Source organism: Onychomys torridus, chromosome 23, assembly GCF_903995425.1.
Source record: "Onychomys torridus chromosome 23, mOncTor1.1, whole genome shotgun sequence".
NCBI classification, from domain to species: Eukaryota; Metazoa; Chordata; class Mammalia; order Rodentia; family Cricetidae; genus Onychomys; species Onychomys torridus.
The window spans coordinates 40,386,088-40,507,983 of NC_050465.1; the positions used below are offsets into that span (position 1 = coordinate 40,386,088).

General features: G+C 44.9%; 3 protein-coding genes across 3 annotated transcripts; 2 read left to right on the forward strand and 1 right to left on the reverse strand.

Annotated features, from left to right (window-relative positions):
- The first annotated feature begins 4,918 nt into the window (after positions 1–4,918).
- On the forward strand, positions 4,919–30,549 carry Mob4 (MOB family member 4, phocein). Its single transcript, XM_036173353.1, has 8 exons — positions 4,919–5,121; positions 12,808–12,870; positions 19,737–19,837; positions 23,436–23,478; positions 23,666–23,752; positions 25,359–25,438; positions 27,635–27,746; positions 28,562–30,549. Exons 1-8 carry the CDS (start codon positions 5,062–5,064, stop codon positions 28,691–28,693), a joined length of 678 nt encoding a protein of 225 aa, XP_036029246.1. The 5' UTR covers positions 4,919–5,061; the 3' UTR covers positions 28,694–30,549.
- A 15,363-nt stretch (positions 30,550–45,912) lies between these two features.
- Positions 45,913–108,519, reverse strand: Rftn2 (raftlin family member 2). Its single transcript, XM_036173617.1, has 9 exons — positions 107,847–108,519; positions 93,470–93,653; positions 89,866–89,980; positions 85,162–85,438; positions 83,071–83,274; positions 74,092–74,213; positions 72,641–72,744; positions 60,137–60,215; positions 45,913–46,781 (listed from the first exon to the last, which is right to left on the reverse strand). Exons 1-9 carry the CDS (start codon positions 107,983–107,985, stop codon positions 46,506–46,508), a joined length of 1,500 nt encoding a protein of 499 aa, XP_036029510.1. The 5' UTR covers positions 107,986–108,519; the 3' UTR covers positions 45,913–46,505.
- Positions 108,520–118,613: 10,094 nt separating this feature from the next.
- Mars2 (methionyl-tRNA synthetase 2, mitochondrial) lies at positions 118,614–121,420 on the forward strand. Its single transcript, XM_036173812.1, has one exon. The coding sequence runs from the start codon at positions 118,670–118,672 to the stop codon at positions 120,422–120,424; it is 1,755 nt and encodes a 584-aa protein (XP_036029705.1). The 5' UTR covers positions 118,614–118,669; the 3' UTR covers positions 120,425–121,420.
- The last annotated feature ends 476 nt before the right edge of the window (positions 121,421–121,896 follow it).

A 121,896-nucleotide genomic window follows, 5' to 3' on the forward strand; every position in this document is an offset into this window, starting at 1 on the left:
TCTGAAACGTTAGCAAGCCAGCCCCAATGAAATGTTTTCTTTGTAAGAGTTGCTGTGGTCATGATTTCTCTTCACAGTAATGAAAACCCTAAGACAACAGGAAATAGGAGCAGAGGAGCAGGGAATGACGCCAAGCCAAGGGTGTTCTGCAGCAGAGTATGGATGAAATAGAGGGAGTGGATGGGGGGGGGGAACAGGACAGAGAGAGGTCTGCAGGCAGCCTCCCTGGTTTTCTGTCAGGTGTGGTTTGTTATAAACATTTCTAAATTTCCATTAATGTTTAATTATTGCTTTCATACTCCACAAGACGAGGAAGAGAATTGCTGAACACAATCTTCATTACAAATGAAACATTTCATAGTTTCTTCAAACTATTATTAACAGGCATGAACATCAGGATTTTTAAAAAAGATTTTATTTTATTTTTTTGCCAGAGCTGAGGACCAAACCCAGGGGGCCTTGCGCTTGCTCTACCACTGAGCTAAATCCCCAACCCCTTATTTTACTTTTATTCGTGTGTGTGTGTGTGTGTGTGTGTGTGTGTGTGTGTGTGTGTATGTGTGTGTGTGTTCTGGGTAGTTTTTATGCCAACTTCACACAAGTTAGTGTCATCTGAGAGAAGGGACTCTCAATTGAGGAAATGCCTCCATAAGATGGGCTGTAGGCAAATCTATAGGGAATTTTCTTATTTAGTGACTGATGTAGGAGGGCTGAGCCCATTGTGGTTGCTGCCATCCCTGGGTTGGTGGTCCTGGGTTCTAATAGAAAACAGGCGGAGCAAGCCATGAGGAGCATGTCAGTAAGCAGCACCCCTCTATGGCCTCTGCATCAGCTCCTGCCTCCAGGTTTCTGCTCTGTTTGAGTTCTGGCCTTGGCTTCCCCCAGTAGATTGTGATTCAGGATATGTAAGCCAAATAAACCCTTTCCTGCCTATATTGTTTTTGGTCATTGTATTTCATCATAGCAATAGTAACACTAAGACTGTGTATGGGGTGTGTCTGTGTGTGTGTGTTTGGGCATGCTTGTGCAGGTGCTCATGAAGGCCAGAAGAGGACATTGGATCCTCTGGAGCTGGAGTTATGGGCACTTGTTAGCCATCTTGTGGGTGCTGGGAACTGAAGCTGAGTCTTCTGTAAGAGCAGTAAGCACTTTTAACTACTAAGCTATCTCTCTAGCTTGATGAATGATAAAGATAATTTTTACTTTATCTCCCCTGCTCTCTCTTCTCTCCTCTGTTTCCCTGTCTCTCTCTTCATTGCTGAGGATCGACCCCAAGGCAGCCTCCCTGGTTTCCCACTGAGCTGTACCTGCATCCTTGACTGTATTCTTTTTATAATTCTCTCCTCTCCTTCCCTCAACTTACTCTGCTGTAAACTTTTCCTGTTTGGAGATCTTATCTGTAGACTGACAGGAATGAAAATATGAAGGTTAGGAAGTAGAAACATTTCAGCCAACTCCAAAGAGCAAGGTTCTTTCTGTGTGAAAGGTCACGGTTGACATCACCATGCAAACTTATTGGACTTTTCAAAGGGAATGAGCTGAATTTATTGTCTTGAGACAGTCTCTTTAGTGGCCTTGCACTCCTGATCTTCCTGCCCCTTCCTCCCAAATAGCAGGTGCTCCAGAATTTAACATTTACTATATACCTTTCTTTCTTTTTTTCTGTTTTTAAATGGTCTGGAATCACTTAACAAACCTGGAATTAAGAAAACATTTAGATGCTGGGCTGTGGTGGCACAAACTTTTAATTCCAGCACTTGGGAGACAAAGGCAGGCAGATGGATCTCTGTGAGTTTAGTGAGGCCAGCCTAGTCTATGGAGTGAGTTCAAAGACAGCCAGGGCTACACAGAGAAACCTTTCCTCAAAATAAAACAAAAAACCAAAACCAAACACACACAGAGGGGGGAGGGAGAGAGAAAACATTAAGATGATCTTCAACTGTAAGTAATTGCTATCTATACTCAAGGAAAGTATAGATAAATCCTAAGATTTTAAACTTAATACTAGGAGTGAAATGGAACTACCTAAAGATGGAAGACATATGCAGCCCTCTGCTGTCTTACACACCCCTCCTCTGTCTCTGCTAGAGAGACAAGATTTAAGTTTTATTTGTCCGAAGTTCTCAGTGCACTAGTATAAGCACTAGTGATAAGAACTGGTGATTCCCGGTTCTTCTGGAGCACCTGGGTTTGGTTCTTAACATCCACCTCAGGCAGCTCACAACCACCCGCAACTGTAGCTCCAGGATCTGACACCCTCTCTGGCCTCCAAGGACACCTGTATGTACACATGGCACACACACACACAGACACACATCCCAGTTTGCTTTTCTGTTGCTGTGACCAACACCAACTTAGAAGTGGAAAGGATCTGTTTCATGTTACACTTCCAGGTAACAATCCTTCACTGAGAGAGGGCAGGGCAGGAACTCAAGGGAAGAACCTGGAGGAAGGAACTGAAGCAGAGCCCGTGAAAGAACAGTGCTTACTGGCCTCTTCCCCTGGCTTGCTCAGCTTATAAAATTTTTCAAACAATGCTGGACCACTTGCCCAGGGTTAGTACTATCCACAGCAGGCTGGGCCTCCCACTGTTGTGGCCACATCTTGAGACCCCCAAGCAAGATCACTACAGAGCTGATATCTGATGCTAACCACACAGGCATTTGTTGATAACAAGCAAGCTCAGGCTTGGTCCTTGTCCAACACTTGACACAGGGGTGGAGGAGGACAGCCCTGAGCTCTCAGGGTGAGGGGTTTTTAAAGGGAAAAACTGCAAACAGGGTGGTACAAGCCTTGGTGTCAGATGATTGGGTGAGGGTGTGTAACCTTTGAATTTACTGGTTGGGGGTTACAGTTATCATTTTTGGGCAGGCCTGGACATGTCCCAGGCCTTGTCCTTGAGCTGCCATGGGGGCTGGCCGGCCTAGCACATACTGATTGTGGGGGCTGACTCAGTGGCCCAGGCTCTGTCCTTGAGCTGTCATGGAGGCTGGCTGGCCTTGCATGTTCACATTGACCCATGCACGTAGCTCTAAGTTGGGGAGGGGTCCCAGACAGTAAACAACTGGCTGAACCTTGAGCAGTCAGAGTCCATGCAGAAAGGGAGCTACTGCAAGGACTATGTCTTTTGTTCACGGCCCTCCCAGAAACTGCTTGCTCAAGTCTCAGGAAACTGAAATTGAGGCCTGATCTCTGAGAGAAGACTGAGCAGTCTGTTATGGCATTTGCTTGCACCACATCAGTCATTAATTAAGACACTGCTCCACAGACATGCCCATAGGATAGTCTGAAGGCAGTTCCTCCATTGATTTGTCTTGTTTTTAAAAGATAGTGTAGCCCCGGTTGTCATCTTTGTAGAACAGGCTTACCTTGAACTCAGGAGATCTATCTGCATCTGTTGGGATTAAAGGTGGGCACCACAATGCCCGGCCAGTTCCTGTGTTTGAACCCTTGGTCTTCAGCTTGAGATGCTATTCAAAGGTTGTGTAACTCAAGTGGGTCACTTTGGGTGGGCATTGGTGGTGATATCAACTTCTGGCTCCAGCCCTCTGCTTCCAAGCTGTCATGTTGTGAGGATCTCTCTATCTCATGCTCTTGCAGTTATAAAGGGAGTCTCCCCAGTGCCCACAACTTCCCCAGCACAATCAAATGTATCCCCTGCTACTGTAAGCCAAAACCTTTCTTCTCTGAAAAATAAAAATAAAAAAAGATTCTGGTAAAAGTGCTGTGGGCTTTTTTTTTTTTTCTTCTTTGATACAGGGTTTCTCTGTGTAGTTTTGCGCCTTGCCTGGAACTCCCTCTGTAGACCATGCTGGCCTCGAACTCACAGAGATCTGCCTGCGTCTGCCTCCTGAGTGCTGGGATTAAAGGCATGTGCCACCACCACCCGGCGGGTTTTTTATTTTTATTATTTTGGAGAGGAGTGAGAGAAGACAGAGGTTCTTCAGCCTGGTCTAGAACTCTATGTAGATCATGCTGGTTTTGAATTCTAAAGAATTATTTTAACTTTTTCTTGCTTATTTAATTTTATGTGCACAAGTCTTTTATCTGCATGTGTCAAGGAGTTCAGAAAAAGGTGTCAGATCACCTGGAACTTCAGAGGCGGACTACCTTTAAGCCTGTGTGTGGTGGGACAGCACTCAAGGAAGAGGCAGGCAAATCTCGGAGTTCGAGAACAGCAAGGGCTATATAATGAGACCTTGTGTCCCAAAAAAAGAAAAAGCAAACAACAAAAAACAAGTAAACAAAAAACCCACAATGCTTAAAAACAGAATTGGAATTTTGTTAATATATAAAAATTTATAACACCCATCAAGTCATTGCTTCCTGCTTCCGAGCTAAATTGAACCCTTTCTAAAGCACATAACAAATGTGCACTTTCTATCTCATGAAGGGCATCATTTTATTTTATTTTATTTTAAATTTAGAATCTGGGTCTTTTATCTACGGAAACCAACTTGTCATTGAAAGAGTCCTTGGCTTTTAAGTGAGAGGCCCACAGGAGCCACGTTTATCAGTGCCTCCTGTCCCCCCACCCCCCGACGCTTAACCGCCCCAGCCAATGTGATTTGGGGTCAGTTCCATGAAGGTTCTGTCTGGTATGTGCTGTCCCTTAACTTCCGGGGTGGTTTCGCAGCATGGTGCTCCGGTGAGGTACTGGCTCTCAACACAGCTTTCCCGAGATGGTCACTATTGTGCAAACCGCCCTTCCAGTGTACAGACAGTCGAAGGACAAACACCCGCGGGTGACGCAGGCTCGGGTCACCGGCGACCCAGACCTTGAAAGCGGCTCCGGACCCCAGCTTCCGGTCGCACCTTCCTTTCCAGCCCGGGCGGAACTTGGGCGGCTGTTCCCTGGTGTGCCCCTCCCACCGCCCGGGCCGCTGGCCGGGTACTCCTCCCGTCGTGCCCCGCGCGACGGGCGGCTGTTCCGCAGGCCGCCGCCCCTCCCCGCAGCCGCCGCCGCCGCCGCCGCACGGAGCGCCGCCGCGCCCCGCCCCGCGCGCAAGCCGCCGGCCCCCACATCCGGGTACCGACGCCGGCCGCCCAGACTCTGGCACTATGGTCATGGCGGAGGGGACGGCAGTGCTGAGGCGGAACAGGCCAGGCACGAAGGCGCAGGTATCGTCTCCGTGCCTTCCCTGCCCCGAGCCGAGGCGCTCCTGCTGGCGGGAGTCCGGCCCGGGCCGGGGCGGCGAGCGGGTGGTGGTGGTGGTGGTGGTGGTGGCCGGGGCCGCGGTTGGGGGCCGGCCTGCGCTTCCGGAGCCGCGCGGCCCCTGAGGCTGCCGAGCCGGCGGCGGCCTCCTCCCGGGGGGAGGCCTGCCTGGAGCCGGGCCCTGGCGTGTCCGCCGAGGCCCAGGGCTGAAGCCTGTCACCGGCGGCGGCTGCGCTGCCTGCTGTGAGTGGCAGCTGACGGCGCCGGGGCGTCCAGGGGCCAGCTGGGGGCCGGGGGGCCGGGGGGCCGGGGGGCCGGGACCGCCGGCGTCGAGGGCTGTAAACACTGCCCACCTGCCCTCCGCGCCGGCTTGGCCCGTGACGTACCTGCCGATCGGCTCCATCCAGGGTGTCTAGCCGGATGCAGGTGGCGAGGATTTGCTTTCTCCCCCCGGGTGTTTGTCTTTTTCCACCACTCCCTCCTGCTCCCCTGCACTGGTCCAGCAAGTTTTTACCAACCAGGTCGCGACTTGTTCCATGTCATTCCTTGCGAATTTCCTCGCTAATAGGTGTGGACAATCGTCTGAGCGAGCTGATGATAATATACCGGGAAAACCAACAAACAAACCCTAATAGCCCTTTTAGTAAGGCACTACTGGGGAGTCAATTGGTGCTGCTTAGGATTTGCAAACGTGGGATGCTTCCCGGTATAACGACGAATTGACATTGGAACTTGATAGGATTAATCGGCCAGCGGAAACGGCCTGTCACGGAGGGTAGATGTTCTAAAATCAGAAGAGATACGTTTAACATGTAATTTTAGCAGCCTCGTTGCTGCCTAGCCTGCTGCCCCTTACCGTGTGCTGAGCGAGCCTTTCTATTGAAAACGTGGTTTTTAAGAGAAGTGAAAATCAAGATACTTAATGCTACTGAGTTTTAGATAATTATGCCTTTTTTTGTTGTTGTTGTTGTTTTTCAAGACAGGGTTTCCTTGTGTAACTCTGGCTGTCCTGGTAGGAGCTCTGTAGACTAGGCTGGCTTGGGCTCAGAGATCCGCCTGCCTCTGCGGCCGGCCACCGCGTCCGGTTTAGAGAGTTGCTATTTGTTGTTTTTGAGAAGGGTCTCAAAATGAGGCTACCCTCGGATTTACTATGTAGTTGAATACAACTTTGGACTCGTAGGTCCTCCTGTTTGTACCACTCCAGGGCTGGAATTACAGTGCATATCACCATGTAGGGTTTATGCAGTGTTGGGGAATGGTGAACCCCGGACCCTGTGCCTACTAGACAGGCGCTCTACCAACTGAGCTACATCCCTAGCCCTAGAGAATTGCTTTGGAAGCCATTATGGAGTCATGAATTGTCAGTTCTTTCCATTGTCAGTTTGTCTTCATTTTGTTGGAAATTTGTATACTATGTATACTTTTTACTATTTGACGACTTTTCTTTCTAAGGGTTCTTTTTTCAAATAACTATTATTGTACATAGGCAACATTTTTTTTCTAATTCTTAAGTGATTACTTCCTTTAAAAAAAAATTCTTGGTGCTTGGGATTAAATCCAGGACTTTTCCTGTGGTAAATCAAGCATGCCCATTGTCTCTCAGCTTTATCTTTAGATGAATTTTAAAAATTTGAAAAATTATTTGGAATAAATAATGCAACGTGTCCTTTTGCTATGCTTTTATGAGTAGGTCACATGTGAACAATTTTACATTTCCCCACTTTACAACAAGTTAAGATTAAGTAAAATGTAATAGGAAAAATGAGGTTAAAAGAAAAAAACTGCTTTTAAGCAACCTTCCCTGTTTATCACACAACTTTTCTTTATTGAAATAGATCTGTTCCAAAATGATGTCTGTTGTGTTGAACAGTGTTAAGTGGCTGAGAATGACCTTGAACTTTTCATCCTGCCTGCATTTCCTGAGTGCTAGTCATAGGCGTGTGCAGTAGAACATTTTAAAGTTGGTTAGACTAGAATATAGACATGGTTGGTTTTTAGCATGCATTGACTAAATGAGTCATTTATTAAGCTAGATTTTGTTTCCCCCCAAGTGTCTAATGAATGTACAGTTATGTGTCAAAACATTTAATTATGAGCTAATTTATTTTTATTTTTGAGACAATTTTGCTTTATAACTTGGGCTGGCCTCAACTTTCTGTGGAGTCTAGATTGGCTTTGAAGTCTTGATTCTCCTGCCATAGCTTCCCTCCATTTTTAATCTATCTGTATATATATCTGTAAAAACACACCATGCATGCATGCTTGCTTGTTTGCTTATTTATTTATTTATTTATTTATTTATTTATTTATTTATTTAGGGTCTCATGTGGGCCTGGCTGGCCTAAAACTCACTGTATATCCAAGGGTGACCTTGAATTCCTTGTCCTCTTTCCTCTACGGGTCAACACTATTGACTTTGTTTTGAGGCAGGGCCTTAGATAGAAGTCTGGTTGTCCTGGAAACCACTAAGTAGTTCCTGTAAGCCTTGAACTCTTGATAATCCTACCCCAGCTTCCAGAATGAAGGGATTACAGGCATGTATCGTCAGTCCTGGTTTGCTAATATTTTCATTTTTCGCTAATAATTTTAATCTTTAAAAGTTTTTTTGTGTGTGCATGTGTGGGTGTCTTCTGTAGATGTTCATGGAGACCAGAGAAAGCTCTCTCTTCCTCTCTGCCTATTGCTTTTGACAGGGTCTCTCACTGAACCCAAAGCTTATGGTTTCATTAGAAAGGCTGACTGACTAGCTAGGAAGCTCCCAGAACTGCCTACCTTTGCCCATGATGGAATTACAGGCATTTGTGGCTGGCTGGCTGGCTTGCTAGCCCATGTGCTTGGTGCTCTCTTTCGATGTCTCTCTGTCTTCTTTGATAGGTCACTATGTAGACCAGGCTGGCCTTGAACTCACAGAGTTCTACCTGCTGTCTCCTGAAGGTTGAGATTAAAGATGTGAGCTACCAAGCCTAGTGTTTTGAGATAGGGTCTTTCTATGTAGTCTTGGCTTACCCAGAACTTGGTATGCAGATCAGACTGGCCTTGAACTCATAGATCTATCTTCCTGCCTTTGCCTCCCTCCAGTACCATCATGCCCCCCCCCCTCCTTTTAATTGGGCGCTGGAGATTCCAACTCAAGTCCTCTATAATCTTTAACTTTTAAAAATTATTCTTTATTTATGTATATGTGTATGTGAGTTTTTGTGTACCACATGAACGCAGGTGCCCAAGAAAGCCAGAAGAGGATGTTTGATCCCTTGGAACTGTGAGCCACCTCATAGGGGTGCCAGGAACTGAAACCAGGTCCTCTGTAAGAGCAGTAAGTGCTCTTAGCTACTGAGCCTCTCCAGAATCTTTAAAAAAAATTTTTTTTCAAGCTGAGGATTGAACCCAGGGCCTTGCACTTGCTAGGCAAGCGCTCTACCACTGAGCTAAATCCCCAACCTAAAATTTTTTAAATGTTTTTTATTTGCTTTAAATTATGTTAACATTCTTAATTTGCTTCAAGTTATTTTAAGATTTAAGAGTGTGTATGTGTGCGTTGAGGCCAGAGGGCTAACTTTCGTTGTGATCCTCAGTCACTTTCTCTCTTACTTTTTGGGACAGAGTCGGTCATTAAACCTGGAGCTCACAGATTTTGCTAGAATGGCTGGCCAGCAATCTACAGAGATCTTCATGTTACTGTCTTCCTAGTACATGCACGCTTATAAGCAATGTGCACAGTTTTATTACATGGGTGCTGGGGATCTGAACTCACACTATGACGACTTCATAACAAGCACTTTATCAAGTGAACCATCTCCCAAGCTCTTGCATTTTTTATTAGTAAGATATTAATTGTCTATAATAATGGGTTTCTTTATGGCATTTTCGTACATATATAATGTATCTCTATTCACCTTTCATCCACTCTAATTCCCAAGTAGTCCCCCTTCTACTTTCATATCTGAGTTTTCATTCTTATTCTTTGTGTGTGTGTGTGTGTGTGTGTGTGTGTGTGTGTGTGTGTGAGAGAGAGAGAGAGAGAGAGATTGATGACTTTCATTAGGGTTGTCTACCGATTGTGGACACCTTAACAGTTGTACTACTGAAGGTAATGATGTCTCTTCACCCCTAACAACTGCCTGTAGATACTTAGGGCTTGGTTGAGGAAGAGTCTTGGAAGCCTTCCCCATGACAGACCCAGTATGCTTTGAGTTTAAGAGAGAAGTGGCCATGTCATGTCCAGGACAGTGTCCCACAACAGTCCACTCCTTCCTCCAGTTTTCAGATCCTGGAACTCAGAGATCACCTGCCTCTTCCTTCTGAATATTGTGGTTAAAGGTGTGTGCTACCACCACCTGCTATTTCTTAAGATTCTTTTTGCTTCCTCTTCCATGAAGTTTTCTCAGCATTGGGAGTGATATGGATAGATGCCCATTTATGGCACTGGAGGGAGGATGGAGGTGTCCATTTATGGCACTGGAGGGAGGGTGGAGGTGTCCACTTATGGCACTGGAGGGAGGATGGAGGTGTCCACTTATGGCACTGGAGGGAGGATGGAGGTGTCCACTTATGGCACTGGAGGGAGGATGGAGGTGTCCACTTATGGCACTGGAGGGAGGATGGAGGTGTCCACTTATGGCACTGGAGGGAGGATGGAGGTGTCCACTTATGGCACTGGAGGGAGGATGGAGGTGTCCACTTATGGCACTGGAGGGAGGATGGAGGTGTCCACTTATGGCACTGGAGGGAGGATGGAGGTGTCCACTTATGGCACTGGAGGGAGGATGGAGGTGTCCACTTATGGCACTGGAGGGAGGATGGAGGTGTCCACTTATGGCACTGGAGGGAGGATGGAGGTGTCCACTTATGGCACTGGAGGGAGGATGGAGGTGTCCACTTATGGCACTGGAGGGAGGATGGAGGTGTCCACTTATGGCACTGGAGGGAGGATGGAGGTGTCCACTTATGGCACTGGAGGGAGGATGGAGGTGCCCACTTATGGCACTGGAGGGAGGATGGAGGTGCCCATTTATGGCACTGGAGGGAGGATGGAGGTGTCCATTTATGGCACTGGAGGGAGGATGGAGGTGTCCACTTATGGCTGAGCATTCAGTTTATTCTTATCACTTGCAGGTCTCTGCCATTACTACTTCCTGTTGCAGTTGTTTCTTTTTGTTTTTTACTATATGTGTTCCCTCACCCCAACTCATTTTTGAGATGGAGTCTTAAATGGCTCAGACTGGCTTTGAACTATCTGTGTATTTTGAACTCCTGGTCATCTTCCCTCCACATTCCAAGTGCTGGGATTATGGCATGTACCACCATGCCTGAATTGTTTGGTTTTTTTGAGACAGGGTCTTGCTGTGTAGCCCCAGCTGGCCTGGTATTTGATTTAGCTTACACTGGCTTTCCAACTTGAGGCAGTCTCTTGTCTCAGCCTCTTCTGTATAGGGATTTTAGATGTTCACTACCATGCATTATATCCATAAATGAGCTTCCTTCATTAATCTCCCCTCTTCCCCCAACACACAGGGTTTCTTCATGTAGCCTTGGCTGTCCTAGAACTAGCTCTGTAGACCAGGCTGGCCTTGAATTTACAGAGATCCCTGCCTCTGCCTCCCTGAGTGGTCGGATCAAAGGTATGTGCCACCACCAAGTGGCCCTTCCTTAATTTTAAAAAAGTTAATATTTTATGTTTATGAGTGTTCTGCCTGTACACTACATTTCTATACTGGCTTGAGGAGGCCAGAAGAGGGCATCAGATCCCCTGGAATTGGAACCACAGCCAGTTGTGAGCCATTATGTGGATGCTGGGAATCTGACCTGGGTCCTCTGAAAGAGCAGCCAGGACTCTTAACTAATAAGTCATTTCTCCATCCTCCTTTCTTCCTTTTTTGAAGGGTAGGTGGGAAGAGACGGAGGGAATTGAGACAGGGTTTTACACTGTAGTCCTGGCTGGCCTGGAATTCACTTTGTAGCTCAGGCTGGCCTTGAACAGTAGTTCTCCTGCCTTAGCCTCCTGAGTTCTTGGATTTCAGACATGAGCTACCTAGCCACTTTTCATTTTCTTAAACTTTAATCACATGGTGTTATACACTGCACTTTTTTTTTTTTTTTTTAGATTTATTTCTTTATTATGTATACAGAAGAGGTCGCTAGATTTCATTACAGATGCTTGTGAGCCACCATGTGGTTGCTGGGAATTGAACTCAGAACCTCTGGAAGAGCAGTCAGTGCTCTTAACCTCTGAGCCATCTCTCCAGCCCATACACTGCATTCTTAGAGTTTTCTTTTTCCCCCAACCTCCGCTAACTTTTGTTAGTTACTAAAGGTTTATAGGTCATTGGCTAAGTAAGACTCCCCCCTCCCTTGCATTTTAGCCTAGAGATGTTGGTTGAAGGTCAGTTCTATGCCAGGAACTGTGCTGCTTATTAAAGATACATAGGAGCCATGTCTGGGCACAGGCTTGTAATTCCAGCTATGTAGGAGTCTGAGGTAGGAAGATTGCAAGTTCAAGGTCAGTCAGTAACATTTAATGAAAATGAAAAGTATAAAAAAGGCCAGAAATACAGCTCAGTGGTAGAGTGTCTCCCTAGCATATGTAAGCCCTAGGTGCATTCCTGTACTGACAGAGGAAAAGGAAGGTGTGTGAAAGATATAAGTAAACCTTGCTGCTTCAGATAGAAGGGGATTTGAGACCAATGCAAGGTGCTGCACAGAGACATCCCCGGTTAATCACACCTTTAGTCCTGGCACTTGATGGTGGAGGCAGGCAGGTCTCTGAGTTCCAGGGTGGCAAGGACACACACACACACACACACACACACACACACACACACACACACACACACACCCTGTATTGAAGAACAAACAACAACAACAAGAGAACACTGAATGACTCCCAGGGCTTTGTACATGCCTACTGTTTCATTTCATTCAGTTCTGAATGGAAACATTTGTAGTTTTTAATTAGTTTTGTATGTTTGGGCAGCTGTCTGCACCATGTGCATGTGGTGCTCACAGAGGCCAGAAGAGGGCACTGGGTTCCCGAGGACTAGACAGTTGTAAGCTGCCACCTGGGTGCTGGGAATAGAACCTAGGACCTCTCAGTTGTTTCTCTTAACCATTGAGCCATCTCCAGCCCCTGGATAAATTCTTTTTGATGGGAGTCGTATTTCTATTTAGAAATTAAAAGCTTTATTTGTAATTGGAATAGTAATTTATTCTGTTTGTTTAAAATAATTTTATGGGGTTATAAATTGTTTAATAATGCTAGCTGTTTAAAAATTTGATTTAGTTTTTTTATGTTTGGACATATTCCAGTGCAACTTTTAGGGGTATTATCTCACAATTGTAAAAAAAAAAAAAAAAAAAAAAAGTGATGAACTTTCTTTCCAGTTAAATAATCCATGAAAGATTAATGAGAAATGTATTTGAGGGATTTGTGTTTGCAAAAAAAAAAAAATAATAGTGTATAGTTCAATTAAATACAATCTTGGAGTCCATTTAAGAATATTGGCTAAGATTATTTTGCTGGTAATCACATTGTAAAGTAAGGTCTTTTCTCCTACTCTGGTGTAAGCTTTGGGTCTTTATTAAGAATGATGTTTACAGTAGCATTACTATGTCCTTGTAACTTTGTATGTGCTTTAACCATGAATTTACTGTTATAGGATTTCTATAATTGGCCTGATGAATCATTTGATGAGATGGACAGTACACTTGCTGTTCAGCAGGTAACAACAATTTCTTTTACAACCCTCATAACAAGCATTCTATATCTTTGGTATATTAAATAGTCCCATTTTATGTGTGTGGGGAGCACAAACCAGATTCCCCTGGGTTAATGGAATGTTTGTTTAACATTGTAATCAAACCTCAATTTATTTTAGTATGTTATGAAATTTTAATGTATAATGAATTAAAATTAAAATTAATTGAATGGCAAATTAGAATAACTAAATAGAAATAAAATTCTAATTTGGTGACTAAATCTTTGATAACATGCTTTTGAGATTTATATCTTTATAATGATTTTAGTTCATAACTCACACCCTTCAGTACATGTGGAAACTGAGATGCTTTCCTTTAGCTCATTACTACTATCACATAATTCACTACAGACAGCATTAGATTTCTAAGGACGGGCTTCCATAGCATGGCATGTGTGATAACATATTAGGAGGTTGTTAGACACTGTGTTAGGTTCAACCCCCCAACCCCAATGAAAAAAATGGTGGTGCTTTCATATTGCACAGAATCAGGAGCTTGGTGAAAATAATAATATTCATGGTTAATTATTAAAGATCAAATTAAGGTGTGTTACTTTTGTTTATGCTGCATTTGTTTAACTCTGTGAAGCTGTGTTACTGTGCCTGTCTAAAACACTTGGTAGTCTAATAAAGATCTGAATGGCCAGTAGTGAGGCAGGAGAAAGGATAGGTTGGGTTGGCAGGCAGAGAGGATAAATAGAAGGAGAAATCAGGGAGGAGAAGAGGTAGCCAGAGAAGGAGGGCCAGCAACCCAGCTACACAGCAAGCAGTGGAGTAAGAAACAAATAAAGGTATACAGAAATAGAAAAGGAAAAGCCCAGGAGCCAAAGAGAAACAGGATAATTTAAGAAAAGCTGGCAAGAAACAAGTCAAACTAAGGTTGAGCAATTATTATTATTATTATTATTATTATTATTAAAAAATTATTTATTATGGATACAGTATTCTGCCTGCATGTCAGAAGAGGGTGCCAGATCTCATTACAGATGGTTGTGAGCCACCATGTGGTTGCTGGGAATTGAACTCAGGACCTCTGGAAGAGCAGCCAGTGCTCTTAACCTCTGAGTCATCTCTCCAGCCCAGCTGAGCATTTTTTGTTTGTTTGTTTGTTTGTTTTTTCGAGACAGGGTTTCTCTGTGTAGCTTTGCGCCTTTCTTGGATCTTGATCAGTAGACCAGGCTGGCCTCGAACTCACAAAGATCCGCCTGCCTCTGTCTCACGAGTGCTGGGATTAAAGGCGTGTGCCACCAGCGCCCGGCGCAGCTGAGCATTTATAATTAAGAATAAGTCTCCATGTGTGATTTATTTGGGAGCTGGGTGGTTGCCCCCCAAAAAGAGCAAAAACAAACAACAACAACATTGAGGGGTTAATTGTTTTGTGTTTGCCTGGTACAAGATCAGGCCAATCAATACTCTAGCATGGAGTGGGAAGGGGTTCATGAGCACCCTACCCCTAACTTAAGTGTTATTGATAATTGATAGCTTCTAGGGAAGAAAAGTTAGTTTCTTTAAGGCTATGGCTTCTGGTAGTTCAGCCAATATTCAGTGAATGGCCCCACACCCAGAAGTATATGGACAGCACAAACTGGAGTAAATGGGTTATTAAATTAAAAAGAGGCCATGAAGTTGGGGTGTGTAAGGAGGTGGGTTGTACCTGGGAAGAGTTGGGGTGAATAAAATTAAAACATACTGTATGAAGTTCTCAGTTAATAAAAAAATAATAAAAGAATGGCAGAAATTGGGATATAGAGGAGCAAGAGGTGTGGCTCAGTGGTAGAGCACTTGGGTCCTATGTCTGAGGAACTGTTTGATTCCCTAGCACTGCAATAAAAAGAGAAAAAGATGTATGTAAAGTCACAACAACAAACCCCCAAGAGATTGGTGTGAAGTAGTAGATTAGATTAGGTATGGGGTAAGTAACGTTTTTATTGTACTATTTTTTTAGAGGCCTCACACATGCTAAGTGAGCTCTCTATACTGAGCTGTTCCCAGACTTAAAGCTAACCTACTTATATCATCATATTGAAGTAAATTTCCTATAACCAACATAGAACTGGGTCATATTTTTTCATTTTATTCGTCTCTATTTCTCTGTTATATTATGTAAGATTAATAAAATAGACTTAGGTTAGCTTTTATTGGTTTTTGTTCTCTCTTTTTTAAAAATTTCAATTTATTTGTGAGTATGTGTTTGTGTATCTGAGGGTGTGTGATTGTACCATGTGCATGGTGTAGGAACCTGCAGAGGTCTTAAGAGGATATTGGATCCCCTGGAAAGGGGGTTATAGGCACTTGCCAGCCACATGCTGGTACTGGGAACTAAACCCATTCCCCTGCAAGAGCAGCAAGTGCTCTGAGTCTACTCAAATGGGCTGGAGTTGGGAACTAGAGGCCCTTTTTTGAGATACACTCTCACGTTTGCCTGGCTGATCTCAAACTTGAAATATAGCCGAGGATGTCCAACCCTCCACCTTCCTAGTACTGGCATTAGAGGTATGTGGCAACTCTGTCTGGTTTATGTAGTGCTAGGTTCTGAACTCGGGCAGGGCTACATGCATGATGTTGTGTCTGTCTTTCTGTTCTAGTCAGTCCTTTGTTCCCTTTGAAGGGTTGTTTGAACATTTTAGCATTGTGTTTTAATTATAGTTTTGACTGTATCTATGATTTTTTGGTGATTGCAGAGATTACTAAAGTCTTATGTTACATAGTCTACTTAAGCAGAATCAGTATTTTGTTATTAGAGTTGAAAGACTCTTTACCCTTACCATTTTTACTTCCTCCTTGTTGCCTTATGTAACTGTAGACAGACATTGAAACCCAATAAGACAGTGATATTTTCTTTTGGTAACACTGAATATTGAATTTAAGACCTTACAGATGCTAGGCAATTTCCCTACCATTGAACTGTATATCCCTGGCTCACTTTTTTTTTTTTTCTAAGATTTTGATTTTTCTGTGTGTGTTTGTATATCTGTGTGGGTAAAGGTAATGTAGGCCATGGTTCATGCATGTAGGTCAAAAGGACACATTTGTATATTGGTCCTCCCCTTTGACCTTCTTTTGGTTTCAGGGATTGAACTCACAGTATAGATTTTCGAAGCAATCACCTTTACTCCATGAGCCATTCCACTGACACAATGTTTCTTTTGTTTTGACTTGTTGAGACAGTTTCATCCTGTATGTGTACAGTGTATGTCATTATAATGATAGCTCCAGGGTTAACTATAACAAGAAGAAAGATGTTCTGCCTTTAAAAAAAAGAAGACAAAACTCCATTTGATTTCCTACCAAATTTGTCATTTATATACCCTAAATTACTACCTAAGTAACCTACTCATTCTTAACCTAAATTACTACCTAAATAAATAATAAATACCCAAACTACTACCTGAATAAAATTATTACCTAAATACTACCTAATGACCTACTCATTCTTACCCCTTTTCCTACTGCATTTTTAAAATCTGGATTGGTGTTTTGCCCGTGTGTATGTGAGAGTGGAAGCCAGTGTCATAGATACCCAGGAACTGAATTACAGACGGTTGTGAGCTACCATATGGGTGCTGGGAATTGAACCTGGGTCCTTTGAAGGAGCAGACAGTGCTCTTAACAATTGAGCCATCTTCCCACCCCCCACTAAATCATTTAAAGAGCTCTTAATAGAGACTGGAAAGATGACTCAGTGGTTAAGACCACTTACTGGCCGGGTGGAGGTGGTGCACGCATTTAATCCCAGCACTTGGGAGGCAGAGGCAGGTGGATCTTTGTGAGTTCAAAGCCAGCCTCATATACAGAGTGAGATCTATGACAGGCTCCAAAGCTAGTTTCAAAAAAAAACTTAAAAAAAAAAAAAAAAGAAAAAAAAAAAGACCACTTACTGCTCTTATAGGGGGACCCAGGTTAGGTTCCCAGCACCCATGTGTGAGCTCCCAACCACCTGTAATTCAGTTCCTGGGTATCTATGACACTGGCTTCCAAGAGCCCCTCCACACATTTGGTTTGTATAAATTAGGCACATACACATGAAAATAATCTTTAAAAAAATCTAAAACTCTTTGGGCTAGAGAGATGGCTCAGTAGTCAAGAGCACTTGCTGCTCTTGGAGAGATCCTGGGTTCAGTTTCCAGCACCCACAGGTCACAACAGTCTGAAAGTACAGTTCTAGGGAATTGGATGCTGTCTTCTGACCCCAGGGTATTTGTCATCCCAGGAGGTGGAGGCAGGGAGAAACTCTGTCTCAAAACAGACTAATGGGGCAGATGAGATGGCTCACTGAGTAAAGGCACACTTGGTGGTGGAGGAAGGAGAGACTGACCCCCACAAATTGTCCTCTGACCTCCACATAGCCATGGTGCGTTAGTAAATGGGAAAATGTAAAGATCCCCAACAGTTTCTTTTGCTCATTCATAAGAAGCAAAACTCATCTCTAATTCTGATGTTGTAGCAATCCAGGCACATCTTCAGGTCCCGCTCTTTTTCTTTTCTTTCTTTCTTTTTTTTTTTTTTTTTGAGATAAGGGTCTCACAGCCTAGGCTGTCCTCAAACTTGATACACAGCTGAGGAGGATCTTTTGCTTCTTCTGATCTCCCTGACTCCACCTCCAGGGTATTCGGGTTACAGGTGAATACCATCGTACCTGGCTGTGATGACTGGTTTTGTCTTGATACTGAAAATGGTAGTGGTTTTATTGATTGCAGATAATTTTCTTATATTAATTACATAGTATGAATGTAAACTTTAAGAATTAGTAACAAATGGCTTTGTGACTTACCAGGAATAATCGAAGTTTTGGTAGTGTATTTAAAAGTATTAAATCCTGGGTTGGAGAGCTGGCTTAGAGGTTAAGAGTTGCAGATGATCAGAATGCAGTTCCCAGGACCCACATCAGGTGGCTCCACCCCTGTAATTCCAGTTCCAGGGAACTGATACCCTCTTCAGCCTCCTCAGTCATTGTCCTAATTATAGTTACTGTTGCAGTGATGAAACACCATATTCAGAAGTCGGGGAGGAAAGGGTTATTTGGCTTATGCTTCCATATCTGTACTACATCACTAAAGAAGGAAGTCAGGACAGGAACTCAGTCAGGGCAGGAACCTGCAGGCAGGAGCTGATGCAGAGGCCATGGAGGGGTTCTACTTACATAAGGCTTGCTCCTAATGGCTTGCTCAGTCTGCTTTCTTATAGAACCCAGGACCACCAGCCCAAGGGTAGCACTACCCACAATGGGCTGGGCCCTCCCCCATCAATCACTGATTAAGAAAATACCCTACAAATTTGCTGACAACCTGATCTTATGGAGGCATTTTCTCAATTGAGGCTTCTTCTCTGATGACTCTAGGGTATATCAAGTTGAGGTAAAGTAGCCATCACACACTGTATTATTCAAGGTTTTCCAAAGAACAACTGATGGAATGAACATATATAGATATACATTTAAATAGGGATGCATTAGAATGCTATAGGCTGTGGTCTGTGGACTCTGGAATGGCCTTTTATGTGCAAGCCTTCACCACGGACTGCATGCCCAGCTTGTTTACTGCTGTCACTGATGTCGTCTTCACTTGGGCAGCATGTTAGTCCTTCAAGAACTTTCCCTTCCATTCATGATGGGCTCCAACCAGCACAGGAGGCCTGACGCCTAGTCTGCCTCAGCTTTCTCGGTAATTTCTAGGTTTTGATTTAAAAGTGATGGACCGTTGATCCTCTTTTACCTGAATAGTCAGAAGCTGTTATTAACTGCTCCATTTTTAATATTGTTATCTCTTAGGGACTCGAGGAGAGGGAGATAATAGGGGAATGGCTGGCCAATGAAATATTCCGAGCATAACACATTTTTAGTTTTAGTTGCCATCCTATATGAGCATAATTCATCCTGCCTCCCCAAACAAGGCACAATGAAAACAGTAAGCCATTGATCACAGGTCAGTGCAACAGACATAATAATGAAAAATTTGAAATATGAGACTGAAGACAGGATGCAGAGACAAGACGTAAAGTATATAACTACTGTTAGAGAAAGGATGCCAATACACTGAGGCTAGCCACATTCACTTGTTAGAACAGCAGCAGCAGCAGCAATAAACCCACAGGACTGAAAAGTGTAATAATGTAAAGTACAATAAAAATGAGTTATTCAGAATGTATGTATTTAGGAATATATATGAATATACATACATGTATATAACAACAGTTTAAAAAAAGGCCATGAAATGGAAAGAGATCAAGGAGGGGCATATTGGAGGGCTTAGAGGGTGGAAAGAGATGAGGGGAATGATAAAATTTTATTATAATATCAATAAAAAATAAATGTGTTCTATGTTGGTGGAGGGAGTGATTTGGAAAGAATTGTTATGTGGAATTTGAAGTGGTCCAGGGTTGGTTGCATTTATTTGAGAACATCAAAACTTAAGATCATTAGGATGAGGTGGGGAAAAAAATGAGAAAATTCTAGTCATCTTATGCTTATATTAGAGTCTCTTGAGAGGCTGAGGTAGATGGGATGACTTGATTGCTAGACCATTCTGGGCAACACAGTGAGAACCCGTTTCCTTCCCTGAAACCCCCACAATACAAGAGGCTTAAATAGGAATTCAAGTCCAGTGTTTGGCACATGCCTATAATTCCATCACTAAGAAGGCCAAGAATTGATGTTTGAGCTAGCCTTGGTGGTGCACGCCTTTAATTCCAGCACTCAGAAGGCAGAGGCAGACTGATCTCTGTCAGCTGGAGGCCAGGGCAGCCAGAGCTACATAGTCTCAAAAAACCAAAAATATTAGGCCTATTTAGCATCCAGTAAAATGTAAGTAACCATAAGTTTTCTTTCTTTATAGTATATTCAGCAGAATATAAGGGCAGACTGCTCCAATATTGACAAAATTCTTGAACCACCTGAAGGCCAAGATGAAGGTGTATGGAAGTATGAACATTTAAGGTAGGTCTCTATGAGATTCCAGAACAGTACCAACAGTTCTAGTAAGGGTATACTAATGCGTACCTCCTAATGATGATATGAAGCAAATTAAATTTGGGTGAGTCAGACTGCCAGATTTTACAGCTTGTGTGTCTTTTGGTATTTTGAGAAGAGGTCTCATGTAGTAGGTCAGGCCTTCAATTCCTGATCCACCTATCTCCACCTCTTCAATGCTGGGATTGAGACAAGCGTTATCAGAGCTAGCATTGATCGCAAGCTCTCAGTTCTCCTGCCTCAGCCTCCTGAGAACTAGACTAACAAGCATGCAATTGATTAGAAAATATTGTTCATTCCAACTTAGTTGTAAGTCGATTCAAATCTCTGATAGCTCCTACTGATCTTTGTGATTAGGAGACACAGATTAGTGCCCCTTTGAAAGGCTGTGATCCCATGGCAGGAGGGGTGGATTTTAGCTCTGGATTGTCTACTCACTGTGTAGCTGTACCAGGCTTTCTTTTAGGTCACCAACCAGCTCCCAAGTCATGGAGACTTATTATTAGTTATGAATGCTCATTTCTTCCTAGCTCTTATACCTTAACCTGTTTCTCTTTATCTTCTACGTTTTTCCTTGGGGTTTTTACCTTTCTTCTGTATGTCCTACTCCATGAGTAGACAGGCTAGAGCCTGCCTGCCTGGCCTCGGACATCTCTTTCTCCCTGTTCTCTCTCCTTTCCCTCCTCCTCCTTCATTTCCTCCTCCTCCTTATCTCTGCCCACCAGCCCCACCTGTCCCTCTCCTGCGTAGCTATTGGCTCCTCAGCTTTTTATTAGACCAATCAGGTGCCTTAGGCAGGCAAGGTAAAACAAATGCAACACATCTTTACACAATTAACAAATGCAGAACAAACAAATAGAACACCTTTACATTGTTAACGAAGGCAGAAGAAACAAGTGTAACACATATTCACATAAAGTACTATTCCACAGCAAAACAAAGGTAACACGTCTGCGCAGTTAAAATACTATTCCACAACATGCAGCTCTGTAGTAGATGAACTTGAAGTTGCCGTAGTATAGCTGCAGCACTCACTGTCCAATGAGTTAGTTGGATAGGTAAGCCATTGCTTATCATTGCCAGCCTTTATTACTTCTCAGTGAACTGTCACTCAGAAATTGCATAAAATAGTTTACTGACCTGGAGTAATGGAGGTGGCAGGTGATTCAGAAATAGTTCCTCTGTCGTGGTGGTACTCCAGCACGTGAAAAGGAAGTAGATCACAGGAAAATGAAATTTTGTCTTTTTGTTTTCTTCTGTGCTGGCAAAGCCAGGTTTCTGTGAGTTGGAGGCCAGCTGGGACTACATAGTAGGAGCCTATCTCAGCAAAGCAATAAATAAAAGTGTACTTGAATAAATAGTCTGTAGTTAATTAGGTTCATGTGTGTTCTTTTTTGGTACTTGTTTCACCTCCTAAACATAAGACTTTTTTAGTACTGTATTTTTGGGGGAACCAAGGTGTTTCTGTTTGATGAGGAAACAGGGTTATCTAACTTGATACAGTGGAATACATATCACTGGGTAGGATTTTTATGTTTTTAAATTCTTTTTTTGTTATTGTTTTCAAGACAGGGTTCCTCTGCGTAGTCCTGGCTGTCCTGGAACACGCTCTGTAGACCAGGCCAGCCTTGAATTTACAGAGATAGCTTGCCTCTGCCTCCCAGTGCTGAGAATAAAGGTGTGCGCCACCATGCCCACCCTAGGTAGGATTTTTAGAGTGAACCCATTCAATATTTTAACAACTATAAAATAAATTTATTTTTATTACAAAGGATTGTCTTATATCAGATGTCTATCTAAAACTGTATGGCAGTCATTATAACTTCCTTTATTTTCACTATTAAAAATATTGAGACTTGAGCATAGTCGGCACATTTGTTAGTCCAGAACTTGGAAGTGAAGACAGGAGACGAGGAGTTCAAGGTCATCCTTAGCTATGTATCGAGTTTACGGGCTATATGAGACGATCTTAAAAAACATTGTTTTTTTAGAAAGAGTACTTACTGGATTTCAGGCATTGTATAGGCTTACAATTTTTAGTTTTAGAGAAAAGAATATCATGAAAAAAATTACCAAATTCTAGGAAAAGTTAGGAAATTACATGGGCTGTGATCCCAGTATATTAATCTGTTCATGTAAACAGTGTCTTTTTGGAGAAGGTAGTGGAATGGAGGATTTAGATTTTGTATAGTGTATCAGAAAGCTTTTGAAGCTCTTCCCCTTTTGTGTTGTACTGGGAATTGAACCCAGGGCCTTGCACATACTAGGTTCACTAGAGCTCTACCTCTGAGTTATTGTCTCAGACCAGACTTCATTGTTGTTGGGGTCACCCGACTGTTTATTTTCTGTGTAGTGGTGTATGTTCCCTCGTGGAGATATCTATATCTATATGGAACCATCTATTGTTACCTTTTTTCCCCCATGTGTGTTGTGCATTCTTGTGTGTATGCCTGTTTCCATGTTTATTTGTATTTGAATTTGGATGCGCATATTCATGTGGAGAGCTGAAGTTGATATCGAGAATTTCTCTTTACCTTCTTCGTTGAGACAGTCTCAATTGAACCTTGCTCAGGGGACCCTTGGTTGTCCACCCTTGAGTGCTAGAACTGCACGTGGGCTGCCCTGCTCACCGGCATTTACTTGGTTGGGTTGCAGCTCAGGTCTTCAGACTTCACAGCAGCAGGCACTTTGCTCACTGACTGCTCTGAATCCTCATTTTCTTTTTGAGGGGATGGGTTAGCAACAGGGTCTATGTCACCCTGGAACCCTGGCTGTTCTGGAACTCACTATAGATTAGTCTGATCACCTGAGTGCTAGGACTTACAGGCTTGAATGACCATGCCCACCTTTTTTTTATTTTTTTTTATTTTTTTTATTTTTTATTTTAAGTTTTATTTTTTAATGTGTATGAGTGTTTGCCTGGTGCTAGAGGAGAAGTGGGCATTGGTGTTCCTGGACCTGGAGGTGGTTGTGCGCTCCTCGATGTGGGTGCTGGGAACTGAACTCTTCCCCTGAGAGCAGAAGCTCTTTTTTAACTGCTGAGCCAACTAGACTGGAGTTCATTTCCCCACACGCACATCAAGTGGCTCACTACCATTTAGCTCCAGATGATCTGACACCCCAGCCCCACAGGTGAGTACATACTCATAAATAAAAATAAGTGTTTTTGTTTTTTGTTTTGTTTTGTTTTAAAGAAAAAGTATAAGGCTGGACATCGGTGGCACACACCTTTAATCCCAGCACTTGGGAGGCAGAGCCAGGCGGATCTCTGAGTTCGAGGCCAGCCTGGTCTACAGAGCTAGTCCAGGACAGGCTCCAAAACTGCACAGAGAAACCCTGTCCCGAAAAACCAAATAAATAAATAAATAAATAAACAATAGATTGAATCTCAGAGGACTGACTGCACAAAAAGTACATGCTTTCCTAGAGTCTAGGTGAAATTCCTAAGCGACTTTCCAGAAAAATTAAACCAATTCCTAAGAGGGTAACCAGCTTGGCAGCCTTATGAAATAAAACAAGGAAATAAACAAAGCCTGGATAATAAATGCGGTTTTTGCATTTTTAGGCAATTCTGTCTTGAACTAAATGGACTTGCTGTCAAACTTCAGGTAATTTGTTGTTGTTGTTGTTGTTGTTAGAACTGTAGTTTAAACTTCTGATTTTTGAAAGTAATTTCGTATGCTTAAATTCACCCAAAGTTTCTAATTATTATTTACCTTTTGTATAGAAATGTGTAACCCAATGACATCCTTTCATTATTGTTCCACGTACTGAACAGTATAATTATTTTAACAGAGTGAGTGCCATCCAGATACGTGTACTCAGATGACTGCAACGGAACAGTGGATTTTTCTTTGTGCAGCTCATAAAACTCCAAAAGAGGTGAGGATTGGGAGGTTTTAGTACCTGGTCACTTGACACCGCTGCTCTGGGCCTGAGGTGAGGCCAGACCTCTCAGAAGGGAGCATTTGGTGAAGCAAGTCTGCTTACTTGGCATCTGAGAACAGAGAGTAAGGGGCCAGGGTCCCAGTGTTCCCTTCATGGACATTGCCTCATGGCTACTTCCTCCATCTAGGCCCCACCTCCAAAGTTTCTACCACTCCCCTGAGAGACCATATGGGAACCAAACCTTCACCAGATGAGCCTTTGGGGGACATTTCATATTCATATTGGGACAGAAACATTGTAGAATATAGTGGACATAGTTGTATAATTTTATGAGTATGTGTAACACTGCTGAATTTAATATGTGTGAGTGTGATGCTTTTATATGCACTTGTGTGTGCAGGTGTGTACATGTGTCTGTGGAAACCAGAGGATGCTGTAACCCTACCTTACTTCTACAAGACAGGGTCTTTTGAACCTGGAGCTAGGCTGGCAGCCAGCAAGCCCCAGAGATCCTTTTTCTTCCCCCCTTCCCCCCCACTTGCCCCCCAACCAATACTTAGGTTCTAGGTGTCTGGTCATGTTGACATTTTACATGGGTGCTTGGGATTTGAACTCAGATCCTCATACCTACGCTTAGCCACTGATCATCTCCCTAGACATCCAGAACTATTGAACATAATTTAAAAATATATTTATTCATTTGTGTGTGTGTGTGTGTGTGAATGTGTGTGCCTGTTGTGGCATGAGTGTCTGGAGGTCAGACTTCTGTCTGTATGTTAACTATAACCCGTGTAAGTCACTATAATCATTCAAAGCCTCTGTTTCTCTAGTTCTGCTGAGCACTAGAGTAGATAATCTGGTGTTTTTCTATTCCTAAATGTTTTGTTCTTTAGGTTCAGTGTTGCGAATGAAATTGGGAAAGTAGTTAATTTGTCTTCTAGAAGCCTGACACTATGATTTACCAATAACCAAGCATTTTTTAATTTTTTTTTTTTTTAAAGACAGAAACTGCTTTCTCTGTGTCGCCTGGCCTTGGCTGTCCTGGAATTTACTCTGTAGACCAGGCTGGCCTCGAACACACAGAGATCTGTCTGCCTCTGCCTCCCGAGTGCTGTATTTCATAGTCATTCCGAAATCAGAAGGGCTTTTTCTTTTGTTGTTTTTTTAAGGCAGGGTTTCTCTGTGTAACAGCCCTGGCAGTCCTGGAGGAGAGGTAGGAGACAATAGAGTGTAAGCAGGTGTATTGGCATTCACAGATGCTGAAATCATGAGAACCCAGGCCCAGTAAATGACTTAATACCTTGATGAGAGATGATGGGAACTGGAAGCTTGAGTTTGGTTAGAAGAAATGGAACACTGGAAATTCATCTCTGAAGGGCATTTTCTTACCTGCTCCCTTCCTGCCATTTCTGTGATTCCTGGCTGCCATGAGGTGATGATCCTCTCTACCTGGTCTTCCCACCGTAGTGAACTAAAAGAAACCCTTCTTTATGTCGCTTCTTTAGGAATCTGGTTACAATGGGAAGGAAAGCTAGTAATATATACCTAATAAAAGAGGGAGACCTTTTTGTTAATGCATTTAAAATTGTCTCTTTTCCAGTGTCCTGCTATAGATTATACAAGACACACACTTGATGGTGCTGCATGTCTTCTGAATAGCAATAAATATTTTCCCAGCAGGTAAACAAACTTTTAAACATGATATTCAACTTTTGGTGTTTCATTTAAAAGATTGATGTTTGAAAATAGTGTTTTGGTTATAATTTTTTATAAGTTGACTTGCTCAGCTTATTCGAGTTTGCAGTGAAGGTTGTGGTTAAATGTCAGAACTTGTTTGCTAGCGCCCAGAGAGCAGTCTAGTCAGTGCTGGTCCCTGCTGCTGTGTGGTGTTCCTTCTCCAGGCTTCTCTGCACCAGCCGTTAGATCAGCCTCTGAGAAATAAAGAGCAGACTTTCTTAAGGGAGGCTGCTTGTTTTTGCTTATTTTTGCCTATAGCAGTTTTAAGCAAAGTTTTAACATATATTTAATTGCACATAATAATGGACATATTATGACATACATGTATAGCATGCATTTTATTATATACGTAATATATTTTGATGCTATTCATTCCATGCCCCTCTCTTCTCTTACTCATCCCTTTCCTCTTTCCTTGCTCTCTTCCTCCCTTTCCCTCTGTTGCCCCTCCCCCACCTCCCCTGTGTCCCCCAGGGGGTTTCGTTAGGAATGTGGAGGAGTTTGTTCACAGGAGCATGTGCACTTTACCCCAGTATGTCCTCCTCCCAACAGCAGTGAACAGAATGTGTGGATTCTCAGGGAGGGGAGGGGGCCCTTCCCAATCCATGACAGGGAATCACATCGCCCACCGCATGCCGGAGCCAGCTTTCTCCACTCCTCTCTCCTCCATATTCCCTGAGCTTTGAGGGGGCGGTGATAGAGATGCCTCATTTGTGACTGAGCACTCAGTACTCATTTCTTCTAGTATTTTGACCTACATGAGTCTCTGTAGTTACTCTTGAGTCCTACAAAACCAGATTTGGCAGTATAAACAGTTATTTAGAAGGCAACTTGACAGGCATCATATCATGTCTTGTTTTGTAGGTTTTTCTAAGATCGGGGGAGAAACTGTGCATGTATTGTATTACTGGTGAGGTTTATGAATTCTCCTTTTCCCCACTTTTTAAAAATTGAAAATGGGTTTTTTTCTCCCATGGTTTATGAGTTCTTAAAAAAATATATTGTTGAGTTGGGGATTTAGCTCAATGGTAGAGTGCTTGCAAGGCCCTGGGTTCGATCCTCAGCTCCAAAAAAAAAAAAATATTGTTTTTGAGACTTGAGTCCCACTTTATAGCCTTGGGTGGCTTCCAACTCACTCTGTAGATCAGGCTGACCTTGAACTCGCAGATCCACCTGCCTCTTTCTCCCCAGTGCTGGGACTAAAGACATGTACAACTGTACCCAGCATGACTGGTGTTTTGAGACAGGGTTTGTGTAGCCCATGCTAGCCTTGAACTAGCCTAAGCTGTTCTTGGATTTTGGGTGATCATCCTGCCAATTCTTGTAAGTACTGGGGTTACAAGTGTCTGCACCACATCTGGCTCATGATTGGTCTTTTATTCTACTAAGGAATTGGATATTTGTTACAAAGTAGATGATGGAATTAGAGGTCCCCCCCTTTAAAATATGATTAGCTGCAAAAACCTCATCTAAAATATGTGGAGGTAAAAAACACAGAAAACATTTGATTTTTCTCTATCATATTCTAAAAGAGAATTAGAAATATGCATATTTTGATTTTCAAAACTACAAAGGAAGCAAAAGCAGGTTCTGTGGATAAAATAATGAGTCCTCTTAGTAGTTTCAATTACCTGCATTAGACAAAATATTAATAGTGTAATTTTTTTGTTTTTTTGAGACAGAGTTTGTCTGTGTAGCTTTGTACCTTTCCTAGATCTCGCTCTGTAGACCAGGCTGGCCTCGAACTCACAAAGATCCACCTGCCTCTGCCTCCCCAGTGCTGGGATTAAGGGCATGCACCACCACCACCCGGCGTAAAATATTTTTTAAAGTCTGGTTGTTTTGGTTTTGTTTTAGTAAGTTTTGAGGTGTTAAGGATTCGTTTTAAGTGCATTATCCTTTAACTACGTTTCAGAAGTGTAGTGCTGCATTTAACTAAGGTGCTGTGGCTGAGTAGAGAGGGCACTGATCCAGGACCAAGGATCGGCCTACTCTTCCCATTTACGGCACTGTAACCTTGGCCCAGACACTCTTTTCTCTTGGGTATTGGTTTCCACACTTGGGAATTGAGAAGATTGGACTATATATGTCTAATGTTTTATTCAGCCTGTGAATTTCTGGTTTCTCTTCTCTTTTTAGGGTTAGCATAAAAGAATCATCTGTAGCAAAACTAGGATCAGTGTGCCGTAGGATTTATAGAATCTTTTCACATGCCTATTTTCATCACCGGCAGATATTTGATGAATATGAAGTAAGTATAAATCTTAGCTTACTTTACCTTGCTGCAATAAAGACCATGACCAAAAGCGACTTAAATAGGAAAGGCTTAGTTATGCTTACAAGTCTTGGGTTACATGTCATCCCTGAGGGAAGTCACGGGGGGGGGGGGGGGGGGGGCAGAGGCCATGGAGGAACATGGCTTATTGGCTTGTTCCTCATGGCTTGCTCTGCCTTATTTCTTTCTCTTTATTTCTTTCTTTTGGTTTGAGACAGGGTTTCACTGTTGTAGCCCTGGCTGTCCTGGAACTCTCTCTGTAGGCGAGCCTGGCCTCAAACTCACAAAGATCTGCCTGCCTCTGTCTCCTGAGCGCTAGGATCAAAGGTGCATCACCACGCCTTAACCTGCTTGTTGTTATTTTTGTTTTTGTTTTTTTGGGTTTTTTTTTGAGACTATATATAGCCTTGACTGACATGGAGCTCATTATGTAGACCAGGATGGCTTTGAATTCTTAGAAATCCCCTATTGAGCCTCCCAAGTGCTGGGATTAAAGGTTCAGACCGCTTTCTTATATATCCCTGTCTGCCCAGGGAGGGTGTTGGGCACATCAACCAAGAATATATGTATGCCCCACAGGCCTGCCTATAGGCTAATCTGGTGGGGCATTTTCTCAATTGAGGGTCCCTCTTCAGAAATGACCCTAGCTTGGGTCAAGTTGACCAAAAACTAACCAGCACAGTGTGTCAGGACTTTTCTTAATACATTCTTGTCAAGCTGTGTGTGTCGGTACTATTTCTAGCCTTTTGTTTTGGATAGTAAAATGACGTTTTTTCTTTCTCTTTCTACAGAATGAAACATTTTTATGTCATCGGTTTACTAAATTTGTGATGAAATATAATTTGATGTCAAAGGATAACCTGATTGTACCAATTTTAGAAGAGGAAGTTCAGAATTCAGTCTCGGGAGAAAGTGAAGCATGAAAGGAGTCGTGTAGAACAATGTACTGACCACATAGTTAACAATTATGTGCTGTACATATATATATATATATATCATTGTAGACCCATCAATCATGTGTCCATAGTATGGCTTATTTGTTTAGGGTAGGTTTTTGTATGCTATGTGTTGCCATTTAAAATGGGAAATACATTTTAAGTTATTCATGAGCTGTATATTCACTGGTGTGGCACTCATGGTTTTTAAATAAGTTTAGTATTATCTGTTTATAATGCCTGTTAATAAAAGAATTTACAGTTTGGTAAAATTGCTGCTAAACAATCATTGGATCACAATCCTTTCAAATCTATAAGAGTGAGCTTGGGTTTCACACAAGCCATTTACTAAAGATATTTTCTTTAGTTTCACCCCGTAAATTTTGATATTTTAGAAAATTCAGTAGTATTCCATCTGTACTGTTAACTTTTCCTAAATGAGATAAAAGTATTTAAAAGGTCTGTTTATAGTTTTTGATATGCATAACCAATTACGTATATGTTCAGAGAAATGCAAGGAGGCATTAGTAATACTTAAATAATCTCACTCTGCTACATAAAGTATATTTTGGGTCAGTGTACTTGGAAACATTATCTTTTTTTGTGACAGTGGATTTGTTGAATACCTGGTGATGATGATAAGGCACATACATGATGTTCCCATGGACACCTGCCCCTGGTGATGATAAGGCACATACATGATGTTCCCATGGACACCTGTCTCTTGTTTCCCTTGGTCCTTTCCCCAAATTACATTAGTCAAGACATTTATTTACCAACCTATGGTTAGTGGTGGCTTCTCTCTTTTTATATTCGTATTAATTGCTTACAGAGCATACCTCATACTAGCAAGTGACGTTACACTACAGGAAGTCTGTACTGCATAGGCTCCTGCCTACCTTTGTTTTGGGAAATTGTTGTAACTACTTAGAAAATAGTCCTTAATATAGTTTGGTTCTTCCTGTTAGTAATATTAATCTTTTCATCTAACTCTAGGCAGCATTAAATACATATGGAAAAGAGTGTATTTATTTTATTCTCCCTCCAGAAGCTTATTGTTTGAACTATATGCACATATAAGATTATTTACAATAATTCACAGGTTCCAGAGATGTTGATGAATAGTCATACTTTTTGATTTCTTCTGTCTTAAAAATGTAAGTGCAGCTTTAGAACGTATTTGGTGAAGTTCTCCTAACATGCTGGGGTCTTAGTGCCATGCTGTAATGGCAGTAAGATGGGATGGGGCTGTGCCTCAGTTGGGACAGTTGGAGCCAGCCATCTCTACTGACTTTAACAAGTGAGGAACTTCTTTTTTATTTAAGTTATTTTCAAATGAAGTTGAAAAAAATGCATTCATCTTGTTTGTTTTTCAAATTATTTGCAGAAATGATTTCTATTATGAGACAAGTATGCACAGAAAAGTGTGGGAAATGACAGCATCCTGAGAGTGTGTATAGTTGATGCCTGTCCGAGCCTCCCTGTGCCTGCGGTCACGGTCACCATTGCACCGTAGTTTGCAACTATCTTTTAAGTTTCATGTTCACAGTGACTAGAACATCGACTGAAATCAGGTGTTTATATTACTGTTACCATAACCACTGGGGTTAGTAATTTTTAAAAAACGGGGTAAATATCTGAGCGACTAACCTAAGTTTATAAATTATATGTGGCAATGTTGCTGTTCTCCAGTTGGGAGTCTCATAGTGATTTCTGTCACTTGACTGTTTCTCAGTGAACATTTAAGGTAGTGACGGGCTGTAGATCTGACTGAGTAATTGGAACACTTTGTGAATATATGGCTTAGTGTTAACAGGAAAATAAAGTATGGTTTTTTCTACTCATTCCCCTCCCTGTAGTGTGTTTTGAAATTGATTATAAAAGAGAAGAATCTCCAAAAGCATCAGTTTGTAGTCTTGCTTTTGTGTTCATTTGGACATCACTGTTGTTGCAGTAACACTGTGAGTTGATTCTTACAGTCGGTAAGATCTCAGTGAAACGGCTTGTGTTTTGATACTGTTTGCATAATTTTGAAAATGCAAGTATACATGAGTAGTATTTTAAAAGTAGCTAGATCCAGAGTGGTGGGGCACATTTTTAATCCTTGGGAGGCAGAGGCAGGTAGTTCTCTGAGTTTAAGGTCAGCCTGGGTTACATGAGATCCTGTCTCAAAAATACAGGGCCGTGGTCTGGAGAGGTGGCTCAGCCATTAAGCACTGGCTGCTTTCCCAGAGTTCAATTCCCAGCACCCACATGGCAGCTTACAACTGTCTGTAACTCCAGTTCCAGGGGATCCAATGCCCTTACACAGGTGCACATGTAGGGAAATACCAATGCAAATAAATAAATCATTAAATATATATATCTAGGACTGGTAGGATAGCTGAGCTGGTAAAAGTGATTGCTGCCAAGCCTGATGACCTGTTTGGTTCCCAGAACCCGGGTGTATGAAGGAGCGATCCAACTCCTGCAAGTTGTCCTCAAACCTCAATGCATGCCATGGTGTCCATGCACCTATATCCCATCTCCCCCCCCCCCCCCCGTCCCATGCAAGTTTTTAAAAAGTGATTAATGATGAAAAGTAAATGTCAGAAAGAAATAAACAATTAGGAATGGAGGGAAGGCTGAGGAGAGGAAAATGGACTCCTGTGGGTTGTTCTCCAACTTCTACACAGACTTTGGCATGCGCTAGCCCCAAAATAAATGAAAGAAAATTTAACCTATTGAAAAGATTATTGAAGAGATAGCTCAGTTGATAAAATACCTCGCTCTGCAGCCATGAGGATGGGAGTTGGATCCCCAGCACCCATGGTATGTATGCCTGCAGTCCTCTAGTGGAGGAGGCAGAACAGACAGACACACTGCATGAACTTGCTGGCAGGTGACCCATACAAACACACACCCCCTCCCACACACACACACTGAAGTGCTTCTGAGGAACATTACCGAGGTGTCCTCTGGCCTTCATGTGCACACACAAGGTTATCAAGCCTGGCTCTGGCAAACATTGATGTTACCAGGAAGTGCGAAGTCACCGTTAACGTGTGCAAGGGAAGTCAGAATGTGTGATTCTGAAGGTTGGATTCTCCTGCTGGGTATGAAGGCTCAATGCCTCTAATCTTGAAATTTGAGAAGCTGAGGCAGGAAGGTAGCTGAAAATCCAAGTTCAACCTGGGCTATATATAGTGTGTTCTAGGCCAGCCTGGCTTACAGAGTGAGAAAAAAAGCTTTGTATACTCTTTTTATATAGACCATATTGGTGGGGCTGGAGAGAGGTAAGAAAGTTAAGAACACTTGTTCTTGGAGAGGACCCAAGTTGATTCCCAGCACCCATTTAGCTCAAAACCATCCAGAGTTCCAGTTCGGAGGGATCTGAGCCCTCTTCCAATCAGCACACATAAGAAAGACAACTCACCCTCCCTCCTCTGGGGAAGCAGCTGGTTTAACCATATATGTTCCCATAAGCAGCACACACTTGGGTGTGTCCATTTTGTTTTAACTGGCTTGAGATGTTAAACTTTCATTTCTAGCTGGGCAGCGGTGGTGCACGCTTTTAATCCTAGCACTCGGGAGGCAGAGCTGGGCAGATCTCTGTGAGTTCGAGGCCAGCCTGGTTTACAGAGTGAGATCCAGGACAGGCACCAAAACTACACAGAGAAACTGTCTCAAAAAACAAACAACAACAACAACAAAAACAAAACAAAAATTTTCATTTCTAGAGCAGTTTCTTGGTTAAATTCTTGGGGGGGGGGTGTTGAGGAATGATTTCATGTAGCCCAGGCTGTCCTTGAGTTCCTTTCATCTGGCCTCCACCTCCCACGTGCTGGGATTGTATGACACCACTATTTAGCAATTTCATGTTTCTCTCTCCCATTCTCAGTTCAATTCTCTCTCTGGTGGGTTGTATTTTTTTTTTTTTTTTTTTTTTTTGTGTGTGTGTGTGTGTGTGTGTGTGTGTGTGTGTGTGTGTGTGAGAGAGAGAGAGAGAGAGAGAGAGAGAGAGAGAGAGAGAGAGAGAGAGAGAAAAGAAATGGTCTCCAGCCCTGGCAGTCTTGGAACTTGCTATTTAGACCACACTGACTTTGAACTTACAGAGATCTGTCTGCCTCTGCCTCCAAGTGCTGGTATGAGAGGCTTACACCACCATGCCCAGCCTTGTCAGTTGAATTCTTAATGACTTAGCATTTTAATGTCTAAATAGAAGTAGAAACCCATGATTGTATTATTATTGACTGTTGTCACATACACAGCTGCTCCCACTTTGCTTTCTGACCCAAAGTCAGCATGCCTAGATTGCATTGTAACCCAGCCAGATGCAGGTCTGAACTCCAGCCTGGTCCGTGGGCATTCCCAGACACTGATAGCAACATTTTAAGTTATTTCCCAAAATAGTGAAAGAAATTGTCCACATGCCTCAAACTGTCAGAGGAACTTTATAATTTGACTCTCCTGCTGTAGACAGACCTCAGTGGAGCATCCATTCTTTCTTGGTGTCTGCCCAGAGGACTGACTGCATGCAGTCTCTTTCCATAAGAAATGCTGTAGACTGGTGGGTGATGGTGTTTTTTGTTTTTTGCATTTTCCTCTTTACTTTGTGGGGCTTGCAACTCAGCTCCCAGATAATCACACAGAGACTTATTCTTTCTTATGAATACCTGGCCTTAGCTTGGCTTGTTTCTAGTAAGCTTTTCTTAAATTATAGCCTCTACCTTTTGCCTCTGGGCATTTACCTTTTCTGTATACCTTTCTTCTTCGTCGTCTTCTTTTTTGTTTTGTTTTTTGTTTTGTGAGACAGAGTTTCTCTGTAGCTTTGGAGGCTGTCCTGGAACTCACTCTGTAGACCAGGCTGGCCTCAAACTCACAGAGATTCACCTGCCTCTTCTGCCTCCCGAGTGCTGGGATTACAGGCGTGCACCACCACCGCCCGGCCCTTTTTTTTACTTCTTATTCTGTGGCTTGCTGTGTAGCTGGGTGGCTGGCCCCTGGTGTCCCATCCCCCCTCCCCAGATCTTCTCTTCCTAGATTTCTCCTCCTATTTATCCTCTCTGCCTACCAGCCCCGCCTATTCTTTCTCCTGCCTACCTATTGGCCATTCATTTCTTTATTAGACCAATCAGGTGTTTTAGACAGGCAAAGTAACACAGCTTCACAGAGTTAAACAGAGGCAACAAAAAAGAACGCAACACATCTTTGCATCATTAAACAAGTGTTCCAGAGCATAAACAAATGTAACACATCTTCAACTAATATTCCACAACAGGTGGGCCTGGCATTGTGGAATCCCAATTGACCTCAGCTCAGAATGGTTTGGGCATTCCCAGTTCAGTGAGAAGAAACAAACTTTGAAGTCTACAACTTGATGATTGTAGGTGCATTGTAGGTTAACAGGCTTCCAGAGCATATTCATCTCATGTGTCTGGAACTTTGTCTATTGATGAGTAACTGCACAGTTCCCCTTCTCTGGCTCTTGGTAACTGCTGTTCTGCTCTGAGTCTATCCAGTTTTAGATACCTCATACCAGAGCAAGGTGTCTTGTAGACAGAAGTTTCTGTCCTACCAGCAACACCCAGCAGCCGCTTCCCGAATGACCACACAGGTTTACATTAATTATAAATGCTTGGCCGTAGCTCAGGCTTATTACTAACTAGCTAGCACTTACACTTAACAATTCTTATCTAGTGACTTGGCACCTTTTCTCAGTGCAGCGTTCTCATCTTGCTTCCTGTGCATCTGGCTGGTGACTCCTGACTCCGCCCTTCCTCTTACCAGCTTTTATTAAACAGATTTGAGTGACAGAGCTTTACATGTACAAGAGGATGATTCCACAGCAGTGTCTCTCGTGGTGAAATCATGCAGCAGTTGGGACTAGTTCATTTCAGTCAGCATTGTATCCTTGAGGCTCATCCGTGTTACTGTACACTGGGGATCCCCCCTCTTTTCCCTTTAGTCCCCCCCCCACTTTATTTTTATGTGTCTGGGTATTTTGTGTGCACGCAGGGCCTGTGAAGGCCAGAAGAGGGTGCCCAGTCCCTTGGCCTGGAGTTAGGGGTGGTTGGTTGTTAGAAACCGTGTGAGTGTGTGAACACAACCCAGTCTTCTGGAAGAGCAGCCAGTTCTGTAAACTTCTGAGCCTTCTCTCCAGTCCCTTTCTTCAAGATCTTCATTTCAAGGTTCCCCCCACCCCAGATTTATTCATTTATTATCTATCTATCTACCTATCTATCTATCATCTATCTATCTATCATCTATTTATCTATATCATCCATCTATCTATCTATCATCTATCTATCTATCTATCTATTTAATTAGGGTTTTGCCTGCATGATTTTTTTCTATATCATCCATCTATCTATCTATCTATATCATCTATCTATTTATTTATTTAATTGGGGGTTTTGCCTGCATGATGTGTGTGTGAGGATGCCAGATACCCTGAACTGGTGTTACAGACAGTTGTGAGCCGTCATGTGAGTGCTGAGAATTGAACCCAGGTCCTTTAGAAGAGCAACCAGTGCTCTTAACCACTGAGCTATCTCTCCAGTCGCCCATTTCAGTTATTTTATTTTATTTTACAAAAATGCCAGAGTGGGAATGTTGAATCCTGTGACTCTTCTATTTTAAAAAAAAAGTTTTTTTTGGTAGTCTTTCGGACACAGGGTTTCTCTACGTAACCCTGGCTGTCCTGAACTCACTTTGTAGACGAGACTGGCCCTTCTGCCTACTGAGTGCTAGGATTCTACTAATACCTGGCTCTATCTTTAACTTTTGAGGCATCTCCATACTGTTTTCATAGATACTAGAGTGTTGTGCACCACCCCACCACCCCAAGCTGGGCAGAGCTCCAATGTCTCCACATCATCTCCATTCTGGGGATAGCAGCCACCCCGGCATTTCCCTGATGACATTGAACGATTTTTCACATGCCTGTTGGTTGTTTCTATGTTGTCTTTAGATAAATTCTCTTCAACTCCTTAGCTTAAAAAACAGACAAACAAACCCAAAACAAAAACAAAAACAACTATTGGGTTATAGACAAATGTCTACTTATCTATTTTGGAGATTAACTTTTTATCAGCTGTGTGGGTTTGCAAATATTTTTTTGCCATTCTGTGGGTTGGCTTTTTATCCTCCTTTGCTGTCCAGAAGTCTTTTTTACAAAATAAAAAAAAGTTTTTGTGGGGCTAGAGAACTGACTCAGAACACTGATTGCTCTTTCAGAGGACCTGGGTTTGATTCCCAGCACCCACATGATGACTCATAACTATCCATAGCTGCAGTCCCAGGGAACCCAACACCCTCTTCTGGACTATGTGGGCACCAGGCACGCATGTGGGGCACTGACACACGTGCCGACAAAACACCCAAATACACACAAAGTAAGTCTTTAGACAAAAAGTACTAGTTTGTGTGGGTGGATGGATGTGTGCCACTGTGCACATGGGCAGTTCAGAAACAACTTTTGGGAGTAGTTCTCTCCTACTGTGAGGGTCCTGGGATCAGAACTCAGGTCACCAGGCTTGGCAGCAAGCACCATTACTGACTGAATCCCCAGATTTGCCTGTTTGGGAGGAATTGAACCTAAAACAGAAGTCAGTACGGAGTGGTGGCTCATTCCTGTAGTCCAGCTACTTGGGAGTCTGGGAGTCTGAGACTAGCTTTAGCAGCGTGGGGAGACCTCACCTTGTCTCAGAAAAAACAAAACAAACAAGAAACCCAAGCAGGCATTCACTTGTGTGTTGGTAACTTTTAGTGTAGCTAAAAGGACTTAGTTCTGCTGGTATTCAGAAATCCTAATGGCAGAATAAGGAAATTCTCTCTCTCTTTCTCTCTCTCTCTCTCTCTCTCTCTCTCTCTCTCTCTCTCTGTGTGTGTGTGTGTGTGTGTGTGTGTGTGTGTGAATTTTTCTCTTTGTTTTTTGGAGATAGGATTTCTGTGTGTCACTCTAGCTGTTCTGGATCTCGCTCTGTAAACCAGGCTGGTCTTGAACTCACAGAGATCTGCCTGCCTCTGCCTCTTGCCTGCTGGGATTAAAGGCATGAGCCACTACTTCCTGAATGCGCAGAACCCTGATTGTGGTGGTATTGTGTCCCCCAAAATATTGTGCACCCTAATAAACTTATCTGGGGTCAGAGAACAGAACAGCCACTAGATACAGTGGCCAGAATATAGTGGCACACACGCCTTTAATCCTAGCATTCCAAAGGCGGAGATCTGTCGGGATCTCTGTAAATTCAAAGCCACACTGGAAACAGTCAGGCATGATGTCAGGGAGTGATGGCAGGAAGCAGAAAGGTATATAAGGCATGAGGACCAGGAACTAGAGCTGGTTAAGCTTTTAGGCTTTTAGCACAGTTCAGCTGAGATTCATTCTGGATGAGGACTCAGAGGCTTCCAGTCTGAGGAAACAGGATCAGCTGAGGAACTGGCGAGGTGAGGTGGCTGTGGCTTGTGCTGCTTATCTGATCTTCCAGCATTCACCCCAATAACTGGCGCCTTGGGTTTGTTTTTATTTAAAAGACTCTTTAAGATTCATGCTACATCTGATTCAATCATGATACAGCACCATGTAAATTGGGTTAGAATAACCTCAGTTTTTTTTTTTTTTTTTTTTTTTTTTTCAAGACAGGGTTTCTCTGTAGCTTTCGAGGCTGGCCTCGAACCCACAGAGACTCACCTGCCTCTGCCTCTGGAGTGCTGGGATTACCGGCGTGCGCCACCACCGCCTGGCATAACCTCAGTATTTAGGAAGTGGATCACAAGGATCAACGGTTCAAAGTCATCCTCATCTAGGCCAGCCTGGGCTACAGGAGACACTATCTCAAAAAAAGTGAAATAAAAATGGAGAGCCGAGTGGTGGTGGCTCGTGCCTCAGCCCCTCCAGCCTCCCTCCTCTCATCGTTGTGAAAATTATTTTATTTATCTGCTTATTATTTGAGACAGGGCCACACTGTCTGTAGCCCTGGCTGGACTGGAACGCCCCGGTACAGACCAAGCTGCCTTGCACAGGCAGCAGAACTGGATCTGCAGATCCGTGGACTCGGTGGGGTTCCACACTGAGAATGCAGGGTCTGACCTCACCTCTCTCAGTAGTGCAAAGACAAATCAAGGTGACCTCAAATCTTAAACAGCCCCAGCTAATTTGCAGTTCTACCAGATGCTGCAATCCCAACAGGAAACAACACGATCTCCAGTTGGACCCTGTGTGTTCCTTGAGGCCAAAGTGTAACATTCAGTCGCTCTGAGTCGGGAGTGGGTGAGTTTGGCGGCGGCGGCGGCGGCGGCGGCGGTCGGTCCAGCAGAGTGAAGTGCGCTAGGGTGTCCAGGACTTCCGAAGCTCCTGATTTGCTTCCAGGGCCTATCCGAATCATACTGTGATTCTGGCTGATTATAAACAGCTCCATTCTCTTGCTTACAATTCTAAATTAAAAATAGTCCAGTCCTCAACTGGCGGTACTCCCATCTGCCTTGAGCTCCCACTGGCTGGTTTCTAAGTGTGCCAGAAGCTTCACAATGCAGTCATTCTTCCCTGAGCTTCCTACACAGGCAAGCCCTAACTGGGTGATTCCTTAAGTTGGACCCAAATGTGCTTCTGAGTCAGAGCTGGGCATGGAAGTTGTTCATCACTTGGCCTTCTGTTTATGCCTCAAGTGATTTCATATGAAGATGAAGCCTCAGTTCACCGCCCCAAAGAAATCCAGTCTGTAATGGTCCAGATCCGACGGAGGGAATGAATCAGCCATTGTAATTTCAGTGCGGGAGCATTGTATTCTATGAATGATTTCTCACGGTAGAAGCTTTTCCCTCGGTAAGAACGTATTTGCATCCGTCAGGATAGGTAAATGAATGCAGAACATCTTAAAGACCACATTTGTGACTTCAGAACCAAATCTGAAAATAAGTGTCAGAGAACAGCTATGCAAACCCCAGGGCAGTCTCGAAGCTGCCACTGTGACTCCCGGGCGAGAAATAGAACATGGTGTTTGTGACATCCAAAGGATACAGTAGGGTCACGTGTGATGGTGAGTGCCCATTATCCCTGCGTTTGAGAACAAAGTGGAATGCTCTCAAGTTCAAGTCCGTGAGACCCTTTTTTAAAAAGAACAGTGACTCAGTGGCTAATGGCGCCTGTGGCCAAGCCTGGTGACCTGAGTTCAATCCCTAAGATTCATATGATGGGAGAAGAGAACTGACTCCAGGGCCTTGTCTTCTGACTCCCATGCACACGCATGCACACACATGCACGCACATGCATGCACACACATGCACACACACGCATGCACACACATGCACGCACACACTCACAAAATAAATACAGTTATTAAAAAGCAAGAAGAAGAAGGGCTAGAGAGACGGCTCAGAGAGTTTAGGAATGCCTGCTTCTCTTCCAGAGGAAGTTTCCAGTAAACACTTCAGGTGACTCACATCCACCCGCGACGCCAGCTCCGGGGGTCTGATGCCCTCTTCTGGACTCTGTGGGTGCCTGTGCACACATGTGCACACAACCCTACCACCACCACCCCAAGAAAGGCATGTGGAGGGAGGGCATACACATGACATGGGCACACATGTAGCGGTCAGAGGTTAACTTGCAAGAGTCGATTCTTTCTTCCATGTAAGTCTTGGGAATTGAACTCAGGCCATCAGGCTTGGTGGCAAGGGCCTTTACCCACCGAGTCATCCCAAAGGCTCTGATTCCTTCCTCCTTCCCTCCTTCCCTCCCTCCCTTCCTTTCTCTAAGTCTTGTTGATTTTGAACTAGAGGCATCAGCCCCCTACAGCCCCACCCACCCCATCAGATTAGTTACTTATGTCCATAAAGTTAAGAGGTTTCACTGAATGGCGTGTAAGTTGTATTTTACAATGGTAGCTTATGTTGGTATCTCATGCGAAGATATAAAGAAGCTGTAGTTCTCAGCAATAATCTGTAATAAAGCCTTTTCAGGGCTGGGGCTGTAGCTCAAGGCAGTATTTACCTAGCGTGAGCAATGCCCTGGGTTAGGTCCTTCTCTCCCCAGAAAGCCCTTGTTGGAATCCTAGCATGCAAGAGGTTTGTGTCTGAGGCCAGCCCAGGCTACCTAGTGAGACCCTGTCTTGATAAACAAAACAAAGGCATTTTCCAGCCTGGTGCTGCATTTGCCTGGAGGGCCTCTGGTTCTGTCTGCTCAGAAAGCTGGGAAGGAAGGAGGTTAGTTAAGCCAGCAACACTGGGAGACACTGACTCAAGTCAAAGGCTTTCCATGGATGTATTCACAGCTTGACTATCGAAAAGTCAGTGAAGATTTTCCTGCAGTGTTTTGTTTTTAGGAAGGTCTTACTATGTAACTCTGGCTGTCCTGGAACTCCATGTATAGAGCAGACTGGCCTTAAACTCTTAGAGATCCATTTGCCTCAGCCTCCCAAGTGCTGGGATGAAAGCTGTGTGCTGCCATGCCTGGCGTTTTTGGGTTTGTTTTTTTGAAGACAGTCTCCCACTGCAGCCCAGGCTGCCTTGAATTTGAGGCAATCCTTCCTTAACCTCTCATGTACTGGATTACAGGCTAGCACCCCCACACTTGGCTTAATATTGTATTTATGTGTGGTTATTTTGTATAATTGAACACAGTTAAATATGTTAATACAATATGATTTCAAGTCATTAACAGCGATTGGAGGAGTCGGGAGGAGAGGTGGTTTTCCTTTGTTTCTTCCTTTCTTCCCTTCCTCTAACCCCCCATTCCCTTCCTCCTTTTTTCCTCTTCTTTTTCTGAGTGAGGCCTCTGCTATGTAGCCTATGCTGGCTTTGAACATCAGAACTTCTTGCCTCACCACCAGAGCACAAGGGGTATAGGCATTTACCTGGCTGAAGAGGTTTTTCAAGCACTGTTCTAGAGCACTGGTTGTCAACCTTCCTAATGCTGTGACCCTTTAACACAGTCCCTCATGTGGATCACCCAGCCACACAATTATTTTCATTGCTCCTTCATAACTGTAATTTTCATACTGTTATGAATTATAATAGACATATCTGTGTTTTCCAATGCTATTTGGGGGGTTGTGACCCAAGGTTGAGAATCACTGCTTTAGAGCATGGGAAATTCAGTTGCTAGACATCGGTCTGGGAATTTTGCATGGAATGAACGGGGTTTGCTGCTTCTGAATAAGATGTCAACTTTCAGGGCAGGGGAGAGACTGAGTCATTATTTTAACTGAATACCAGTTCTCAGATATGGAGACACCGTGGTAAGAAGGGTATCAGTCCAGAAGCCAACAGGACAGTAGAATAGTGATACCTCTGGAAGTTCTTTTATTGTACAGGATAGTTTTAGCTATCCTGGGTTTTTTGGTTTTCCATATGAAGTTGAGTGTTGTTCTTTCAAGGTCTGTAAAGAATTGTGTTGGTAATTTGATGGGGATTGCATTGAATCTGTAGATTGCTTTTGGTAAGATTGCCATTTTTACTGTGTTAATCCTGCCTATCCAAGAGCATGGGAGGTCTTTCCATCTTCTATCTTCTTCAGTGTCTTTCTTCAAAGTTTTAAAGTTCTTGTTATACAGGTCTTTCAATTTTTTGTTGGAGTTAATTATTTGAGGCTATTGTGATTCCCTGATTTCTTTCTCATTTATCGTTTGTATATAAGAAAGCTACTGTTTTTTTTTTTTGTTGTTGTTGTTGTTGTTTTTGTTTTTTTTTTAGTTAATTTTATACCTAGCCATTTGACTAAAGGTGTTTATCAGCTGTAGGAGTTCCCTGGTAGATTTTTTTTTTTTTGGTTGCTTATGTATACTATCATATCATCAGTGTATACGTCACCTCTTCCTTTCCAATTTCTGTCCTTTTGATCTCCTTTAGTTGTCTTATTGCTCCAGCTAGAACTTCAAAAAATACATTGAATAGATGTGGAGAGAATGGACAGCCTTGTTGTGTTCCTGATTTTAGTGGAATCGCTTTCAGTTTCTCTCCATTTAATTTGGTGTTGGCTTTCGGCTTGCGGTATATTGCTTTTCTTATGTTTAGGTATGTTCCTTGTATCCCTGATCTCTCCAATACCTTTATCACGAAGGGGTGTTGGATTTTGTCAAAGGATTGTTCAGCATCTAATGAGATGATCATGTGTTTTTTTCTTTCAGTTTGTTTATTTGGTGGATTACTTTGACAGATTTTCGCATGTTAAACCATCCCTGGTGGCTCACAACTTTAATCCCAGCACTGGAGAGGCAGAAGCAGGCAGATCTCTATGATTCTGAGACCAGCCTGGTCCACAGAGTGAGTTCTGAGCCAGTCAGAGCTACATAGTGAGACTCTGTCACAAAACAAAAGAAAAACAACCAAACAAACAAAAAAAGAATTGAGGGACTGGAGAGAGGGCTTATCAGTTAAGAATACTGGCTGCTCTTCCACAGGATCCGGATTCAATTCCCAGCAACCACATGGCAGTTCACAAATGTCTGTAACTCCAGTTCCAAAGGATCTGGCACCCTCACACAGACATATAGGCAGGCAAAAATGTCAATATACATAAAAATAAATTTAAAAAAAAGCAAAAAAGAAAGAATGAATTAGACTCTGTTACATACATTGATCATAACATATTCTTTGAAGTTCCTTTAAAATGAGATAAGCTAAACAAATTGTTTACAAAATTAATGACATTCTAATGAATATGGCACATTTTCTTAAAAAAGGAGGTTTCACTCTGCAGCCCAGATTGACCTGGAATTCATTATCCCTCCAGTTCGGCCTCCTTCTATTTGGGATTACAGGCCTAGGCCACTATGTCCATTTAAAAAAACTTGGCATGTGGTGTGATTTTTCTGTTTTGATTTGCGAGAGAGCATTTCATGTAGCACAGTCTGGTCTTGAACTCTCTGTAGGGAAGGTTAATCTTGAACTCCACATACTTCTGGTTTCATTACCAAAGTAGTTGGATAACAGGTGTGAGCCATTGTGCCCAGCTTCCTTCCTTCCTTCCTTCCTTCCTTCCTTCCTTCCTTCCTTCCTTCCTTCCTTCCTTTCTTATTGCATAGAGTCTCTATAGTCTGGATTAGATTAAAAGCAATGGCTGCCAGGTGGTGGTGGCGCACGCCTTTAATCCCAACACTCCGGAGGCAGAGGCAGGCAGATCTCTGTGGGTTCGAGGCCAGCCTGGTCTATGGAGTGAGTTCCAGGACAGGCTCCAAAGCTGCAGAGAAACCTGTCTTGAAAAAAAAAAGGAGAAGAAGAAGAAAAGAAAGGAATCCCAACACTTGGGAGATGCAGGTGGGAAGATTGGCAGTTCAAAAATAAAAGCAATGGCTGTTTATCTGATTTACTTCATGTGTTTTTGTGTGTATGGAAGTCTGAGGACAGCTTGCAAAAGTCAGTTCTCTGCTTGCACTACGTGGGTCCCGTGAACTGAACTCAGGCCGTCAAGCTTGCTGACGCCTTTCCCTGCTGAGCCATCCTGTTGACCCTTAAAGCAAATTAGAAAAGCAAGTGTGCAAGCCTTGTGTGATGGAGCACTCCCATTGTTCCAGAAATCTGGAAGCTGAGCAGGAGGATTGTAAGTTTAAGGATACCCTGGGCTAAGAAGCAAGATCCCGAGTTTAATTTAAAAGTAACAAAGTGTGTTTGTACAGTTCTCTTTTTAAGATAGGGTTCCACTAAGTAGACCAGGCTACCTCCCAATTCACAGAGATCTGCCTCCCTTGGTCTTCTGAGTTCTGGGACTAAAGGCATGAGCCTCTCTGCCTAGCTGCTTGTACAAATTTTTAAAAAATGTAAAAGTAATTGACACATTCCTAAGTTTTCCTTCAGTTATATGTAAATTTCTATCTTTCTGTTCCTTTTTTTTTTTTTTTTTTTTTTTAAAGACAAGGCTATGTAGCCCAGGCTGGACAGCCTTGAATTTAGCAAATAATAAAAGATAACCTTGGATTCCTGAATCCCCGTCTTTGCTTTTGGAGTTCTGGGATTACAGATATGCCACCAATTACACCTGGGTCTTTTTCTTTTCTTTTTTTGAGATAGGGACCTATGTAGTTTAGGCTGGCCCCTAACTTGCTATGTAGCAGAGGATGACCTTAAACTTAGGATCTTGCCATCACTTACTTTCCCAGTGCTTTAGAATGCCTGCCCACAACCCCCAAGACAGGGTTTCTCTGAGTAGCTCTGCTTGTCCTGGAACTCTCTCTGTAGACCAGGCTGGCCTCGAACTCATAGATCTACGTGCCTCTGCCTCTCGAGTGCTGGGATTAAAGGTGTGTGCCACCACCACCTGGTCTATTTATTCTTACTTTTTGTCCTCTCCCGCCCTCCATTTCCATGGCCCACACTGCTTGCTGCACGTTCTGTTCTTAATGCTTCGGATCGTGTCTGTACACCAACAGAAGTATAAAAGCCTCTCTCCCACAACATTGTCTTTCTATGCATGTCCCTATGTTTCAGAGTTTCAGGGCACGTTGCAGAGTTTTGAAGTAATGAATGCTTTCCTCAGAAGTCCACCAACTGGTCATTATAGCACAGACAAGCCTCACAAACCAAAACAACAACGAAAGGCGTGGCTCCTCCTGTGTCTGCTTCCTGAGTGTTCAGATTCAGATGCCCTACCTACCAATCTGGATCTATAACACGGGTTCATCTAAAAAAGAAGGCAACCCACACACACACAGCACTGACAGATATGTGTACAGAGAAGTCCAAGCAACATGCCCTGTGTACAGTCAGGCTTCAACACAACAGATGTGCGGTCCTTTTTGTGATGTCACAGAAACTCATGGAGAGCGGCTTAGTTTGCGTACACTATATATTTGATAGCACATAATATGTATCTGCCCTATATGTATGTACAACATATGAAAGCCAGGTATGGTGGCATAAGACCTGTAATCTCAGCACTAAGGAAGCTGAGGCAGGAGGATTGCTATGAGTTCCAGAGCTACATGTAGCAAGACCCTGTCTCAAAAAACAAAGGGCAGGCCAGGGGGTGGTGGCACACACCTTTAATCCCAGGACTTGGGCTGCAGAAGCAGGCAGATCTGTGAGTGCCAGGGCTACACAGAGAAACCCTGTTTCAACACTGCCCCCCTCCCCCACCAAAAAAAAAAAGAACAAACAAAACCAAGCAAAGCAAAACAAAATATGGAAGTATTTGTGTTCAATAAGACAATAGCTTAATAACAATTATTTTATTATTCAAATGACTCACAATGTCCACATCAAGCCAATAAAAATATATAATATGTGAGTTGCTTAATGGCCTAGTCGACTGTAATTCTTTTGGAGGTCAGCCTTTCATGCGTAAATGAAAGTCCCTGGGACTCTAGAAGATTAATCTTTATCAGGTAGAGACTGGTGTAAGGTAAAGACCCTCCTGGTGGTGGGCACGGAATAGGTCAGTGCCCCGCACACACATCTTGGGGGCTCTGAACCCCTCTTCACTCCAGCAGAATTGAGAATTCTGGGTTGCAATATTTTCCAGGTTTAACATGTCAAGACACAAACACAATTTAGACCTAACAGTTGTAAAAGGCACACTTCCATTTGAAGTTGGTATTTGTCCTCTTCAATGGTATTTATATTTAAAGAAAGAAAGTTAAATTTTGTTTTTGTTTTTTGGAGACAGGGTCTCACTGTGTAGCTGTCCTAGGACTCACAGAGATCTTCCTGCCTCTGCCTACCAAGTGCCGGATGAAAGGTGTGCCAATGTGCTTGGCATAAATGGAAATGCTTTCGTCTACTATGGCTTTTAAACACTGAGATTGTGGGCTCTCTTTCAGCTGACATTTTAAAAACTTAGTTTTATTATTTGTGTTCACACGCGTGGGTGCGCACGGGCACGACAGCCCAAGTGCTACGGCATGCTTGTGGAGGTCAGAGGGCAACGTTGTAGAGCTGGTTCTTTCTACCTTTGTATGGGTTCCAGAGATTGAACTCAGGTCACCAGGCACCCTGGCTGAGCCATCTTGCCAGCCCTCAACGGTTTTAAGACATTCGTCCTGTTTAGTGTTACCGGTAGGCTATTGGGATCAATGATGCCAAAGTTAATAATTCGTTGCAGGACTGGCCGTGTGGTGGCCCTGAAAGAAAAAACAAGCCCCACAGTGGTGGCCCACGCCTTTAATCCCAGCACTCAGGAGGCAGAGGCAGGCAGATCTCTGTGAGTTCAAGGCCAGCCTGGTCTATAGAATGAGTTCCAGGACAGCCAGAGCTACATAGAGAAACCCTGTCTGGAAAAATACAAAACAAAACAAAACAAAAAACAACCCAGAACAACAAACAAACAAACACATAAAAACTTTTTGGAAGACTATTTTGACAAATAGGGGCTTGGTTTGTAGGTATATGCCTTAGTCAGAAACAACAGTTAAACTGATGGTTACAGACAAGGAATAGCTAGTCTGTGAGCGAGGGACAGAGATGGGGAGAGGATATTTTTGAGTTTAAGCGAGGCTGTAGCTTTCTGAGAAGGCTCTAATTGGTTGAAACAAATTATTTGGATAGTCAGTCTTTTTAACAGGCACAAGGAGAAATCCTGATTTGTCCATTCATGAGGAAGTGGAGCCAGGTTGTTGCTTAATGGCCAGTTGGGACATCTGTTTGCACAGGTGTTTCAGATGAGAGAAATGTAAGCATGGTTTTAGATTGATAAATAATCGGTTATTCTTCCTTGTCTGGGAGATTGAGACCAAGTTTACCTAGATTAGAGGAAGGCAGGCTGGAGAGATGGCTCAGCCGTTAAAGGCTAGGCTCAAGACCAAAACAGATTAGGGGAAGGCTGAGCCTGGGCAGCGGGCAGTCATTTTAATAACTATTTACATGGCTTCCCACAGCTTCCCTTGGCAGCTCACATGCAGGTGACCTGCGTCACGCCCTCTTCCTGGTCAAACTGTCCGTCATCCAGTTCCCGGAGGACGCTGTCGCTGCTGCTGAACCCCAAAAAGCTGTCGCTCTGGGCCGGCCGCTCCTCCTTGGTCCAGCACTCTCTGGAGGGGGAGAGAGGGCCCTCCTCAAGCGGGGCACGGCCATCTGCGGGTTGGGACGCGCTGGTGTCCAGGCCCAGGCTCCTGCTGCTGCCGACCCTGTTCCTGTCCTCACCCTTCAGCAGCCGGCTAGCTTTCCTCTGAAAAGGAGGGAAGAGATGGTCAGTGCCCTGCGCCCCTGCTCTGGTTCTCCGTCTGAAACCCCCCTTCCTCCCAACCCCCCTCTCTGGCATCCAGCTCACTGCAGCAGCTGGGGTGCGCCTCAGAGCCCTGCTTATCTTGCTCAAGGTCCTGGTTCCTTCCTCACCACCTGGTAGGGAGATCTGCTTATCTCCAAGGTCCAGCTCAGAGCCCTGCTCCTCTCTCGGCCTATCTTGCGAATCTGCTCTTGGCTTGTCCTTCTCAGGGGCGGGTGGGTTGTGGGCACATTTCTCAGGAGAGAAATGAGTTAAGTTTGTACTCGGGAACAAAGCCAGCAAGAAACTTAGTGTTTTTCTTGTTGGTTACAGTTGGGGTCTAAACAGCAGAAAATAGGCTTTAGTGGGTTCCTTGTCCAGACAGAGTTATTGCTGGGCAGTGTGATCCAGCCCATTCACCAGACTGACAACCTGTGGGTGCCTGGTTAGTAAATATTTACTGAAGGCTGGCAATGTCCTTGGTTCAGGTGGCAGTTGAATAAGAATGGCCCCATCGGCTCATATATTTGATTTGAATGCTTAGTCTCTAAGGAGTGGTACTCTTTGAAAAGATTAGAAGGAGTGGCCTTGTTGGAGGAAGTGTGTCACTGTGGGAGGGCTTTGAGATCTCAGAAGCCCATGCCAAGCCCAGTCTGTCTGTCTGTCTGTCTGTCTGTCTGTCTGTCTCTCTCTCTCTCTCTCTCTCTCTCTCTCTCAGCCTGCATATCAGGATACAGCTCTCAGTTCTGCTCCATGTATGTAGCCATGCTCCTACCATGATAATGGAGTACCCCCCTAGAACTTTAAGCAAGGCTCCCATTAAATGCTTTCTTTTCAGGCCGGGCGGTGGTGGCACACGCCTTTAATCCCAGCACTCGGGAGGCAGAACCAGGCGGATCTCTGTGAGTTTGAGGCCAGCCTGGTCTACAGCTAGAGATCCAGGACAGGCACCGAAACTACATGGAGAAACCCTGTCTCAAAAAACTAGAAAACTAACTAAATAAATGCTTTCTTTTCTAAGAGTTGCCTTGGTCATGGTGTCTCTTCCCAGCAAAAGAACACGACCGAGACAGCACAGTTCATGATGATGTCTCTGCCATGTAAACTGAGGTCAAAACCTGATCTCTAAGTGACGGAGGACCTGGAAGGATTCAGGCCCAGCATGTGATGTCCAGGCTGCTATGGGTCTGCTTAACAAGCATGGCTAATGTGTCACATGTGATCACATAACCTCAGCTCTGTACAGCTGAGTAAGGATTTAAAAACCAAACTAGTAATCACAGTATTCTTTCCATTTACAAAGAAAGGGTTTGTTTACCCAACATTCATTTCAACGTTAGTTGGGAACTAAGATTATTTATTACTGTGTGAAGTTATGAAACTCTTAGGAAAAAACTGGCCTCATCGGCTGGTCTTACAACAGTTTCTTGCTCCCATCTCTACTGGCTCACCTTTGCCCTCACCAAATGCAAACATCAGATCATCAACCCTTGTCCTTTATTCCTGCTGAGTGAGTCCTGGCAGTGGGCCTGAAAGGTTCTCTCAGGCGCCAGATTTGAGAAAAGTGCCCCAGTCAGTGGGGGCTTCCTCAAGCCCAAGCTAGCAGGGGCCTTTCCCACAGGCACAAAGATCCTGGCTTGTGCTCAGCCGTCCACTCTGACTCACACAGGGAATCCCCGGAGCCCTTGATTGTAGTAGCACAAAGGTGCCTTTTATTGTATTCCGATAACGGGCCAACTCTCATTGCAATGAAAATTTCCTTAATAAAAACGGAATACTCCTTGGAATAAGCCAGCCATAGTAATATACTTTTAGATAATCGTTAATAAGTCAACGGCTAACACTGTATCCTAAAAGATTTCAGAACACACACCTTTACTTTTCAGGAGACTATGGGGTTTGATTAACATGTCTTTCACAATGATATTGCCTTTCCCACACAACCTCACCCCACATGAAATGTTTTTACAATCAGCCAATTTGTGATGTCCTAATAACTCAGAATGGTGGAGTCTGGAACCCATCCCATCCTGGGAGACCATTCATTTCAGCCCCTCACTTTTCAGGGGTCTCCCATGGAGGGATAAGGTCCCACACTGGCACTGGAGCCATCTGCCTGCTGTGCTCACAGTATATTCATCACATTTATAAAACAAGAGTAGATCAGTCACGCAAGGCCATGTTCCCTACATAAAATATTCTTTGTGTTATAGAAACACACACACACACACACACACACACACACACACACACACAAAAAAAAAAAAAAAAAAAACAAAACCTGATAGAACAAAGGAAAAAAGAAACTCATCTATAATACTATCTCCAAAGAATACTACTGTCAGAACCTTGACATCCTGCCTCCCTCCCTCCCTCCCTCCCTCTTTTTGCATATAAGTGGTACATGAAAACACAATACAAGCTTTTCTGACCTTTGGCCTCCTGGCTGCTGCACCTGGTTCCCCTCTCTCTGCCCATCCCCCCCACCCCCCATGGCCCAGCTCAGTCTGGTCATGTCCACTCTGGACTCTCCCAGGCATCCTTGCCCTGACTATGCTCTTCCTTTTACTTATAATAAACTTCCTCCTCCACCATACCTAGGAGCAGCCGTGTCCTATTTCCTTTCCTCTTTATTCTCTCTCTCTCTCTCTCTCTCTCTCTCTCTCTCTCTCTCTCTCTCTCTCTTTGGTTTTTTCGAGACAGAGTTTCTCTGTGTATCTTTGCGCCTTTCCTGGAACCCATTTTGGAGACAAGGCTGGCCTCAAACTCATGAAGATTCTCCTGCCTCTGCCTCCCGAGTGCTGGGATTAAGGGCGCACGCCACCACCGCCCGCCTATTCTTTCTTTTTTTCATTCATCTGGTGCCAAAACATGGGGGTGGCTTAAATGCGTCCCCTCTGAACCCAGCCGCTGGTCTGACTCTCCGAAGGTATATGTGGATCATTGGCTTCTGCTGGCTTCCGCCACCCACCAAATTTGATTCTAGGGCCCAGTCTTCAGCTGTTTCTTCTCTCCACCTTAACTAACCATCCACCGTTCCTTGCCTACTCAGTGAGTGGCCTCTTTCCCTGCTACGCCCTTTTGGGCCACTCACCACATGGTCATCTCCTTTCTATACCCCTTTTGGGCCGCCTGCTATGTGGGCATCTCCCTACTTTGCCTGTCGGACTGCCCATCACTTGGGCATCTCCCCGCTGTGCCCTTTGGGCTGCTTACCACGTGGGCAGTTTTACTTACCGAGACACTTGCACCTCTCCGGCTGTTTTCTCCTCTACCTGCTCTAACCATTTGTCTCTCCCCTTCTACTGGGTAAGTACCACTACGGAGCTCCTGCTGTGTCTACTTTTACTATGAAGGTCACACTGGTGTGCCAGGAACCCTCCCCCATCGTGTGGAAAGGGACTCGTCTCCTCTGGGATTTTTGGACATTTCTCTCTGCTAAGTCTCTCGGTCCCCTTGGGGATGCCCTGGATTGAAATTCTTGTCACCACGACACTTAAGGCCTCTGCTCCCTCAGACTCCTCTCGGCTCCTCCCTGAACTTCCTCACCTTCCCCTAGGAGCTGCCCACATGCTCCTGGATCTGCGACCCTTTCCTTCCCTCTTTTCCCTTGGAGTTGCCTGTTCCATCTCTCCTTGGTTACCTGTTCCGTCTCTCCTTGGTTACCTGTGCCGTCTCTCCTTGGTTACCTGTGCCGTCTCTCCTTGGTTACCTGTGCCGTCTCTCCTTGGTTACCTGTTCCGTCTCTCCTTAGAGTTACCTGTTCCATCTCTCCTTGGAGTTGCCTGTTCCGTCTCCTTGGTTACCTGTGCCGTCTCTCCTTGGTTACCTGTTCCGTCTCTCCTTGGTTACCTGTTCCGTCTCTCCTTGGTTACCTGTTCCATCTCTCCTTGGAGTTGCCTGTTCCGTCTCCTTGGTTACCTGTTCCGTCTCTCCTTGGAGTTGCCTGTTCCGTCTCCTTGGTTACCTGTGCCGTCTCTCCTTGGTTACCTGTTCCGTCTCTCCTTGGTTACCTGTGCCGTCTCTCCTTGGTTACCTGTTCCGTCTCTCCTTGGTTACCTGTTCCATCTCTCCTTAGTTACCTGTGCTGTCTGTCCTTGGTTACCTGTGCTGTCTCTCCTTGGTTACCTGTGCTGTCTCTCCTTGGTTACCTGCTCCGTCTCTCCTAGCGCCCTCCGGGGTCGACACTTCGTGAGTTTCCTCGTCTCCCCATAGGAGCCGCCTGCTAAGTCTCGAAGCTTCTCTATGTCCTGGTGGCTTTGGTGATGCTGTGACCTCTCTTTGGTGGAGTTCCTGCGTGTTCTTCCGTGTCCCTTATGGCTACATCATTCCCTGTTGTCTCTCAGCTGCCTAACCTCCTACATCATTCTCTGCCTCTCAGCTGCTCAACTCTCCCTAAGGCGGAGTTCTTGTTTGTGACCTTCCTCCTTTTCTTGTTGGACTCAATTTCTGTCTCAGATTCAAAGGTTTTTTTCTTAAAGCCTCACTGTCTTACTGAAAACGGCTTGGGCTTGGCCTCAGTGTAGCTCGATGGCCAAAGGTGGAACACTCGAGTTCAAATTCTCTCAGGTTGTAACAAGTTCTGCCACTGCACAAGCAGCTGATCACAAAGTCTCTTATCTCTAAAGTCTTACAGCTTTCCACTCTTAAATCTTTTTTTTTTTCCTTTTTGTTTTTTTGAGACAGGGTTTCTCTGTGTAGTTTTGGTGCCTGTCCTGGAACTCGCTCTGTAGACCAGGCTGGCCTTGAACTCACAGAGATCCACCTGCCTCTGCCTCCCCAGTGCTGGGATTAAAGGCGTGTGCCACCACCGCCTGGCGCACCCCATGTTTAAGGCCTTGCTCTGGCCCCCATGTTTATATAATGCCCTGCTGGTCACAGCCAGGAGTGGGAATCACCTGAGTGCATCAGCTGATGAGTGGATGAAGGGAACAGCATTATTCCTCCCGCTGCTGGGCTAAGGGAAAGTGGAATAATGTCTACCTGAAGCTTGAGAGAGCACAGGGAGAGAAAGGGATGGGAAAAGAATGACCGATGGGCACTAAGATAGTTAGGTTAGGAAGTTTGGCCTGCTGTGGCCCAGTTGCATGACTGTATATTAGATCTCAAAAAGAATTTCAATGTTTTCACCATAAATAAATGATAAATATTGGAAAAGGTAGATATGCTAACTTGATTTAAAAGCTATACAATGTATATGTTCATTGAGGCATCACATTGTACTCCTACACACACACACACACACACACACACACACACACACACACACACACACTTTAAAATTTTTATGTACCAGGAGCTAGAGACATGGCTCAGCAGTTAAGAGCACTTGCTGCTCTTGCAGAGGACCAAGGTTTGGTTCCCAGCACCTATGTGATGGCTCACAATAGTCTGTAACTCTAGTTCCAAGGATGCCCTCTTCTGGCCTCCATGAACACCAGACATGCACTTATACACATGAGGGCAAAACATTCATGCACATAAAATAAAATGAATCTTAAAAAAAATTATGTACAACTTAAAAATTAATTTAAATAAAAATGCATCCACACCAAAACAAAAAAAAACAAAAAACCAACCAACCAACCAAACAAACAAACAAAAAAAAGAGAAAGCTGGGCGGTGGTGGTATACCCGTTTTTAATCTCAGCACTGGGGGGGCGGGGACCAAAACACTGCCTATCTTCCAGGGGCCAGCCCCTCCATTTTTCTTTTAATAACAGAACTCTCTCCCACCAGCATCCCACAGTGTTTGAGCATATGATGTTTCACTGTGGTGTCAACACAGAGGTCACATCTCCGGCCTCCTTTGGAAGTGGATATGGAGAGATAGAGGAGTTGAGGTCAAACTGATGTGAGGGGAAATGATGTCTGCGAGCCGGAAGTCATTGCCTGAGGCACATACTTGGAATTCCACTTCCCTGTATCTGTTGCTGAGCATGGTACCACTTGGCAAAGGAGCCCTGGGTCTGCAGGAAGAGCCCAATTCCGAGGGCGGCAAGGCTGATCCAGGTCACAAAGTCCCACTCTCACCCCAGTGCCCGCCCATCTTTAGATATTACAAGAGTCATCTCCTGTGTTGGAGTCACTTTTTATGGGGTTGGTTGGTTTATTTATGCTGTGCATGCCATGGTGTCCCTGTGGAAGACACGAACAACTTTGTAGGGTTGGTTCTTTCCTGTTCCCTCATGGATTTCAGGGATTGAACTTGTCTTAGGGTTTCTATTGCTGGGAAGAGACACCATGACCCTGACAATTCTTATAAAGGAACACATTAATTGGGGCAGGCTTATAGTTCAGAGGTTTAGGCCACTGTCATCACGGCGGGACATGGCAGTGTGCAGGCAGACATGGTGCTGGAGAAGTAGTTGAGGGTCCTACATCTTGCAGGCAACAGGAAGTTGACTGAGACACTGGGAAGTATCCTGAGTCATAGGAAACCTCAGAGCCTGCTTCCACAGTGACACACTTCCTCTAACAAGGCCATATTCACTCCACCAAAGTTACACCTCCTAACAGTGCCACTCCCTTTGAGCTTATGGGGGCCAAATACATTGAAACTGCCACAGAACCCAAGTCGGTAGGCCTGGCAGCAGGTGCCTTCACCCCTAAGCCAGCTCACTGGCTACCGTGACTGTTGCTGGATCAGCTTAGTAACTAGTTGTTTACTAATTAACAGTCAGCATGGAAAAATGCTGTCGATGATTGATGTTTTTCACTTAATTTCCCCAACTTCCTAATTACGAAAAATTCCAGGTATGTAGAAAATTTAAAAGAGAATAATAAGTGCCCACCACCTAGTTAAATATTTGCGGCTTCATAGGTGTGTGTACGTTCTGGAACATCAAAACTGATTGATAAGCTGTATTATAGCTGACAGTCTTTCAGTTGGAGAAAATACAGGGCCATTTGGCTTTCCTGGGTTTTCTCCAGTCTCTTTATACCAATAGCAGAATTTAATGATTGGTGTTGAAAGAAAAACATTCCTGTGAAAATAATCACAACTTCTCATACTGCCAGTCATGGCACCAGACACATTTAGACACGTTTTCAAAGCAATCCCTGCGATCCCTGTGGTATGTGCTAAAGTCACTCATATTTTATGAAGGAAATGGAGACCTGGAGAGGGGACCAGGCACTGTCTGTCCTTCCTACTTCAAGCCCTCAGCCCAAAGACTGAGACAGGGGGATCATTGGAGCCTAGGAGCTTGAGGCTAGCCTAAGAAACAAGGTGAGATCCCCATCTTTAAAAAGTAAATAAAAGAGGGGCTAGAGAGATGGCTCAGAGGTTAAGAGTGCTGGCTGAGCCCAGCTGTGGTGGCGCACACCCTTAGTCCCAGCACTGGGAGGCAGAGGCAGGTGGATCTCTGTGAGTTCGAGGCCAGCCTGGGCTACAAAGTGGACCTCAAACTTTTCCATGGTTTCGCTGTCAGCTCTGGAGACTACGGTGGATGAGAGTTCTATTCTGAGTCCATAGAGGCCAAATACTTTTAAAGACTTTTTAAAAATTATTTTATAATTATGTCTCTATAGCCAGGCAGTGGTGGCACACTCCTTTAATCCTAGTGCTCAGGAGGTAGAGGCCAGCAGATCTTTGAGTTCAAGGCCAGCCGGATCTACAGATCCAGTTCCAGGACAGCCAGGGCTACACAGAGAAACAGGGTCTTGAAAAACAAAACAAAACAAATTATGTCTCTGTGTACATGTGTACAGGTGTTCACAGAGTCCAGAGGAAGGGGCCAGACTCCATGTAGCTACAGTTTGCACGTGGTTATGAGCTGCCCAAAGCAGTGTTGGGAATCAAACCTGGGTCCTCTGGAAGAGCACAGTGTTCTTACCCACTGAGACATCTCCCCAGTCCCAGAAACCAAATATTTTTAACTGGCCTTTTGTCTTATATAAGTGATATGGGCAGAATTTTTTAAAAACTGAAAGATATTTCTAGATAATTAAAAAAAATCTATGAGTTTCATTTGACTTTCCAAAAGAAACAGAAAATTAGTTTTTTGAGACAGGGTTTCTCTGTGTAGCCCTGGCTGTCCTGGAACTCACTCCATAGACCAGGCTGGCCTTGAACTCACAGAGTTCACCTGCCTCTGCCTCCCGAGTGCTGGGATCAAAGGCATGTGCCACCGCACCCAGATAAGTGATGGGATTTTTCAAACACTGAGATTTTCAAAGTTGTGCTGTGTTTTATATTGTGCTATTACTACTAACATGATCTTGGGGACAAATAAGAAGGGAAGGTTATGGTCTAAAGTGACATGTTTGATTGTGTGGAATGTCGTGGATAGCTTCAGCTGTCAACCTGACACACCTGTGCAGGAGGAGCCTCCGTTGAGGAATTGCCTCCATGAGAGATTGGCCTGTGGGAGGGTCTGGGGGGACTTCCTTAATCGTTAATTGATGTGGGAGGGTCCATTCCATGTGGGGAAGCCATTACTGGCCATTACTGGGCAAGTGGGCCTGGGCTGTATAAGGAAGGCCATTGAGCAAGCCAGAGGGAGCCAGCCAGTGTTCTTCCATGGTCTCTACAGGTCCTGTTTGAGCTCCTGCTGGGACTTCCCCCAATGATAGACTGGCATGGAAATGTAAGCCTCTCCTAAGCTGGTTTTGCTTAGTTTTTCACAGAAACCGAAAGCAAAGCAGGACACTGGGACTACAAGCAAAATCTGACACCCAGTGTGGAAGTTTACTTGTGTGTGTGCGCGCGCTCGCTCGCCTTTTCATATATGTCATGGTATTTTAGTAAAGGTCAGATTTTGGGAGTCAGTTCTCTTCGGCCACCTTATGGGTCAAATCAGACTTGGCAGCAAGCACCTTTATTGGCTAAGCCATTTCACTGGGCCTGGGATTTTATTTTATTTTTTTAAATGTCTATGCTGTAAAACTGACATTTGGCTGTACATTTCTATGGGCTTTAATGAACACCACAACAGTTCCACAGTCTCCCAAATTTTCCTGCACATCCTCCCATCACCCGGTTCATCGAATCCAGACAACCACTGATCTGTTCTCTTCGTCACAGCAGAGGATGGAATGGAATAATACAGTCTGTAACCTTTGGGGACTGGCTTCAGTCTAACACCTGTGAGATCCAGGCAAGTTACTGTTCTTATCCCGGGCTCATTTCTTATTTCATCGTTTAGCTATTGAAGATAAAAGCTTTTTCCTGCTTGGGGCAATTATGACTAGGATGACTATAAATTTTTGTGTGTGTGCGCGCGTGCATCTCTAGTGTAAACACTCAGGGCGGGGACTGTTGAGTCACATGTGTGTGTTTAAGTCTTAAGATGTAGCCAGCCCATCTAGAGTGGCTGATCGCCTGCAGTCCTCCAGCAATGACCACTCGGCTTGCCTCTCAGCCTCACCAGCTCGTGGTTATTGTTAGACTAAAAGTTCAGTCTTTGTAATATATGCGTGGTGGCATGTCATCATGGGTACATTTGCACTCCCATAACTAATGACAAAAGCATCTTTTCATGTGTCTATTTCTTCTGTACGTATCCCCATTGGTAATCATGTTGTCTTTTTTTTTTTTTTTTTTTTTTTTTTTTGGTTTTTTGAGACAGGGTTTCTCTGTAGCTTTGGAGCCTGCCCTGGACTAGCTGTGTAGACCAGCCTGGCCTCGAACTCACAGAGATCCGCCTGCCTCTGCCTCCTGAGTGCTGGGATTAAAGGCGTGCACCACCACCGCCCGGCCCGTGTTGTCTTCTTACTGGTGGTATTTGGGCATCCTTGATACAGCCCATTGTTACAGATGTGATCTAAGGTTCCTTGGTGGTCTGCGGGTTATCTTTTCATCCTTTCAGTGGTATAACTCATGTAGCACAGGTTTTTAACTGTGATGAAATCTAATTCATCAACTTTTAATGGATCATGGATTTGTTATTATGTCTGAGATCTTTCCTAACTTTGCGAACATTTCCTCCTAATGTCTGTTCTAATTGTACTAATACAAATTGTTTTTGATGTCTTACAGAAAATGGGGCTGGGGGTGCAGCTCTGTTGGAGGTGCTTGTCCTGCAGCAGTTTGTAGGGACTTCCGGCACTCCTGCAGGGGAGGCAGGAGGTTGAGGGTTTCAAGGTTGGGGACAGAAGGCAGCGGCTGTCGTTCTGGGATGGTGAGGTGTGCACACTGCTGACTGACTCTGGTGAGCCTCAGCCTTGGGCTCCCATGTCACACAGTTCTGTAGCTTCAGCAGCAAGAGCCACAGACCGTCTCTGTCCTCCCCGTGTGCTCCTGGCCGTGAGCCAGCCCACTCACTTTATCTGGCACTTGCTTCTGGCAGTACTTGGGGGCCAGGGGACACGAGGAAGACTGTAATATCTGGAGACCTAAGTCCTGGTTGGGGTTGGGGAGGACTCAGCCAGGGGAAGCCACACCCAGGGCCTCTTCCTGAGGAGGATTTTCTTTTTTTTCCTTTTTCTTTCTTTCTTTCTTTCTTTCTTTCTTTCTTTCTTTCTTTCTTTCTTTCTTTCTTTCTCTCTCTCTCTCTCTCTCTCTCTCTCTCTCTCTCTCTCTCTTTCTTTCTTTCTTTTTTTGTCTTTTGTTTGTTTTTTTGAGACAGGGTTTCTCCGTGTAGCTTTGGAGCCTGTCCTGGATCTCACTCTGTAGGCCAGGCTGACCTTGAACTCACAGAGATCCACCTGGCTCTGCCTCCTGAGTGCTGGGATTATTGGCGCGCGCCACCACGGCTCGGCTCTGAGCAGGATTTTCTAAATCTCGCCCTGGCCTTTTTCTTCTCACCGTGCCCCCACCCCCCTTTCCAGATGCCCTTGCTCCCTCTGTGAACTCTGGGCACTCTCCCTCATCTCTCTGGAGTGGAGCCTTGTCCTGACTCTTCTCCTTTAATGCATCCTGCTGAAGCATAGTACCCAGAAGTCTTCCTTCCTCCCTCCCTCCCTTCCTTCCTTCCTTCCTTCCAGTCTTTCCTTCTTTTTTTGGGGGGGAGGTTGTTTCAAGACAGGGGTTTTTCTGTGTAGCCTTGGCTGTCCTGGAAACTTACTGTGTAGCTCAGGCTGGCCTCCAACTCACAGACATCCACCTGCCTCTGCCTCCTGAGTACTGGGATTAAAGGTGTGCGCCACCACTGCCACCCGACTGAGCAGTTTCTTAGTTAGTGATTGATGGGGAGTGGGTAGCCCATGTGGGTGGTGTTGTCCCTGGGCTGGTGGGTTCTATAAGAAAGCAGGCTGAGCAAGCCAGAGGAAGCAAGCCAGTAAGCAGTACCCCTCCATGGCCTCTGCATCAGTTCCTGCCTCCAGGTTCCTGTCCTGACTTCCTTCAGTGATGAACAGTGATGTGGAGGCCAAACAAACCCTTTCCGCCCCAAGCTGCTTTTGGCCATGTTATATATATATATATATATATGATTAGTGTTTTGTCTGCATGTACATCTGTGTGAGGGTGTCAGGTCCCCTGGAACTGGAATTACAGACAGTTGTGAGCTGCCATGTGGGTGCTGGGAATTGAACAGGGTCCTGTGGAAGAGCAGCCAGTGCTCTTAACCACTGAGCCATCTCTCCAGCCCCTGGTCACGGTGTTTTATCACAGCAATAGTAACCCGAACCAGGACAAAACCTTTCTGGCCATTTTCTCAGAGCTAGCCTTGCTGTTTCTCGACAGAATATTCCGTAATAAACTCAGGAGTCGGCATCATCCTCGGTGAGGAGCGCAGTGCTCACGTGTGGGTGCTGGGTCACTTTTCTAGGTGGTGGCTCTCCTTTCCCACCTCCCCATCTTCCTGTCCACTGCCTACCTCTCACCCTACTAACTCATGCAGCCAGTCAACCTTGCTGCTCCAAATTAATTTGAAAAACCCAAGCTGGGCTTTATCAGTGCAGTCTTCCTCCGGTCAAGGACACTGTTCTAGCTTCAAAACCACGAGAATAAGGAACCTCATCCTCTGTAACACACTCAGTAAGAAGCCAGATGACAGCCGGGTGTGGTGGACCAGGACTTAAATCCCAGCACTCAGGAGGCAGAGGCAGAGGCAGATCAATCTCTATGAATTCAAGGCCAGCCTGATCTACAAAGCGAGGTCCAGGACAGCCAAGGCTACATAGTGAGACCCTGTCTGATTCCTCCCATCCCCCACCCCCCAAAAAAAGAAAGGCTGGACAATGTCAGTTGAGACAGTATAAAAGTGTTGGCGTGCTGTCAGAGGTCAAGATAACCAACATTGTGCAGGTTTTTGCAAACTCAGGCACTTTGACTCACAAAACTCAAAAAATAATGGAGGAAACCCCTTTTTCCTCTGCCCTGTTAGGATTGGTAGCTGAGGTGTGGGAATTATAGTAGAGTTCCCAGAGGACAGACAGGTTAGCAGCACAGACTTTTTGTTGTTGTTGTTTGTTTTGTTTTGTTTTTTTGAGCTGAGGATCAAACCCAGGGTCTTGTGCTTGCTAGGCAAGTGCTCTACCACTGAGCTAAATCCCCAACCCACAGACTTATTTTATATGCACACAGGGACAAGAAAAGAAGCAAACACTGGAGGAGGTGGTTTAGTGTGGAGGACTTTGAGCTCAGGGCAGCTGTTACAGAGGCTGACGGGCTGCAAGCAAGTGGATGGCCAAGGAGAAGGTGTGAGTTTCCAGGGAAGCTGTCTATGGGAAGCTGCACACATGGGAAATAACGGAGGATCAGGGTTATTTTATCAAGGGTTGGTTTTGTAGATTCAAGTCAGAGAGAGTCATCTCCAGTCATCAGTTTCTTTCTGGCAGGGGAGAGCGGATGTGTACACAGACCGAGAACCTGCAACCTCTATAAAGTAAAGTACACGCCATTCTAGGGCAGAAGAAAGGGGCAGACCGAGCACGTCCTGTGCACCTGCTCTTTTTAATTGTCTGCAGCTCAAAATGGTCCTCACCACAAGGGCTGCTTGAATAGTCTTCCGAACTGTGCCATGTTGCTGGAAGGCAGGCATATATCCTTGCTTTTTAAAGGACAATCAAAAATTTTACTTGATTAGTTATTGTACATGAACGCATATGTATGTGAGTACAGGCCAATGGTGTGCATGCGCGCGCACGTGTGTGTGTGTGTGTGTGTGTGTGTGTGTGTGTGTGTGTGTGTGTGTGTGTGTGTGTGTGTGAGAGAGAGAGAGAGAGAGAGGGAGGGCAGTTCCAGGGAGCCAGTTTTCTCCTTCTACAATGGGTTCTGGGGAAACCAGTCAGTTTCTTTTTTACATTCTTCTCTAGGAGACTGTTCCCATGTTGGGTCTGCACGGCCTACTCTGCAGTCTTATTTAGGATGACAAAGAGAGCTTTACTATCATGTCCTATTTATAAAGTCAAAATTGGTGAATTTTACTTACTTCTGGAGTCTGGGCAGCTGAACTCCACACCACTGGCCTCTGGAGAAATACGACCTGCTTTGTAGCCAAATTCCCTTCCCTGCAAGTTAAAAGAGTAAGGTTAGTGTTTGTGAATTAGGAATTGTCTTTTAATCCTAGAGAACTTTCGACTACTTTTTAAAGTTAAGAAACCAACAAATGGATTTCTATGCATTTCCGTACACATGTGTCATCCCACTTGGTCCCTCAAATTAGTAATTTTCTCTATCTATATTTACATTTGACTAGGATGTCCCACATATATCTTCTGTAGAGTAACCTTCTGATCCCCAAATAATTATAAAAATGATTCTACTTAAATTGCATTGGAAAAACACAAAGAAAATAACCCTCCTATTAAAAAATTAATTAAGCGGGGTGGGTGGGGTTTGGGGGGGCAGTGTTGGCGAGATCAGTGGTTTAGCGCACTTGTTCTTCCAGAGGATCTGGGTTCGATTCCCAGCACCCACATGGCGGCTCGCTACCGGCTGTAATTCCAGCCTCTTTCAGTCTCCATGGGCGTCAGGCAGGCATGTGGTTCACAGACAAACATGCAGGCAAACATATACTTATTAATAAGACATACACAAATTAAATACATAAGGTTGACTCAGTGGTTAGAATGGGCACTGCTGGGGCTGGAGAGAAGGCTGAGCAGTTGAGAACACTGACTGGTCCCCGCCCCCCCCAGGACCCCGTTCAATTCCCAAAACGGACATGGCAGTTTACAACTGCTTCTAACTCCAGTTCCAGAGGATCTGATGCCCTCTTCTGGCCTCTGCGGGCATGCCTTTACATGATACACATAAATGCAGGGAAAATACTCACACACCTTCAAATAAATCTCAAAGAAAATTTAAAAAGCATGGGTCCTCTTGCAGAGGACCTGAGTTCATTTCCCAGCACCCAAATCAGGTGGCTAAAAATCCCCTGTAACTCCAGCCGGTAGGGATCTGATTGATGTCTTCTTCTCTCCAAGGTGGGCACATGCATACATGTGGTGTTCATTCATCCACAGACATATACATACACATAAATAAAAAGCCCTCTTAACATAGTCATTACTAAAAACCAAACCACTCTGATTATAATCTCACCAGGTTAGCAAAATTACTCTAATTTCTTTGTTTTCTCGCTCAAGCGTCTCAGCCCTGCAGTTCTGCACACCCGGGACTGCCGAGTACGTACATTTCCTGGCATATGGTGATGGTATTTTTAATGGCTGCCTAAGATCTTCAAAGAATGAAGACACTGGGATGAGCTACTTTCCTTTAGTTTTGGAAAATTAGTTTCCTGATAGTTCTAAACCATAAAAAAATACACATCATCTTCCTCTTATGAATTATTTCCTTAAGCTAAGTTCTCAGGAATGAGATTATTAGGTCAGGAAGTATGATTTCAGTCTCTTGGTATGCACTGTCCAATCTAAGTTTGGGAGCCACATGTGGGGGTTACATGCGTTTTTCCACGGAGACAGTCCAGCCACAGGTGGTCCCTTTCATTTCCAATGCCTCTTTGTAGCCGGCCCCTCAGTAGTCTCCTTACATCATGGCAAATTACCCCTCAGCAAAGACGACTCAGGGTGGTGGGCCTCTGATGTGCTTTCCAGCCTCCTTGGGTTTGTGGGAAGGAGGGTTTGCCGCTACTGTTACTCAGTGACAAGTTTTATTATGCAAAGGACTGCAACAAAACCTTACTACTGGCTGCAACTGATGCCGTGCTCACTCTCGGTTCTGGAAGTGTGGGAAGCTTCGGCCCTAAGGCATGCAGGCGACCAGCCACTAGCAGAGCATCCAAACTTACGTTGCCACGAAATTGGAGAAATAAATCTTCCCCCAAAGTACAAGGAGGAGATTGCTACACTTTAATTTTTATTTAAAAAATACTTATTTCTACTTTATGTGCATTGGTGTTTTTCAACAGGAGACTGGAAGTTACAGAGAGCTGTGAGCCGCCATGTGGGAGCTAAGGCTAGAACCCAGGTCCCCTGGAAGAACAGCCAGTGCTCTTAACCATTGAGCCATCTCTCCAGCTCCTACAGTTTTATTTTTAAAAGACTTCTTATAGTCCAGTTTCTTTTCAGAACAGAACACTTTGTATGATGTAACTTTGGGGGATAAATTGTGAGGTGCTCTTGGGAAGGGGTTAACATATAGAGTGGGCTGGGTCTGTGTTTGGGGGTTACAGGGTACACTGGAAAAAAACAGGACGTGGGAACCAGACAGTTCCTGGGTTCAGACCCAAGCCCTGTCACAGAACCCAAGACTCATGGCTTTGATGTTCTCCACTGTTACTGAAGGCCCAGTGAAGGATAAGAGTCTCCCTCTGTGCGCCTACTCAAAGAAACTTTGTGACTTCTGGGACTGGAGAGCTGAGAGCTAGCTCAGTGGTAAAGAGCACTTGCTGGTCTCACAGAGGACCTGAGTTCAGTTCCCAGCATTCACATGGTGGCTCACAACTGTTGGCAAGTCTAGTTCCAGAGGATCTGGCCTCTTCTTTTCTCTGTGGGAGGATTTGCAGGTAAAACACTCATACACATAACAGGAAATAAATAAGGAAGGAAGGAAGGAAGGAAGGAAGGAAGGAAGGAAGGAAGGAAGGAAGGAAGGTGTTCAGTTCCACTGACTCTATCCACTTGGTACAATGTGAGGTGGAATGTAAAACAATTTTTATAAAAAAAAAGAATATCAAGCCGGTTGGTGGTGGTGCACGCCTGTAATCCCAGCACTCAGAAGGCAGAGTCAGGCAGATCTCTGTGAGTTCCAGGACAGCCTGGTCTACAGAGCGAGTTCCAGGACAGCCTCCAAAGCTACACAGAGAAACCCTGTCTCGAAAAACCAAAAAAAAAAAAAAAAAAAAAAAAAAGGATATCTTCTAGAGGAAGAATTCAAGGAAAAGATAAAGAAGACAGGTTTTCTGGACAAATGTTCTAGGTGGAGAATACTCGAGAACCAGACCCGGATGAGAAGCACAGGTCAAGGCAAGGGGGTGGGTCCTCCAGAGTGGGTTCTCTCCAGGCACAGGATGAAATGAAGGAGTCTGTCTTTTTTTCCTCCTCACTCTTTCAACAATTCTGGAACATTTCTTTGGGTCAAGGCCGAAGGACCCCCGTGGGTAGTGGGTAGCCATTCCAGTATTGGCCTGGAAGTTCCAACTCCCAATGAGGCTTCAACATCCTCTTTCGGCCCCACCTTGTGGGCGTGACCATTACCGAAGCCTCAGTGGGGGTTGGAACTTCCAGGCCAAGGCTGGGATGGCTACCCACTGCACCCGTGAGGCTCTGGCTGAAGAAGGGGGATGCTTTTTGACTATAAAGCTTTACAATTAGTGGATAAGTTTAGGCTATTCTGAAACAGTCCAGGCTCCCATTTAGCATCTGGTTTGGTGAAGATTTGGTGGGTGGTGGTGGCGCACACCTTTAATCCCGGCACTCGGGAGGCAGAGCTAGGTGGATCTTTGTGAGTTCGAGGCCAGCCTGGTCTACAGAGTGAGATCCAGGCAAGGTGCAAAGCTACACAGAGAAACCCTGTCTTGAAAAACCAAAAAAAAAAAGAAAAAATATTTCATTTTATAATGTGTAGAGTACATTGCAGTGGAGGATGATGAGGAAATAAAAACAAGCATCTACCTCACCACCCCAAGGCAATCAGATCGCTGAAACTTACAGGTCCTGATGTTAGCGCGTCAGGAGGAAGAAGCGACGGGAGAGAATTCACGTGACATTTAAACACCGTATCAAAAGTGAGTCACTGGAAGCTTTGCTTTAAAAGGCATGGCGGCCTTAACCCCAGCATGACGGAGGCAGAGGCAGGCAGATCTATGTGAGTTCAAGGCCAGCCTGGTCTGTATCGTGAGTTTCAGGAGAACCAGGGCTATGTAGAGAGTCCCTATCTTAAAAACAAACAACAAACAAATAAATAAAAATCAAGTGAATTCAGAGTTGCACAAAAGTAAATAGCATGTTTTATGTCCATAAAAGAAAGCAGTGCACCACATCAAAGCGCTCCAAAGTGAAAAGTCCTAAATACAGCTTGATAATACCTTCAGGGACACTTATTTTGAAATTACTTTTGTGGGATATCAAATGCTCTGAAGGTGTATTTGGTGCTGCAGCCCTTGCTTAGCATTCCTGAAACCCTGGAATATAAGACAGGCAGACAGACCATAGAATAGGGAGTACACAGACAAGTTACGGACACGGTATACGTTGCAACATATAACTAATAAAGGACCTACACCTTTTTATTTATTTTATTAAACATTTAAATAATTTATAAAAACAATCTTAAGTGTGAGCAAAAGACTCAAACAGGTACTTGACCAATGAACCCAGGTGGCCCATGAGATGAAAATGTGCTCAACCTCAGTCATAATTAAAACTATAAATGAAAGAGGCTGGAAAGATGGCTCAGTAGTTAACAGCACTTGATGCTCTTCCAGAGGACCCGGGTTCTAGTCCCAGCACCCAGACTGTGGGTGTCCGCTATTAGTAACTACAGTTCTGGCTTCTGTGGCTCCTGCACTCACATGGTGTACAGACACATACTCAGGCATATGGTGGTATTGTGTTCCCCAAAATATTGTGCACCCTAATAAATTTATCTGGGGTCAGAGAACAGACAGCCACTAGCTACAGAGCCAAAAATTGTGGCTAGAAAATGGCTCAGAGCAAGCTAGCAGAGGCCAGGTGGTGGTGGCACACGCCTTTAATCCCAGCACTCGGGAGGCAGAGCCAGGTGGATCTCTGTGAGTTCGAGGCCAGCCTGGTCTACAGAGTGAGTTCCAGGAAAGGCGCAAAGCTACATAGAGAAACCCTGTCTCGCTCTGCCTCCCAACTGCTGGGATTAAAGGCGTGCACCACCACTGCCCAGCTTCTGCTATGGCTTGCTCTGACCCCAAGGCAACTTTATTAATAGACAAATAAAATCACATTTCAGTACAAATAAAACATCATGATTCAGGCACACACACAAACACAATAAAAACAGCAAAAAGCCAAATGAAACACACAGAGCACTACGCTTTTCAGAATGGCGCCATTTCGAAGTATAGTGGTATTTCATGCTTGAGCAAAGGGACACATCTACCCTGCTGTTGCAAGTGGAACCAGACGGAACCGGTTTGTGTCAGCTTGGTATGTATGTAGCCAAACCCGACAAATGCCCTATGACCCAATACTTCCACTTACAGAAATTCCACAGGTGCACACGAGGGTTCTAGCTCAAACTAAGGGGGACTGGTCATAACCACCAACTGGAGGCAAGCAAGCCACAGGGGATGGATAATGGGTGACGGACACCCATGTTGCCCCACACAGAAAAGAGCTTTATACCACACAATCCCACGTCTTGGCTGGCAGCAGGCTTGCAGGCATTAGCTTATATACTTTGTGCTCGGTGTACTTCCTACGAGTTTTATTCACAGCAACTGTTTCTTTTCTGAGATTTTTGTTATTTGTTTTTATTTTATGTGTATGGGTGTTTTGGCAGCTGTACACCCTCCGTGTGGGTGCTGGGAGCTGAACCCTGGTCCTCTGGAGGAGCATTCAGTGCTCTTAACTACAGAGTATCTCTTCAGCAATCATTTTAAGGGGGCATGTTAACAGTGAATTTATTTCTGGTACTGTAAACCAGTTACACGCCCATGGATGAAGAGGTCATTAGTCCGGTGGGAGGCTACCACTGTTATTTGACAAATAGACATGAGGAGCCTGTCAAATTACCCACAGCCCAGCACAATGTCAGCTTTGGTGGGAGGGGCTTCCTTCTGTAGAGAGTCCTAACTGGCCAAAGGCACTGAGAAAAAGCAACCAACGAATGCTCAGGCCCAAATAGGACGTCCATATTACACCCCAGGCCCAGGCTCAGGACATTGCCAAGGGGTGGGGGAAGGAATTTGAGGACTGGAGAGAAGGTAGCGTGCTGTGGATGGCTGTCTTCCAGGGACAGCATGACTATAATAGCACTCTGGAACTCTCGGCACGGAGACACATTACCTGCATAAGACCCACAGACCGGAACATCAACATTCTCTTACGGAGTGGGAGGGATGGATAGGCAGTAAACAGCTGCACGGAGAGGGAGAAAGATTTTTGGCAGTGATGTGGCTGTCAGAAAGGTACCCATGTGACTGTAAATAATCCCTGATCCACTTTCCTTGTGAGCAACCGCAATAAACTCACTGGTTCACCAAAAGCCAACCAGACAAAAAGGAAGGATTTACCTTTGACTTAGTCATGTGCGAGGTAAAAAGTCTTTTAAGCATTCAACCTGGTGTGGTGAATTCACCTGTGATTCCAGCACTTAGGAGACAGAGGTCGGAGGGTCAGGAGTTCAAAGCCAGCCTCAGCTACATAGTTTGACACCAGCCTGGGCTACTGCGAGAGTTTGTCTTAAACAAATGAACATACAAACAAAACAAGACACACACACACACACACACACACACACACACACACACACACACACACCCCACACACAAAACAACAAATTCAAAATAAGAAAAACAAAAAGTTTCATTGCTGGATGTGGTGGCACATTCTGGTAAATCCCAGCGGTTGGGAGGCTGAGGGAATTTGGGATCCACGTGGGCTACATAGTGAGTTCCAGGACAGCCAAGCAAGGTTACATAGTGAGATCCTGTCTCAAAATTCAAACAAACAAAATCAATTTACAGAATTAAATTGTAGCTTGTAATTTTGTAGTTAGATGCCGAGTCACGTGGTCCCTTTGCCTATATGATCCTGATTTGCTTTTTGGTATTAGTATGTGTACATCAAAAAGAAAAACAAACAAGAAGCTGGGCATGGTGGTCCATCTCTGTAACCCCAGGACCCAGGAGGCTGAGGCAGGAGGAGCCTGAGTTAGTGTCCAGCCTGGTCTACACGGGGAGACCTTGTCTAAAAAGAACAAATACATCCCAAAGTGGAGCCTTGCAAACTCAGCTCCTCCCAAGCCCCAACTGAGGAAAAGTCGGGACACCGGAAGTCGGTGTCGTAAACAATTGGTAAAACGCTGTCGGGGCAGGACTGCCTTGATCTTACCCCACTCTGGGGCTCACAGGATTTAATGGGGAGAGGCGCAGGGCACTGAAGCGGACCTCATCCCAGCCTCTGAGCAGCCATGCGCCCTCCTGCCGTGGGGGATATGGGAAGACTCAGGCATTTCAGGCAAGCGCACAGATTTCTAGTGCCCACAAAGCTGCTGAGCGTTTCCTGAGCCCAGGAAGATGAGATCAGGGCTACCAAAAGCACAGGGAAAGGATATTTTTTCTCCTTTTTGTTTTTCACATTTTATCCTTAGGGGCCCATGTGCGCCGGTGTTGCATACACGTGGCACGCCACCGTGACAGAGGACGTCTACCGTGTGGGTCCCGGGGATTGAATTCGGGTCACTAGGCTTTCATAGTCTTATTCGACTCGACTGTACCCGAAAGCATGAGATATAAGCCTTCTTCTCTCCTGCTCAGTTCTCCTCACTCCCTGGACTCTCTGGCTCATCAGATCTCTGCATTACTCAGGGGTTCTTCCTCCAGTTTCTGTTCCTTATGGTCTTTCCCCACCCCATCAAGACAGACTCAGAGTTGGGATAGAGTCAGGCTGCTGTTTCCTCTTCGTTTAGACACAGGGCCTCATGGAGTCCAGCTGGTCTTGAACTTGCTATGCAGCTGAGGATGACTTGATTCTCCCGCCTCCACTTGAGAGGCTCCTGGGAGTGCTCTGTCAGCATGCATGCATATGTATCATGTACCTGCATGCATGCATATGTATCATGTACCTGCATGCATACATATGTAACATGTACCTGCATGCATGCATATGTATCAGTTACCTGCAGGCATGCATATGTATCAGGTACCTGCAGGCATGCATATGTATCATGTACCTGCAGGCATGCATATGTATCATGTACCTGCAGGCATGCATATGTATCAGGTACCTGCAGGCATGCATATGTATCAGGTACCTGCAGGCATGCATATGTATCAGGTACCTGCAGGCATGCATATGTATCAGGTACCTGCAGGCATGCATATATATCATGTACCTGGTACCTGTGGAGGTCAGAAGAGGCCATCAGGTCCCCTAGAACTGGGGTTACAGATGGTTGGGGATGCTGGGAACTGAACCCGGGTCCTCTGTAGGAGCCTTAAGTTCTCTTAACCACTGATCTGTCCCTATAGCTCCCCTTTAAGCCTGGTACTTTACCGTTTATTCTTCTTGGAGAATTTTCTCACCTTGACTTCTCTAGTAGGACCAGGATCGGGCCTCCTGGCATGATAGCGCCCTGACAAGAAAGAAGGGGCCGCCTCCTTCTACCCTTTTCCAGGCTGGCCGCAAAAACCTCGGAAAGGTGTAGTAGGGATGGTAGTTACAGCTCAGGCCGTCTCTGTGGGACTGCAGCCTTGACCCTCAGTGGTGGAACACTGTCTAGGAGCCAGTAACGACCTTGAGGGCACTGAGCATATGCTCACGTGATGTCATGAGGGGAAACGTCCCGTGGGGGCCATTCAGGGACAGCGCAAGCGACAGAGGAGCAGAGAAAGTTGAAATACTGCATCTGAGGAGGGGACTGTTGACAGACAATAGCTCTGAGTGAGCACACGCCTCCAAAGAAAGAGTGGCATCTCTTTTTCCAGATGTAAACTTGTATCTTTGTGACATGACTTGTTGCCTTGGAATCCTGGGCACCACTCTTGTCCATGGTGGACTGTTGTGACTTCTATCTTCTGGAGCGCTCTGATCTGGGACAGGCCAACCTATCGTGCCTGGACAACCGATTTCAACCTCTTAGGAATTTGGTCTTGCTAAAGGACTAGGGCCCTAAATAATAGCTCTCATTTATTAGCCTAATGTGGGCAGGTCCTTGTTTTCCTCAACAACCCCCATTACCAGTGAACAACATCCCATTTAATCTTCACTTTATATCTGTTGTGACTGGGATATGAAGTCTCTCCAGAAAAGACTCATGTTGAAGCTTGGTCCCCAGGTGGTGGTCCTGAGGGACCTGAGCCGGCTGCATCGTGAAGGTGCTGACTTCATGGCTGAATGGACCCTTAGGAGGTGGGGCATAGCTGGAGAAAAGAAGGCTTGGCATGCGGGTGAAGGCTGTCGTGTCCCGGGGCACACTTGCCCCCTCATTGTCCCTGAGATGAGCCGCTCTGCTCCACCACACCAGAGCAGTGACAAGGACTGAAAGGTCTACATCCAGGAGCCGAAGCTAGTCTGCCCTCCCTCGGTGGTTTTTTTGGGTGTTTCTGCCACAGTGACAAAGGGACCAGCAAGTTCTCAGACCCAAGTCACAAATGAACAATATTATACACAGTTCCTGGCATATGAGACAAGGGCAGGACACCATTACACTTTGCCTTCCCAGCACAGGGTGATGGCTGTTCAAGTACACTTTTTTTGGGGGTGGGGTTTCTCTGCACCTTTCGTGGATCTCGCTCTGTAGCCCAGGCTGGCCTCGAACTCACAAAGATCCGCCTGCCTCTGCCTCCTGAGTGCTGGGATTAAAGGCGTGTGCCACCACCACCCAGCTCAAGTACATTTTCTACTCCCTTCTGCCAGGGGTCAGCCACGGATTCTTGGGAAGGATCCACTATACAGTGAGGTTGATCTTTCATCTCCTCAGGACTTGAGGGTCCAGCTTTCTTTTGATATCCATAATCATCTCTCTCCTTTTTAATAATTCCATGGAACCCTTGGACTGAAGTACCTTATGCTTAATGACTGTATTAGGTTTCAGAATTCATAAGCTTGCCCTGCTCTGACCAGAATGCAAGCCCCTGGCTATGTGTTAACACTGCATGAATGTAAACTTGACGGTCATATACATGACTTCAGGACCAGACACCATGGATCCGCTGCATCTTCTCACTGGTAGATTGACACATTCTTTCTTAATTTCATTTAAAAATGACTGGAGAGTGTCAATTTATTATAAAACATAAAATAATAAGAACTGAATAAAAGCAACCAAGTCTCCTTTCCCTATTATAATCTCAAGAACTGAATACATTCTAGAATCACTGGGAAGCTGCCCCAAGGGTTTCTAGGCACATTCTAAATCTATAATATTGGAATTATCCTCTAATAAAGTTCTTAAAAAACCCATAACAAATTAAAATTTATTTTACATAGATGGGTGTTTTGTCTGTCTATAAATGCACCACATGCATGCAGTGCCTGAGGAGGCCAGAAGAGGGCGTCAGGTTCTCTGAAACTGGAGCCACAGATGTGGGTGCTGGGAATTGAACCCGGCTCCTCTGGAAGAGTAGCAGTACTCATAACCACTGAGCCACCTCTCCAGGCCCCCAAATCCTTAACAGTTATTACAGAAGGATTCTTTGACAATGCATATTTAGTGAGCAGTTAGTCCCCCTGCCATTCTAACAGTATATAAAGATAAGCCCTCCTGAGCGGGGCAGTCAGGCACACTTCCATGCTTCCATAGTGCCTAGAGGATCTGGGGTGCAGGAGAGATTTGATGTAGCGTTTTGGTGCCTCTCTCTCCCTCTCTCTGCTACAGAACTACCATTCAGCCACTCCAAAGCACAGGGTTGCAGTTTGGCACAAAATGCCTTACTGTGCCTTCATGTTTCACAGCCTTCCCCCACATCAAGGTATACTTGGGGGTCACAACATATTTTAGTTCCACCCTTAGGCTCGGGCCCCGTCATTCCGAAACTGATCCTGACCGGATACAGGAAATGCCACTGGAGCCTACGTTCTGTGGTTCAGCCAAAGTGGGCTGGCTGCCAGATGTCCTGCCCATTCATTCAGAGTGCTGTGGGAAATACTTAGAAGTGAGACCAGCTGGAGTCCCTGAATGAATGGAAAGGAATAATTATACTTTTCCTTAGGGGAAGAGGAGAGGAGAGGGTCAGGATTTACACGTTTTGGAAGGTCTGTATTTCTAACTGTATCAGCCAATTGACACCAGGGGAACCATAGAAAGGAGACAAAGGAGACAGACGTGGTGATGGCTCATACCTTTAATCCCAGCACCCCAGAGGCAGGGGCAGGTGGATCTCTGTGAGTTCAAGGCCAGCCTGGGCTACAGAGTGAGTTCCAGGACAGCCAAGGCTACATAGAGAGACCTTATCTTAAAAACAAACAACAAACAAACAAAACAAGAGAGAAAGAAAGAAAGAAAGGAAGGAAAAGGGTTGGGGATTTAGCTCAGTGGTAGAGCGTTTGCCTAGCAAGTGCAAGGCTCTGGGTTCGTCGATCCTCAGCTCCAAAAAAAAAAAAAAAAAAAAGAAAAAAGAAAAGCCAACCAACCAAACACTGAGTGGAGGGCTGCAGGGACGGCGTGTGTGTGTATGTGTGTGTGTGTGTGTGTGTGTGTGTGTGTCAAACAGCGGGTGCAGACCCGTGGCTTGGGCGGAGGAATTCCTTAGTCTTTTTGGAAGCCCCTGAATCTCTCAAATATCCACGTATTTGAGGAATTTGGGTTGATGCACATACCAGGGTGCTGCCCTCTGAGCTGCTCACTGTCCAGCTGGGTGGTCCTGCAGCCTTTGTGTCTGTGGGCTCTCCTGGTCATTTACATAGGGCTACTGCTGACTGAGATCTGACAGGTATGGCCAGTGAAGAAGGTTAGGAAATGTCTTAGGAGTCAACCCTCAGCGTGGGAACAGTTCCTTCAGATCTTAGGGAAGGAAAATGGATGAGCTGTTTGCTTATCTCCCCGACTCCTTTAAGCCTGAGTGTCTTATTATGTCCCTGATACCTCTGTCCTCTTTAAAAAAAGTGTGGCTTTTCCTAAAGCCATGTCAATCACAGACTGCTAAGGGGGAAAAGGAGGACTGGAGGAGATGAGGGAGACCAGGGACTAGGGGTTCCCACACCTGTTCTTAGTCACACACGATGGTCACTTGGAACATGAAGCCGTGATGACAAGGTCCCCGGAGTCACTGTGCCACCTGAGGTAAGTAGTCACTGGCCCAGCCAGCCAGGGCAGTCATGTTCAGGACATCAGTGAGGGCAGAGGGAAGTGCATCTTATACACAGTGAAGCATCTCATACACAAGAATCAGTCGGCCTCTTGAAAAAAATTAACCGATAAAGTATGGCGACTCAAACCTTCTTCCCCAAGCAAGTCAGTGAGCACGGGATGGGAAGGGAAGTGCTCACTTGGGAGCTGCTGGCATTCTGGTTTCAATGTAGGCATTCAAGCAAAGTCACAGGTGCAGGGGACAGCTAGGCGGCCACACTGGGGCCGGTGGAGGCAGCTACTAAGCTCCTCTTCCTGCCTGCCCCGCCCATCAGCCCGAAGCCTGGCTGGTGGTGGGGACAGTTCTGCACAGAGAGAAGGGATCAAGCGTGTATACGTCAGGAAGGGACTGGATCTGCTGACCTCCCACTCTCATGAAGCCACGCCAGAAGTGTTTCTCATAGGCTTTCCATAAGCATTGGTTATTTATGTCACGGATGAACGGACTTTAGAATGAAGTGTGTAAGTGAGGCTAGGCGGGCGTTACCTGTTGTGTTTCAGTATAGGTGTGGGCAGCACGCTGGTCAGGAGCCAGCCGAACTCAGCCAGAGTGTGCAGCAGAGGGCCATAGTCTGTTTTGATTTCACAGCCCTGCGTGAACAAACATAAGAGATGATAGTCTAATGGCAAAGAGAGCGGGCCACACAGGAGCTAGGATGAGCGGGTGGGTGATGCAGCGGTTCTCTGTCCAGTGGTGCAGTGTCACGGGGCTGCAGCCTCCAGGATTTCATCTGCAACTGCTGCCTTCCTTCAGCTGGACAGTGGCTACTCAGTTGTTCTTTGTGCCTGGGAAAGCCATGGTTCTCAGATTCTTACATGGGGAGCTTGGGAACCTGTGTTTTAAAAGGGCCTTAGGGCGTCAGTTCCACGAAGCTTACAAAGTAGGTTCAGCAACAGTAGTCTAGGCACTGGGATTTGAAGATGAGAGAGGGCAGGGAAGCTGGTGAGGCCTGGATTCGGGGTCTCAGGAGAGGGCAGGGAAGCTGACCGGGACTGGATGTGTGGTCTCTGTTCTTGCCTCCCTGGAACTGGTTCTCACTTGCAGCTGGTTCTCACTTGCAGCGTTACGTATCACCCATACCTTTCCACAAAGCCCTTCAGTGGGGTTTCCAGTTTCTATGAAAACGAGTTCTGTCCTCTATGGCCTTTGTTAGGCCACAAAGTCCAAGCATTTCCTTGAAAGACCCTGTCCGTGAGGGCCTCATACATGCAATAGATATACCTGAAGGTGTCTGGCCACTTCAAGGGCAGTGGTCCGTGACATCTGAATTCATAAATGCACAAACCCAGCAACAATGTCATTCTGATTGTAAAGGACAGTGCTAGGTGCACACATCTGGCTTGGCATGTGTGAGAAAACCTGTGGATGTTTTTACTTCAGAAACCAATTCATAAGGTTAAAAACAATGCATCATGTTGATTGCTGTGAGGTTAAAGACTAGTTGGGACTGAATTATTATTTCCAATCAATTATCAAGGCATTTTTGTAGTGAAGATTCCAGCATCAGGGGGTTATGTTTGGGGCTGCCATCTCACACTTGGGGGAGCCTACTTTTATTTTGGTGTAGACAAATTTTTTTGTTGTTATTTTACTGAAATGCTTGAAAACATGGGTAAAGCGTATGGGAGAATTTTGTCCATTATTTTTTGATGATATTGGACTATCTGGGTTTAGGGGCACTGTGTGTACCAGGCAATGAAATGATGGTCTTTTTTTGTTTTTGTTTTTTGAGACAGGGTTTCTCTGTGTAGCTTTGCGCCTGTCCTGGAACTCACTCTGTAGACCAGGCTGGCCTCGGACTCACAAAAATCCACCTGGCTCTGCCTCCCGAGTGCTGGGATTAAAGGCGTGTGCCACCACCGCCCAGCTGCAATGATGATCTTTAGGATGTAAAATGAAACACAGAAGGAAAGCAGCTCTCCGAAACTGCAGCTCACCTCAATGACGGTCCACTGCTCCACCACAATGGCATCGTTTCCTTTCTTGTTAGAACCTGGAACCCCAGAACCTTCTTCTTCATAGATAAAAAATCCTTCCAGAGATTTAGGCAAATGGTCCCCTGTCAGGGAAAGGATACAATTCAGAAGAGTCATAAGTAAATGACACTTGTTTCTAAACATCACCAAGATCCTTAGGGTAACTACTGTAGCGAGCTGGGAGAAAAACTGGTCAGTTGGAAGCTCGTGTGTGTGCAGCACCAGGGTCAGTCCCAGCCTCACATGGCAGCAGAGGCTGGGTGAGATGGCTCACATGTGTAATCCCTGGACTTGTGAGCAGAGGCAGGAGGATCAGGAGTTTAAGGTCATCCTCAGCGACATAACAAGTTTGAGGCCAGCCTGGGCTACATGAGATGCTGTTTCCAACAGTACAATGAGCTGGAGAGGTTAAGTGTGCCCACAGCTCTTCCAGAGGATGGAGTTCAGTTCCCAGCACCCCATTGAGTGGCTCACAATTGCCTATAGCTTCAGCTTCAGGGGATTCCCTACTCTCTTCTGGACTCCATGGGCACTTGCACATATATGGATGTGAGAGCACATGTATGCACACACATAGACACATATACACACACATAAGTAAAAAAGAAGCTTTACTGAGAAAACCCACTTAAACAAAACAAAATTTATTTTTTGTTGAGTCCTTTTGTTTAAGATTTCCTTTTTCCCCATAGGTAAAGACAGTTTTGGATTTCACCGAAATAAAGTCAAACATATACATGAAACTACCATACCCGAAACAAGATTAAATACTATGAGCATGGATGGAATGTCAATCCCAGAAGCATACGGAAATGACCTTCAACTTCAAACAAAATTTTTGTTTCTGGTCTGTATTATACCACCAATGGAAACATGAAACATGTTAATTCTTGAAGTCACAGGTACAATATTAAAATCAGCATTAAGAATGATCAGCACAGGACTAGGAAGGCTCAGTGGTTAAAATGCTTGATATGCAGGCATAGGAAGGGACCTGGGCCCCAGCATCACATAAAAGCCGCACTGGGGAGGCAGAGACAGGCAGACCCAGGGTGTGCTGACCTCTGGCCTGGACAAAATGACAAGCTCCAGATTCAGTGAGAGACACTGCTCCCCAACATAGGGTGGAGAGTGATAGAGAAAGATAATGGGATGTTGACCTCCACATGCACAGGCTTGGGCAAGTGCACACATGTATCACATGTATCACATGTATCACATACACAGAATCATAAACATGGAACAATTCTTTACCTCAGTTTATTTAAAAAAAGTCCCAAGTCCCCCACAACAGCGACAGGAAGACTGTAACAGAAGTCATTGTCCAAGAATTCCTGCCCGGAAGGAAGTTTTAAGGGAAGGCCGCTCTGATTTTTTTCTTGAATAGTTGACATTAACCATCTGGCCTAAACTAAAGGATTTAATGGAAATTCTTTTGTCTCCTATTTTGCAATAGAAGACATTTTTTTTGTTCTCATGGTCATGTGCTAGGTAAACATTGTGGGTTTTATAGCACATGTCACATCAGATTTCCCTGTTTGTCATAGAAAACAGAACTGTCTTGTTACAATTATAATATGTATATATTTTAATTATATAATAATGATTTAAAATTAGGACATTTGTCTTTGCCTATAAATATGTGGTCATACATCAGAAGCTTTAGTAAATACTGTCATTTCAAAACAGATATTCCGATTAACTTACATCATGGTCTACTCATAGTCAGTTCCCCTTGGGTGAATGGGGAACACACTGCTTTATATGATCCAAGTGTAATCTGCACCTTATGCTTGTATTTTAATAAGGAACGTATTTTCTAATTTATCAGCACAGTCTATTTTATTGTCACCATCTCATTTAAGCACGATTTGTCTTAAGACAAATTCCTGTTTGATAGTTTTCTGAATAATAAAGGCTGGCAAAGGCAAGGTTTTCACATGATTAAGCTTAAAGATAAAGACAAAACTAATTTTAATGTCAGTTTTAGTTTTAATATTTATTAAGAGACTAAAATTTGAGAGCAAATTGGTTCTTGCTTTTTTTTTTCTTCTAATTTGTGTGTGTGTGTGTGTGTGTGTGTGTGTGTGTGTATGTGACAAGATCTCTGTGTGTAGCTCTGGCCATCCTAAGACTTGTTTTGTAGATAAAGAGTGCCTGGGACTCAGAGATCTGCTTCTCTCTGCCTCCCAAGTGCTGGGATCAAAGGCTTGCACCACCACGCCTGTCTTGCTTTTGTTTAGGGAAGAATGCAACAGAGCATGTGTGTTCTTTTGAGACGGCTCCTAGAAACAAAGTTTAATTGACCAGTTGGAAAGGCTCTCTGCTTGCAACATACACTTTCCTTTCTTTGGCTGTGGTTCCCCTGTCACACCACAGTCACTGGCAGAGCCAGAGTTGAGAGTTAGGGCTGTAGATCTCATGGGAACAGGGTTGTGGATTTTGAAATAATTCTATATTGCAGTAATTATAGTTACAATGTGCCCTCTTTCCTTTTGGACTTTACAGTGTGAAAGTCACTTTTCCTGCTTTCAACATTGGAAGCACAGGCACTTCTTACTTTTGTGGGTTTTTTTTTTTTTTTTGAGACAGGGTAGTCTGGAACTTGCTGAATAAACTAGGCTGACCTCAAACTCAGAGATTTATCTGCCTCTGAGATTAAAGGTATGTGCCACCACGCTCAGCCCTGAACTTTAAAAACAAAAAAATTACATCTATCTATATCCATCTATCTAGCTATCATCTGTCTGTCAGTCTGTCTGTCTATCATCTATCTATCTATCTATCTATCTATCTATCTATCTATCTATCCATCCATCATCTATCGTGTGTGTGTGTGTGTGTGTGTGTGTGTGTGTATGTGATGTAGTGTGTGTGATGTAGTGTGTGTATGTGTGTGTGTGTATGTGATGTAGTGTGTGTGTGTGTAGTGTAGTGTGTGTATGTGATGTAGTGTGTGTGTGTGTGTATGTGATGTAGTATGTGTGTGTGTATGTGATATAGTGTGTGTGTGTGTGTGTGTGTGTGTGTGTGTGTGTGTGTGTGTATGTCTAACCCGTGGTGTTTGTGGGGTTCACAGGACAACTTGGGGAGCCAGCGCTCTCTCTCTTCCCTCTGTGGATCCCAGAACCCAGTCATGGCTGCAAACCTTTAGTCATCAACCACCTCACTGACCCACTACTAAACCCACTGGTCTGAAGAAAGCAGGGTAGTAATCCAGACAACGCAGAAATAAAGATTACGCTCACTGCAATGCACTACTGTTAGTGAATTTCAGGGAAACTATGCTGTACAAAGGAAGGCAGACACAAAAGATACGACCTGGCTGTGTGGGGGAGCTCACGCCTGTAATCTCAGCATCTGTGAGGCTAAGGTCGAAGGATTTTGCGAGTTCAAGGCCAGTCTGGGCTGCAGAGTGAGACAGAGTCAAAAAAGCAAGTGGGGCAAAGTAGTGCAATATGTAGATTAATTCAATCTTTGTAGAGTCAAGACAGGATCCCAGAAGCAAGTGGTGAGGAGACAGACAGATGGGTGCTTATCTGAGTGGATGTGACCCTGCCTGGGAAGGGTCATGGGAAGCCTTCTGGAATCCTATGAATGTTCTGATCTTGAATCTGTATATTCTCTTTAGTCACACATCGGACAGACGCATTTGACTCTGTATGACCGACTTCAGTTAAATCCGAAGTCCTTGCTTTAGAATGCCTGGCTGGCTCTCTCCGTGCTCACACTAGCGAGGGCCATCGATGCTGAGTCTCAGTTCTTGGAGAGTTCTCAGTTTTTGAAGCATTCTCCCAACAAAGATGGTGGCCAGAGTGAGTGTCAGGGAATGCTTTGTCGGGGAGGGACTCAGTTTCCAGGGAATGGAAGGAGGGATCACTGCAAACAGCCTTCTCTCTCTCCTCTCTCTCTCTCTCTCTCTCTCTCTCTCTCTCTCTCTCTCTCTCTCTCTCTCTGTGTCTGTCTTCCTCCTTCTGCTGAATACCAACACCAGCCAAATGCATTTGTGTCCTACTTCTGGGTAGGGATGGAAGTGAGTTGCATCTTCTTTAATGTCAATGTTCTGTCTTAAATGCAACTTTTGCATTCCTTTGAAATATATTCATCTTATCTGGGTGTGGTGGCACACCAATTTAATCCCAGCACTGGGGAGGCAGAGACGGGTGGATCTCTATGAATTCTAGGCCGGTCTAGTCAACATAGTGAGCTCCAGGCTAGCTAGGGCTGCAAGAGACCCTGTCTCAAACACAAACAAACAGGGGTTGAGGATTTAGCTCAGTGGTAGAGTGCTCCTTGGGTTCAGTCCTCAGCTCTGAAAAAAAAAAAATCCTCACAAAAAAGTCTCTTAAAATTAATATATTTGGGGTTGGTGATTTAGCTCAGTGGTACAGCACTTGCCTAGCAAGCGCAAGGCCCTGGGTTCGGTCCTCAGCTCTGGTGAAAAAAAAAAAAGTAGGCTAGAAAAAATTAATATATTCATCTTGACTAGTTATGGGTGGTACACACCTATAGTCTCAGTTACTTGGGAGGCTGAGGCAGGAGGATTTTGAATTTGAGGTCGGCCTGGGTCCCTTGATGATATGCTTTCTCAGAGTGGGAACTAGCTTAGTTGTACAGTGCTTGCCACTCATTGGTGAGGTCTGGGATTGACCCCAGCACCGCAAGACAGAAACAGATACATTTACCATATCTAAAAAATAACATGCTTGTCCACCCCTCCCTTTCTTTAAAAACAAAACAAACTTGATTTTATCTCCCCCCATTTCTTAAAGTTCCAGGGAGGTTTATCCTGCAAACATGTGCCCTTGTGACCACTACACTCCCTGGCACAGGAGGGAAGGTCCTAAGGGTACTTTGGTGTGGGTCAAAAAGTGTGAGCTTGAAGGATCCCCTGAGAATGGGTTACCCGTCTTGGACATGTGATCTTACATATGCCTTTCAGCTAGACACGACAACGATATTAATGTAAATGTGAGGAACACCAACACCCCACTTCTGGAATTTTTGGTCTATATGTCCTGTTTCTTATTTAGCTGTTCAAAGGCAGACTCGGACCATCTGTGAAGTGGAGGGCAGGTGTGCATGGTCATTGCTAGTCTGTGTCTCCATCATGTATGTCTTATCAAAATGAGTCACTTTAGGGACTGCTAGAGACATCAGCCGTGGAGTTTGAATGAAAATGGCCTCCACAGACTCATCTATTTGAATACTTGCTCCCTGGTTGGTGGAACTGTTTGGGAAGGATGAGGAGGTGTGGCCTTGCTGGAGGAGGTGTGTCACTGGGCACTTGGGCATCGACAGCATTCCCAGTTAGTGCTCTCTTTCTGCCTCCTACTTGAGGATAAGGATGTAAGCTCTCAGCTACTGATCCAGTGCCATGCCTGCATGCTGCCTTGCTGTTTGCCATGATGGTCACAGACTCTAACCCCTGCAACTGTGAGCACCAAATTAAAAAAAAATTCATGAGTTGCCGTAGTCACTGAGTTCTGTCCTGGCGATGTAAAGGTAAAGTAGAGAGACATCAGCCTCTCTACTCCTGCCCTTTATGGTCCATGTCCCAAAACGAGGCCAGAGAAGTCTTTTTAAATTGTGGATCAGGGGCTGGAGAGATGGCTCAGGGGTTAAGAGCACTGGCTGCTTTTCCAGAGGACCCGGGTTCAATTCTCAGCACCCACATGGCAGCTCACAACTGTCTTTAACTCCAGTTCCAGTGGACCTGACTCCTTCACAAAGACATGCAGGTCAAACATCTATGCATATAAATTGCAGATCAGATTATGACTCCCCTTTAAAATGTTCAGCTAATGAATGGAAATAAATATCCTGCATGCTGGTGAAGATCACTCACTCTGGTTTGGGAGATGGACAAAGGCGTCACTGGTGAACATCCAGGATATGAGTCCCTAAAACTCATATCGTAGAAGGAGAAAACTGTTATCCCTGTAAGCTGTCCTTTGACCTCCACAGGGGCACGGTGGCAAACACACCCCTCACACTCACAGAATTAATTAACTAATTAAAAAACGAGCACACACACTCCACCTCGTTGGCCACACTGCTTCCTCGTTGTGCCAATGTGGACACGTGATTTAGTGGCTGTCCGCCTCGGGTCCTCACTGGATTACTTATGTGGATGAAATGAGTTATTCCATGCAAGGTTTAGGATGATGATGGCAGACAGCAAGTTGGACGTACATGCCAGCCTTGCCACTGCTTTCTCGATGTACAGGACTCTGCCTGGATGGCTCCTGCCCACCTCACCCACCTCGCCCACCTCGGCTAGAACCAGCTTTCCCTACATACCCAGCTCCAGCCACACAAACTTCTCAGGTTCTCCTTGATTGCTCTGTGCTCTTTGCCCTGAATCATCTACCCTGGCTCTCACTTGCCTGCATCCTGTAGTTTCCTAGTTGCACTGTGGTTATTACCTTCCTGCTTGTATGTTTGTGTTGGTGTGTGTACACATGTGTGGGTGTGTGCATGCTATGGCATGTATGTGCAGATCAGAGGGGCAGCTGGTAGGAGTCGGTTCTCTCCTCTGTCATGTGGGTCCTGGACAGCTGAACTCAGGTGGCCAGGCTTCACCTTTTCCTGTGAGCCACCCTGCTGGTCCCTGATTCTCTAGTCACAATATTCTGTTGGGTGAACTCTGAATATTTTTCCTACTTTTGTAAGTGTGTGTGTGTGTGTGTGTATGTGTGTGTGTGTGTGTGTGTGTGTGTGTGTGCATCCCTAGGATAATGTTCCAAACAGAGAAGACGGAGATCGTGTGGAAGGACCCTGTAGAGGAATCCCACAGATTATACTGTCACACCCTGCTAAGGTGGGTCACTTTCCAGTATGTCCCCTCCCCTTTGTTTCTGGAGCATTTTCTCCAGTGTGATTTGGGAGCTCATAAGATTCTGGGCAGTGTCTGGATTCGTAGTTCTATGTTCTCTGTAGTGAACTGATTTCTGACAGTGTTTGGGATGAGGATAAAAGCAAGACACAGTAAACACTCATTATTTCCCTGTGTGTTTGAGATGCCAGGCACCACACATTCAGAACAGAGAGCCCAATTCAGTCCTCCTGATTCTCACAATGACGGACACTGGTCAGTCCCGGGAAAGTCTTAGTGACACACCGGTGTCCAGACCCCAAAGACTGAGGTGGCTGAGTAGAGGTTTCGCAAAGGTTGTATGAAACCATGTCTGAAGGGACATTCCAGAGCTGTGGAAGGAGGGAGACCTCCCCGGGGCTCTGAGAACTAACGCTGCCAGACCCAGCCGTGGTGTCTGCTGAGCAACTGCTGCAGCCCGTGAATGCCTGAGAGAGACAAAGAGTAGTCCGCCTCTCCTTAGGCGGTTTGTCGCTAACCAGAATGTGTAATGTCTCCAACTCAGGCACTACTGCAAAGAGGGGAGAGAAGGAGAAGCAAGGGGAAACACAAAACCAGGCTCCAAACAGACGATGGTCCGCACGGAACGTTGGACACTGCACGTGACGTGACCTGTGCCAGGACGGAGGACTCACCAGAAAATGAACCACGCTGTTGCCTCGGTGCTGGCATCTGACCTGCACGGTTCTCATACCCTTTTAGGAAGCAGCTTCTGCCAGCCCACCCGATTTCCCCAATTCACAGAACTAGTAAGTACAAGAAGAACTTAAGCCCTGCTCCATCGGATTCTAACGGCCTCTTCCTCCTCACTAAACCTTGCTATTTCCAAACCAGACCAAACTGGAAGACGTTTCCAGTGACTGGAAAGCACTGAGTGTTTGTTGGGCACCTGTTGTGTGCCAGTCATCTCTGCAAGGAAAAGCTGTGTTAGAAGCACACCTTGGGTTTGGCTCTAGTTAAAAGGATATCTTCTGGAATGTGACTCCTGGACCCAGTACGCTCCACCCCGCCATCTGTCACATCAAGGGAGATGTTAGAAAGCTGGTTAAAGAACAGGGTGGTCTCAGCCAGGTGGCCTTTAATCCCAGCACTCGGGAGGCAGAGGTAGGCAGATCTCTGTGAGTTCCAGGCCAGCCTGGGCTACAAAGTGAGCTCTCTGTGAGTTCGAGGCTAGCCTGGGCTACAAAGTGAGCTCCAGGGTGGTCTCACAACATCGTGTCTGATTTCTCCTTCACTCTTGGCTCCAACCTCGAGGAGCTTCAGGTCCTTAGTAATCCCAACCCCATCTTCCTGATGCCCACTCTTTTTTTGTTTCTTTGAATACTATTCTCTCTTAAACTCATTTTGGGAAGTCTTCTGTTTGTTTTTGTGATAGATAAGACTGGTTTTGTACTACATTGTAACTCAATAACAAAGATTAGAGAGACAGAGAGTGAGTCCATACCTCTGATTTCTTTTCTGTACAAATCTTAGAAAGAGCCAGAAATACACTATCTATATATATTGTACCTACTGCCACAAATTGGGATAATGTATCAAATGTAGATACTAACTATGGGATGCTACCCTGAGCTTCCTGACTGGGCTGTTGTAGTACACTGTTCTTAAAAATTTCTACTGGCCAATCCCCCCATGGTGTATCTGCTCCTGATGGTTCCTACACAATAGCAAACATTACATTACAATTCTACACCAGTCAAGGGTTCACACTTTAATTATCTCTATGTGTGTTTGCTGTGTGTGTGGGCACACATGTGCCATGTGCACGCCTCTGCATCCATGTGGAGGCCAGAGCTCAACTTGGGAAGTTTGGATCTACTTCTACCAGGGGTCCTGGGGATTGAACTCAGGTTGTCAGGTTTGGCTGCAGCTTTCTTTACCTGCTGCATCATCACTGGCCAACACTTTTAAATTAAGGCTACAGAGCTGCACAATGACTCAGATCCTTTTTTTTTTTTTAAAGAGTTATACCCATCCTTATGGCCACAGAACTTGAAAGGCAAAGATACTTTGAGAAGTTTTGACACAAATGCAGATTATTTACATACAAATGTAAAACTCACCTTTAGGTGTCTCCCAACATACAAAGGAGTCAACTAAAGACAAGCCTTGCTTATAATAAAATGTAGTTAATTCTAGCCAGTTGGCCTCAAGGGTGTTGATGACGGCTCCTTTCCTCGTCACTTTCATGGACAGGACACCTTCCTGGTAGGTCCAGCAGGCTGAATCCTCGTCAAAAGCATTGAAGACCATGTACAGCTTGTGATCTGGGCATAGGCATTCAGGAAAAGGGACGGGGAGGACAGTTACAATCTTACCAACCAAAATTCTTAAACAATTTGTTCTTCATGAGACATTACAAACATACAAATAAATAGAGAAAATAATAAAACTGCCCACCACTCAATTAAAAAAATGTATGTGTGTATATCTGTGTCCATGTTTGTGTTGTGTGCGTGTGTGTGGGTGCATGCATGTAACATGGGTGTGTGCGCACATGTAGAAAGACCAGAGGTTGATGCTGGTATCTTTCCCAGTCCTTCTTTATCTTAGGTTTTGAGTTAAGGTCTCTAACTGAATCCAGAGCTCATGATCTGGCCATCTTGTCTACCTGTCTAGCACTGGGTTACAAGCATGCCCTTCACATCTGCCTTTTCTGGGGGAACTGGGCATCAAACTCAAGATTCGATGTTTGTGGGACAAGTATGTACTGACTGAGCTACCTTTATGCCCTCCCCACCCCCAACTCAGTTTAATTAAATGTTAACCTATGCCACATTAGCTTTGAATTATTTCTTTACAGAAATAAGACAATGGACACAGAGGAGGCTACTACATAGTGTGTACCTAGCAGCATGTAGTTACCAATTCCAGTCTCTGAAAATAACTGCTAGAATGAATTTGGTATTTATTGTTCTCATGAAAGCTTTTAGTTTTAAAATACACAGTTATTTACCACTTACTTTACTGTTTAAAAAATGCCTAGACAAGGGTTGAAGATTTAGCTCAGGGGAGAGACCTCCTCACCTAGCAAGTGCAAGGTCTTGGGTTTGGTTCTGAGCTCAAAGGAAAAAAACAACAACAAACAAACCCAACAACAACAGCAAAACCCAACACAACTTTAACAGTATACTGTCCCATATTTTAATCTCCTGGTTTTTTCTCTAGATGATTGTGCTCAAATGGATCTCTGCTACGCACAGGATGCTGAGTGCGGACCCTGAAGGCCCAGACTCCACTGCGCCCTCCAAGGCCAGGGCTGGTCAAGGTTTGGAGCAGCTGTGAGCCTGCTACAGCAGAAGCTGTGCCAGGCACTAGGTTGTTTCCCCTTCCAGCCCCATGAGGGAGGCTCGGCAATTGTCACTTCGAGAAAGAAATGCAGCCATGTGTCTCCAGAGGCCGCGTTTACTCCAGTTTACAGGGTCTTTAATTTTCTTTGATGTTGCTTAAAAAAAAAAACATTCCTGCAAAGATGTCAGGAAACTTTGCCCAGTCAAAAAAATAAAAGAGAAAAATACTCTCAGTTTCTTGGGAAAACTTGAGACGTGGCAGAGAAGTACAAAACTATTGTCTACAGTTATTTCTGGCTGTGGGCACTATTGTTATAATAACTGAGTCATCATGACATTCCATTGTCTTATTCTAGGGATGATCAAAGCAAGTCCATCGATTTCAGAGGTGAAGAGCATGCGTGAAGTGGGAAAGGCCTGCACTGAGATTCTCACACACTGTTTACCAGACAGTTGTAACCAAGCTACTTTCTCAGTCAAGTCTCTTTTTTGTTTGGTTGTTTTTTTGGTTTTTCAAGACAAGGTTTCTATGTGTAGCTTGGCTGTTTTAGAACTCACTCTGTAGACCAGGCTGGCCTTGAACTCACAGAGAGCTGCCTGCTTCTGCCTCCTGAGTGCTGGGATTAAAGGCACACACAGGTAAACCTTTTGTTTTAGAAGAGGGCTAGGTGACTGCATTATGTGGCTGGCTTGCATATTTGAAACATTACCCTGCCTTATTCCTGGCTATAATGACTTAAAAACAACCCCGCAAGAATTAGAATTCTGCATAACCTGCAGAAATGAACGCTGACTTCTATTTCTTTAAAATAACGGTAGCGTTTGGGGAACACAGAGTACGCCTCTTTCCCTCCACGCCGTTACCTCCTCCCCGCTCTGGTGTAGAGTAGCTGGGGCTGCTGTTTCCTTCTGTCTTCCGTCCACTTTCGCAAGGAGGTTCCTCCTCCGTTCCGCTGTCAGACAACTGTGCACTGACCTCTCCTTCACTCCAGCTTTTGCGGCTGTCGTGAGAACCGGGTTTCCCGTGTGGGCCCGATTCTGCATCTCCACCGTGGCTGGTTCCATTACAGTGTTTAGACGGCAGGTGACACTGTGACACAAATCCAACAAACTTCATTCCTCTCTTGGCAGCAGCATTAACCTGAGGTTTAAAGAGACGGTGACCAAGGTGAACCCCACGTGTGACTCAACCAACCAAACTTCAGTCCACCGGGAGGCCACGAGGAGACGGGCTAAGCCGCACTTCCAAGCCACCCGAGAACCTCTCAAGAACACCGCCTCCAAGATCACGTCTCAGTATCGGCATGATTTGCCAAACAGAACTAACGCTTTGGGAATTACAAAGACAGGACCACATTTTTTCTCTGAAATTCTGCCGTATTTGGCAAGAACTAGTAATTTTATAGCATGATTTTTGGAGATGGTTAACAATAATCTTTCCAGTGGGAGCAAAAGTAAACACTGTCCCAGGGCACTCCCCAGAATAACTGAAGCAAATACAATCTCATTTTTTGAGACAGGGTTTCTCTGCATAGCTTTGCACTTTTCCTGGAGCTCACTCTGTAGACCAGGCTGGCCTCGAACTCACAGAGATCCGCCTGCCTCTGCCTCCCCAGTGCTGGGATTAAAGGTGTGTGCCACCACCACCTGGTTACAACACCATTATTAAAGGAGAGGTTAATTTAAGACAAAAAGCATACAGCAGCACTATTTGGTGTTGATTAAGACAGAGGTTAAGAGGCCCATTCTTATAAATATGCACTTAGGAACCATGAGCCCGGGTCATGGCGCAGCTGTGAATGTCTGCCTCTGTCTGACCTGGGCCAAATGCACAGACTCAGAATTGATCCTTCAGTCAGTGCATAGGCTCTGAAGCATCTGACAGGAAGTAGTCAGTGACATCATTTGGGATTTAGCAGTCGTGATTTTCATGGTTGGTACTGTTTCCATTCGAATACTTGTGAGACGATTATCTTATTTCCTCTAAGCACACAGTGCCAAAGATCTAGGGGTTTTCTTCTCCACAGTACTAGTGACAGTGTCCTTCTCCTGGGTTTGGCAGGCTATACCTCCCAGGGAATTGCTGTGTCTTATCTGTCTTGGTATTGCATCACTTGATAGGTGCACTATAAACATTCATTAAATAAACACAGAAGTAGAAATGCGCCCCCCCCCCCCCCCCGACAGGAAACATACAGGCGACACATGCCAAATATTTCTGAACAGCCACTTTGTGAGGCCCTGGCTGTCTTGGAACTCACTTGGTAGCCCAGGCTGGCCTGGAACTCACAGAGATCCACCTGCCTCTGCCTCCCGAGTGCTGAGATTAAAGGTGTGTGCCACCACTGCCTGGCTCAGCAGTATTGACTTTTCATGGTCACTGTTTCAAACCTCTCAACTAAACATTTTAAGTGTTACCCAGGAGAGAGTTATGATAGGGGTCGAAGATGGAAACACTGACAGATGAGGTGAGATTTTCGAAGGCAGGAAGAACTGGAGAAATTGAGCGCAATGCGGCTTGGAAGATGGAGAGCCCGGGGAGCCTGAACTCTGGGCTACGGCCAGCGCAGCCTCGGTCCTCCTTGTCCTTTCTAGGAGTTAGATTTGAGTGGAGATAATTCAGGAAAACTTCTCTCTGGTACTATAGCAGATACTTCTTTGCTTCTTCAGGAAAAGTCTAGGATCAGATACAGTGACGTCTTTTCCATCTTACTTTGGAGGATGAATAATTTTAATTACGCTTATTTGTTGGTGTGTGTGTAGATGCACCTGCATGTGCCATAGGGGACAGCTTGTAGGAGTTGGTTCTCTTTTACACGTGGGTTAGAGGGATGGAACTCAGGTCTCAGCTTCGGTAGCCATGCCTTTACTTGTTAGCTGCTTCTGATATTTTTAAGTGCGGCATTTTAAAATCCCGAGAGAAGGAAAACGCAAACTCGATATTAAAAATAGAATGGACAGAGGTGGGGATCTAGCTCAGAGTGGAATATTCACCTGCGTTCAGGAGGCCCAGAGTTCGGTCCTCAGTACCAACTAAAGATAGACTAGACGTTAATAGTTAAAGCTTGACTTGAAAACTAGCTGTTCAACAAGTCTTCACACAAAGTGGCTGTTTAAAAACATTCCCATTCGCCAATTGCTCTTGCTCATGCCCAGGGCAATGTTGGGATATTTCGGGTGTATGCTTCCCCGAGAAGGGTCCCCGTTACTCTAGTTGCTGAAACAACAGTGCTTTCCTGTGTAAGTAGGTCTTTAACTGCGCCCCAGGAGTCAGGTTCAAAATAAGCGTTCCCGTGGTCATCTATCAGGACTCAATTAAGAGCTACATTTTTGTTTTCAAAAGAAGCTGTCTGGAGTGGATTTATTCCCAGAAAAAGAAATACCCAAAATAGTGGCAGTAAACAGTGTGTGTGCTTGTAAAACCTGGTCTCCTGGACTTTTCCCACCCGGGCAGATGAATGGTAACTTTGTACCTAAGTAGGAAACATCATTAGCGTTGTTACTGGCCAGACACAAACCACTGACGTTCTCCACAAGTGGTTACTTACGGCTTGAAACCAGCAGCAGAAACAGACTATACTCATTCTTTCCTCTTTTCTTTGTAACCCAGGCTGGTCCGGAACTCACCTCCCAGCCTCAGCCTTCTACATGCTAAGACTACAGGTATAAACCACCACACCTTGCTCAAAGGATTGTAACTGTGAGCCAGCACATCTCACTCCAGTCTCACACATGTTACCTGAAAGGAAGTGCCTTGGGTTCTTGACTCTATATATTTAAATTAAATAAAGGCCAGCTGGGTGTGGTGCTGTTCAATTTAATCCCAGCACTCAGGAGGCAGAGCTAGGCTGATCTCTGTGAGTTCAAGGCCAGTCTGGTCGACAAAGAGAGTTCCAGGGCAGCCAAGGCTACAAAGTGAAAGTCCATTTCAAAAACAGAAGGAACAACCCCCCACGAAAAACAACAAAAACCAAATAGAAGCTAAGAACTTATAAGTAGGCCGCTGTGACTAAAACAACTTTCATAAATAAATAAATAAATAAACAAATAAATAAAATAAATCCATCAGGTTAGAGTATTTATGGATATATAAGTTTTTCTTGGTATAGTCGATCTATATTTAGTGTTCAACTTTTTATTTATGCAGCTTCCAAAGGAGACATTAATTGTGAATTTTCCCTTGATCTCTTTCCAAGTTAAATTTTCTTTAAAATAACATAATTTGTTTTTAATGCCAACTCCTCCATTCACAACTGAATATGGTTATTTTTGTGGTTTTTTTTTCATATTTAAAAAACTTCCCTCTTTGTCTCTGTGGACACTTCTGGAATCTATTTTCCACAGTACAGTGCTGACTTTCCTAAGTACTGACTAAGTCATGGTTTTCTTTTTTTTTAATGTGGAGCTGAGGATCAAACCCAGGGCCTTGTGCTTGCTAGGCAAGTGCTCTACCACTGAGCTAAATCCCCAACTCCATGGTTATTCTTGTACTAATGTTGACATGCTTGTTATTAGACTTCTTTTTTTTTTTTTTCAAGACAATGTTTCTCCATGTAGCCCTGGCTGTCCTGGAACTCACTCTGTAGACCAGGCTAGCCTGGAACTCAGAGATTCACCTGCCTCTTCCTCATGAGTGCTGGGATTAAAGGCGTATGCTGCCTCACCACTACCTCCTGGCTGTTAGCAAACTTCTTACATGCAGTTGGGAACTTACTTCTGCTCACTCTATTCTGTTTTATTGGCCTTTATTTATGTTTTTGTGATGGCTAATCTCGGTTATTTACTTAACTGGATCTGGAATCAATTAACAGGCTAATGGGCACACTTGTGAGGAATTTTCTTGCTCAGTTCGACTGCGGTGGGGAGGCCCACCCTAAATGTGGGTGGTACTTCTGGTGGCATCCCAGAAGAAAGGAAACTGAGACACAAAGCTTTTGCTCCTGGCTTGCTTGCCTTCATGTGATGCTAAATTCATGTATGCTGGCAACAACCAGCTGCAGCTGCTTTTGGCTGACATTAAAACCCAGCTTTTGAGCCTTCCAAAGTGGACTGAAGACCAGTGTCTCTCCAGAATCTTCCAGGCATTAGGCACCTGACCGGGACTGCTAAGGCATTTGTTCTTGGGGAAGGAACAGCTACTGGGTTCTCAGCCTCAGTATGAAGGTAGCCACTGTTCTCCTGCTTAGGCCGAGCTGCGTAGAGCAACCTGGCACACTCCTTCAACACGCTCATCCTTTCTGTTCCTCTTCCAGAAGATCCAGACTAGTGGAGATTTTGACTCTACGCACTTGGCTCACACGCTTTACATTTTGAATTCTGTAGAATAAGCCATTGCCAGTTCCCTATCTTTTGGGTCCTACACTGTAGCTTAGGCGGCTTGAAACTCACTATTGTAGTCCAGGCTGGTTTTGAACTCAGTATGTAGCTGAGGACGACCGGGCACTCATGGTTCTCCCCTTGCCTACTGCCAGGATTCCAGGCTGTGCCACCATGCCTGGGTTCTGTATGGTTTTCGGGTAAGGAAGGGAGTTGTTTCTTAGTGCGCCATGAGGGCTGTGCACCCAGTACCTTTTCCATGAGTTCCTTTGCTGCGTCGTTGGCTGGCGTCTCGTAGGTGAGTGGACACTCCTCCATCACAAGTCTGGCGTGCCTCGGTCCCCTCGGTGCTGCTGGGTGCTTGGGGCTGCAAGGAGAACAAGGTCAGAGGCAAACCGCTGCTTCCCACCTACGTCCACGTGAAAACCGTGAGCGACTCAGGAGCAAGGTCAAGGCTGTCACTTGGTTATTCCAGTCCCAACGGTTATCTCAAACAGAATGCCACAGGTACAGCGATTTCTGTTATGTTTTCTTAATGTAACCTTCCAGAGATTTAATTCCAGATTCAAAGAATGAGATTTTGCTATTGCACAGAGCATAAGGAAAAAACAGTCCTATCTAAATGCAGATAAATGTGTCTGTTTTCTTTCCCCTTTCTTTACTGACCTCTTATCTTCTGCCACGTTTTAGCACTTGTGGGCCTACGTAACACTACAGCAGGAAAGGTAGGTAGTTGTCACAGCTGATGGGATTTGTAGTCAGGACATAAGCATTGCTACTGTGTAAAAAATGTCACGTGCTTAGGAATGCTTGAGCTGAAAACATTTGCATTCTAGTAAAAGCTGAAGTCCTTACACACTCGAGAGTGTGTGTGTGTGTGTGTGTGTGTATGTGTGTGTGATGAGTGTGTGTGCGCGTGTGTGTGTGTGTGTGTGTGAGTGTGAGTGTGTGTGTGTGTGTGTGTGTGTGTGTGTGTGTATGCATAGCAGTTACTGCCCTTTAAAAACAATACAGGGGCAGGGGACATGGCTCAGTGGCATAGTACCAGCCTAGAATGTGCAAAATCCTGGATTTGATCCTTAGTGTGGAAAAAAAAAAACTACCAAACTTTCTTCTTTCTTTCTTCCTTCCTTCCTTCCTTCCTTCCTTCCTTCCTTCCTTTCTTTCTTGAAATTTAGATAAGTTCAAGACAGGGTTTCTCTAGCTTTGGAGCCTGTCCTGGAACTCGCTTTGTAGACCAGGCTGGCCTCAAACTCACAAAGATCCACCTGCCTCTGCCTCCCGAGTGCTGGGATTACAGGCGTGTGCCACCACCGCCTGGCAGTTCTTATGTATCTTAAGCAGGCCTCAAACTTGATATGTAGTAGAGAATGAACTTAATCTTTTGACCCTCCTGAATGCTGGGATTTACTGGTGTGTGACCCCATATCTATTCTGTGTGGTACCAGAAAATGAGCCCAGGGTTTCCCACATGCTAGGCAAGCACTCTCTACCAACTGAGCTCCACTCCCAACCTACCATCTGGAATTTTTAAAATTTAGCATAATTTTCTTAATTGATTCTTTGAGAATTTCACATCATGTAACCCAATCCCACTCATTCCCAGTCTCTCCATATCTGCCTTGCACCCTTGTGGCATCCCCTGAAAAAGAAAAAAATAAGCAAAACTAACAACAACAACAAAACCCCACCTGGCACCTCCATCTTCCCCACCTCTCCGTCACCTCTTCGTTTGTCTTAGTGGCACTGGGAGCTGCGATGTGTCACACAGCACACCCCTTTGTCCACTCTGAGCTGTTAGTCTGGTTCAAGGCCTCTGGCACACCATCATCACTGAGACTCCTCTCAGACGTCCTGCTGTTGCCCCAGACATGGAGATTCTATGGTTCCACAGGAACGGTCCCTTCATGGACTCCAGCAGTTCATGGATGGGGTTGATGTTGGAGTGTGTCAATTCCAAGCACTGGATGTGGGCCTGGATGATAGCTGAGCTGATCAGCCCGGGTCTCCACAGGGACACCCCCACCCCTCAGGTGAGGAGCAGGGCCAGCTCTCCTGCTGCAGTGGCTGGTAAGGGGGTGGGCTGGAACATCTGGAAGTTTTAAAGACCAGCTCTCTCTCTTCTTCCTTCCCTTTCCAATTTTCCCCTTTTCTCACCCCTTTTCTGCCTATTATGATTTCCTTTAGCTTTTACATGGATCCATCACTAGGAAGAGGAAACATTGAGATTTAAAAAAACAGCATTGTGTCTATGTATGAGTATGTGCGCGTGTGGGGGGCACAGTGTGCCCGTGGGTCAGAGGGCACCTCTGTGGAGCTGGTTCTCCCCCTCCACCTTTATGTGTGTTCTGGGATGAGGCTGGCACAGCAAGTGACTTTATCCCCTGCCCCTCTGCCCAGCCACAAGACCCGGACAGTTTCCATAGAGATGGAGGGTTGTACCAAACGGTTTTCATATGGCAATCCTGTGGCCATTTTCATTCTTTATTGGAGAGAGTCGGCCTAGCCGGGGTAGTTTGAATGAGAATGGCCTTTATAGTTGACCTACTGGGAAGGATTAGGAGGTGTGGCCCTGGAGTAGGTGTGTCACTGCAAGCCCACCCTAGGCACAAAGATCAGGATGTAAGCTCTCAGCTACTGCCCAGCACCATGACTATATCCACTCCTCCATGATAACAATGGACTAGCCCTCTAATATCGTAAGCAAACCCCCAATTAAATGGTTTCTTATTTATTTATTTAATTAATTGTTTATTTAATTATTTTTGTTTTTTTTTTTTCCGAGACAGGGTTTCTCTGTGTAGTTTTGGAGCCTGTCCTGGATCTCGCTCTGTAGGCCAGGCTGGCCTCAAACTCACAGAGATCTGCCTGCCTCTGCCTCCCGAGTGCTGGGATTAAAGGCGTGCACCACCACCGCACCGTTTCTTTTTTAAGAGTTGCCTTGGTCACCAGGACCGGCAAAAGAACAATGACTAAGACAAGTGTTTTCTTGTGGTGCATAGGCTCAAGCCCAGGGCCTTGCACAAGAGTGTTGTGCCACTGAACTATGTATTCATCTCACAGCAGGGAGGACCTAGTTTGCATGTGAAAAGTGGCCAATGTGTCTTTCTAATGTGAGAACTTGGTGTGGTCGAGCTTCCTGCTCTGCGGGGTTTATGAAGTGAACTGCTTCCGGCTGCCATTCTTAATGAGAACAGAGGGAGTTGGAAGAGCCCAGTGAGACAGGCTGATTGCTGCTCCTTGTAGTCTGGGGTGCTTCTTGGTTCTACTTCCTTCCTTTTGCTCACCGACATCTTTACTTAGTGCCTATTTATTTGCCCCAAAGAGTAAGACAACGACCAGGAGGGTTTTTGTTGTTTTGGCTCCTTTGAGCCAGACTCGTCCTATGTAGGCCACATCAGTGTCAAAGTTGAGGTCCTCACGCCCCTTCACCCTCCCGAGTGCTGGGCATCCTGCACAACCACCACACTGGGCTTAATCAGGAGTCTTAAAGGTGTGAGTCTCCTTATTCCAATTCAATTCAGCTGTGAAAAATGTGCCTCGACTCATCCCCTGAGGATCCTTTGTGCTCCACCACTCTTTCGGAATTTCTTTTAGAGGAAAGAAAACCTGCCAGGTGGTGGTGGAGCACACCTTTAATCTGAGCACTCAGGAGGCAGAGGCAGGTGGATTTCTGAGTTTGAGGCCAGCCTGGTCTACAGAGAGAAACCCTGTCTCAAAACATGCCCCCAAACCAAAAGCTAACCAACCAACCAAACAAAACAATCCCCTCCTCCTCAAAAACAACAACAAACAAACAACAAATGAAAGAAAAGCATCCCTCTGAGCGGCCTCTGATTGCTGTCCTCAAGCTTACCTCACTTTCAAGCGGGCCAGCACCACTCTGTAGAGGTGACTCGCTGGGAGGTGTCTGCGGTGCCCCGCAGGCTGTATAACCGGATGGATGGCCCCAACAACATAGCCCTTAAGATAGTAGTCTTCCACCTTGGCAACTATATCCAGAACTGAGTTTATCTTGATGACTTCTGGGTTTGTGGAAGCTGAAATATCAAAAATGAAGAGAAGGTTTCATATTGGTAATATTGAATTCTACGTTATTTCTATCTATATGAGATAACAGTAGTGAGCATGAGAGACAACCACGTGGCTTACTTTCGGGTGAGACAACTAACTTGTGTTATGTATTTTCTATTTCAGGTGAGATTAGATGTGTTCAGGGTGGTAAGACCGTAAAGGAACCTATTTTGGACAATAGCAAAGGTGGTTTAACCAACTGGTAGGTAAATAATGTTCCCAATACATCCTAAAGCACAACTAGAGAGAGTACCTTATAAGTTCTTTTTTTTTTTTTTCCCCAGTGGAAGAGCTTTACTACTCAGGATTTTATTTAAGTGACTATGTTGTCTTTAAAAGATGATAAAGACATACATCAAAATAATAATTCAAAAAGCCGATAGTTTTTATGACTGAGCAAGATAAGACGCATGATTTCTTAAAATACATATCATGTAAGTTTAAAAACTAAAAAGAGGGGGCTGGAGAGATGGCTTAGAGGTTAAGAGCACCGACTGCTCTTCCAGAGGTCCAGAGTTCAATTCCCAGCAACCACATGGTGGCTCACAACCATCTGTAATGAGATCTGGTGCCCTCTTCTGGCCTGTGGGGACACACGCAGGCAGAATACTGTATACATAATAAATAAATAAATCTTGAAAAACAAAACAAAACAAAAATAAAACAAAAAAAAACCCCAAAAACAAACTAAAAAGAGGAGACACTGAATTTGCTAGACAGAAATTATAAAAAAAAAAAAAGGAAGAAGAAGGAAAAAAAAAGAAGTAGATGTATATGAAATTAGCTGAAGGAGGGCACAGCCATCGTAACTCTGAACACCTGTGTTGCCCAGAAGAGAAAAAGGAAAAATGGTATGCAAGTGGGGAAAATGTCCTCAAAGTTACGGACATCTTAATTTAAATAGCTTCATTATCTGTCATATTTCTCATTTTATGGAGGACAATTAAGGATTATTATCCAGAAGCAGACCTGGAATTGATCGTCTTTTGAATCAGAAATCATATGAAATTAATTCCAGGTATGGGCAGGCCTGGCTTCACACTCACAGGGCCAGTGGAGTCCAGCACGGGGGTTGTGCCGACGCCGGAGCACCGGAAGAAGGTTAAGAAGCAGATGAGGAAATGGGTCAGGGGGAAGTCCCTGTCCCCTGACCCTGACACTCACGTGACAGGACAGTTCCACCAGCAGTGAGTGCTCATGCCAGCTTCTCAACTGAAAATGAGGCACTCAACAGAAAGTTATGCAGGCCAGCATGAATCCATTTCCTTTGGTTTTCAGTCCCTTTTGGATTTAAACTAATACCCTACGTCTGATACCTTCTCATTATGAACAGGAGCAAACACAAGGGCAGTTCTGAACTCTGAAGAAACATCTGGTCTCCGTGTAAACATCCCAGGCCCGTCTGTGTGGCAAATGGTTCATCATTATTTGGCTTTACTCTTTCTTAACATTTGGTCTACAAACCCTGCCTTGTTCAAACAAAGCAGCTGAGAAACTATACAGTAAGTAATGTGGAGCAATCTCTCAAGACCAAGGAACAAAACACAATTCAAACTTATCTTTAGAACCTTGCCAACTGTACATAATTTTAAAGAAAATGAAAGTCATTTAATGGCATGGGGCAGGAAGTGGAGAGTTTAGCACGACACGCAGAAGTCCTCTGAGCCTCGAACTCGCGCATCTTACTTTGACGTGTGATAGTTCTGAGTTCCGAACCTGTCACTCTGTTTTACCACAGTAAGCCTTCATCCCCTTCCCTGCGCCCACCCTTCCTTCCTCTGCTGGTCATTCTGCACTGGGTTAGAGTTATTTGTTTATTTGCTTGTCCTGGCTGTTCAACTGGGAACGCCCTATCTTATTCACATCCTTCTGTACCTCACATGTTCCTTACGTCGTCACGTGAAACAGAATTACTGTTGGTTAGGACAGTAAAGAGGTAAGATTATTGAGCAAAGATGGAAAAACATTCACTACCAGCTAGGGGAAATGAAAGTCAGGTCAGTTAGTAGAGAAAGGCAAAGCGGTACAACCCCAGCAGCGCCGAGGAACTGCCTTTCATTTACTTGGTCACAAAAGTGAGGGTGGTCAAGAACACTGTGAAGGGCTGGAGCGGTGGCTCATCAGTTAAGAGCACTGACTGCTCTTCCAAAGGACCTGGGTTCAATTCCCAGCACCTACATGGCAGCTCACATCTGCCTGTAACTCCAGTTCCAGGGGATCCGATACCCTCACACAGACACCCATGCAGGCAAAACACCCATGCCCATAAAGTAAAAATAAATTATTATTAAAAAGCAAAAAAAAGGGGGGGGGGTTTGGGGACTTAGCTCAAGGCCCTGGGTTTGATCCTCAGCTCCAAAAAAAAAAAAAAAGCAAAAAAGAACATTGTGAGAATCCAGAGCAGAAAGCCATGTTCTTTTCAGAAAGCTCTAGCATGAGGCCCCACACTATGTTAATGGCATAACACAAGAAAAGTCACGTACACACAAAGTACAAAAATAATGAGATAAAGCTACATCTGGTTTAACTGGCTTCAATATGGAGTGAAATGTGGAGAGACATTTGCGGACAAAGTTTTACCAACATCGAAGAATGATTTATGGCCTGGAGGGACATCTCAGCAGCTAAGAGCATTGGCAGCTCTTCCGGAGGACCTGGGATTGGTTCCCAGCACCTACATGGTATCTGATGCCCTCTCCTGGCCTCCTCAGGCACTGCACACATGTGCACAGGCATACATGCCCTCAAAACTCAGACCTGAAATAAAAATGAATGACTATTTAAAAAGCACCATTTATGCCATATGTGTTGACAAGTGACTGCGATCCCAGCATGGGATGAAGAGTTTGAAGCCAGCCTGGGCTGTACACTCTGAAGGATTTGACACACCTGGGAAGAGGAAATCTGAAGAACTGCCGGTATCAGACTGGTCCCTGACTACTTCGTCTGGGAGCATTTTGCTGATTGCTACCCAACTGATGCAGGAGGGAGGACCCAGCCCCTGCGGGCAGCGCCATCCCGTGGTGGGTGGGCCTGTACGGTAGAGGAGAGATAGCAGAGACAGAGAGAGCAAGCCAGGCAGCATCTCCTCTCCGGTTGTTCCTACCTTGAGCTCCTGCTGTGACTGCCCTCAATGATGGGTCATGACCGGAAGTGTAGGATGAAATAAACCTGTGTCTTTCCAAGTTGTTTCTAGTCATGGTGTTTACTATGGCAACAGGATAACAAACCAGGACAAAGTTTGATGAAGAGCAACAATGTGACTTTTATCCGAATTCGTTACCGAGCTGGCCTCGATTTTCTGGCTGGCTTGATAGTCATTACTAGGTGTGTACATGTACATACATGTGTGTATATGTGCATATGTGTGTGTGTGTGCATGGGCATGTGTGTATTTGTGTGCATATGTGCATACAGGTGTGCATATGTGCATGCAGGTGTGCATATGCATATGTGTGTGTGCATATATGTAAAGGTCCATATGTGTCTTCAAGTTTTGTGGAGAACTTCTTTTCATGGCATTTCTCTATCTGAATGTTTTCAACTGAACCTAAGGCTGTGAGGTATTCAAATCTCCCCCTGGTGAATCGCACACACTGAGCAAGTTTTCTTTCTTTCTTTTTATTTTTTATTTTTTATTTTTTATTATGCACACAGAGAGGGCGCCAGATCTCAGTACAGATGGCAAGTTTTCAGCCACTCTCAAAGAGTGGGTCATTACATATCCATGGCAGGCTCAGCCTCTGCCAGCCCTCTGATTTGACATCCTTACAGTGGGCAGGAGTATCAGAGGCTCTACTGCCCTTTAAGCACAGGAAATGAAGGGGGAGGTGGTGGTTGTCTCAGTGGATTGCAAGCACAGACAGAGAGCCGCAGCTGTGAGCTTTCTAGCCCGCCTGATGCTGCGCACATTCTTTGAGAGAAGAAGGAACAAATGGTGTTTATAGCCTTGGTGGGCGTGGCCGGTGACTGTGACATTAATGCTGCCAGGTCTGTAAAAGCCAGGCTGTGTTCTACAGGGCTGTCGTGAGGCGTCTGGAAGAGAGCAATCTGTAATTGCTTTGAAAATTATACAAATGCTAAGTGAGTTTATATTGTGACAATTAAAACTTGTGGAGGGTTGAAATAATTCTTTCTTCTCAAAGCTTCTAAACTAAAATATTCATGGATGCTTTTCATGCTCCTTCGCTAAAAAGCTTCGACGACAAAGCTCGAGCCTTTAAATGAGAGTCAGTGGACACGGTGGCTCCTCCCTACATCTGGGAGGCTGCTGCAGGAGGATTATGACAAGTTCTAAAGCAGCCTGGGTTACGCAGTGAGTCTCAGCCAGGTTGGGCTATAGCATGAGGCCTCAAACAAACAAACAAACAAAACAACAGCAACAACAAAAAACCCAAACAAACACCCCTCCCAAACCCAAATTAGCAAAAAGATACAAAGAGTCACTTTCTACTCTAAAGCTGGGAACGTGTTAAACACTAAAAGTTTTGCTCTGACAACACAATTCCGTGAAAACAGCACAAACCATACATACTTAGTCCCACCAATTTAACTCTGAAGATTGGTTTGTATTTATAAAATATATCTAAAACTCTTTTCTTAAGGAAGATCAAAATGTGCAAACTCAGCAAGCAGCTTTACCATAGTTTTAAGGGGAATGGTCTGGCAACATGCATGTTCCCCCCACAGTTTTAAAGAGGAATGGTCCAAAAACATGCATGTTCCCCCACAGTTTTAAAGGGGAATGGTCCAACAACATGCATGTTCCCCCACAGTTTTAAGGGGAATGGTCCGGCAACATGCATGTTCTCCTCAACAACTGTAGAACAGGAAAATAAGCAACAAATTCCAACATGTGCCCAGTTCTATGTGAACAGATCGATCCATTTCTTAATCCCTACAAACCCTTCAAGGTGGGTGTTTATTGTCTGATAAAGAAATTCAAGGAGAGAGATTAGGGAATTGATCTAAATTGCTAGTAAATTCTGAGCTGAGCTGGAACCCAGGCAGCAAGACATGGGAACTGGGACACCCATGTGCCCACAGGGAAGAAAACTTCACTGATCTGAAGCATGTTTGTTGAAGATTTGTGAGTTCAGGCATGAGGTCAGCCATACCAGAAGTTCTCAGCTTCCTAATGCTGCGATCCTTTAATACAGTTCCTCATGTTGCAGTGACCCTAGTCATAAAATCATTTTTGTTGCTACTTCATAACTAATTTTGCTACTGTTATGAGTCATAATGTAAATATCTGATATGCGACACCTGTGGAAAGGTCATTTGACCCCCAGGTTGAGAATGCTGGTTTAGAATATGATAGATTGTTAAGCAATTTAATGTGTGGCTGTTAGGACTATCTGCTTTATTCTGTGAGTGAGAGGTTTTTGAGTAATTGAGAAATACGGTTACTATATAAAAAACTTTGACTCAGTGTAGTTAAATCAAGTAACATTCTGGCAGTTTTTCTTTTCTTTTTTTCTTGTATTTTGAGACAGGGTCTTAGGAGCCCAGGCTGGCCTTGAACATAGGGCCAATTATCCTGGGTCCACCTCCTGAGTCCTGGGATTAGAGGCACGTGCCACCTTGCTTGGCACTGGACCCGTGTGGGAGAGACTCATGGCAGTTTGGGAATCCTGCGACCTGTCTTTGTATGCTTTCTCCTTCACAAACCATGCAGCCTCCAGCTTCCAGAATTCCTCTCACTCTGGCCTTTGTTCATTCTGTCTTTCAGCCTTGTTTGCGTTATCCCCATCCATTCCTACTCTTTCAACTTTCCTCCGGAGGGAGGGTATAACATATACAAGAAAATAAGCACGGAATATACTTTAAACCACCAAAACTTCGGTGACCAGCATTTAATCAAAATGAGAAAGCAGCTTGCTCTCCAGAGACCTCTCAGTACACTCTTTCCAATCTTGGTTCTCTCTTTCTATCACACCTAACATGGACTGCCCCTAACCACTGCTTGATCTTCCTTTGTTAGTGCCAGGGATTGGGAATGCAGCCCTGATCTCTATAGTTCAGTGTCAAGCAGAGACTGTGTGCTAAGAAGTGGTCTGCTATGGAGAGAAACAATTAATACGTGGGACCTCCCATAACTGAGAAGCTTCTGTAAGGCAAAAGACACGGTCAATAAGACAAAATGGCAGTCTACAGAATGGGAAAAGACCTCACCAACCCCACATCTGACAGAGGGCTGATCTCTAAAATATATAAAGAACTCAAGAAACTAGACATCAAAATACCGAATAATCCAATTTAAAAAATGGGTTACAGATCTAAACAGAGAATTCTTTGTTTGTTTTCTATTTTTTTTTTTTTTTTTTTGAGCTGAGGATCGAACCCAGGGCCTTGTGCTTCCTAGGCAAGTGCTCTACCACTGAGCTAAATCCCTAATCATTAAACAGAGAATTCTTAAAAGAAGAATCTCAAATGGCCACAAGACATTTAAGGAATTGTTCAACATCCTTAGCCATCAGGGAAATGCAAATCAAAACAACTCTGAGATACCATCTTACACATGTCAGAATGGCTAAGATCAAAAACACTGAAGACAGCTTATGTTGGAAAGGATATGGAGTAAGGGGAACACCCCTCTATTGTTGGTGGGAGTGCAAACTTGTACAGCCACTGTGGAAATCAGTATGGCTGTTTCTTAGAAAATTGGGAATTGATCTACCTCAAGAACCAGCCATACCACTCTTGGGCATATACCCAAGGAATGCTCAATCATACCACAAGGAAACATGCTCAACTATGTTCATAGCAGCATTATTCATAACAGCCAGATCCTGGAAGCAACTTAAGATACCCCTCAACCAAAGAATAGATAAAGAAAATGTGGTACATTTACACAATGGAGTATTCAGTGGTTAAAAAAAAACAAAAAAACAAAAAACCAAAACAACAACAACAAAAACAAAAACAATGATATCCTGAAATTTACAGGCAAATGGATAGAACCAGAAAAAAACCATCCTGAGTGAGATGACTCAGACCCAGAAAGACAATCACAGTGTACTCACTCATAAGTGGATCTTAGACATAAAGCAAAGGATAACCAGGCTACAATTCACAACCCTAGAGAAGCTAGGTAAAAAGGAGGAACCTAAGAGGAACATGCATTACAAAGGGGGAAGAGAGAAGATCTCCTGGATAAACTGGGAGTGTGTGTGGGGGAGGGATGGGGGTGAGAACATGTGGGAATGGATTTGTCGAGCTGGGGGAGGGAGAGCAATGAAAGAGATATGATAGAGGGATCCATTATGGGCTTAGGGAGAAACCTGGTGCTAGGGAAATTCCCAGGAATCCACAAGGATGACCCCAGCTAAGACACCTAGCAATAGTGGAGAGGGTGCCTGAAAGGGCCTTCACCTGTAATCCGATTGGTGACTACCCTAATTGTCATCGTAGAGCCTTCATCCACAGAGATCCACAGCTAGGCAGGGGCCGAGCACCTGGAGTCCAGTCCAAGAGAGGGAGGAGGGATTGTACAAGCAAGGGGGTCAAGATCACGATGGGGAAACTCACAGAGACAACTGACCTGAGCTGGTGGGAGCTCACGGACTCTGGATGGACAGCAGGGGAACCTGCAGGGGACCAAACCAGGCCCTCTGAATGTGGGTGACAGTTGTGTGGCTTGGGCAGTGTGGGGCCCCTGGCAGTGGGACCAGGATTTATCCCTAGTGCATGAGCTGGCTTTTTGGAGCCCATTCCCTGTGGAGGGATACCTTGTTCAGCCTTGATGCTGTAGGGAGGGGCTTGGTCCTGCCTCAACCTGATATGCCAGACTTGTTGACACTCCACGGGAGGCCTTACCCACTCTGAGGAATGGATGGAGGGTGGGATGTGGGGGAGGTGGGGAGGGTGGGAGGGGAAACTGTGGTTGGTATGGAATAAAAAAGCAAACTTAAGAAAAGAAAAAAAGAAGCAGTCTGCCCCTGGGCTATACTGCCAGGCTGACTGGTGGATGTTTTGAGCCTTGTGAAAATGGAATCCTACAGTGCTCACTCAGGGTGTGTCTTCACTTAACACGCAGTGCTGGACTTGCATGTGAGCTGTGTTTCTGGAGTTCTGCTTTTATTGCAGGAGAACAGGAATCAGCAAGGGGCGGCCATGGTGTTTAGCTGTGTGTCCCCTTCCGGCTGCAGGGTTAGGCAGGTGTGACTGAGGCCACCTGGCTCATAAAGCCTCCCATGTTTATATCTGCCCTTTGCAAAAACTGTTAGTGGATGTCTGCGGTCCACTGGTCCCTTGTGTGAGCATGCTCTTGCTTTGGGAATTCCCAGTTGCTTGACTTGGACATCCTTGTATGCCACATGGTGTACGTGAGCCCTGGGTGCATCTTCAGTTAAGTAGAAAATTCCATTTTTTTTCCCCAAATGGTTATTACATGTTACTGACGCCTATCAGTGACAGTCTTAGAATTTTAGCGATTCTGGGTGTTCTATAGTAGTGGTTTAAACATGCATGTTCCTGGTCACAAATGACTGGATACAGTTTCATGTCTTTTGGCCACTTGGATCTCTGCTTTTGTCTGTTCATGTTGTTTTAACTTCGGTACAGTGGCTGCTCCTCAATCTATTTCAGCTGGCAATTGCATCTCTGCAGTTACTAGCCTGCTTCTCTAGCATCGGCCCGGCCACTCAGACCACAACCTGGGGGAGAATTCTGTTCCTGAAGGTACCAGCTCTGTTGCTGACACTAAAGGTAGCTTTAACTAAATCTCTATCATTCCATTTATAAATAAGACTCGAGATTCAAAGGCTGGGGTGACAACCTGCAAGTTCAGAGAGGCTGAGTAGCAAAAAGCTACTCTCTCCTTGCTGGTGTCTCCGAAAAGCCTGTGCTTTTTCTGCTCTGTCAAACCAGAAAAACCTGCATCACTCCAAATCCCATCCAACTACTTCCCATGTCTCTCTACCTCTCTGGGATGCCCTCTGAGGCTCTATGTTTACTTCCTGTCTACCAATTGCTAACTCAGCCTCCTGACCTAAGGTTAATTTTATTTGATCCATGCAAATGCAAACTTGGGATTCATAGTATGATTGAATATCCCTCAATATGTCCAGATTCTTGTCTTTCTTTCTTTCTTCCTTTTTCTTTTTTTTGGTTTTTCGAGACAGGTTTTCTCTGTGTAGCTTTGGAGCCTGTCCTGGAACTCACTCTGAAGCCCAGGCTGGCCTCAAACTCACAGAGATCTGCCTGCCTCTGCCTCCCAAGTGCTGGGATTAAAGGCGTGTACCACCACGCCTGGCCTTTTTATTTATTTATTTTCCAAGCTGGGCTGTCTTTTCCTTATTGTCTTGTAGTGCTGATTTAAATGTTCTGGACAGAAGCCTTTGTCAAGAGTCTCATTCATTCTTTACCTCTCAGATGAGATGGCACTTCTGAAGAGCCCTTCTGGACCTGCCCACTCAGGTCAAGAGGCTCTTCTTCCATAGCCTTTGCAACCCTAGGCTGCATCACAGGGCACAGTAGGTACACTGTGGCTGAATGCTTGCTTCCCTGCCACAGGGTGCTCATGCAGATGTAGTCTGCTCAAGCGCACAGAACCAGGCTTTTCTACAGTGTACCCCAGCTTTTAGCACAGGGGGTGAATCAGGGTTTTCTATAGTGTACCCCAGCTTTTAACACAAGGGGTGAGCCAGGCTTTTCTATAGTGTACTCCAGCTTTTAGCACAGGAGGTGAGCCAGGCTTTTCTATAGTGTACCCCAGCTTTTAACACAGGGGGTGAGCCAGGCTTTTCTATAGTGTACCCCAACTTTTAGCACAGGGGGTGAACCAGGCTTTTCTATAGTAAACTCCAGCTTTTAGCACAGGAGGTGAACCAGGCTTTTCTATAGTAAACTCCAGCTTTTTAGCACAGAGGTTCTCAAAGTGCTTCTCACTTGATATAAGGAACACAGGTAGGAAAGGAAGCCCCAGAGAAAGCCTACAGAGTTGGCAGGAATGTATCTGCGTTGTCTCCTAACACTGACTGGCTTTTGCTGTTTGTGAGTCAGGGTCTCATGTAGCACAGGCTGGCCTCAGAGCTGCTGTGCAGAAAAGGATGGCTTTGGACCACTGACCCTCCTGCCTCCACTTCCCCAGGCCCGGGACTGCAGGGCTGTGTCTTCCTGCTTGGTTTTATGCAGTGCTGGGGACTTAACCCAAAGCTTCGTGCAGACTAGGCAGACACTACCAATGAAGCTACATTTCCAGCTCTGGACAGTTTTAACACTGGGTCAGCTGTATGCTATTAATAGAGATCCCTTCCTCCCCCGGTTCAGAATGGAATTCTTTTCCACAATAGTCGGTATTTGTGAGATTTGTTATTTTTCTCAGGTGGACTATGTCACCAATTCAAACATAATGGAACACCCTATGTAGTTTAGTAAAAGGGAAGAATAGCTATTATGTTAACACTTAAGAGGATTCAGTCAATTTTATCATTAATTCCCTCCGTGTAGCACTTTAACATTCAATAATCCATTGATTGCTTGGGGAAGGGCCCCAGAATTTATTAGATTGATACATTTATACAAATTGTAGTCTGCCTTTGATTCCCTTTTACCCCTTTCTTTATTTCTGACAGGTCTTGCTATGTAACCCAGGCTGGCCTCAATCTTTCTGTTTTAGCCTCCGAAGACCTGGGATTATTGGCGTACACCACCATGCCTCGCTCTTTTTTTTTAAAACCTCTTTTTCTGACCATGTATTTATTAACTGTGGTTGATTTTTAGTAACTTCTCTGCAGAACTTCATTCCTATTCTGGAATGTTCTCTAACATTTAACATAATTTGTCTCCAGTATTAAACTTCTCTGCTCATTGGTGTTACACAGTTCTGGAAGTTTCACTCTGGTTGCTTTTGTTGAGTGGTTCTCTTTATGGGAATGTACCAAATCAGCCCGAGACACTTGCTAGGCCCAAGCTCCCTCTTTTGGAGACTTTATCTCAGTTCCCCTTCAAATCATCACTTCCAGCTGGGAATACAAAGAGGAGTAAGAGCTGGGTTAAAGAAGGAAAGGGATATGGTCCATCCCCAGCCTCGGAGATAGAGGTGTCCTCACAGGAGGGCCAGTCATAGCTAGCGTTTAGTGAGCACTTACTAACCACGGGGTACCCCCCTGGAGGCGGTCTTCCTCACTTCCGTTAATATCTAACCACCCCTCTGATGTAAGCAGCGTCAGAATTCCCGTTTGCAGACAAGGAATCAGCCACAGCAGCTGAAAAGGACTCATGACCCAGGAACTATGACTAGAGAGTCTTCTTTGCCTAACTGTCATGCTAATATTTTCCTTGCTGAGATGTAAGGCATGACCGGAAGACCAGAAAAGCACAGAGAGAGGACAGGTGAAGCAGAGAGAACAAGACAATGGGCATGGAGAGTCAGTAAAGAGAACTGGAATAGGGTTGGGGATTTAGCTCAGTGGTAGAGCGCTTGTCTAGCAAGTGCAAGGCCCTGGGTTCGATCCTCAGCTCTGGAAAAAAGAAAGGCAGGAAGAAGAGGCTGGGAAGCTTCAGCTGTTTGTTTTCTGGTTGGATGTGTGTGCGTGAGTGTGTGAGTGCATGGCGGGCACAGGTGGACACTGGTTGTCTCCCACAATTACTGTCAACCTTACTTTTGGAGACAGGTTTCTTGTTGGATTTGGAGCTCCTGGGTTGGTTAGGCTGGGGGGACAGTGCTCTCCGGAGCCGCCTGTCTGTCTCCCGGGTGGGTGCTGGGAGTATGATGGACACCCGGCTTTTACGTGGGACTCCAGCTACAAGCTCTTTGCTGACTGAGCCATGCCCTCGGCAGCTGGTCAGATGTTTGGTGAGAAGGTTGAGAATTGGGTAGTAAAAAGTGAGTTCATCGGTAACAGAGGAGCAACTTTGAACCAACCAGCACTGGAGTGAAAACAACATTTCATTCTCCCACCACACATATACTACCATGGAAACTTTGCAGGGCAGAATTTGCAATGAAATGACCAGGAGAGGGGAGAGAGGCAGAATTGAATGGGAGATAAATAAGCGTTCAAGATACATTGTAACAAAACGTAGGGACTTGGAGTTTTTAAAGTCTCCCCCTCTTTAAACTTTATTCTCTGTTCCATTTGGGGAAAAACAACCCAGGAAAGTAAGAGACAGGCTCCCTGTGAACACACACAGCTGTCTCCAGGCCATTTTGTTTCTGCCTGCGTTTCTCACTGTGTGGTGGTCTGGCAGCCAGGAGCGGCACTTTTCATTTTCTCCCCAGCAATTCCAGGAAGGGATGGCCAGTGCCAAGCAGAGGGCTGGCATGTGTTAGCCCACCCAGACTCACTATCATAGACACTGCAGTGGCAGGCAGGTGGCTGTCAGCGACAGGAGGAGAGAAGCAGGAAAACTGTGACTTGAAGAGTGGGCGGAGCTGGGCTGGTACCCAGAGTCCCGGCTTCTGAAGAAAAGGCAAGACCAAAACAAACGGGCAAACAAAACCCCCAAACACAAACCCGTGTGGGAGAACCGCGAAGCAAAGGGGCCTGATGGGGCCGGGACACCAGGCGCCTGTACCAAATAGGAAGCAGATGCTGCCCAAAGACATGTGCCTGCTTTAGAGCAGGACACACCCACGCCTGCGCTTTAGGACGGAATCACCCTTCTGCAGCGTCTGGAGTGGAAAGCGGGAATTATATTCCTTTGATGGAGAAAAAGGTTTCTGCTAACAACCAAACCAAAATGACTGCTGAGTGAAGGCTGTGTGACTTTTGGATTCGAAGGTGATCGTGTCTGTGCGAATTTGTTGGAGGTGCTAACACCTTAGAACGGTATGAATCAGAAAACATCAAGTCCGCAAAGTTCTACGGCCCGGAAGTGAGCTGTGCACCAAAATCTCTAAGTGCAGATGAACATGGTTTTGGCCTAAGCGTCTCAAGCAGTTAAGAAGGACACATTTTTGTAGTCTATGCATTGACTACCCAACACAGTCTGTACTGATAAGCCGTACCTCAACCCATTTTAAATTCACACAACAAAGAAGAAAATTGAGAATATTAACTTTTCTTTTTCTGGCAGCCTTATCTTTACTTAGATCAACACAAGTAGGTAAACATGTTCACAGCACAGGTCTTTGGGAGGATTCTGCTTGCTGGCCAGCTCAATTTTTGACAAAGAAAAATGGGCTGCTCTTGCTTCGTGCACAAAGATGCACTGTTTTCAGAGCAAACCAAAAAAAAAAAAAAAAAAAAAAAGGGGGTGGTGGTGGTGTGGTGGTGGAAAAGGAGAATAAAGAACTGTCTAGTAGGATAATTTAGTTAGTATAAACTCTACGAATTGATGAAATGTATGACTTGAATTAAAATTATGCTTTGCTATAAGAACTTAATACTTGTATTTGGAAAACTCAGCAAGCGTCTCTAAATTTCATTTTTTTTTTAAAGCACATCATAATTAAAGATGCAGTTTGTCTTAAACCCTGTTATATCTGTGTGTCTGTAACAGTAGTCAGTTTCCACAAGGAGGGAGGCAAAGCCTTTGGTGAAGAGGAGCTGCCTGGGCCCCTTCCCCAAGCCTCCTTCTGGGCTTGTTTATTTGTGTTTCCAACTTTTGGGAACAGAGTTTCTCTGTTAGGGATGGAGCACCCAGGGGAGGAGGTGTCTCCCAGAAGGACTACTTTTTTCCTCTACAAACACAACAACAACAACAACAACTACTTTTTGTCAACTTTAGTTTGGTCAAGTGTGACCCATGAGTAACACAAGCACAAAATTCAACCCGCCGGCCACCTCAGAATTGCCTTGCCCAAGTTCTCCACAGTGCATACAAGTAGCATCACCCACAGCCTGTGTCCCTGTGCCTTTCAAATCTTTCCAAAATACAAGCTGTCATCAAGGCTACAGCAATTTGGCCTAGAAATCAAACATTTGCCCTAATTGCTTTAAAAAACGAAAGGAACATTTCCAAGCAGTTTTCCTAATTTTGTATAATACGCGTAAACCATGTTAAAAAAAAAAAAAAAAGCAAAAAACCAAACCAAAACAAAAAAACCCTCCCCAGATATAATTAAGAAACAAAGCATCATTGTTAGATGGGCCAAACAATTTCATTATGAAAACGAGCTTAAGAATCCACAGGTCCACACTTCAAAAAAAAAAAAAAAAAAGAGTTATTCTCTTATTTTGGAAACAACTAACATTAGAAGTAAGGAGTACCTTGTAAAGTAAAATCCAGCAGTGCATACTCATAGGCGAATTCTGTCTTTGTTTCCACTTGCGGTCTCTTGAGGGTAGAAAATATTTTTCCAGGGCTGCTATCCTCAGGGTCTTCCAGCTTCCTAAGTCCGCACCCCATGGCAAAGCCTGCAAGGAGTTAGATTGCGGGGACCAGGAAGGGGCACCCGAGCAGCCAATTCTCTTGTTCAAGCTTCTTCGGAAAACCAAGTTACAGACTCACTGCTTCAGTTTGATTTCCAGCGAAGTGATAGATAGTCAGAAAGCAAACGGCCGGTCCCAGGCGAGGAGCGGGGCACTTTATCCATTCTCCTGGAAGGTCCCGGAGCCCCTGGTTCAGCTGCGGCTCCGGGACGCTGGGCTGGATCTTCCAGGAGCTCACAAACTGCTGCAACTTAGCGGAGAATTTCCATGCCACGTCAATTTACAGCCAGCCAGCCCCTGGCCAGAGCTCTGGCGCTCGGGGCACGGGGCTTTGTCTCTCCCAGCTGGCTGAATGGAAAAGAAGTGTTCAGAAACGGAACCAAAGGCAAAGTACAACTCGGGTGTGGTTATCTACAGATGGAAGGCAGAGTCGTCAAAGGGATGCGGTGCGGTGTTCTCTCTGCGGTCCCGGCTGGCTCTCCTCTCTCCGCTGCTTCTGCCCAGAGAGCAAAAGGGAGGGGGAGAGGAGGGAGGGAGAGAGGGAGGGAGGGAGAGTCTCAGTGTGGTTGGAAACAAAAATCAGTTCCAGAAAGGAAGTGAGCTTTCTGAGGGAACCCTGGAATCCAAGAGGAGAACAGAAGGGAAAAAGAGAAAGAGAAAGGAAGGAAGGAAGAGAAAACCAGAAAAGCGCTTTAGTCCTAGGTGGAACGTTTGAAAATCTCTTTCCACATGGAGTTTCTTTTTGCTAGAAAAATGGGCTGGTTAAAACCACCCAAGTATAAAAAGCATAAAAAAATAACTTAAAACATTTTCTTTTCTTTTCTTTTGGTTTTTTGAGACAGGGTTTCAATGTGTAGTTTTGCGCCTTTCCTGGAACTCACTCTGTAGCCCAGGCTGGCCTCGAACTCACAGAGATCCGCCTGCCTCGGCCTCCCGAGTGCTAGGATTAAAGGCGTGCGCCACCACTGCCCGGCCCTTAAAACATTTTCATAAAACAAAACAAAACAAAACAAAAAACCAACCAACCCCCCCCCCAAAAAAAAAAAACAAACCCAAAACAAACAAAAAACTTGAGGAAGAAAGAGGATAACAGAGCGAATATGGTCAAAGGCCATTACATACCTATTTAGAAATGTCATCGGAAAAGTTTTTTTTTTTACATAATTGTAAAGAAGAAACAGTTGTTACACGAGGAATTAGTTTCCCCAACATTCTTAGTTTAGTATTTTATTTATTTATGTGTATGTGTGTGAGGGTGCCTACATGTGTGCAGGGGCCCTTGGTGGACAGAGAGGCGGTCAGATCTTCTGAACCTTCATGACAAATGGTTGTGAACCACCATGTGAGTTCTGGAACCATGGCTGGGTCTTCTCAAGAGCAGCCAATGCTCTTGGGTCTGGACGACTCTCCGGCCCTGCACCCGGGGTTTAAAACACTGTTGTGACTGCAGATCTTCAGGTCTCAAATGGCCTTAGTTTAAAAAAAAAAAATGTGGATAACTTGACTTATGTAATCTTATAATTTGCCATATACCTCAGGTCAAGAATAATTTACGGGCTGGAGAGATGGCTCAGTGGTTAAGAGCACCGACTGCTCTTCCAGAGGTCCTGAGTTCAATTCCCAGCAACCACATGGTGGCTCACAGCCATCTGCAATGAGATCTGGCGCCCTCTTCTGTATACATAATAAAGAAAAGAAAAGAATAATTTACAAGGAGCCATAGCCATGTGTATTTAATGGCTTTGTGTCCTGTCCAGGTTCACGCTCCTTATCACCAGCCCTGAAAGCGGACTGCTTGTGTGCAAATTCTGATTCTCAGGCTTATCACAGGCATGCATGCTCTTGGGCAAGTTACTTGACTTCTCTGAGTTTCAATTTCTTCTGTCCCAACACTGGGTTTGTCAATCTGTGCACCTTACGAGGAAGGGCTGGCGGTCTTGATAGGAAGGAAGGGATTTTGACACCACTCCCACCATTTACAAAATAAATCCTGATCTCCTTTGAGAAAGCCTGGCTGAAGTGATTTTTCAGCTCATTAAAGTCTGCACATGAAAACTCCTTGAAGGGAGCGTGTGTGGATTATTGAGTTTGTAGACTGAGATCATTTTTGCCTCTTCCTTCTGCCTACTCTACTTCCCTTTTACGTGTTTTACTTCTCAGAAGGGTTTGCTATAGGAGACGTTCAGGCTGGGCATAGGAGGTGGAAGGGAATTCTGGGAAATGAGATGAATCAGACAGTAGACTGAGAGAGAGACTCACCTGACTTTTTACAGAGACTCAGGGTTGCTGCACTTCACGTCCCCTTTCGTAGGATGAGCCTTTGTGCTGGTCTGCTGTGAAAATGGGATCTCTGCTGGTCACTAGTACCAATCACCATGTTTGCAACGTTGTTTATTGAGCACCCATTACCTTTATCAAGTATCCACCATTTCTAGGCACTCGAAAACACTGGGTACAAAAGATGCCTCAACAGGGTCTGTCCCCTAAAGGAACTTATGGGACTATGTCCAGGCTGTTTTCAAGGATGAGTACACGTAGGGATGACACACAGTGTGTGCCTGGGGGAGGGGAGCACATAACTAAGGGCAGTTGTGAAGCTGTATGGCATGAATGAGCAACACTGAGCAGCTGATTACTAGAACGTAAAACATGAAGGAAAAACCAAGCTGGGAAAATGAGCTTTGAATGCTATTCACATAGAACTTAGATTGCATTTTGTAGGTGACAGAAGGGAGTCAAATAAGCAAATGGAATCAAAGGCCGCCATTTTCATGTTAGATTTGTCACTGGTGCAGCCTGGAGGAAGATGCTTTGACTTATACGAAGGAGCTGCAGTCCCTAGGGAGGGGCATCTTGTCAGCTTTGATGCCACGTGGAGGGGCTAGGTCCTTCCTCAACTTGGTATGCTAGACTTTGTTGATTACCCAAGGGAGGGCTTTCCTCCTCTGAGGAGTGGATGAGGGGAGGTAAGGGGCCCAGAGAAAGGGAGGGAAGGGGATCTGGGGTTGGTATGTAAAATGAAAAAATAAAAATAAAAAATAAGGGGCTTGAAAGAAGGCTACTAAGTCCAACTGAGAGCTGATGGGAACATATGCCTGATGTTGAGTGGATGAAGGTCCTTATTACTATTTTTTTTTATTTTTTTGATTTTTTTGAGACACAGTTTCTCTGTGTAGTTTTGGTGTGTGTCCTGGAACTTGCTCTGTAGATCAGGCTGGCCTCGAACTCACAGAGATCCGCCTGGCTCTGCCTCCCGAGTGCTGGGATTAAAGGCGTGTGCCACCACTGCCACCCTGCTTATTACTGTTATGTATGTAGTTATCATTAGGTAATTATGTATCATTATGCAATAATACAGTATCATTATGTATGCAGTTACTATTACTATTATTAGTGTGTGTGTGTGTGTGTGTGTGTGTGTGTGTGTGTGTGTGTTGTGTGTATGTTTAGAGGCCAGAGGACAACTTTGGCTGTCCCCCTGTTTTTTAAGACAGTGTCTCTCATTGGCTGGAACTCATCAAGGAGCCCAGGCTGGCCAGCCAGCATGCCCTAGACAGCTGTGTGTCTCCCCATCCCCCTCTCTGGGATTGCTCAGCTTTCCCTGCTTCCTTTCAAAATGTGGGTCCCAAAGAGTGAATACTGGTCCTCTTGCTAGCAAAGAAAGCACTGTATTGCCTTAGCTGACCTGGAACTCACTCTGTATACTAGTATAGCTTTGAACTCACAGAGATCCAGAGTTCTGGAATTAAAAGCATCACTGAATAATTGAATGATCACTTAGGTCATTTTTCTCCCAAGAACAAAATTTTGTTTGACTCTTAATAATATTTGAAAACCATTTCCATGTATTAATGTGGCATATGTTCCCATCTTAACAATTATTGCCAGTTCTTCATATTTGCAGGTTTCACATGTGGATATTCAAACAAATGTGTATTGGAAATGTGTTTTCAAAATTGCATGTGTATTGAACATGTGCAGATATTTGTTCTTGTCCCTGAATGTAGCAATCTGACAACCATGAGGTGCTTACACGCTACCCTTTAATATTAAATGTTATTATGCAACTTAGAGATAATTTGATGTACTGCAGATGATGGTACATGGTATCCAAACATTACACCATTTTATAGAACAGTTGAGCATCCTTGGGTTTTTGTGTCTGTGGGAGTCTTGACACCAATCCCTGTGGGTTCTGGGTAATATCTGTCATGGTACTTCATTTCATTCCTACAATACTCAGCAAGTAACTTTTTGCTTATTTTGTTTCCACTGTGAAAAGTTTTGTAAGGATTATTTTCCCACCCTTTGGATTATTTCTTAAAAACATATATTCTCCTTCATACATTGTCACATAGTAAATTGCATTATAAAGTGGTTTATTTGTACATAGACAATAATTGGACTTGCGGTCCGCTCAGTAGGAGGGAATTCAAGTGTGATATTGTAAACCTAGCAAACTACCAGTATCTGGTGAGGTCATGGACTCAAGAGGAAAACCTATGGCTTTCCTCAACCACTGCAATTTCTAACTTCTTTCTAAATCCTTACCCTTGTACCCACAGAGAAGTGTGGCTCTCATCCCTTATCAAAGACATTTTTTGCTGCAGACAAAGACCATTTTAAGAAGCCATAACTGGTCAAAATGTAGAGAACAACTGACCATGGGTGCATCTGATGCATCTACAATACAACCCCTCTACCTAAAGGTCATGGACCAGCACAGAAGGAGGGGCAGGAAAATGGTAAGAGCTGAGGACCAGGAAGTCTGCTGCAGGATTGTGTCCTATAGACATGATGGGGAAACTGAACTCACGACGTCTCAACAATATGCCTTCTTGAACAAGACCGGAACAAAGACAACACCAGTCGGGATGCCGGTGTTGATGGGGGAACTCTCATGGGATCCTGGCTCTAGATGAGGAGCTACAGGCAATTGATGACTGCCGATAGAGGGATAATTAGTCTTCCCCAGGGATGAACCCCCTAAATGGCTCAGACTCAACCAAGTAAACACACAGAAACTTATGTTGTTTACAACCTGTATGGCCCTGGTAGGTTTTTTGTTATTTAGTTTTTTTAAATCTTAAATTAACCCATTTTTATTAATCTATGCTTTGTCACGTGGCTTGTGGCTTACTGGTACCTTACATCTTCCTTGTCCTGGCAGCTGCTGGCAGCTCTCTCTGCCTCAGCCTTCCTGTTCCCAGAATTCTCTTCTCTGCTTTTCCCGCCTATACTTCCTGCCTGGCTACTGGCCAATCAGCATTTTATTTAAACAGAATGATATCCACAGCAGCCAACTCTAAAAACATACATGCAAGCAACACTCAATGGACACACTGGGTTGTGGATGTGTAATCTATATCTATATCTATCTATCTATTACACACATACACACACACACACACACATATATATATATATATATATATATATATATATATATATATATATATATACATGTGTGTGTATAATATTTGTATACATATGCACATATATGTATAACAGGAATAAGGAAAAACAAGCCATAAACTTGAGATGGAGTTGGAGAGGCATGGGAAAGGGTTGGAGAGAGGATGATATAATTATATTTTAATTAAAAATAAAAGTGAACAAAAAAGCAGGAGCCATCTCGCATCCAAGAAACACCTGTCACCACAGAAGACAGACTCTACCTTATGGTGACAGGCTAGAGGAAGGTGTTCCAAGCAAATGACCCCGGGAGACCAGCAGGTGTCACTGTTCTAATACCTGACAGGACAGACCAAACAAAAGCTAGTTAGAAAAGACAGATAGGGCCCATTGGCTCTTGTCTTCGCCCTGGGTTGCCTGCTAGAATATGGAGGTAAAACCCTACCACTGACACCGCCACACACTTTGGTCACAGGACCAAATCAAGCTGATACTGGCCTGGAAGCCTCCTGCCGGAAGACTAGTTCGTACTATTGGAAGGTCTATGCAAGCTCTCCAGGGAGGAAGGATACTAACGGCCCCATTCAGCTGTAAGAACTGACAACCATAACAATGGGACAAGATTCCCCAGTGCTGAAACAGCTGTACTTGGACACTGGGAGCAACAAACAGCTATCTACTTGGACCCGATGCCCTCTCCACTGGATGGAACTAATGCCTGGACCCAATGTCCTCTCCACTGGATGGAACTAATGCCTGGTACTGGAAACCTAGCCAAGTACACATGGCTGGAGAGGATCTAGGTCCGCCACTACCATATTACTAGAGTAATATTGTTTCCAACTGTCTTCTAAATACTTATCCTTGTACCCACAGATAAACGCAGCTCTCATATCTCATCAAAGAGACTTCTCTTTACAGCTATATCATCCTGATAGCAAAAAGCAAATAAAGACACAAAAACACAAAAAGAAAATTATGGACCAATTTCTCTGATAAAAATTATTATTATTATTATTATTTGTTCATAAAAAATTATCAAAAAATAAGGCTGGAGAGATACCTCAGTGGTTAAGAGCACTGGCTACTCTTCCAGAGGACCCAATTCCCAGCACCTGCATGGCACCTCACAACTGTCTGTAACTCCAGTTTCGGGGGATCTGGAATCCTCACACAGACATACTTGCAGGCCAAACATCAATGCACATAAAGGAAAAGTAAATAAATTATTAAAAAAAGTCACTGGGCAGTGGTGATGTATGCCTTTAATCGAATTTTTAAGTTCGAGGCCAACCTGGTCTACAGAAGGAATTCCAGGAGAGCCAGGGTTCCACAGAGAAACCCTGATCACAAACACAAAAAACAGAACAACAACAAAAGAATTATCAACAAGATACCTGCAAATAAAATTCAAGAGCACATAAGAAAGATCATTTACCGTGATCTGCAGATATGGAGATGGTTCACTAAATGTACATCAGTAAATGTTATGATTTCATAAATGTGCTCAAGGACAGAAGTCACATGATAATTTTGACAGATGCAGAAAAGGCTTTTGGTAAGACCCACCACCCCTTCATATTAAAAGTCCTGAAGAAACTGGGAACAGAATAAACATATCTCAATATAATAAAGGCTACACATGATAAACCTATAGTAAACATTCTGTCCAATGGGAAGAATTTCTATTAAATTATTAAAAGCATTTCTATTAAAATCATGCTAGAGTATTCACTTTCTCTACTCTTACTCAGTATAGTACTGTAAGGTTTAGCTAGAGTGATAAGGCAAGAGAAAATAAAAAAAGGGATATAAATATGAAAGGAAGAAGTCAAAGTTATCTCTGCTTACAGATGATATGATTCAATACATAAGAGACCCTAAAGACTCTACCACAAAACTCTTGGAACTGATAAACACTCTCAGCAAAGTGGCAGGGTACAAAATCAACACATAAAAATCAGTAGCTTTCCTCTGTGCCAATGACAAATATATTGAAGAAGCAATCAGGGAAACAGATTCACAACAGTCTCAAAATTTTACCTCGAATCAAACCTGACCAAGGATGTGCAAGACCACTAAGTAAAAACTTGAAAGCACTGACGAAATGAACAGAGGGACCCAAGATGGAAAGGCATGGGTTGGAAGGGTTAATCTTGAGAAAGTCATCCCATAAAAAAAAGAGAGGAAGCTGTAGCACAAATCTTAACAGGTCTTATTAATAAAGTCAAATCTGAGTCACGTATTGGGGTGAATGCTGGAAGATCAGGGAAGCAGAACAAGCCACAGCTACCTCACCTGGACAACTTCTCAGGTGATCCTGTTTCCTCAGACTGGAAGCCTCTGTGTCCTTATCCGAATGGGTCTCAGCTGAACTGCTGTTCCAAAGCCTAAAAGCTTAACCAGCCAAAATGCTTCTAGTTTCTGGTTCTCATGCCTTATATACCTCTTTGCTTTCTGCCATCACTCCCTGGGATTAAAGACGTGAGTCGCCATGCTTGGCTGTATCCTTGAACAGATAGATGGATTTCTGCCTCTGGAATGCTAGAATTAAAGGCGTGTGCTACCACTGCCTATCCTCAAGTTTAATATTGTGGCTGTTCTGTCTCTGGCCGCAGATAAGTTTATTAGGGTGCACAATATTTCAGGGAACACAATACTACCACAGGAAGACAAGATGGAAAGGCATGGGTTGGAAGGTTAATCTTGAGAAAGTCATCCCACAAAAAGCACTGTATGGATATACAACATTTCTTTAACTATTCATCAGATGATGAATACTTGAATGGTTTCACTTTCTGGATATTATTTAACTTTCTACTCATTTGACTGACCAAAGAGAAAACAGATAATACCAAGTCCTAAATTTTTCAAAGGAAATGGTACTCATAAGAGTATAAATTTATTTAACTATGTTGGAAGAAACTTGGCATTATCTTGTGAAGTTGAACCTTCACATTTTTTTTTTTTTTTTAAAAAATGATCCAGCAATTTGATTCCCAGGCACAGGCTTAAGAGAAACTTTAGCATATAGGTACCAAGAGAGACACCTGAGAATGTGAATAGCTATACTATTCTTAATAGCCCCAAACTTGGACCACTTGTGTCTATGAACAGCTATTGACTGCAGGGAATTCTGTCATACAGAGAAGGAATGACACATAGCCATAGTGGAGTCTGCACGTTTTATTTATAAGATGGAGAAAAATACCGTGTTGCTTAGTTCTTGTCAACTTGATATAAGCTAGAGCCATCTAGGAAGAGGGAATGCCAGTTCGGAACATGCCTCCATAAGACTGTCTGACGGACATTTTCTTAATTAGTGATTGTTGTGGGAGGACCCAGGTCACTGTGGGCACTGCCACCCTGGCAAGGTGATCCTGAGTTGATTAAGAAAGAAAACTGAGCAAGCCATGATAGCAAGGCATAAGCAGTGTTCCTCCATGGCTTCTGCTTCAGTTCCTGCCTGCAGGTTCCCGCCCGCAGGTTCCCTTCACAATGGGAAGAGTAAACTAGAACACACCCTTTCCTCCCCAGTAGTTTTTTTGTGGTGAAGTTGATTACAAGAACAGAAAACAAGCCAGGACAGACAGCAGGCTTGCTTGCTGGAGCACCGGCTTCACCGCAATGGGGAAGATTGAGAGAATTGAGGGAGAACCTGGTTGTGTTACACAACACTCACCTCTTCAACCTTTCTGTCTTTTTAAAATTAGAATTAAACTTTTCAACCCTACATTCTGATCACAGTTTCCCTTCCCTCTTCTCCTCCCAGATCTTCCCCACCTCCCACCCATCCAATCCCACCAACTCCTTCTTTCTCTTTAGAAAACAAACATGCCAACAAACAAACAAACTATAATAAAACAAAGCAAGCAGACAGAAAAAAACCCAACAAAATAGGAGAAACACATAGTCCCCCCCCCCCCAATAAAAACACAAGATTGGAAACTATAATAGACAGCAAAAGGCAAGCAAGGAACAAAAGGCACAGACAAACCACCAAACACAACATCTCCGAGAGTACTGCTGAGCTTGTTTGGAGCTGGTCATCTTCCGCTGAGAGCGCGGGACCTCCCTTAAGTGTGGTTTGTATACAAGGAAAACTCAAACGCAGAAAACGAAATTTTCCTTTACCAGTAGTTGTCAGCTGGAGATAGCTTCTGGGCTAGGGATGTGAGCTCCCGTCTGTGTCCCCCGTCAGCGCTGGGACTCCATGAGGCCCTGTGCGCTGCTTGAGTCCATACGTGCATCAGTCCCGTCGTATCTGGAAGGCACTGTTTTCTTGGTGTCTCCATCTTCACCGGCTCTTACAAGCTTTTTTGCCTTCTCTTCCTCATAGTTAGTTCCCTGACGCCAGAGCAGCTGGCCTCAGAGGGTGAGGGGGTTGGAAGGTTGGGGGTTGTTTGATGAAGACACCCTATGCAGGACTGAGTGTTCCACCGTCTCTCACTCTCTGTACATCTTATGGTTGTGGGTCTCTGTATTAGTTCCCATCTACTGCAGGAGGAAGCTTCTTTGGCGCTGGCTGAGTGAGACACTATTCACGTGTATAGCAGAATGTTGTCTGGAGTCATTATCATGTTCTCTCAGCAGAACAGTAGTATTTGATTTTTCTCTAGATGCATGACCTGTCTAGTCTCAGGTTCTTGGCCATCTGGAGAAGCGTCAGGTATGGGCTTCATTTCATGGAGTGAACCCTAAATCCAACTAAATAGTGGTTGGTTACCTACACAACTTTTTTCCAGGGCTTATCCTTCCCTAGAGTGCTCTAGGAAACCAATTTCCTTCTTTTCATATTTATTTGGATTCTGAGATAAAATACAAGTGGTTTTTCAGATGTTGGCGAGAGTATAGAGAGAGGCTGGATTTGTGTCGTGCAGTATGCTAGTTAATGAGTTTGGGGAAACGCCTCAATATAAAAATCTTGCCAACAAGCTCAGTCCAGAACCGGAAACAGATCCCAGCGTGTAAAACTGCGGCTCAAAGCACAACACACAGGACGCGCGCTTCTTCCATCATCTGCCCTGACTAGGAACCCACCAGCCGAGCACTCAAAACCTCCCGCCGACCAGCGGCCCTTGCGCGCCGCAGGAAGCCCGAAGGGGGCGGTGCTATGGGCGGGGCCGCAGCAGCCAGCGCTCGCCGTTCATTGGCTTCCGCGCCGGAAGCTGCGGCGCCGTCCAGCTGCGCACGCGCCCTCACGTGCTCGGGGGACGCCGCCTCTAGGGCTGGAGCCGGCTGGCACCATGCTGCGGCGGTGCGCTCTGCGGGTGCTGGCGCGCTCCGGGGCGAGCCGCGGCTGTCGCCGCTACGGTTCGTGCTCGCCGAGCGGCCGTGGCGACGCCGGGGAAGCGCGGGCCTACTTCACCACGCCCATTTTCTATGTGAACGCCGCGCCGCACATCGGGCACCTGTACTCGGCGCTGCTGGCCGACGCCCTGTGCCGCCACCGTCGTCTCGGTGGCCCCGGCTCTGCGTCCACGCGGTTCTCCACCGGCACGGACGAGCACGGCCTGAAGATCCAGCAGGCGGCAGCCGCCGCGGGTCTGTCCCCGATCGAGCTGTGCGATCGAGTGTCTGCCCAGTTCCGGCAGCTTTTCCGGGAGGCTGGCATCTCCTCCACCGACTTTATCCGCACCACGGAGGCCCGGCACCGGGTGGCGGTGCAGCACTTCTGGGGGGTGCTGGAGGCCCGGGGTCTGCTTTACAAAGGGCTTTATGAAGGATGGTATTGCGCCTCCGACGAGTGCTTCCTGCCCGAGGCCAAGGTCACTCGGCAGGTGGGTCCGTCCGGGGACCTGTGCCCTGTGTCTCTCGAGAGCGGGCATCCTGTCTCTTGGACCAAGGAAGAAAACTACATTTTCAGGCTTTCCCAGTTTCGAGAACCACTCCTGCGGTGGCTTCGAAACAATCCTCAGGCGATCACCCCGGAGCCGTTCCACCAGACAGTTCTTCAGTGGCTGCAGGAGGAGCTGCCCGATTTGTCCGTTTCTCGAAGGAGTAGCCACCTGCACTGGGGCATTCCGGTTCCCGGGGACGATTCGCAGACTATCTACGTGTGGCTGGATGCCCTGGTTAACTACCTCACCGTAGTTGGCTACCCAGATGCAGATTTCCAGTCTTGGTGGCCAGCCACATCTCATATCATAGGTAAGGACATTCTCAAATTTCACGCCATTTATTGGCCCGCCCTTCTCCTAGGGGCCGGATTGAGGCCACCACATCGCATCTGTGTCCACTCGCACTGGACGGTGAGTGGCCAAAAGATGTCCAAGAGCGTGGGCAACGTGGTGGATCCGAGGACTTGCCTTGATCGCTACACTGTGGATGGCTTCCGCTACTTTCTCCTTCGGCAGGGAGTTCCCAACTGGGACTGCGACTACTATGATGAAAAGGTGGTTAAATTGCTGGACTCTGAGCTGGCAGATGCCTTAGGAGGTCTTTTAAACCGGTGCACTGCCTACAGAATAAATCCTTCTGGGACTTACCCGTCTTTCTGCGCTGCCTGTTTCCCCAGTGAGCCAGGGTTAACGGGGCCCTCGGTTCGTGCGCAGGCGGAAGACTATGCGCTTGTAAGTGCAGTGGGCACTTTGCCCAAGCAGGTGGCGGACTATTATGATGACTTTCAGATCTATAAGGCTTTGGAGGCAGTGTCCAGCTGTGTTCGGCAAACTAATGGTTTCATCCAAAGGCATACACCATGGAAACTGACCAGCCCTGCGGATGCCCTCTGGCTGGGTACTGTGCTTCATGTAGCCTTGGAATGTTTGCGAGTTTTTGGAACCTTGCTTCAGCCTGTTACTCCAAACTTAGCTGATAAGCTGCTGTCAAGACTGGGGGTCTCTGCCACAGAGAGAGGCCTTAGAGAGCTCTACTTCCTACCTCGATTCTATGGACACCCATGCCCCTTTGAAGGGAGAGAGTTGGGCCCAGACACTGGGCTTTTGTTTCCAAGACTGGACCAATCCAGGACCTGGCTAGTGAAAGCCCACAGGACCTAGAAACTCACGCCTTACTGGTTGATGATAAAAGAGCAAATGTATTCCTTTTGCATTTTCAGGAAAGTTAGTGTTTAGAAAGTGTTGTATCGGGTACCAGGCACAACCCAGCCCTTTCATTCCCCTGTGCCACTAACCACTAGTCATTGTTCGCGAGTGTCTCTGAGAAGGGACCAAGTTTCTGATAACTGTTCCTTCTCATTGTACCTTCTCCCAAACCATGGTCAGACTACCTCTGGTGGTTTCTACTCCTCAGGCTTAGCCCAGCCCCTCCTTCCGCAGAAACTAGGGCTTCAGTCAGTCCCTGGCCGGTTTCACAGGTCAGCTCTACTCTGTTAGACACATGGGTCTCCAGTTGAAGAGGTTCATTCTCAGTTTTTAAACGGCAGCACTTGTGCTTTGTAATACGACACTTCCTCCAGTAGATGGCTCTGCTCTCACATTCAACTTATGTGTGTGCTTTCAGAAGACAGAATTATTTTCAGCCGTCTAATTTCACAGATCTTTAGAATCATACTGTTTTTTCTATTTTAAAAATACAAAGATACTAGAATTCTCATTACTATTATTACTAAAATGGACATGCGTAGTAAGTAAATATAACAGGTTATTTATATGGTAAAACTATAAAGCTCTTAGGTACACTGTGCATTACAAATACTAAAGTTTAGTATGATTATATGTATAATTCATCTATAAAGCCCTCAAAAGGGCAGTATTCTCTTTATATTTATTTCCCGACATCCATAATTTACCTCATATGATTACTTTTGGTCAATCAGGATATATAATACAATACGGAAATTATGTAATAATTATATTTATGTCAAAGTAATTTTTGTTGATTACTTCTCTTTTTGAGACATGGTTTCACTATATAGTTTAAGCTTGCCCCAAATTCATCCGTCTCCTGCTGCGCCTTCCAGGTGCTGGTGTTATAGATGTACCACCATGCCTGTCCTTTTAACCTCCTATTAAAGTTTGATTGTAAGTACCTTACTTAGAGCTGTTCAGTTACCTTTATGGAAGGTAATGTTGAAGGGAGCAAATGATCAGTGTTCAGGACTGTCAAGGGTTCAGGGCCTCTCCAAGGCTTCCTAAAAGAACACCCAGAGACGATGTTAAGTGACAATGAATACAGTGACTAGAACGTAGTAAGTCACTGTCATATCTCATAGGTAACGGGATAACTAGGCCACAGCTTAAAGTGCAAGCTTGCTTTGGAACGTCCATTCTGAGTATGGTGTCAGGTAGCAAGGGCTCACATGAAGTAAACAGTTGTGCTGGCAGTTTCTCCAGACTTACATTAAGTGCCACCATTCAGTTCCACTTTCTGGTGATTAGCAAAGTGACAGGTTGTGGGTTGCTAGGAGGCACTGTTTGGAAAAGAATGCTTGGAGACATTCTAAAGGTGGAAGGGTAGGTCCACAGTGCTCCTTTGGAGTCCGTGCAGCATTCTGTGCTTTGGGTTACTG

Coding starts and splice junctions, on each gene's coding strand:
- Mob4 (XM_036173353.1), top strand. CDS start 5,062: ATGGTCATGGCGGAGGGGACGGCAGTGCTGAGGCGGAACAGGCCAGGC. Junction 12,871..19,736: donor GTACACTTGCTGTTCAGCAG/GTAACAACAATT, acceptor CTTTCTTTATAG/TATATTCAGCAGAATATAAG. Junction 23,479..23,665: donor GACTTGCTGTCAAACTTCAG/GTAATTTGTTGT, acceptor TTATTTTAACAG/AGTGAGTGCCATCCAGATAC.
- Rftn2 (XM_036173617.1), bottom strand. CDS start 107,985: ATGGGGTGCGGACTTAGGAAGCTGGAAGACCCTGAGGATAGCAGCCCT. Junction 93,654..107,846: donor GCTGGATTTTACTTTACAAG/GTACTCCTTACT, acceptor TTGATATTTCAG/CTTCCACAAACCCAGAAGTC. Junction 85,439..89,865: donor CAAAGGAACTCATGGAAAAG/GTACTGGGTGCA, acceptor TTTAAACCTCAG/GTTAATGCTGCTGCCAAGAG.
- Mars2 (XM_036173812.1), top strand. CDS start 118,670: ATGCTGCGGCGGTGCGCTCTGCGGGTGCTGGCGCGCTCCGGGGCGAGC.